Here is a 121,896-nt window from a genome sequence, read left to right as displayed (position 1 = left end):
AGGGAAGAAAGCAAATCTAGAACCACATGTGCTGCTACTAACTTTTTGTAGAAAAGGAAAGGAATGGAGCACCCCAATGATTTTTTATGGGTGGGGTGGACTAGGGTGGGGAAAGCAGAAAACTGTAGTATTGGATAGGTGCTTATTTTCCTAATCTCTATCATTACATTGTTGTTCCTATGTTCTTTTCCTAGCGCTCACTTTTCTTCACATGGAACACTTAGAAATAAAAAGAACATTCTGAACACTGATGTACTGTATTGCCAAGAGGGAAATTGCATGGCCATTTATGCAGCTGCATAACTGCATTTCATCCAGGGTCCTGTGGCCGTAAAACGTGCTGTGCTCTTTGTCCCCCTTTCCTTTCCCCTCTTGCAAGCCTGGGTAGTTCTCGCTGTCTTGCACGCCTTTGCAAAACGGTGGCTGCGCTTTTCCTCCCCTCTTGTTGCCTCCCGATTTTTACTACATCGTTGACTCTGAAGCCCCCCAAGGCACATCATCCACAGCTAACTCACACTCTCCGGCTGGCTTGAAGAATGGAGTGGTTTAGACATGCGTTTCAAGAGGGAGGGTAAACTGGCTTTGCAGAAAGTAGCAGAGGAACATGCTAGATCAGCTCCCATAAGCATAAATTTGGCAACATTTGAGATTAATTGAAATATGGTGAATTGGGTTCATTTTAAGACCTAAATCCTGATTTGGCACGTGCAAATTTCAAAGCAGTTGAAGACACGTTGCAGCGATGGGCATACATGCTTAATAACACAGCAAATGTTGCATACTGTGGACAGAACAAGTCGCATGCCCCAGGATGATGTATTTGATGGTGTGTTGTTTTATTTACTTTTTATCTATTTATTAGATGTGGATGCTTCAAGGACATTTTGATAATGTAATGATCCAACCAACCAACCAACCAACCAACCAACCAACCAACCAAGTACTAAGTTTTCTGCTTCTCACTTACAATTCTTAGGTTTTTATGTACCGTATTTTTCGCTCTATAACACGCACCCGACCATAACATGCACGTAGTTTTTAGAGGAGGAAAATCCATAGGCATGCCACCCATAGGCATTTCCTCCATAACACGCACAGACAGTTCCCCTTACTTTCTAGAAGGAAAAAAGTGAGTGTTATGGTGCAAAAAATACGGTAACTTCTTTGAATGGTTGGTCTTAAGGAACACACCCCTCCCCATAAAATATAACAACTGACCTCTATCAGGGACAAGCTCCCCTATCCTTGTCATTAAGCACTGAAACAGCAGGATTTGTGCTGCATGGGAAAAACAAGATATAAATTCTCACTCTTTTCAATCCCACTGCTCATGCAAAGGGCTTTGCTGTCTCATCTGTCAAGGGCAGCTGGAGTGGAATCAGAACTGATTTGGATGGCTCCATGCTTTTGGCACCACCAAAACTTGTCGTCTATCTTCATATATGCATTGAACAGGTAGAGAAGCTAAAGGTGAACGCTTATCCAACTCCAGAGAGAATATATTTTTCTTTGAGAAGTGGTATTCATGGCTTCAGAAAGTTTTCCTGTAGAGATTTCTAGGTGTAGACATGAACTGTAACTGTCCTGGATGAGAGGCAGATTACAGAAAATCTAAGATGTCTGAAGCTGCAGAAGGAGAAACTGAAGATAGGCAGGCTTACCTGAATACTACCGTATTTTTGGCTCCATAAGACGCACCATTTTTAGAGGAGGAAAACAAGAAAAAAATATTCTGAACAAAACAGTGGATGTATGATTTTTGTGGTTCATGCTATGGCCACAGACATGTGATTTGATGGTGAGTTTGGGGTAGCCCAATGCAAAAATTCTGAGAATCCATGTGGATCCGTGCTTTGTAACCACGTTTTTGCACCACTGCGGCCCCACGAAACAGTGGATGTGTGATTTTTTTGGTGCAGGCTGTAGCCATGGACATGCTATGTGATCTGATGGTGAATTTGGCGTGACCCAGTGCAAAAATCCTGAGGATCCATGTGCTTTTACCTCCCTCCTCCCAGGCAGCCTCCTTTATCGCTAGTGTTCCTTATCTCCCTCCTGATTGCTTGCCGATCAGCTGCTCAGCAGCTTTGTTTCAACACCCCCTTACCTATTGTTTGGCTTAGCGTCTTTTCCTTAGCTGGAACAGTTTTTTGCTCCTCCTTTTCTTATTTCTCTCCTCATTGCTTGTTTTAGTATTCCTGTCTCCTCTCCTTACAAGTTCGCTGTCTTTACCTCTCCCCCTCCCCTGGCAGCCTCCTTTACCCGCAGCCTTATCTCCCTCCCAATCGCTTGCCGATCAGCTGCTTCGTTTCCACACCCCCTTCCCACTTTCTTTTTTTTAAAAAAAGGTACGATCTGCTTTTCGCTCCTGGGCAATACAGTTCCAGGGACCACGCATTCGCTCCATAAGATGCACAGACATTTCCCCTTACTTTTTAGGAGGAAAAAAGTGCGTCTTATGGGAAAATACGGTATATATCTGGTTTATTTGGTACCCTCCAGCATCTTTTGTCCCATGGTCTTAAGGTTTCCTAACAAGCTCCACAGGGCTTGGGGTACCTTTCTCATTAAAAGCTGGTTTTGTTTAATAAAGATTTTACAAACTCACCTACTTGGTCCACTGCAGTCCAAGTTATTGACATAAGACACTGTTCAAAGCTCCTGAACAGGGCAAGGAAGCTGTTCAATACCAGAACTTGTTTGACCAAGTTTTGGTAGGCTCTGACCTTCATTGTTAGCCTTTGGGGTATTTTGTTCAACACAGCTTAGCTGTAGTTAGTGTCTAGAAAAATGTCAAATTATGAAGGTCAGCTGAAAACCCACAGACTGCTTATGCACAGAACCTAATTTTATATTCCAAACCAGAGATTAAGAAGAAAAGGTGTGCTTTGTTTATAGCACAGTCAAGCTTTGTGAGCTGGACAGATCATGTGGCAGTTGTGATAAATGAGGAATAAATTCACACGAAGGTTACAGTGAGAGCACATGAAGGCTAGGAAAGTTACCTCTAGGAGGGTCAGGTAGGCAACACTTCCAGGAGAGGAAATATGAAATGAATTCACCTCCAAGAAAATGTGACCAAAAACAAAAGCAGGGCAAGACATCTCTTGGAGATAGTATTAAAAAAAGCAGTGTTTTGGATGTAATGTAGGAATTTTAAACAACACAATCCATATGAAAAGGTTTATCTGCTAGGAGTTTACTTAAGTTATTATTTCCTCTGTCTTTCCGAACAGCATACAAGTGCAGTATTTTTGTTGCAATATTATTGGTGGTATATATAGTTTCTATCCCACTGTTTCCAGATTATTTCAACCCTGCTTTTTGTTTGTTGTGGTTATTGCTGACCTGAGATACTTCCCCTTATAGATGTACCTCTGTACAAACAATAACGCTTCATTTCAAAACCACATTTTACATTAAACTGGAATAAGTGGTAAACAGAGTCCTATTTCAAACTTGTAACTTTAATGGGCTCCATTCAATCCGAATGTCTCATCATACAGTGACCTTCCCCAATCATTGGGAAAGTTAATTACCAGCCTCTAAGAAGATTCTAGTGCCCTATCTGCCTGGAGGGGATGACACACTAAAATATATCTTGCCTTCATTTTAACCTCTCTGGGTGACTAGAAGGCTCTCTCGGACACCCAGCCGGTTCTTTTCACGTGTATAATAGAGCATGCAATTTTGATTCACTGGTTTTGCATCAGAATCCTCTAATAAACACTGTGGCTTTGCAACTTCTTGCTATCTCAATATCTTCCTATCTAACTATGGGGGCAATACAACTACTGGGACACATTTGGTATTAAAATTTCTCTTATTTACTATGTATCTTAATTGTGTATGTTTGGTTTAAAGACTTATCAGTGGCATTTGCATCTCAGAGCAAGCCATAAGTGAAGGCACTTACCATGAAGCCAGAGTTGCGGTTGCTGCTCCCGCTAGCACTAGGGTTGGAGTAAAGTGAGAGCCACCCGTGCATTCATGGTAAACCCTCAACTATGATTAAACTGGGGTGTGTGAACTGAGTAGTTGCAAAGAGTCAAACAAAAGCACGAGCAGATAATCTTTGGAACAAGTGCTTCAATAACATGCCAAGAATTCAGCTGATTTAACTCTTGAGTACCCCCCCCCCAAGCACACGGTATGAGTCACAATAAGAGCATAGTAATTTTGCCCATGGTGCAATGAAACTATAGCAGACCCTCCATTATGTACATTTTAACTAAAGTGAACAAGTGATTCATGTGTTAGTCACCAATGACTAGCCCTTTAAATTGCCACTAATTAGTTGCATAGCCCAGCCACTTCATTATGGAATTAGGAGTGTTTTATGAACTGCAAAGAAAGCTCTGACCCTTACAACTGGTTTTTATACTGGACTTTATTGGAAAAGGTATAAAAACAGAAATCCATAAAAATTTTAAAGAGCAAAATTATACCATGAGGCTCCCAGTATGACAAACAATGCCTGAATCGCAGTCTGAATGCAATGCTATTTGCTAGGTTTTTAAAAAGCCCAGGGCAGGATGCATAGCAATTATGAGAACAACACAATGATAGATTTGCATTTGAATGCTGAGGGAAACATGCAACATTTACAACAGTGGCTGGAACAAGCCACTTATTAGAGTCCCCTCCAGCAAAGTACATCAGTTATGTGTAAGTAAGGCTTAACGTTTTCACCATCTTAAGAAAAAGTATTAAAAGTTTTCCTTGTGATGCACTTCGCGTTACACACTAAGTAACTTTCGCTCCCCTATGGGCTCCGCTGGAAGTCTTCACAAGATGCACACGCTGAAAGCTAACCTTCAACCCAGCAATTCAGAACAAATGAATCAAAGTGTTCCGTTTCATATAAAGGAGTCAAAACCTGCTTAAATTAGAAAAGAATGCTATAGTATATTACTTTTTCAAAATCATTTTCTATGGTTGTCTTAGTGTTTTAAGCAGCAACTAGCGTTTTCCATTTTATCAATTATTTCAACATACCAAACTTATGCTCTCTATCCACCCAAAGCATAATATAATTTTGATAAAAGTACAGGTTCCATTCTACTTCCAAGTTGAGAAGGCTCACATTTCTTCTAAAGGAATTACATGATCCAGCTATGTGAAGGATTAATGTTACAGTAAATTCAACTTTGGTTATAGAATAGATTTAAAAGCAGGATTTATTATTTTAAAAAGCTAGGGGGGAAATGCCACAGAATTCTAAACAGCATTTTCATACTAAAATTAACCATGTTCTCAGATTTAAAGATGTATTTTCATGCTTCATATATCTTGCTTACCTCCTTTTAGTCTAAGTGATTTTATCAAAAAATATTGTGTAAATGAATTCTAACATAATCCATAGAATATTTGGGGGGAGGGGGAATCTGATAGTAGGAATGAAATCCAGAAATACTACTCCCTCTGTTTAAATGCTCTCCATTGCCTTGAATTCGCTGAGCGCTTGCACTGGGTTGACGTGCTTTTTCTGGGAGGCGCGCTTGATTTTGGTCTGTGTTTCGTCCTGTTTCTCTCGCTTGACGAGTGGTTTCTTCTCTGGGGCTTTCATTTTCCAGGACACGGCTGGCAGGTTCAGAGAAGCCATCCCTTGAGACTTCTGGTATTTTGTGGACGCCACGTAGGAGGCCTTCACTGTTTGCACCACAGCATTCATCAGGTTCTTGGCAGCTTGAATCAGCGACATGGCACTGTCCACCTAAAAGCAGGTCAGCAAGAAAGTCCCTTTAGTTTCAGATAGTGCTCATTGTGCAGCATTTTAGGAAAGGCAGAACGGAAGATGCTTCAAATAACCATTTATATTGCCTCTTTACATTCGTTAGATTCCTTTACCATAGAGGTTTCCTGTTGAAACTTAGCATAGTGCTTGCTTTAGAAGAATTGGAGAAGGAGAATAAAGAAGGAAAGTGGGGACATGGGTGACGCTGTGGGTTAAACCACAGAGCCTAGGACTTGCCAATCAGAAGGTCGGCGGTTTGAATCCCTGCGACGGGGTGAGCTCCCGTTGCTCGGTCCCTGCTCCTGCCAACCTAGCAGTTCGAAAGCACGTCAAAGTGCAAGTAGATAAATAGGAACCGCTCTGGCGGGAAGGTAAACAGTGTTTCCATGCGCTGCTCTGGTTTGCCAGAAGCGGCTTAGTCATGCTGGCCACATGACCCGGAAGCTGTACGCCGGCTCCCTCGGCCAATAAAGCGAGATGAGCACCGCAACCCCAGAGTCGGTCACGACTGGACCTAATGGTCAGGGGTCCATTTACCTTTAAAGAAGGAAAGCAGTGGGCAGGACTCAAAGAGCTTCTTTAGCTGCACTCAAAGCAAAAATGTCAGAATCTGAACCCTGCATCCAATCAGACTACTTTTGGAAGTCCCCTTAATTTTCAAAAGAGGTTTTCTACATGGCATTGGGTGGGTGGAGGTGGAGACAAGGGCTGCTGTCCAAGGAATGCAAGTCCAAAGCTCTTGAATAATATGAACTCAATCACTGCATACAGCCAGCCAAGATTCCCAAGTCATCTGACGGCTGGATACACAATCATGAAACACAGATCCTCATCACTTTCAAAACAGAAGCACTCGCCCTGATTGCTGGCATGGCATGAAGTATTAAAAGTCTTCATGCTAAATTGAAGTAACTACAGTATTCTGCTTTTGCCTGCGTAGGTTTAAGGAATTCTTCCTTACACGCCAAGCTTCTGGGTGAAAACCTTGTGTTTTCATATGCAGGTAAACAAAGGAAGAGGAACTTATATATTTTTAAAAAAATTATCAACACATACATGCCTTAGCGCTGCAGACATAATCTTGGACTATCCAAGGAGTCTTCAGTGCTTCACTAAAAAAACCTGGAGTGTTTCTTTTAACAGGACCGTTGGGCAAAAGTACAGTACTTAATAGTCAAATGGTGATTGGAGAAAATTTAGTTAAATGAGCTTATTTAAATAAGCCCTCAGTTTAGCAATTACTTAAGAGAAAAAAGCAGTTAGGAAGGGATTTCCAAAGGTATGGCAGTGTTTTGGCTTGTTGCAGCAAAAATAGTCATTGGCATTTCAAAAAAATAACATTTGTCAGGACGCAAGCTTCTGTAGACGAGAAGCATTTCTCTACAATGGTGGCTGTGTGAGAAGAGCAGGAGGGTGTGGCTGGCTCAGTATAAATGATGCTCATGTTAACAGGTCAGCTGAAAACTTGTCTCATGTGGTAACTGCTACCTGCTCTGAGCCCATCGGCTATAAATCAAAATTTTTAGCAGCAACAGAGGAGGGCAAGATCTCGTTCCACTCCACCTCTCTGGAAATTGTTTTGTTGACATATCAGTGAACCTGGAGCTATTGTTCCACAGGGCTTCTTCTCTGTTCTGTCTCTACTTATACTGTATGGTCTAGACTAGAGGTTTTCAACTTTTGATTCCACAGCTCCCTTGACCATTCTTTCTGTGGCATCCCTGTGGGGCTCAGGAGTCCAGTTATGTCACCCCTTGCCTGCAGAGCTGGCAGCCTCCCACTCTTTTTCAAACACCCTCCCTTGTGCAGTGTTTCCTCTGCCTCCTCCCCCCTCTCCTTGGGAGTCCTCCTGGCAGCCGCTGCTGCCGCCCCTGGTCTTGCTGCTGCTGCCCCCTGCCCCAAAGAGAGCTGCTTCCTCACACTAGTACTTGCCTGTTCGTTCCCAACAGCAAGGGCTGGTGGACTGGCTGGCTGAACTCCCTGGCCTGCTTACTCTTGAGGCTGCCTCAGCTCCTGGCAACCAGCACCCCCTGGCCAGCCCCAGAGGCACCATTCTCCTAGTGAGCTTGTAGCCAGGGCTGCTGCAACCAACAGCTGTGCAAGCTCTTGGGGGGCAGAGACATAAGAGAGCATCAGAGAAGGGAGGGAAGGAAAGAAGGACAGAGGCCAGTGTTGCCCGCAGCACCCCAGACCATCATTCAAGGCACCCTAGGGTGCCAAGGCCCACTGGTTGAAAACCACTGGTCTAGACTGTGAAGGTTATTCCGCTGCTGCTAGCAGCTGTCTATGTATTTTGAGACAGGGCTTTCAATTGGAGGGCTCCATGCCTATCCAAATGAGGAACATGCAGAATGAGATGGACAGTAAGGAAAATTTAACTAAGCCAGGTGAAGGGGGGAAAAACAACCTGTGGAGAATTTTTGAAATATGAAACCACACCAATGAAGGATAAGCCAGCTCTTGCATGTGTCAATTTGGATTGTGATATCTACTCTACTAAGTCAACATATTTTAACAAACTGATAAAATATGGAATCGTAAGCACACAATTGCACTGCACAATTTCTGCCAGCATTCTGTTGTGTCCCATCACTTTGTGTCAATAGCTGGTGTGTCCACTGTGCAGCGCTGCATAGTGACCACTATCTGCTTGCATTGAAATGTATCATATTAACATCGGTGAAGGATCACATCACTGCACTGTCAAAAAGAACATGCAGATTGACAGAAGGTGGCAACAGGTAGGGTGGCACAGATTGTTTGAATTCAGAATTTAAAGACTCCATGAGGGAAGCTTCAAAAAGATTAACTGCTTGGCATATTTTGAGGGACCTTTGACTGATTTAGGCCTCTTAATCAACAGATCAAGACTGCCTTTTCATTTTTATGATTTCTACAGCAGCACACATAATGTCGACATTTACAAAGAGAATCTGGGCTAGGATCCATTGCAGCCATTTCTCAGATTCTGCATATCAGTGGAGAATAACCATTCCTGTATGTCCTGCATTTAACAAAATCCTTCTGACCAAGAACTGCATAAACAATATAAACAATAAAAATTATTTTTTTTAAAAAAAGAACTGCATAAACAAGTGATATGGGATTCCTGACTCCTTTGACCGATTTTAACTTTTATTTTTTATTTCCCAGATTCCAAAATGTTGTATTTATACATCACAAACAAACACTTAATGGGAAGGCAAGTGCTGTAACAAACTAGGCCATTGTTCAACTGGCTGATGGGGAAAGGGATACCTACACGGTGTATGCACTTTTCTTTTTCAGTGTGTATTAAACTACATTCTACTGAGTCTAGCTTGGAGACAGACAATTATTTATGGCAGAAGACCATGTAAGTCACACAGGCATTTTATAGTCTCAGTAAAACCCCAGGGAACATGTTAGCGGGCTGTCGGGGTAACAGCTACGTCTTTCTCCCATGCCGAGAGCCCTGCCAAAGAGTGCCCTCAGATGCAGAATACCACAGCAATACATGTTGTGTTTTCTGCAGTGCTCATCCACTATTCCCCTGGTTGTGACAGATCTGCTAGGAGCCTATTGCTACACCAAATGTACTCTGCGTGAAGGTGCTGCTGCCAACACTACTATATGTTTCTGCTTTAGTTTGCCATTATTCTCAAAGGCGGAATTCGCTTGTTTTCTTCTTCTTCTTCAAGCAAGATTTAGGATCTGAACCTTTCATTTCTCCCATATCTTATAGTGTGAATTCCCTTCTGCGAAAGTAATTGTCTAAACACAACGTGTAGCTAAGAACAAGCCTTTTGATGATCAGAAAAAAGAAGTTGAGGGTGTACTAGTTTTGTGGAGCAATAAGAACCATGTTCCGACCACCACTAAGGTATGTCTATCACAATCACTGTTTAATGCATAATTTTTTTATGGATAAATGGGGAACCTTGATACAGTGGGATAGCATTCTTGTGCTGGAAAAACTTACTACTTAAATGTAAACCCTTGAAGATGTCAGCATAGTACCGGACAGGGGAACTGCACTGCTGTAGGGGAGCATGAAGTCTTACATTTGGGTACAAACATTTGTACTTCAGTGCATGCACACAACCACAAATGCACCCGCCCAATGAAATTTTTTTCAAAACTGCTCCAGTTTTGCCGAGTGAAGGGGGAAGTGGAAGAGACGACAGTGCGTATAGCAAAAGTGTGAGAAAATGCTGATAGTGATTTAGCACCATCAATATACAAAGTGCTTTACAGCATAATACAGGAGTAGGCAACCTAAGGCCCAGGGGCCGGAAGCGGCCCAATCGCCTTCTCAATCTGGCCCGCGGACGGTCCGGGAATCAGCATGTTTTACATCAGTGGAATGTGTGCTTTTATTTAAAATGCATCTCTGGGTTATTTGTGGGGCACAGGAATTTGTTCATTTTCCCCCTTCAAAATATAGTCTGGCCCACCACATGGTCTGAGGGACGGTGGACCGGCCCCCAGCTGAAAAAGTTTGCTGACCCCTGGCGTAATATAAACCTATGGGGAGGTGAGGAGAGGAGAAAAAGACTGTCACTACTGCCTGAAGAAGTTTCCAATGCTGGCAATGAGATAAAAGGGGAAGGTAAGATGGGATGAAAATGATGTGCACACAGCTAGGCTGGGGACCAAAGGGTTAAAACTACTAAAGGTTTCCAAGGGGAAGAGAGCGAGCATTGCTTGGTTATTCTGCTAGGAAGTTCCAGGGGCAGCAAAAGAAATAAGTGGGGGAGCCTGAAAGCAGAAGTCCCAAGCGGCTGACTGGTAGACTGGGAGGAGAACAAGGCACAAGTATAAACAATAGAATGGGACAGGTTTGTGGAGAGGTTTAAAGACAAGCAGTTTGATGTAAAAAGTGATGAGAAGCAGACATGATGGCAGAAAATAATGACTTGGAACTGGTAATTTGGAAAGAAGTAAAAGGATTAGATCTAGATTCTAAGATGCTTTCAGAAAATAAACCATTATTCAGAATGTAGCTGTGGAATGGTCTCAGCTCTGGATAGCTGCAGAACGAAGTTTAGATGTAGCCTGTATCTTACAGAAATGAAAGTAAATTTACTCTCTGAATGAAAAGGCATAGCACAACTGTGAAAAATTGCACTCTAGCATGGCCTCTGACTTACCAGAAATATCTAAGTACATAAGGATAATCAGAAACAATTGTAATGAGTTTTTGAGCAAAACCAAGATGCTCCAGGAATCTTTCCAAAAGGAGATTTATATATTCAGAGATCAGAAACAAAATGAAGACACACAAAGTTTGTTCAGAATCCTAAAAAATTAACATAAACGAGGTTTGTTGTAGAAGGAAGTCAAAACCGAAGTGTTCAGAAATTTACATACCCCAGACACAACGAGTTCCCCTCCCAGGTTTTGAACTTCTGCCTTCACTTTGCTGCAGATGTTTAGCTGGTGGCAGTATAAAGCAATACGTTGCAGATAGGCTAGCAAATCCTGCTTGCAAGCAGAATCTGGGCACTGAGGAAAGAAATAAAATTGGAATTTAGTTCTGAGACATTAAAATTGATCAGTGTATCACATATCAATAGCGTTTCCAGTCCCCCAATGAACATACAGGCTACCCTAAATATCTAAGTTAGGCAAAAAGCTGATGTTGTAGAATACCTCTTGCACAAAGACTGATAATATCAATGGCCACCAGGTCAGTCATCACCTTGTAAAAAAGATTTGGCAAAATGCCTGTCTATATACGCTGATTGACCTATAAACAGTAATAATACAGGTATATGGATTTCACGGTATGCCCTAATTGAGGCTTCTCTCTTTTAAATGTATTCTGCTTTTGTTTTAAAACAAAAAACAAAAGGTGGCAGCATACATGGTTTAATGGTAGAAAAACTTTGAAGTAGTTTATAGTTCCTCTCATTTTATCACAAGTCTGTGAAGAATTTATCCTGTGAGCTTCATGGCTGAGCAGGAATTGAACTCAGGTTTCCAGCCTCAGCCCATTACGCCAAGCACCAAGAATTTTCCCACACAGTATAAATATCACCCATGGATCCCATAGCCTAATATGTAACAAAAGATTTTTGCTTCTAATTTTAAATAAATAGTGTATCTATTTAGTGAATACACATTTAGGCTTTCTACACTGCATAGTGGAAAATAGAAAGTGAATGACTGAGAATTAAATGTTTCATTATTATCACGTATATTGTTCACTTCGTTTGCAAAAGTAGATACTTTGAATAATTGCTTGTTGAGAGCAATTGCACGAGCTATTCATTGCCTTTCAATCTATAATGGAAACATCCTGAACTTGCACCTGTAAGGCATTAAAATGCTTAAAATTGTGCTAGTTTGCACAGGAGGTCAGATTTTCCTGCTTTAACTAATCTGGCTGCAAAATATATGTCTTCACTTTTGAGAATTCCAAAATATACATACTGTGAAGCGAATAAAAAAAAAAGGCAGAATGAATTAAGGTAACAATGAGATGCAATACTGTATGAATGAAGTTCTCATAATGCGTGAAAATTCATCTAAATGGTGAGAAAAAGTTCTTTGTAACTGCAAATGGAAAAAGCTATTATTGCTTTCAGTCCTACAGTTTGAGATAGATGCAAGTTCCAAAATACTGACATCTCTGCTGGTGGCATGCAAGACAAGGGCAATGTAGTAATTCCACTGCATTCTAGAAGCGCATATGGTTAAGTGCTGTGTGACTGCTTGCCTTCAGGCTCCTTATCTTCCATAAGGTCAGACCGTGCCAAGCCAGAGCAATTTGCAGAACTTCACAATGAACGTGTGTCTCAAATATGAAATTGTACAACTGGAGGTATAAAGCAAGTGTTCAGAGAGTAATTATTCAAAAACAAAGTTGAAAGATTACAACTTAACCTGCATTTACTAATGCTGGTAACACACAGTGAGGCAGTTCTTTCGAGATTGGTTTTTTTTTTGTTTTTTTTTTTTGGTAAGGTGTCCAAGCATCCACAATGATTGAGTAGTTGCAGAGCAATGTATGGAAAAACAAAACAAAAACCAGCAGTGGAAAGTAACAGCTTTCTTTTGGGAACTCTACGCTCAATGACAATTTTTGAAGTGAACACCAAGCTTCTCCAAAACTCAGGGAAAATGAGTGATCCAGCTACAAATAAAAAAGCTGAAGTGGTGGAGAACAAAGAATCAATAATTTGAGTCAGAAGACACCATAAAACAAGCTGCTAGCTCCAGGACTCTTGTACCTGTGAACCTAAAACCCCTCTTTAAATTAAACTAAAAGCTTGTGAAAAATCAGTTCCAACTCACATGATCAGCAATTGTCCGTCCTAACTTGTCCATTCTTGACCCAGCTTCTGCAATTTTCTTTGCTGCACTAATCACATCAGATGTATTTTTCAATGGCCCTTTCCCTCTGCAAAAAAGAGAGCACAGCAGTTGTCTATTAGAATCAAGAACACAAATCAAGGACATTTTTGTTTCTCAATTCTCTCCAGCTGTACAGGAATGGCTACAACTAGGCTGCACTAATGTGGCACTGAAGCACACTGTAAAAGATTGCTTCATATTATTAATGTATGTTTCAGATATAAAAAGGTAAAACTTGTGAACCAGGTTCTTCACATAGTTCTGTATCAATGCTACATATTGGAAGGAACCAAAGAATTGTGCAGGTAGTTCTGAGTATCTGAGGAGACTGCGTTGGCATTTCTTGGACACAGACCCCGCCACTTTCACAAAAAGAGGATCTTTTACAGGTTGGTGGGATCATATGTATCTATGCGTATATATACAATCCTATCTAAATCTCTGCAAACAAACAAAAACAAACAAACAAGGGAGGCCCAAACTCTTGGACACTCCTATACTCTTTGGAAAACAGTCATTAACCTATAATAAAAATAAACCAAAAGTCAACTAATTTCAAGCATCAGATCATTACATTATTGCAATATGCAAAGCAAAACAAAACACCCTTCTCTGCTTAATATTTAAGTACTATGAAACCTTATTTATTGTCCTCTATTTTAAAATAAATATCATTATGGCCCAGTTTTTCAGAATACAGATCACAAATTGAACACAATTTCTATGCAGTTTCCTGGAATCTCCATGTATGCATCACAGATAATCAATGTAGGAAGTTACATTTTAATCTTCACAAAATGTGGGATTTCCAAAATAATGTTGAAATTATGTTCAGCAATGCATGTGCTGGAGAGAGCTTTAGTTATTCAGACATTTATTATTTATTTCTACAACTTCTACAGCACCCTACAGCAGAAGATCTCTGGATAGCTTGCCAGAATCAAAGAGAATAAAATGAAACATAGCCAATGAAAACCAGAAAGACTACATTAAAACAGAGTAGAGACTTTGCAGCACTAAAATTCTAAAGAGGACAGAGGGGGAAAAATCCACACAGCTAAGGCAGTATCAAACCCACATTATAGTTTAAAAGGCCAGGGACAATAAAAAGGTATCCAGCTGCTACTGAAAGGACAAATAACGGAAAGGCCCTCTCGAAACCACATGGCATTCCCCAGTTGTAGAGGACACTTAGAGAAGGGCCATGGATAATAATTTCAAAGTGTAGGGAAAAGGTAATCTTCCAGATACTGAGGTCTCAAGCCAAGAAGGTTTTTAAAGGTCAAAACCAGTTCTTTGAATTGGGCACGAAATGAGGAACATGAGTCAGGGGAGATGGAAAGGTACAAGCATATTATAATCATAATACCCAGTTCCAGTGTGTATTATTGTACCTATATTCTGTACCTGTTTTTAAAAGCAGCCCCACACACATCACAGTGCAAGGACTTCTGCCCAAGCAACAGAACCATCTCTAAATCTACCCATGCTCCCAACTATCTGCTCTGAAGTGTGTGGTTTTTTTTGGGGGGGGGACCCAAAACAAATTGGCACAGGCACACAGGAAAAGGAAGTGTTGGTGCACAAGGTGAAATGCTTGCACTAATAGCACTTCACTGTAGTAATACAAATGACCCAGACTTGGATCATTGAAGCCAGTCTCTCTCTGCCCCCATAGAGAGCTCTAGCCTAAGATGGTAAAAAGTGTCTCATGACACACCTCTAGATACAAAGACAGGTGAGTGCCCTCAAGTGATGAACCTGGTCCATTAGGAGGGAGTGCAACTTCCTCAAGGACAGGGTGAACCACAACTGATCTGGGCAGATGAACAATGCACTAGCAGAACCTCAGTCTTGTCTGGACTGAGCTTCAGCCTTTTGGCTCTCATCCCATTACCATTGCCAGGCACTGATAAAGCACTTCCATAATCTACGTTTTATCCCTCCCTCCCTGGATGATCTTATTCAGTGGCTTTGTGTAGATGCTAAACAGCATGGGGGATGAGATGGAGCCCTATGAGACAAGGGGCCATGAAACTGAGCAGAAATCCCCCAGGCACCACCTCCCGGAAGTGGTAACTTAGGCACGAATAGAACCACAGCAGAAAAGTACTATGCACTTGGACAGGATCTTGAGAGGATCCCATGGTTGATGTTAACAAAAGCTGCTGGGAGATCCAGGAGAATCAGTCCTCTCTCTCTCTCTACTAATCACCACCCTGCAGGCTGACAAAGGCAGTTTCAGTACCAAAGCAAGGGCTGAAGCCAGATTGAAAACAGACAATACTAGTCGGGTCAGTCAATAGCATTTAGGAACTAATGTAAATCTAACAGAGCCTTGTTGGACAAAGGATATGAAATAAAGTTGCCCCCAAAATGCTTATTTAGATGGCATGTCAATAAGGAATCCTTACCTGGTAAAATCTGTCATTTCCATCATAATCATGCACATCTGTTTTGCCAGAACAATGATATCATTACCACTATCATCCCATTTGGACACTTCAGCATCCAATTTACTCTTTTCTTCCTGGAAGCTGGCAACTTGTTCAGCGATTTTTGCTTTTTGCTCCTGAGGGAGTTGAGCCATGATAGCCTGGAAAGAAGAATGGTTTCGCATATAATTACTTCCATTCATTGGCAAGGTGGCTTTTCAGGTTATTTTCACTAGCCAACTAATTCATAGGGGCAGAATCAAATTATATCTGAAAGGATGAGAGGGACATTTATTTCCATCTTGATCCACATCTTGCACCTATATGAATTATCTACCATTAGTAGTACAGACTATTGGGAAAGAAAGTCACTGATAAAAGGCTGATTTCTGAAGTCCTGCTGAGAGGAAATTGCTGGCATCCTGAGGGTGCCTTCTTTCTTTTTTCCTCCTTTTCTCTTTGTAGAGTACAATAGCCTTTACAGCAAGGTGGTTCACACCATTATAGAATCACTGCTGTAGAGTTCACCTACCTTCAGGTAGATAGCTAGAAATTAAATTTATGTTTATTGTCAAGAACAACCACTTGAATATTGTTCAAGAGTGCTCAGAAGGCAAAGCTTTGAAGCAAGAACACATCCTACGTAATTACCAGATCATGATGTTCCAAATTAATCTAGGATTGGATTTTGGGAGTTTTTACACACACTGTCTACAGACAAAATTGTAGGGCTATTTCACCAAGCGAAAGCAAATTATAACAGAGCTAGACCACTGTTGGGCTGTATGAAACAACAGGATAACCCAGGGTGCCTGGCTTGAAAAGGCATGTTTATTCACAAACAAGTAGCCCACCTGCAGTTTCAAGTAGTGTACTGGCATGTCCTCTTTGGAGCAGTGCCACTTAAATTTAAGCATCTCCTTTAATTATTGTGGTAGTGTTCTGTGCAAACACACTGCATGCACGTATACACAGAAAACTTAGAAATTACCAATGGCGCTTGGCGAGAATTACCTCTGGTCTGCTACAATTTTGTAAGGAAGACAGTTGCCAAGTTTGACGTTTAGCATAAAATATACATATGAAGGGCTATTTGGTTGCAACACAGAAGCTAATCCAATTATTGAAGTATTACATTCAATTTTGGTATCCATCATTTAAAAGAAATCTGAAGAGGAACTGGAGAGAGTTCAGAATAAATAGTTTGGAAGCCATGCAATCTTAGGAAAAGTAAAGGAATGTGAAATCTTAAAAGGTTGAGGTGGCATAATATAAGGAGAAAATAAATGCTGTAATAAAGACGAGGGAGAGAGCTGAGACCAAATATAATGGTCTCAAGTGGCAGCACTTTATATGCTGGCAGCAGAACAAAATAGTCCTAAGTGGTACATTCTAATTAGTGAAGAGTCACTGTAGTGCAGTGGTTAAATGTTGGACTTGGGAGATATAGGTTCAAATCCCCTCTCTGCCAAATATCTTACTGGAGTGGCCTTGATTAAGTCACCATTTCTCAGCCTTGGCTAACCTACAGGGTTGCCATGAGGATAAAGTGTGTGTGTGTGTGTGTGTGTGTGTGTGTGTGTGTGTGGAGAACCAAGTATTCCACCTTGCAGGAAAGGCAGGATGTAAATATACCCTAGAAACAAAGAAATAAACTTATCCTTGGCTATTAAAGGGAATTCTAATGCAGGTATCAGATTAGATGTTCTTGTCTATTAGGTCTGTGGTTCTATTACAAAATGTGGGGCAGAAGGAAAGGTAAAACAGGAAAAGAAATGCCATTTATCAGATTACATAATGATTGACAAACAGCTAAGACTCATGGGTTTGAAGATAGGTTTATGAACTCACTGGGATAGCTGAAAGGATAGGGCCAGAAGAGTTCATGATCTTTGGGTAAAATTATCTTAAGGCTAGGGATTAACTAGTGTGGCAGGAGGAAAGTACATGCATCAGAGGGGAGAAGCAACTAAGGATGAGGATAGCAGAGGGAGTGATATGAGGGGGTGGAGCTGGACAGTTGAACAGGGCACTTGGATATGTCATGTTCTGATCCAATATGGACTGCCCCACTGGCAACCTTTTCTTTCCGTTTTGATTCTACTTCCTTCCCCAAAGCAGAAAAGAAGGAAGATGGAGAAAGAGGGACGTTAAGACAATGTTATTGGGTAGACAATAAAAAGGTAATACACTTCTAACCCTTGAAACACAATTTCCCCCCCTAAAATGCAGAAGCAGAGAGGAATGCTAGCCTCTTGATTAAAGTATGGTCAAATGTTCTGCATATGTTCAGCGAGATTTGGAACAGTTTGCCTTACTCTTGCACTTTGGCCTGCAATAAGTTGGTCATCTTCAGTCTGAACACTTGTTCGGCTTCTAACATCAAAGTCTTCTGTCTCAAAGTCTGAATCATCCAGTTCTTCAGGAGTCTGGGAAAACAACAATACAAAAAGTCAAGAGCAATTCAGTGAACTAACATCTCTGGGGTTATTCCCTCTGGAATGCATCTAATTTAAAAGCTTTAAAACTAAACATGAATGAATTTTCACATTTTGTGGTTTACAGATAAGCAGTTAGAAACGGCACCACCACATGTGCTAAATGTACGGCTTATGACATTTAAAGCATCCTGTAGATAATTTGATGGGGAGATTGAATATAAATGTTTTAAATAAATATTTTAAAAACTGTGGACAACTGATTTGGGATGCACATGTTAAACTGCAGAGCATTGTGCCCACCAGCTTCATTAACTGATGCTCCAAGATTAAGCCTCCTTCACATTTTTTGTTGAAGACAACTAAAATAGGATTCACAACACTTATAAGAAACTCCAAAGCTAGGCTTTGGGAAGGAGGTGTGAGACTCTGAAAGGGTCCTAGAATTCTCCCTTCCCAAAGCCCAGTTAGCATTTTCCCAGCTTTGGGAAGGAAGCAGGAGGGGTTCTAAGACTCTGCCAGCATTCTCGTACCTCCTTCCCAAAGCCAGGTGCCTCCTTACTCACCTTTGGGAAGGCAGTGTGAGGGCTGGGGGCACGTACTGTGGCCTTGTACAGGGTGCCATAGTACCCAAATTTGTCACTGGTGTGTGTGTCTAAAAACTGGAATACTTGCAGCAGGGGAGCAAATAGGTATGAAGCAAGCTCTAACAAAAGAATCTACAGCTGCTGAGACAAGGTGCAATATTTCAATTTTCAGGTTTGGCTCATGTTATTTTTTCTCTCTAGTACTGATACAACTTTTGGGGAAAGTATATATTCTATTTGAATTACAGGAACATAGAATGGAAAAAAGAAGTTGGGGAAGTATTACATGAAGCAACCCTCATAATCTCATCTGGGAATGCATGCCAATCTCTGCCTTGGAATACAAGTGATGCCAATGTGGTAATGTCACAGCAGGTCATTGTAATTTTAAAGCCCCTGTAATCTAGATCCCTATTTTAATACACATAACATGAGGAAATGAAGATCTGCCATCAGTTGTCCTGTAGTTTAATATTTGTTAGATAAAAAAGGTTTCTCCACCTAGCTTTTACATTCTCAGTACGTATTGGCTTAATTCAAGGTATACACAAATGCTTAATATTATCATGGTTTATATTTAAATGTTGACAATTAATGAACGGTATTTGTTAAAACTTCCAGTATTTGTGATTCATTCTTACACTTGCTTTGAAAGCTTTCTACCATCTTTCCAATTTGCATTTTAGATTGAAATGTGAAGCTTTCAATAAAAGAGCTTTTCAACATAGGCCCAAGAAGACGAGACACACTTTTAACTTAATAGTCTACTGATTCATTAGAGTTTGAGTTTCTGCATTTGGTAAAATTGAAGTAGCAAACAGGCTGTCTTTTGAATTTGCTTCCTGAAGCACTAGATGTAATCTTAACGTTATAGGGTTTTCTTAGATTTATTCCCCCTGCTGTGACCTAAGAGCCTATCAAAACCTGCTTTTTTTATCTTAGCCTTGACAGTTCTATTTTGTGTCGTCAATCCTACAGCTATTTATCTGACTCTTAAAAGTTTCAAAGCAGCTGCAGTAAATTAAGAGTGTTAAATACATGTACAGAATCACAGAACAAGATAAAAACTTAAAATATCTTTCAGTTAAATAATTAAAAACTTTTTGGAGGAAGAATGAAAATAGGTAGGTGGTCGTACTACTCCTAAGGAGATATTTCTAGCACAAAGATACTTGATATGAACACAAATCACATATATGTCTAAAGCAGGAGTGAAGAACCTTCAGCACCCCCGCTCCCCCAAATTTGGGCCAACTGACATTAGAGAGCCAACAATTAGGTAATGCAGTCTAAGAAATGTTAGGTTTCCACACCACTGTGCCCCTCTAATCGGAGGCACCAGCATCAATTGTCCTGTAAGAAGCATCCCAATGAATTTATGTTCTGATATTGTCTTATTGTGATTGCTGCATACTGATGCAAGTTGTTTCTGAATTCGTAAAAAGCAAAGTATATGTTATGATAAAAGGAATACCGTATTTTTTGCTCTATAAGACTCACTTTTTCCCTCCTAAAAAGTAAGGCGAAATGTGTGTGCGTCTTATGGAGAGTATGCAGGCTACACAGCTATCCCAGAAGCCAGAACAGCAAGAGGGATCACTGCTTTCGCTGCACAGCGATCCCTCTTGTTGTTCTGGCTTCTGAGATTCAGAATATTTTTTTCTTGTTTTCCTCCTCCAAAAACTAGGTGCGTCTTGTGGTCTGGTGCATCTTATAGAGCGAAAAATACGGTAGGTTGCCATATTCTGTACCAGTTGTAGCTTTCGAATGCTTGCCAAATGACAGCTATACATAAAGCATACTGTAGTAGCCAGTTATGAAAGCATTAATGAACTAAAAACAGTTCAGCCAACAAATGTGCGACGTTAACTGTGACTTGACTTTATTTGTCTCTGATATGTCTTTTAACTGTCATAATGACCTATGACCTATCACGGTTAAAACATTTGAGAAGTGATCACCATTGTTTACATAATATATAAACAAGATCCCATACCAATTTGCAGGTAATGGGTGGAATTAGGGGTACAAGCAGTATTTAAGATTAAATCTGTGTCATGTGTTTTTAGTTGAACAGCATTTCTTGTTTCATTTTGTATTTTAATTGTTATATATGCCTTGAGAGCTGCCCAGAGGGGTTATGCTGTGAAGCAGCTGTTTAAATTTAGAATGTGTGTATATTTTATACAGACACTCTTAGTGCTATTGTACTGCCTTATTGTTTAATAAAAATGCGTTTGAGAAAACCAGTGAATGCTATTTTAAGGAAATAAAGGCTGACTCACTCTGATCATCAGCACTGCTTTTCTGATGTCACGAATTCCGTCGTATACCAATCGAGAAGCATCGATGAATTCATTTTCATCCATTGGTTGAGCAGGGTCAGAACTCAGAGCTTCTACAGCAGCTTCTACTTGTTCAGTAAAACGTGGCATAACTAAAGAACACAGGGGGGAAAAACATTCCGCTTACCAGAATACAATAAAATTTGTGGCTCTTAGCACGCAGATTCTGCAGTAACACAGTACTGAAATGCAGTTTTTTAATCCACAAACATTACTGGTACAACTGTTCTTTCATTGAAATGTTACAAATCACACACATTCAGATTTCCCAATTGTATCCCTACAAAGGGCAAACAATACACACAGGACAGACACTTAAGAAAGGTGGGGATGTGACTACATTCATGCTAGTTTTGTACATTAATTGTATTGTGAATTTGAAACGTGTACATATGAAAAGGTTTTGCCACGAGACATGATGATGGTGATGTTGACCACTCAGAAAACCTGAGCTGCTGGGTGGTATACAAATGCCATTAATAAACAGGTCGGTGCGTTCACCAGAAGGTTGGTGGTTTGCTTCCACCTGTCCTGTCCAGAGCTGGCTCTGGAAAGGATTCCTGCATTGCAATAGGTTGGTCTAGATGACCCTGGCGATCACTTTCCAACTCTACAATTCCATGGCTGCTAATAAAAGTTATTTTGTTGGGCCATATAAAGAATACTAATTTGTTAAGATGCCGTTAGTGTGACAAAAAGACGAGTAAGAAAATGGAGTCTGCCAGTGCAACGGCAGATAAAATAACGTATATTCAATTTTGCATTTCTTGCCCTGAGTCCTGGCTAGACATGCTCTCTGCTTTGCTGGTCAATTTCCACCTGGCCTGGGGGTGTGGGGTCCAGACCAAAGTAGTTGCTGAAGGTACCGGGGACCTTCTTGCTGTCAGTCCAGAAAAGTATGCTGCTCAGGATGCTTAGAGACTATCAGGGTGGGGGTGTTCTGGGGCTGCTGTTGGGGCCAAGATTTAATTTTGGGGATCCACTGTATCTTCATGATTATGCTTTTGTATTTTGTTGTTAGACCTTATAATTAATTATATAATTTAATCGAGTATTTCTTAAGAAAACGTTGTCATCAAGTTATTATTCTCCACGTTGTGAGCTCCCCTTCAGCATAGTTTACTATGGAAATGCAGCATACAAATACATGATGTTGATGATGATGATAACTAAGGGAATTTTAAGTGGCCACAGTGATCTGCAATGAAGCATTAAAAACGCTGACCCCAAATGTACTGTGCGTTACCAAGATCATCATTGCAGAAGAGGAATGCAGGATAGTGATACAGGAACTTGGTGTTGGAGCAAAATGGAACTACAGTGGTACCTCTGGTTACAGACAGGATCCATTCCGGAGCTCCGGTCGGATCCCGAGGTTTTCGCAACCAGAGGTGCCTGTTCTGTGCATGCACAGTGCGCATGCGTGCACGGCGAAACCCGAAAAAATACTTCCAGGTTTGCCGTGTGTGTAACCCGAAGGATACGTATCCAGAGGTGCACGCAACTAGAGGTACCACTGTAATCAGTCTGCCAGAAGGATTCTGGCTTATCTGTCATCAGCACCACCAGAGACGTTTGATGGTAGAATCACTGCCACATTCAGTTCATTGGCAAAACTATTAAGATGCGCTTCAGTAGCTCAAACTCAATCCAACTCAGTAAATGGGGCACAAACTTTGGGCTCTATTCAAGAGGCCTCCAGCCCTCTTGGGTTGTATAACAGGTGGAAAGGCACAGCATTTCGTACAGTGGGGCAGCCGGTATCCTGCTCTTTTCTTGCTTCCATTTCCAGGGCAAGCACAGCCACACCAGAGCCAGATTTGACTGCAGTAGTGGCACAAAGAGTTAATCTGGCACCAGATTTTACGATTTACACAATTAACCTGTGAAGTCACATTTGTAGATGAATTGAATTCTCCTTTCATATGCTAGAAGGAAAACTCCATTGATTACAACCTTTAAGAAAATCTTTCAAACAATTAAAAACTAGCACATTTAGCCTAAATAAAAAAAAATGAAGTTAAATTCTGCAACATCCTATGCACTATACTGCGGCTCTGCACAAAGATGCATTGGCAAATTATTTTAAGCTCAAGCTACTAACTAGCACAAACACAGCACTGTTTATAGTGCTCTAGGACTGACTATAGTAGTCATATGGCACTAAGAAATCCCTCTGAATGATGATATTGATTTTATGATTAATTCATTTTAATTCAAGGTCAAAATGAAGTAATTGTCTGCTGTGGTTTTACACATGGACAGAATGGTCATAAAAAAATCCTTCTGGTTTGCATTTTACAGTTCAACAGAGTATCAAACTTACTTCCAGACCAGAAATGTATTGAGTGTGTACGTTAAAATTAATGACATTTTAAATTTACCAATTACAGTCCCACTTAGCTCTCATCTGTGACTTTACATTTTTTTCTTTCAAGAGAGCAAACTTGTTCCATTAGGACATGAATTTTGGTACTGCAAGCCAGTAATTTCTCAGTGATTATATCCCAGGGATGAGATGTTGACTTGGACTGGTGGAACTTGTAGTTCAACAACATCTGAAGACTCTCAGGTCTCCATGACAGCTATTATCATCTGTACTTAGCATGGGGCTCACAGAACTAGCACTGAGGTTTAAACAGTTAATAAATTTGCTGTACCTACCGACACAAAGTTGTAAGCAGAAAGCACTGAACAGGGTAAGTATCTGAAATTAAAAGCCTGATGAGGTAGTTTATCTTACCTGTGTTTGACAGCAGCTTTGTTGCCTCCAGAACCTTTTCTGTATACACTCCAGGTTCATAATTATCCATTTCAGAAGTGACAACATGAATTACTCTAGCTGCACGACCACGAATTGCACCAGCAGTGCGATCTAAGCCATCAACATCTTTTTCTTGGAGAGCAATGACACATTTGTTTACATCTTCCAGAATATGATTCTCTGGTAGTAAAATAGAACAGAATAGAATTCAAAATTAACATTCTGCCCTAGGTTGGTGTATAACAGTATCAGTGCGGAGGGTGAAGGGGATTGGTCAAGACTGTGAAAAATCCAAGTCTTTTGTAGTTACGTGATGAGTACAAAATGAAGCAATTAAGAAAAAATCCCCTATACCCCCATTTCATGACTGAAGGAAATTGTAATCATTCACCAGTTCAAAGTCTATTTTATTTGCAATATGGGCATGGAATAAGTCACGTTCCAATCATAGAATCATAGAATCATAGAATCATAGAGTTGGAAGAGACCACAAGGGCCATCGAGTCCAACCCCCTGCCAAGCAGGAAACACCATCAGAGCACTCCTGACATATGGTTGTCAAGCCTCTGCTTAAAGACCTCCAAAGTAGGAGACTCCACCACACTCCTTGGCAGCAAATTCCACTGTCGAACAGCTCTTACTGTCAGGAAGTTCTTCCTAATGTTTAGGTGGAATCTTCTTTCTTGTAGTTTGGATCCATTGCTCCGTGTACGCTTGTCTGGAGCAGCAGAAAACAACCTTTCTCCCTCCTCTATGTGACATCCTTTTATATATTTGAACATGGCTATCATATCACCCCTTAACCTCCTCTTCTCCAGGCTAAACATGCCCAGCTCCCTTAGCCGTTCCTCATAAGGCATCGTTTCCAGGCCTTTGACCATTTTGGTTGCCCTCCTCTGGACACGTTCCAGTTTGTCAGTGTCCTTCTTGAATTGTGGTGCCCAGAACTGGACACAGTACTCCAGGTGAGGTCTGACCAGAGCAGAATACAGTGGCACTATTACTTCCCTTGATCTAGATGCTATGCTCCTATCCAATCAACATTCTAAAACAGGGGTGGGAATCTTTAATTCCTTCCCCCATCCTGTTGAGAACCTCATTCCCTCAGTGATAGTCTGCTGGGGGCAGCAGATCATTTGCAGAGGGCTCCCCTGTCTCTTTCCCTCAGGTTATCCCATTCTGCTCTCCTTCCTGCTCTCTTCCCTCTAGGTTCCCCACACCTGCAGAAAACCAAGCCACGGGCCACAGGTTCCACCACCCCTCTTCTAAAAAGTTTTATAGATCAAATCGGACAACAAAGTGAGAGCTGCAGACAAAATCAAATACCCAAGAACATTCTTAATGATTTGATGGGGAGAGAATGCTTTTCACTTTTCTACATCTACTTCTTCAGGAAACAAAAGATCTTTCTGAAGCCCAAGAAAGATGAAGATGCTCAAGTTCTTATTGGCAATAATTTGTCCATGTTCCTCAGGCAGCTCTGACAATTTCACGCTTTATGGTACTCAATTTTCCAGATACTTCTGGCACTGAAGGTATTAAATGTTTGCACTGAAGCGGTATGCTCCTTTATGGAAAAGTGAGACATGTACTACAAGAAAGATTTTTCTTCATGCTTTTGACATTCACCCCTCATTCCAAGTCCTCAAACGTGTTCCTATTCTTGACATTAAGCCATTCTGAAATAGTCTAATGTTAATCAGAAGTATACAAAGCGGTAGCCAGGCCACCACAGGTAGCCTTTGCAAACAGCTTGTTTCAAGTTTCCACTGTCTTTTAAATGGCACCATTGGAGAGCAACTTTATGCAGCCATTAAGCTATGTAACAAACATTATTCAGCAAAGAGCAAACGAGTGAATGCAGAATGAAAATTAAAAAGCTGGAGATGCAGAACAGTTAGGATAGGGGATTCTTAGCACAGTATAAAATCCAGACACTGAATCCAGTGAAAGTGGATGTGCAGCACCAGGTTCCAACCTCCTCAGCTTCACTCTGTCATTGGCTAAAGTGTCTGTCCCTTCCACCCCAGCCAATGCTTTTAGGAAAGATCTTTATAGAGTGCTGTTAACAAAAGAAAGAAAGAAAGAAAGAAAGAAAGAAAGAAAGAAAGAAAGAAAGAAACTAATTATTAACGGAAGGGGAGGAAAGGCCTTCTGGCGGTTCCCTCATTGCGAGAAGTGAGGTTACAGGGAACCAGACAGAGGGCCTTCTTGGTAGTGGCGCCCGCCCTGTGGAACGCCCTCCCTTCAGATGTGAAGGAAATAAGCAGCTACCTTATCTTTAAAAGACATCTGAAGGCAGCCCTGTTTAGGGAAGTTTTTAATATTTAATGCTGTATTGTTTTTAACACTTGATTGGAAGCCGCCCAGAGTGGCTGGGGAAACTCAGCCAGATGGGCAGGGTATAAATAATAAATTATTATTTATTATTATTATTATTATTATTATTATTATTATTATTATTATTATTATTAATATTATTATCCTCCACAGCCCCAGAGAAGGCTGCAGTTGTAGGCATGTTAGCTTGGCAGTACAGTGGTACCTTGGGTTACATTGCTTCAGGTTATAGACTCTGATTAACCCAGAAATAGTAGCTCGGGTTAAGAACTTTGCTTCAGGATGAGAACAGAAATCGTGCTCCGGCGGCACGGCAGCAGCAGGAAGCCCCATTAGCTAAAGTGGTGCTTCAGGTTAAGAACAGTTTCAGGTTAAGGACGGACCTCCGGAACGAATTACGTACTTAACCCGAGGTTCCACTGTAGTAAGATAATAAATAGTAACTACTGCTGAAGTCTGCAGTAAGGCTGGGTTGCAAGTTGCGTGTGTGGCAGAGCACAGTGGGAAATGTGGCAAATGGCTCCAAACTCACACAGCATACATTTTCAACACCTCATTGTCTACAGCAGCTCCATACAAGGAAGGAGTGAGGCAGCCCAGTGGTATATTTTGCACTTCCACTACCAGCCTGAGATCCAGAGAAGTAGCAACAGCAGCAGTGAGGGCTTTTGTGTTTTTGCATATGCTCGCAGTACTTTCTAAAATTTGGATTGAGGAAATGCAGGGCTTTTAAGAAAACTTCATCTCATGGAGGTGAGGTTTACAGGAAAAGAAATGTCTGTTAATGAGTGTTCCACTACAGTCCCGTTAACCTGTTAGTAATTTTGGACATCTGCTTTAGTGCAAGCCTGACATTCTAACACAACATGGCTATAGCTGAAGACAAGAGCTCTTCTAGTGACCTGGTATACTTCTTTATTTACATAAATCTATGCTGAACACCAACCGTAAATGGCTGGTGATTACTATCTCTAAAGTGCCTGAGGTAGTCAGACATTTTATTTTAAAAATACACAAAACCTAGCTGCAAGCCGTGTGATTAATAAAGTATTCAAAATGCTGCCTGAAAGGAAATAACATGCAAATTAAAGTTGGCATACATTGTATCTTCTATTTATTTATCCAAACAATTATGCCAGCAAATAAGTCAAGCAGCCTAAATAGACTAGTCTCCCAGCAATCTACAATAATTTATACAATAAACTTCGCTCTTTTGTACAAAACTGTTATCATTCAACAGCAACAAACCATAATGATTGTCACCTTATTGTATTGTGTGCACGTAATGCAAACAGGAATTTCCAGAACAGTAGAAAATGTTTATTGGATAACAGATGTTAAGGAAGTACTGTTCCATGTACACCACAAATATGGGGGAGATGTATATATTGATGGCAGTGCTATTGACTATACAATATAGGTTTTCCTGATGCTTCAATTATTTGTGGAAAGGAAATATCCCCCCCCCCCGACTGGTGTGACCAAAAGAGTTCTGGGCTAAAAGCTATGGTTGCCTGCAAATGTCTGCCTCAGTGTGTTCACAAACCTCAGAAGACTGGATCATCTTACTGGAAAGTTTTCCTCCTTTTTTTTTTTTTTTACTCTCACATTGTAAGGCGAGTTCTCCTCCCACAGAACTGATAAGAGTATATCTACACCTCTTCTATCTTTATATATTGACATCTTCACCATCCATTTTCATTTACTTCACGCAACTGATGAAATACAGTAAGCCTGCAACTTATGCAGGGGTTACGTTCCAGGGATCACGCCTAACGTCAAAATTGTGTATAGTCAAAACATATGGGGTTCAATGTCAGCTGGATTGTCTGTCTTTTTGCCCCAGACGTCTACTGTTTTGTTTTTTGCCAAGAACTTAAAAGATAGGGCTTCCATATTTCAAAGGTTTCTGCCCTGAACACTCGTTCCGACTGCAGTATTCCAGGTATGTCCAGGATGTATGGCAACCCTATTAAAGATAAATGTGCACAAGCCAAATGCTGTAGACTCTTGCCTACAAAACCTGTGCTTGTTTGAGTCAGCTGCTACCATATTACTTTCTTTGTTGCAGCAAACCAACAATGCTATTCACAGAATTCCAAAGGATATTCCTGTGCCACTGTAGCAGGATAAACAATAAAGCTAAACATAAAATAAATCTTAGCATTCTGCAGCCAATCATTACCTGATACTGCCAGGAAGTCATCAATGGAAGTGATGTCATCCACAGCATCTGTAAGCACACGAACTTGCTTTTCCCACTGTTCTTTAAACATCTCCATGTTTTCTTGAGCTAGCTTACTTTGTGGCTTGGCAGCCAAAGCCAGAGCTGCATTTATTACCTGTAATGCAAAGCATTTTTTAAAACACACTATGAATTTACCAATTTTCAGACTTTATGTACTAAAAATGAATGACGTTCTGCAAAACTGACAAATCAGCAGGGTTTTTTAACTGGGGGGAGTGGGAACAGAGGCTACAGCTGTTTTGGTTAAGGTTCCCTTGAGCTAATTCATGACAATAATCAAACTGGGGATTTTCCTGATTAACTTTTATGATACAGCAGCTCTCAGTATGAAGAAAAAGCAAGGAAGACTGAGGGTTCCCCTCCCCTAATTTAGATCTAAATATGTTTGGGATTGGCACAGAGTCTGCACATGTTCAACTGACTTAAATAACAATGTCATGAACACATCCTTTTGCAATTTTGTTTTTCTTCCAACGTCTAAACAATGGAGTAACGTCAGGCACACATTACCCCTTTGCTCAATAGGGAAACAGATGACAGAGGATATTATTTACCACTGATGGAACAACTCACCAGAATATTTTATGTTAATAGCTTTAAAGCTACCTCTGGCTTATGCTTTATATTAAGACACTACAATAACTTTTCTTTACGATTTGAAAAACCACCTACCCTACTATGTTGATTTTAGCAGGCAAAATATTATTATACACACTAAAAATATATTTACACTCCCCACATTTCATACAGAATTAGACTATAGAATTCATAGGTCCATCCATAATTTACCTGAGGACAGAGGGCTTCAAGCTGGCTTGCTGACATGTGGACTAATTTCACACCTTCTTCGTTATTTGAGATAGAACAGGCCAAGTTGGCAACCTGTGCAGATGACAGAAAGGTATTTTAGGAAGGTGTTTTTGCTTCTGGAATCAAAAGCTCTTCACAAGGAAACTGTTACAGTTTGCATGCCTTTTGCAACTGGCAATAACAATTCTTAAATTACAAAAAAAACCCCAAACATTTGTAATACATTTCAGGGCTAGCCTCTAAATATTTGGTCTTCCAAATTCCATGTAGTAAAAAAACATTTGAACAGACTGATTGCTATCCGATATTATTGCTTTAAGCCCGTGTAGAACTGAGTTCATTTGGCTATTCTAAAGAAAACATATACTTTAGCTAAAGGTGTACTGAGAGTCCTGATCTCTAGTTTCACTTAGCCATTTGGCCTCTCAGAAGCATAGCCTGGTGTGGGAACATCCTCCACTCATGTGCAAGCAGTTTATGTGCATCCAAGATTCAGAACAGAATACATTGTTGCCAATTGGTGCAGAAAAAGATGACAATTGGCCGTTTCTAGAGATTTGCTTGGAACCTTGAGCTGCTATCTAGAGACAAGTCCTTCCATTTGCTTTCTGGAAGGGGAATGAAAGGGCACACTTATTTTAAAGTGAAAATGTTCTATATTTTGGAACCTGTTCTCGGAGGAGGGATTCTAAAAGGGTTTGTAGCTATTAACTGACAGGTGAATGACAGCTTGTTATTTAAAGCCTACATTTGCGCACAGAAATATGTAAAAATTAGTACAAAGACAAGAACAGTGCGTTCCATCCCACTATAAGCAGCAAAATTTCGCCTCTTTCTAGCAAGCAGCCAGCCAAAGGAAGCCTAAACTCTGGTTAGTAAACAGGTGGTTTCTTGTAAAGATTTATCGTGCCTATAAACATTCCACACCAATAAGGAGAGAAGCAATTAAAAGCATTTTAATGTGTTTTGTTAAAGAAGCACAGACATTGCCATGGAAGGAAAGCCAAAGTTTTTGCTGTCAAGACTTGAAACCAGGCAGAACCAGAGCCTTAAGTATAAAGGCTTCTAGTTATTTTCAGGGATCTTTGTACCTGTGTTTGTACTTTTATCTATGCTTTCATAAGAATCATATTGTATAGATTAGGTATTTTGAACAGTGACAGAACTAACTGGCTCGTTAACAAAGTTGTTCATAAATAATTTTACATTTAAAAAAATCAAAGCTTTTTGTTAGGTTTATTTTCAAGCTTATTATAAAGACAAGTGTATTATCTACTGTGAATCTCTGTCACCAACCCTATTATTAACTGCTAGGAGAGATGAGTCTACAGAACTAAAAATAATCAAGCTTTTTGTTACATTAAAAACACACACAGATCATAGGTTGACAATTTATTTGATGCTAACCTTATTAAGAGCAAATCTGTGGAACACAAGCATGAAAGGATTTTTTTGTTCATCCTTCTCCTTGCTATTTGGAGACCAAAAAAAAGGGCATAGAAAAAATAGCAAGAAATGCAGGTGTTTCTTCTTTCTAACTAAGTGAATGTTTTGTTGACCTTCCAAATTCTTTTGCTTACATTAATATCCTCCTGACCTAGAACTCAAGCCAGTCACCCATCCAGGAGCTGACCTAGATGGTTTGAATAACAGGGTTGGCTGTTCTAGAACAGGCAAAAATCAGCTGTACGTTGGAAAGACAAGTCTGGAATCACTACCTTAAAAAGAACACAAACATTTGGTAATACCTCTGGAGATAAAGGCTTTGTTACTCTTTTGACAGTTTTATCAAATTCAAAACTCGTGTTCTAATCTTAAAAGCTTAATAGGTTTGTACATCACATTAAAATACAGTAAAAAAAAAACCCCAAACCCTATGGTTTAATGTTTGTGTGCAGTATGCTATTGCAGTTCCTTGATGTTCTTCCCTTGTTCCTGGCTATGCTGCTGGGAAAGAAACCAAAATCTGGTTTGTCACAATATCTGAACTTGGGCTGACACTTCTCCCCCCAAAACCCACAAGCGGTAAGACAAGAATAAACCTTGGTTACCACTTGTGGCTGTTTGGAAAGAAACAAACCTGAAACATGTTTGGGCACTGTGACAAGTCAGACACTGACTCGCTTTCTGGTGGCACAGCAGAAGGAACAGAGTGAAAACCTTGAACTGTGTGCCCCAGCATGATGCTAACTTGCATTAAACATTAGTTTTTAAATCCACATTTGAGAATCCTAGTAATGAGATAAATTGCTAGGCATGCAAGGGAAATTACCCCTTTCCATCAGCATTCTCAGATAATTGGTATAAATGTTTTCTTAATAGGGTTGTCGTGATCAAATGTCTTTTCACTTCACTTTGTATATTCTTAGAGGATCTGGATTTGTCTCCTTTTTGGAGTCAGAAGTCAGCAAGGAAGATGGTGTGGCTATCACATGGGCTAGAAACTCGTATTAGCAGGATTCCAGATTTCCTACTCAGAGCCTGGGTAGTGGAGAGTATAATCCATACTACAAAACTTCTCACTGTTATGGTTGCACAAGAAAAGATAGGAAAATATGGGCGACTACCAATACTGACACAATATTCTTTCCCTGTATTGGCCTTTGAAAAACTAAAGAATTATTTTCTCCCTCTTATCTATCAAATCATTCTGTTCTTACTGAGCTGACTTCAGAATCCTTGCCAAAGGTTAAGGTTTTCACATGATTATAACCAAAACATTCTAATGTCATGGGACTGTGTGAATGTCGAAGGACTTGCAAACCATCTGCCATGTTGTTAGGGACAGTCCCACAAAATGTCCTCATGCAACTGCTGCTTGCCCAGTTGTCCCGGACATTTCATGCAACCAAGCCCAGGGAGAGATGGCAAAGCAGTGTTCCTCACTAGGCTGAGGAACACAGCCTCCTATTGGGAAACTGAAGAAGATCCTAAAAGCTCCCATGTCATGGCTGCTTCCCCATTTCCCAATACAATGGACAGCCACGACAGTTAAGTGTGATTCTTACATGATTTTCCTGGCCTTTCCAACCCCAGGTTATTCAGCTCAGGAGATAGTGGTGTTCAATCACCCCACTGACCTGGCTGCTAAAACTAGGGAATGTCATCAGTGTGTGTTTCTGTTCTGTAGTCCCTCAAAACTTGACTGTGGAAAACGTAGCCTCCCAACCTAAAGCTGACCATCCCTGCTATATATTCTCCATGTTTGGAATAGCCAACACGGCACATTTGCAGTGTGGGACAAAAGCGGCCAAATGCACACAATTTAAGATTGCTTCTTTTGCCAGACACCTGCCCCGTACACTATTCTATGTGACAGGCTAATATACATACACACTGACAGCAAATCAATGACCATACCCCCTGCCCCAGGCTTAGAAGCGACAGATATGCTGTGAATGATAATTTAGCTAATCCAAAAGGAATGAGTAGTTACGAGTTTGGAAGTATTTCCTGTAATACAGGCGGAAGAAATTAATTTTAATACAGTTATAAAAAAAACGCACACTCTTTGAGCCAATTCTGTAACACATCTCCAAGAATCTGCCCTTTACATCTTAAGATGCATGGATGACCTCGGGCTGCCTACTGGTGCTGCTAGCATTTGGATGAACAACTTTCTATTTACCCCCAAGTGACAATCCTGCCACATATAATAGTAACAAATGCGTACTTACAACTACTTCCCTAAAACACTGCACTATGATTTGAGCTAATGTGCTGGTGACAGAACGTTAAGCGGTGGGTAGTCTTCTAGAAGGCTGTCCATTCTATATGTGGATCAGCTCTTTAAAAATTGCTTTGAAATTCATTAACAATGACACTGGAGCAGGAAATTAGGTTGATGTCTCAAGTGAGGCATTCTTAACTCTTTAAGTTTACTTGTAGAAAGCAAGCACAAGGCTCAGTTCCTTGAGCAAGGAAATGTTGATATAGGCCCACATTAGCCAACATGGTGCGCTCCAGATATTACTCAACTACAACTCCCATTAGCCCCAGCTAGCATGGTGAATATTCAGGGATGATAGAAATTGTAGTCCAAAGTATCTGCACGGCAACATGGATGGAGCTGGATAGCTCAGTTGGTTAGAGCGTGGTGCTTATAGTGATAAGATTGCAGGTTGGATCCCTGTACGGGACAGCTGCATATTTCTGCATTGCAGGAGTTTGGGTTAGATTATCCTCAGGGTCCCTTTCAACTCTACAATTTGATGATTCTATGATTCTGTGTTAGCTACCCCATTCAACACACTTTTAGATTGAAGTCCCAGCCTTCAGCATTTCCTGATTTGTGTTTAAACCATGTTTCTCTCTACTGATCATAAAAAACAAATATCTTTTAGAGTATTGAATTGCTCACCATTACCCACAAGCCATCATATTGCAGTTTACAAGACACAAGTGTTTTATAAAATACTGAATCACATAACAGCAGATAAATTAAAATCAATCTATTGAGTTACTTTCAAGACTATATAAAACATAAGCTATTGGATGAACTTGTCTTTTCAAAGCTGCCCCTCTCAGTAATATGTAACATTTATCTGAAGAGGATTTCTCTTCTACCATGAGCCTGAAAGGTGCCTGGGAAACTGACATCAGCATGACAAATCAGTGAATGGCAATGGAATTGTCATATCAATCAAGTCTACCGCAGCCCTAATTAGAGAAGGGTTACTCGGCTAAATTTAGATGGCATCCAACATGAGTTCAACTTCGTTATATATAAAAAAAAGTCTGAGGCCCTTATGCTAGAGGGGGCATAAAGGAAAAAATGACCCTCCTTCATATGTAGTGGTCTGCTTCCTGTTTCGCTCCTCTGGTTGCTGGCATTCCAAGCTGTGGTATTATGCAGCAAACCATTCACAATTGTCTGGCCTTGACGTTCTGGACAGTCTTCAAGGCACAGATTAGTATGGAAGGAGTTCCAAAAACTGGAAGTTTGCCTTAAACTTGTCTTTTACTGCATGAAATGACTGTGTGTGGAGGGTGGCCCTGGATGAAAATGCAACGGATTAAGTTAGGTTGCAAAAGGGTTTATTAAAAATATATTTGTAGAAATCTTCTATATATCGCTGATTATACGTAACTATACTGAATGTTAATCACTATATAGTGACACCTGGTAATATGCTGTTCTTGACTGACCTTATGGCTTTCCTCTCTGTATTTGCAAAATCTTTTTTAAAAAAATTTTTTTTAAGCAACTTAGTTACAACATTGTTTTTCAGGGCCTGGGCCTCTTATTTTCTTCTATAAAAGCCCTGAGGCATTTGGGCTAAGGCAGATAAACATACTTAATAGATAACACAGAGATGTATTCTCACACAAGGCCTACATGAATTTTTAATTAACTGAGAATCTTAAGTTTTGCTGAACAGATTTTGCATTTAATTTTAATTTAGCAGTTCCCTAAAATTCCTCCTCAGCAGTTACATTAAGTTGTGTGCTGATCTGTTGATACTTTCTGTATGATGGAATTATCTATAGTATTTTTCAGTCCCTGTTGACATCTCAACCACATGCACAGACCATCTCCACTGAAAACAACTGGTGTTGGCTGATGTGGTGTCTTTTGTCTGTGGTGATTGGTTATCACTTGATACTACAAAGAATTATAAATATGTATGCATTAAACAGGCTTTCAAGTGTGACAAATGCCTGTCTTCAAAATTATAGCTTCTCTATAACATTGAATTCCATATTAGTACAAAGCCTTTTTACACTTGTGTTAATAGCAGCATGTGGCATTGGTAAAGCCACTTGTAATCTTGCATTAATGTTAGCAAAATGCAGGAATGCAATCGGTGAAATTCTGGCTTTTATGTATGTCCTCAATAATAAAAATACTTTTTCCCATAGTTATGAAACAGATAAATCTACAGCCATTTCAAATTTAATCATTTTGGTCCAAATCTACCAAAGCTTGAAATGTTCTATTATCTGACACTAGCCAGCTGGCTCCTTTTCTCTTAAGCACTTAGGCTGTCACACTTGCAAACTTCTCTCCACAACTTTGTTAAAAAACCCATAAAACTCTATAATGCACATAGTATTACCAGTCAGGAAAAGATGTATTTAACATGCTGTCCAAAACTCAACTATAAGTAAAAGGAGAATTTTTAGAAATCAAGTATTGTAGCTATAAGGCTAGCTAGGGAAATTTCCAGATACATACTTCATTTGTTTGGTTGTTTTTATAAAAGAAAAGCGAGGACAGAAAGTTCTTAGTGTTAAAAGAGCGAGGCTTCTCTATCTGCATACCAGAACCTGAAGTTGTCCAATGAAGTTGGCTGGTTGAAGATGGAAGATAAATACTTCACATAACACATAATTAACCTGATACAAGTTATTCAAATTTTAGATTATTACTCTACCTCTATCAGTTTGTTGGCATGTTCACGGAAAACCTGTGCGTATTCCTTAACCTCTTTCTCATTCCCGTTCTTGGCGGCTTCAATCAGAACTAGAAGTGGCACGTTTGTCTCCAGAAAGGAATCTGAAACATGGTCCATTACAGCCTTGCGGAGCTAAGAACAGAGAGCAAAACAATGTTGGCCCTTCAGTGTAAACTGCATTAATAAAAAGTTCACTTTGTCAGCAACCCTATTATTTACACACATAATCCTTCACTTTAATGCAATTGGCATTGCTGTATGGAGACTATTCTGAAGCTAACTCCCCCAGTAAATGTTTCATGTCACATAATCGTTTTAGCCTCAAAATAATAATCTTAATGGGGAAACACAGTACTTGCTTAAACAATTAATTAGGTAGTATGAGGTAAAGCCACTGTATTGATCATAGGCCGGATCTGGCCCACGAAACCTGGTTCTCAGCAGCCCTATCAAGTTTTAAGTCAAGACACTGCAGAAGTTCTATCAGATTTCACTTGTTGGGAAAATAATGTTTTAAAAGCTGTGAGACGTATTCCATGTATCCAAGGTTTGACGACAATGTTTTGGCCTTTTTGGATCTGATTTGTCCCACTACCTATGAGATGTTGGTGACTTTATAACCAAGTATGGCGACCCATGACAGGGAGTATAGAAACTGGTCACTTTTCATGTTTTAACAAGATTAAAAAGGTAAAGATACCCGTAACCATTAGGTCCAGTCGTGGCCAACTCTGGGGTTGCGGAGCTCATCTTGCTTTATTGGCCGAGGGAGCCGGCATACAGCTTCCGGGTCATGTGGCCAGCATGACTAAGCCGCTTCTGGCGAACCAGAGCAGCGCAAGGAAACGCTGTTTACCTTCCTGCTGGAGCGGTACCTATTTATCTACTTGCACTTTGACGTGCTTTCGAACTGCTAGGTTGGCAGGAGCAGGGACCGAGCAACGGGAGCTCACCCCGTCACGGGGATTCGAACCGCTGACCTTCTGATCAGCAAGTCCTAGGCTCTGTGGTTTAACCCACAGCGCCACCAGTGTCCCTTTAACAAGATTAGATTGACACAATAGCAGTTTCGACTTTCCGTGTGGCCAAGGAAAAAGACAAAAACAAAAATAAAACAGTCATTGCTAATGGCTCGCTTCGATGCTTTCTCTTCATAAGGAGAGAGTTCATTCTAGGAAGACAATCCTTGTAAGCAGTGGCTCAATTAGGTTGGCCTATGTTGCTGAAGAGAAGAGGAGGAAGAGCTTGTCATGTGCCCGCCTCCAGCAAAGCTGCACCTAAGAGGCTTCTGTGAAGACACTGCAACTCCCTTCTTCCAAGGCCAGCTCACTCAACTTCTAATTGAATCCAATCTTTCTAGTTTTCTACTACAATGAACAGAACAGTAAAGACTGCTAGAATCAGGCTAACATGATAAATGGAATGTTATGTAGTGTAACTGTTTCCATGAACACTTTATACATATTTAATACTGTACCTGTCTGCGCAAATCCCTTGTCTTTTTTGTCATTTTGTCTATTGCAGAATTTAAAGCATCGCTTCTTTCTTTGCGTCCAGCCTAGAAAATTAGAGAAAACAAAGAAGCTTCATTAATGTATTGTACCCATTGCAATGGCTCTTTTCCAAAGGATTTGAACACCCTGGTTTCTCTGCTGACTTCAGTGTCAAGGGCAATGCCTCATAGATGATGGACTAACAACACTGAAGTCCAAACAGAATGCCATGCTTTGCAAGCTCAGGTCACATGCACAAGCAAGGAGCCCCTTTATGGGACTGAATACTTACACTGGTTGATACAGACATAGGATTGAATCAAACACTGCACGAGCAGACTGCTGCTCTCACACAATGGGACTGCTGAACACATGAAGCACTTATACATAGTTGAACCTGGCAAAAACTTAGTTCTGTAATAAAATACTTTAAATCACAGTGGGGGTGGGTTGTGGCCTTCCAGTTGCTGCTGGACTCATAATCCCTGATCATTGCTATGCTAGTTGGGGCTTATGGGATTTGGAGTTCAACCACATCTAGAGAGTCACGGGTTTATAGTGGTTTCAAATTTCTGTAACTAGGGGAAGCATCCTTTCAGTATTTTGGCTCTTGAAACCATCTAGTTAGGTGACCAAAGATATACTCTCTTAGAACTGCCTTTCTCCAAGACTCAGACATTGCAAAAACTTTACATTTTTGTCAAGAAGTCTATGAGTGATTGTGGCCTTCCATTTTTTCTTCCCTTTTCCCTCTTTCCCCAAATAATAATTCTTCATATCTTAACACTTGGTGTCGCTGGTTTTAGGGAAAAACTCTGGAATTTTTCATTAAAACTTTCCCCACATGCATGTCGGCTATGCTACTCTTTGTGTTGTTAGAACTTCACACACCTTGCGAAGTTTCCCTTGTCCTCTGGCCAGTAGGAACATAAAATCAAACTGTTTAATACTCGTACAGATGGAGTGAAGGGAGAGGTCCTTAGCATTGGGGATTAAAAAATCCAAAGCAGGCAGCCTGAGGTGAGAACCTAACAGGATTCTTTTCTTGGGGGTGGGGGAGGCAATTTATGCTGGGAAAGCCTCCTTCCAGAGGTACAAAAAGGGAAATGACCGACGGAGATACTGGGTGAGACTGGCATTTCAAGCAGGCTTCGAAATGTCTGCTTACCACTGTGAGTGCAGTGCTGCCCTCTAGTGAGCATGACAACTGAAAAGCTTTCACTTAGCAGCTGAGTTTGTTATATGTAAAATCATTTTAAAGTTGCAGAATATAGATAATGACAGAACAAGTCTTGAAATACTTAAGACAGCATTGTTAGTTAGCATTCATTCTGACTGCCATAGCCTATTTATTCTGGTATTTGAACAACTGATATAATTTGCTACACAACTTGAACAAAATCCCTCCAATTAACACTTCTATTTTAAAAATAAAAGCCACAAGCTTCTTGCTTATTAGAATTGCAGGTAGTTTTTTTACCTATATCACCCACATGGCAAAATTAAATATTTATGGTAGTCTTTGCCAAACAAACCCAGACTCGTGCAATTAACATTTGCTTTGGCTAGGTAGGGAGGAAAGTAAAGTTTTATTTTCCCCAGAAAAGGCTGAAAATTGACCAGGATGCCTGCACACATCCTCAAGATCTATTTCAAGTTTCCCTGTGAACTCTCTGTCCACCCAGGTTTGCTTTTGTTCTTCAAGTTCTCGTTATCACATTTGTTTCACTGGAATAGGACTCAAGTTTGCTTGTTCTCAAATAATATCCGAACTATCCAGAAGTAGAACCATTAGAGCTTTGAATGACATTATCTTATTTTATTAAAAAAACACATTTTAAAATAGAAAGAGATTTATTAAAGCTATTGCATTTGATTGACTCTCCTATGTGGTCTTTTCCAAAGCACTCTTTCTACATTGCTAGCAATAAAATAAAATAAAATCCTCCTTTTAAACTAGATCTTTAATTATATAGCAATACAAATAATTTCTGACATGCTAATCCCATGCAACTCTCCCTTGGCAGATTTTTTTTTTTTTAAATTAGCACCCTGCTCTCACACATGTAGGCAGAAGAATGCCAGCAGGACCACCATGTCACAAAAATCAGTAACTTTACTTCACAAATTCAGATATATAGCTCAGGGCTATTGTAATAAACATGTAACTTGCGAGAGAGATTCATGTAAAGTCATTCCTATTACTTGAATGCTGGATGACAAATTCCTACAATTAGTTTTTCCTCTTAGTGGTAGTCTAATCTCACAATTCACAGTATGCACCACTGTGTCTTAAACTGCAAAGCTTCTGGAAAACCCAAACAAAAAGGAACGTCACAGGATGACGTCAGCCTATATACAGTTGTGTGGTCGCAGCACATAAGCAAATGCATTCCTGTACCGTATCCCTGAAAGCTTTTCAGCAAATGCATTCAAGTGACTACAGAAGCTTCTCTCAGCAATAAGCCACCCTTCTGCCATCAACAAGTTAAGACAAAAAAGCCATAGCAGTGGAAAGCATTTTCAATTAAGCAGCAGTACAAAAAGAACTCCCAATTCAGCACTGTTTAAGGAATTAACAGACCTACCGCTGGAAATCAAGGAAATGAATTCAAAAGGAATATGAGAAAAGAGGATGTCAAGTCATTTTTTTCCTCGGATGAGGACAGAAGAAAGTAAATTATTCAAAGGTTGTCAGCGTTAGAGCCTTTTACAGACTCACTGTGTTGAGTCTAAAACTGCGACTGAATGCAACCGCCAACGTACTCAAAAGAATGGGTAAGTTTATATATTTCTGTTTGTTGTACTATGTGCAGTCAACCTTGCTTTAGAAATGCACATTTAGACAACAATAGATTTAAAAGGCACTTTTCAGTTGCCTTATCAGTAACGTCAATAATTCAGAGAGATGCTCATGAGGATTTGTTTTATATTCTTAAGACCGAAAGCATTTTAATGCATGTGATTTATCTGTAGCATTCTTTCTCCGTTTTGTTGGAAGCATACATCTGATAAAAATATCCTATTTTGTTGTTTCCCTGAATTATATTCTGCAGGCTTACATTTCAAGTGGCCATTAGGGGCTCCTATGCTGGCAGCAGTATATGCAATGAGTATTGTTTTTAAAATGCTGCCTGCCTTGGGCACGGCTTGTCCGCCAAAATGCCGTTGCGAGAAGCTGCTCTTTTACTGTGACTCTCAGGGGTTTCACTCAGTGCCAAACACCACTGACAAGGGCTGTCTAGGTTTGTCTTTGAGGCACAATGTTATTATGGAACTTGAAGGGGATCAGTTTGCAAGCTTCAGTCAACTTACTTGGCTTCATTTAGACCATAATCAAATTGATACAATAAGAGAAGATGGTTTCCAAGGACTGTATAAACTCAAGGAATTAGTTTTAAGTTCAAATAAAATCTCTTATTTGCCAAACACAACTTTTAGCCAACTGCTTAACCTGCAACATTTGGACCTCTCTTTCAATCAATTGTCTGCTTTGCATCCTGAGTTGTTCTATGGCCTTCGCAAACTGCAAACCTTGAGTTTACGTTCCAATTCCCTGAGGACTATCCCAGTCCGTCTATTTTCAGACTGCCGTAGTTTGGATTTTCTGGATTTGAGCACAAATCGCTTGAGAAGTTTGGCACGCAATGGATTTGCAGGATTAATCAAACTGAGGGAACTTCACCTAGAGCACAACCAGCTGACAAAGATTAACTTTGCTCATTTCCTACGGCTAAGCAATCTGCACATGCTCTTCTTGCAGGGGAATAAAATTAGCAACTTGACATGCGGGATGGAATGGACCTGGGGCACTTTAGAAAAGCTAGATTTGTCCGGAAATGAGATCAAAGCCATTGATATGACAGTTTTTGAAACAATGCCTAATCTTAAAGTACTCCTAATGGATAACAACAAGCTAACCACTCTGGAGTCCAAGGTTTTATATTCACTTACAACCCTTACTACAGTGGGCCTCTCCAGCAATCCCTGGGAATGCAGCCCCAAAATATGTGCACTAGCCACATGGCTGAGTGGCTTCCAAGGTCGGTGGGAGCATTCGATACTTTGTCATAGCCCAAACCACACCCAGGGAGAGGATATTCTAGATGCAGTTTATGGTTTTCAGCTTTGTTGGAATTTATCAACTGTTGTTACATCCATTGCTACAAGTTACAGAGCTCCAACGACTGAATATACAAAAAGGATAAGCTCCTCAAATTTCCATGTGGGAGACAAAGAAATTTCAACTACGACAGGCATGCCCATTACTACAGAAGAGCAGTTGCCTGAGCCGAACAATGCCATCTTCAGCCAGCAGGTAATTACAGGAACAATGGCTTTATTATTTTCTTTCTTTTTTATCATTTTTGTAGTGTTCATCTCCAGGAAGTGCTGCCCTCCCACATTAAGAAAAATTAGGCAGTGCTCAATGATTCAAAGCCACAGGCAACTACGATCTCAAACACGGCTACATATGTCAAACATGTCAGACCAAGGACCATATAATGAATATGAAGCCAGCCATGAAGGACCTTTCATCATCATTAATGGTTATGGACAGTGCAAGTGTCAGCAACTACCCTATAAAGAATGTGAAGTATAATATATACAGGTAATCAAAAACAAAAAAACAAAATCAGATAAACTTATTTTAAATTGCAGGGATCCTACACATATTTTTGATTTTTTTACAAATGTTGAGAAAGCTTGGATTTTTCTAGGCTACTTGTTTTGAGTGATGCAGTATTTAAGGGTGGCTTTTTTAAACCCATAGTATTTTCTGTGTTAAAGCAGCAATGTTTGCATTCAATTTGCACTCCTAATGTTTGGAAGTCTAAATATGCTCAACCCAAAATATGTAAACTGCTTCATGTTATGTAATTATACGTGTAAATTTTTACTCTCAAGCCTCCAGATTTGATTTAGAAGAATAGTCTGGATGAAAAGATGTTAGGTATCTATTTACAGGACCCAGTCAAGGGAGGACATTTTACCAATTGAAGCATTGTAGCTATGATCCCCAACATTTCAGCTGGCTCGGTTTTCTTTTGAAGTAGAGATTTAATGGAATTTTCTTCATTAAAAAAAAAACCTGGTTCTTGGGACTTATGATCTACAGTGGAAAGGTGCAAAAGAGGGGATTTTCCAGTGTACTGAAGCATGGAAAAAGATTATTATTTTCTTAACTCCATATTGAGAGTTCAGCTTATCTAAATGTGTTCCAGATTCAGAATATAGCTGTTGACAGTTCTGAATAAACCAGGATTACATCCTCATTGCTTTGAAATATCAACCTTCTACAGGCAATCAATAGCATGCAGTTTGGTCTTCAAAGTATTAGATACACTTCAACTTTTATTAAATCTGTCTTAACTTTTAATGGGACACATTTCAGACTAAGAATCAATATATACTTTACACAAATGAAAACTGAGATGGTTGTTTTTTTAAAGCAAACACAGAAAATTATTCCTTTCATCTCCAGCTGTTTGTCTAGACCAGAAAACTATTTTATGCACCAACTACTGGTTTCTCTGGAGGCCAAATTAGTCCTTGCAGTACAGCTTTCATCTACCATTGTAACATGCCAATCCACTAAGATTTATGCTCAAATCCTGGTCTGGTTTATTCAGAAGTGAGACTTACTTCCAGATAAATATGTTGGGAGGCGTAAGAACATTTTAATGTAGGATATCAGAGATGGTTTACTAAGAAAAACAATGTTAGGAACACTATTTTGCTGAACAGAACGTTTAGAAATATTTAAAGCAGTACAAAACTACTCTGAACAAAACTGATTTCTGGATAACAATAGAGTTTCCAGATTGAGTTATGGAATTGAATATTACTGTGCATCTACGTAGACAGAAGTCCATTGGAGAGGAGAATTTAATGCAACTGTTCAAAAATCATGAACACATAACCAAAGCTATAAAGTTAGAAGGAAATGTACATATGTAGATCTAACATATCATGCCACGTTCAGCTGCAACAGTATTTACAAGTACATGCAGAGGGAAAAGAAACATTGGTGCTTGGATTTCTTAAATCAGTATATAGTATTGTGTGTTGTACTATGCTGCAAAGTTTTCAACCTAACCATTGGCTCAAAAATCCATTTTTATATGCGTAATATCTCTTAGTGAAGTACTTGGATAAATATATTTCAATGCTTTAACATAAAAGTGAGTAGTCTGGAGATGCAAGACTTTAAAGCCACCGAGTCAAAGTCCACTACCCATGAGCTTAAGCTTTTCATATTGGACTCTATTTTAACTTAATAGGAGGGTTCCTATTTTTCTAGTTCTATTAAGCCACTGACTGTTTACTACTAGAGTAAAAATGGATGGACAGATGGAAGGATATCTGCAAATATCTCATGTAGTAAGCCATTATTTTAGCCATATACGGTGTATTCTATGCATCTGGGTAAAGGGAATTTCACTCTGCATTTAAACACTGCAGCCACCAAGAATCTATTCAGCTTCATTGAGATTAGTGTTCTATATAACAAACTCTTGCAAACTGTCAGCCTCTTCTTCCAGCTCCCACTCCATATGGAGACACAGATAATTTCATGTCTTGCCAAGAATCAGCTGTGCATAACTCTACAAGTGTGTTAGGAAGGTGGACAAAGGTGGGTACCTGGCAATGAAAGATAAATGCTTAACAGCAGAAGCCGGTCCCTTCCTTAACAGGTAGCAAACAGGCTTTTCTTTCAAAAATGTCTGCAGTTCCTCACTATGCTGAGTAGCAATGCACTAACTCTGTAGAATTTAGTATGAAGTGGGAAATATAAATTCCAGTAGTTTTTCCAAAGAACCATTTACATGCCCAATATCATTACCACTACAAACCCTTTTTGCTCCCTATAGCATATTTCCAATTGAAAATAGCCCAACATTATCCCAGTTAATTACTTAAAAATTATGTAGGAGCTGGGAAACTGGCTGGACTTATTTAGCCAACATTTCTAGTTCCCAACAACCCCTGCCCTCCTGCGTACTTTCTATGGCTTATGCTGGGCTTTTGCAAGAGACGCCAGTAGAACTCTACTGCTGCCATTATCTCCTCCAAATGTGTGGTAGGAAAGGGATATTCTGCAGCAAGTGAGTATGTGGAACTGCTGATATAATCTGATCTGCGTTTACTTTTCCCTTCAAGAAAATTCTCTATTCCTCCCTGCCATGTTAACCCACCTTTCCCTTTGAGCTCGTATTTGTAGACACCTAAGCAAGGACAGTCCAATGTTATTTCCATACTAAAGCAGGTTTGGATTACAAATATATGACATGTCTTGCAGATATTTCCATTGCCACAATGAATACTTGTCTTTATGGTGACCTTTGGCTGCTTTAACCAAAAGCTATGTGGGCTACTAAGTTTGAACTTGCAATCACTCAAAGCACAGTAAGAGGAATCATATGGCTTACGTGATGATTCACTGGCATCCATAAAAATAGACCAGTCTTTCAAACAACACTGAGCTGTACACAGCAAGCCCGCCCACTAGTTATGTTTGCTATATTTCTAAATTCTATTTTGCTTTGTCTATCTAGGAAAGAGGGTATTTTATTGAGTGCAAACTGACTGCTACTACAGTCACATTCAGTCTTGTATAAGCAAAGATGTCAGGAGTATTATTTTAACCAACAGAACATACAGTATGAGTATCATTTCAAACCTGCATAATCACACTGACAATAGCATCTATGAAGGATGTACATGTATGAAATGCCAACAGACTGAATTCAAACACAAACTTTTTCAGTTAAGACAGGTTTCTACAGTTTGGCCAATATACATCAAATATCAAATAAGTGAAAGGAGAGTGTTTCATGCATTATTATTTATTAAATTTATATACTGCCCTTCATTACAGGGCAATTCACAACGTAAAAATACAAAATTAGAACACAAAATACATAACAAGAACAAACACAAACATGTGTAAAAGACCATAGAATGTTAATCAGACAAAGGCATGGAAAAGCTTTCGCCTGGTGCCTAAACCCATGCAGTGAAGGTGCCAGGTGGCCTTTTATCATTAAATAAATTACTAAATTTATTCAGGAGGAGTAATATTTATGTTTTCTCTTAGCTTACAAAAGGTCAGGCACCTTTAATTCACTAGTATGAGATTAATATCCTGCCTCTCCCTTTGGCCGCTTCACTTTATTTCTGCCTCCCTCAAAAGTTAAAGAATGAAAAAAGTAGGGATGTGTGTGTGTGTGTGTGTGTATACACACCAAATTTGTGCAAGGCATAACATTAATTCTTCCCAGAAAAATATCTTCTTTTGGCAATAAGAAATATAAAGCGTAAGAAGCAGAACACTGTTTACAGTGAAAATGGATAGAAGCTGCATCGTAAACATGTATCATGGAGATATGCACATGTGAATCAACCTCAAGACTAGCATAATGCACTGTGTCATGCAGCTGTAGTTCTCCCCCAACCTTCGTACACTATGTGTTTTCATTAGTGAGGGTTTCTACACATGCTTGAAGTTTTCTCTTATTTGCTAATATCAGAATGCTTTCCTTCATGTCTTCTACAGCTACACTTACAGAGCCTTAGAAGGGGAGGGGTCAAAACAAGCAGAGCCACATCTTATTTGTGGAACTGCACTGCCCAACAAATCCCTTAGTATATGAATTACTGCCATTATAGTCCATTAAGGTCCTCGCAAGCAAGCTTCAGAATTACAATTTGTTGCTGCATGTGGGAAGAACAAGGTGGCGAGGTTATATCATGTTTGGTGCCACAATCTTCTGCACTCCAAGATCAGATACATGGAGTTTGCTTCACAATCATTATCTTCCTTCAACGGATAGCAACATTAAATACTTTGGAATCATTTTTAATATTCAAGTAGTTACTTGATTTTTAATATTCAAGTAGTTACTTGATTTTTAATATTCAAGTAGTTACTTGATTTGTGTGGGATACACACAAACACACTCACTCTACAGGGGTATAAAGGTTTATATTACACCATTACCCAACATAAATGCAGGTCATGTCACCTAAGAGAACAAGGTGGTAGCTACATCCATGATGCAAACTTCAGAAGTCTCTCCAGTACTTCTAGTCCATCATTTCTCTCATTACTAATTTTCCCCCTGGAACTTTTCATCTAATTCTGAAATCAAGTATTAACAGACATTCCAAATGACTTGTGCCAATAATGTTCCAAGATGCGTTTTCTGGTGGAGGATAAAGGTTCATAATGCAGTAATTGCAGTGTACAAAAAACATTAAAATTGTGTATACTGTAAAAATAGAAGTTGCCTCTTTATTGATGCCATTTCAAGATGAATAATACTGGTAATGAAATCTATTTGGTGACAAAATGTAACAAGGGCAGTCTTTAGAACCAGCTATAAATTACCTGCTCCTGCAATAAAGGCTGTCTAGAAAGGCTCCGAGTATGGTACCTTCCATTACACACCAGTGAAATGCTACTATTAGCTACATTAGCATAGAACATTCCCTGCTGTCAGAGTTAATAGGAGTTGTAGTCTGACAACTTATGGAGGGCACCATTTTGGCCACTGCGAACTTTCTGGATCCTCAAGTGAATTGTTATTTTTAATAATAATTTATTAAATTTCTAAACTGCCCTTCATCTGAGGATCACAGAGTGGTTTACAATATAAAAACACAATAATTCATAACATAGTAATAAACAAAAAATGATGTAACCAACAGCTGAACAACAAACAATGGAAGGAAATACTACATGGAAGAAGCAGTGAAAACCAGCAATTACTGAATCAGGGAGGCGGGTGGAGAGATTAAAAAATGGGAAACACTTTGGGTTAATAGTTTGGTATTAAAGACCTGAAGAACCTAATGAAATAGCCTGGGACCTGCTGGATTTAAATCCTTTTATTTTCAAGACACAGATTTGAGTTTGCCCAGCTTTCCAAATGAGTTTAGGATGGCACCCTAAAGCGACTCATGAACAAGACAGTGCCACACAAAGTAGTAAACCCCCCCAAAATATTTGGAAAAGAACTGTGTGTTTATTCTGATTTGTGTATAAACTGGTTGTTTCCTAGCTGTTCAACAAACATGACCTAGACTGGCTGTGATTGCTAAAGCTCAGCCAGCTTGACTGCAATGGCTTCCATTTTAAAGTTACAGTTTGGAAACCCAAGGAATGGGTTTTTGTGAATCTGTCACTATGTCAAAAAAAAGTTCTCTTCCTCTTCTCTATCTGCCTAGCTAGGATTACCTGTTCGCCTTTAAGTTTCACAATATGCTCACAGGCAGAAGTCTTCAAAGTTTCAGACACTGAATCTGCTTTAAGCCCAAATATGCATTTGGGAACCTACTTCATCTTTTTATCATATATGTATGAATTGTGATTTGTACTGCTGTTGTGATCTTATCCTGAACCAAATAATGAATCCTGACCCTACAGTTGAAAACTAACATTTTTAATGGATGTTCAGAATTCTATGTCAGACTACTGTCTGAGAGGTAAAGATTAAATACTCTTCCTGCAACCATTAAATTGAACTAGCATGGACAATGCGAATGTCGTTTTGATTTGCAAGGGTACAGCTGGCAGTCCATTTGATAAGGATAGGATTGCCCAGTAGGATAGTCATGCCATACTAAGAGCATTTGTTGTGCTCACCATCAGTACCCTGCTTCCCAATCTTGTGTAGGACAAGAGGACTGGGAAAGGGGGGCTGAGTCTGCATTTCCTAATTTTACGGAACACATGTGGCATGAGCAAGGTACTAAGGTAACCCAGTTAGATGGTGGAATACTATTATTTATTTATTTATTTTTATGTGGCTCTAGATTGGGGTTGTGAAGAGAGGAAAACAGCTGCAATGTGTATTATTTTGTAATGGCATAGCAAACTACAGAATTTTGTTATTCTTTAGCACCTATGTCTCACTTGCAAACACACTGCTGATTTAGTGCCTAAATGTGGTTACGTTAACCTTCATATGCACTTCAAGTCAGTTAAAGTAGTGTTTCTTACTATGATGCTGAAGTTGGGGTCTGTTTGTTTTTTTAAAAAAACAATTATGCCTTGATTTCAAAGTTAAGATTATAATGCTCTAATATAAGCAGAAGCACTGTGAAAGGAAGCATTACCCGGTAAATTAGCTCTTCAGCAATTTATCTTCCCTCAACATACAAAAGAATGGTATAGAGGACTTCATTAAGTGGACACATGGTCCAGGACCTGAACAACTGCAGTTAGCTCTATACCTCTCACAAAAGTTTGGATTTGTGCTCAAGTACTCCCTTTCCATGCTTTATTGCAAGCCTGTTTTGAAACGTCTGAGTTCTAAAGTAGTTTTTATATGGTACTGGGGACCACAAGTCAAAGAAAAACAAGCCAAATTCCACTGGATATGCCCAAAGCCTCGGATACACTTAAATGTAACTCTCTAGATTCTGACCACCATTCTGCTAATGTTGCGTTTATACAGATACCCAATTGTGTTTTAGATTAAACCACTTCGGTTTCTGCTTTCTTATGAAGGAAATGAATTGTCTCAACACAAACGTCCTTAGCCATCAGTTGTCCAATATGCAAGCCAAGTGACACCATAAGATTACTTTCTGCCAAGTGTTTTTCATGGAGATTTCATCTTCAGATTTCTCATGGATCCAAATAATTTTACTTAATTACACAAGTTTCATTCACACCACAGGCAAAGACTGGTTCACGCTTCTCCGATGTGTGCAACTGCAAACATGTGCGTTGCCCAAACCCAGAAATGTCCCAAAAATGTCCCAAAAAGGAGCGGATTGGGGCAGCCTTAAGTGGGCTCCAGTGACACACGTAGGGGTTCAGAATAACCCCTGTGCAAATCGGTTGCTGCCTCTACTATCTTGTGCTTATATTTAGGTGAAGTTTTATGGATATTACCTGTTGCAATAGTGCTAATGATCTGAAAGCTTTGCTCACTGGGAATGTTATTGCATGAGATGAACCAGTAAAGCTATGTTCCCATGAAATAAGATCTACTTCTATTTGCTGTGATCTGGATGGGGGGGGGGGAGAGGGTCATAGAAGCAGTGGCACCTCCTGGAATGCTGCCTGAAGTCCAATTTTGGGAGAATGTTTCTGGGGCATATAAGGCAGCAAAAAAATCAAAGATGAAGAAGCTTCCCTACCACTGTAATTGATTCCTACACTCTACTTCTGGTTTTTAAAATCTAGCTGCCGATCCATAAATAGGTCAATTTACTTACACCATGAATGTGCATTTCATAGAATAACTATTCTTCACCAAAAGTTTCTAACAGAAGTTGGGCAACATCCAGTATTATGCAAGGGGACACCTTTATTCTACAGCTCCCTTCCCACAAATGCTAAAGTATGTATCCTCCTCCCTGCCCCTCACAGCTAATACTGGGGGCTTACAGGGGGAGAAGGAATCTGTTATGCCAACAGTATATTTCAGTTGTGGACAGCTATTGTTAGATTTCACCCCAGGTATACTGCTTGACAATCATCCTCAGTAAGTTTATTGACCAGCTCAATACACTTAAATGTTATAGAATTAAGATTTCCTTGAATCATAGAATTGGAAGGGACCCTTAACAGCCCAGGCATGGCCAAACTTGGCCCTCCAGCTGTTTGGGGACTACAATTCCCATCATCCCTGACCACTGGTAATGTTAGCTAGGGATGATGGGAGTTGGCCATGCCTGATCTAGACCAACCCCTCCAATGGAATCTCAATAATCCTAACTTGAACCTTTAAAACAGTGCTACTCAGCACAAAATCCTCCAATTCTTCCCCTGCTTATAATATACTTGCCTTTAATCTTCCCACTACTACCACCTTCTTTTTATTCCTTCTTTGCACCCCACCCAAGCACAGCCATAGATAGCTCTCTAATGATGCCTTATTGCTACTCCTCTTAACACTTTACTTAGGAAGGAATAAACACTACAATGACCATTCAGAGATTACTAACTGCTGAAGCAAAAGAAAGCTTTGGAGCAGGCATGGCCAAACTTAGCCCTCCAGCTGTTTTGGGACTACAATTCCCATCATCCCTGACCACTGGTCCTGTTAGCTAGGGATGATAGGAGTTGTAGTCCCAAAACAGCTGGAGGGCCAAGTTTGGCCATGCCTGCAGTTTAGAGCAAACATCTGACACTCATGGATTGCAACACAATTTGAGCAGCAGTTTACCAAATTCCCTCTGCCCTGTTTTGTAAATGAGGTCAAATTAATTTAGAGCCATTTTATGCACACGTTCAAAGCTACATCTATAACTACTATTAAGTCTCGTAGGCATTTGACAACTCCCCCCTCCAATAATTTATTTGTTGGCAGTGACCATCAGTTCTCAAATTTTATTTCAAACATAGTTATTTCCATACGCTTTAAAATCATCATGCATCCAGTGTGGTTATACATCAAGTCAATTTACAGTAAGAATTGTAAATGTCGTAAAAGTATTTCAGACACTCATTCTCCCAATAAAGCAAACGAGATGCTCGTTAACCTAGTTGTTTTCAAACTGCAGTCTTAATGGATTTAGTCTGTACTTATGGGCATGGGTGAGAGGAGATACATGAAAATCCAGAAATGAGTGGAACTTGCAACACAAAGACCAAGCAGCAGATAGTTGACACTGCAGCCACCCAAACTGCACATGCCTTTTGTTCCTTCATTCTCCTTAGACAAATCTTTTTTTACTTCCTACATTTGTAATTAGTGTTGACACCAAATTTGCTGAAGGAAACTCTCCTCACAAACTCTTCACAAATTTTAACAAGTTTACTACAAATATTGTAAGGATATACAAATATACATTTTATGGAAGACTGAACATTTTCAGTCTAAAAGTATATGACAGGTACCAGCAGTAGGTTTGACAGTTATCACTGTGCAATGCAGTTAAGTCTTATGTGGACTTGAAGCAAGGATTTTTATTTTGCTGTCAAAAATCCATCCTAAATTCAAATGCTTAAATGTTGGGTGTCAGCAATGAACTGTTTCAGTTCTATTGCCATCTTTTAAATCTCTTTACAGTATGTGGAATGAACAGAAATGCATCTTATGCAAACAGATGTCACTGATGCTATATTTGCAGCATCAACACCATCTTAAGCTATGTTGTCATTTATTAAAAGACCACATTACTTTAGTCACTTTAACCCTCAACATGCACTCATATGGTTGTATTTGTCAATATCTGACTGCAGATGTTAAAAAAATCTCCTGGAACACTTAAAGCATTGAGTGTTTCTTCAGTGCATCTCTAGAGCTGCACTTGTCTCATGACCTGACCAAACAGTGGTTTTTGTTCACAATGCAAGTTGTGTAGCATGTGGAAAGGTCACTGAAATAGTCCACACATTGGAATGAAAAATGTACAAAAAATACTTTATTACTGCTGCGCCATATGTTTCAGAGGAGCAGCTGTGCTGTTTTAAATAAATAATTGTAGCATGAGCTTTTAGAGACAAGAGCCTACTTCTTCAAAAGTACTATATACTGCTGATGTTCCCCAGCAGGACTCTTGCTATATTTAAGATCCATTTCATACACAACAGCAATTGCACAATGTAAGGCCATAACACATCTATTTAGGGCTGCAGGAAGCTGGAGCTACAGAATACTCAACATCCAGCTTTTCCATCCAACCCTCATTTCAATTCATTAGATACGGAGTAATTTAGAAGTTAGGGAAAAGTTATAGCAACACACCAAGAGAGTATATCCAAAAGAAAAAAGTTACAAAAGACCCAACTTTACTCCCAGTTCTATTTCTTAAGAGATTCCAGTCAAATTCAAACCATACCGTTTTACGGCCTCTCTTCAAATTTCACTTACAAATAAACACACAACATAATTTGGTTACTCACATTTCCCATGTATTCGGAAAGCAGATCTTGCAAGGCTTGTCGCACTGCATTACACTCAGCAACTATGCGTTCCCGTCGGTCATCACGTGTGCAGGATGAGTCAGCCATTAGGGCTGCACCGCTAATGATGCTCTCCAGGCGCTCTTCCAGGGAAGGCCTAAAACGCTCCTCACTGAAGTTCAAAGGATCCACAATGATTTGTTTCTGGCAGGAAGAAAAAGTTTTAAACTCCAAGTAAGTGTCATACTACTCTGGGTCAGTTTGATGAACACAGCTTAGAAATATTAGGAAACGCAACTCATACTTTTGACATCGAGCATGTCACTCAGTTACATCTTTTCAACCTACGCAGGGCTAAAATTTTCCTTGGACTAAGAACAAAGTAGTACATCAAACTCAATTCCTTCCAACTTAAAAGCCTCTTTAACAGAGTTTGCAACAGTATAGTTTATACCAAGCTAAAGCTACAGCAGATTGCACTTCAATCTTTTTCAGAGTCATATTAACATGTTAAAAAGGATCTTCAGACGAAGTGTTACAGTTTGTCAACTCTGCAATATTTTCAGTGTTTAATCCTCTTAGGAATTCTGTTACACAGTAGCACAGCCACTGAAAAGGGTTTTTGACCACTACTGATAGCACAATTCAGTACACATCTACTCAGAAGTACCACAGAGTTCAATGAGTTTTACTCTCAGGTAAGAGGGTGCAAGATCACAGCCTAAACTTTACGAATGGACTGAGATCAAGAATTTCACATATAATGCAATTTCACTTGGGTCAAGGAGTGCCATAAGAAGGCTGTTGCGGGTTTTAAAAATGACACTAGCACTTGGTAGTGAGCCTGGAATGTATTTGCGGCCAATGAAGACAAACAAGATTTGATTTAATAGGTTGGTTAACTTTTCTATGCCAGCACTTCCTAGAAGATGTTGAGGAAGCCTCAAACAGGGATGAGGACAGGAAAGGCTGGATGGTATTGGCAGGAACACAGAGAAGACATAGAAATGCTGATCAGGGTATGATACAGGGTAGGCAACACATTTTTGATGGCCTTGGTAGACAGGAAAAGTTTGCGTTTGCTATGACCCTGCCTGCTCCTATGACCCAAAGATTTCTGGGATATTGAACCCCTATGTAACTGTGGGGTAACAAAATCCCTGCTCACTTCAAATCTGTGAAGGTGGCTTATCCCTGCTGCACTAAGCCCAAGAGCAATTCTGAAAGGAACCTGATGCCTTACTGCTTTTCAAATATCTTCAAAAGTCAGTTCTGGATCAAGAAGTCCCAGTTCTTCTCTATGGTCTGGGGGCAGGCTTAGGCAAACTCAGCCCTCCAGATGTTTTGGGACTACAACTCCCATCATCCCTGACCACTGGTCCTGTTAGCTAGGGATGGTGGGAGTTGTAGTCCCAAAACATCTGGAGGGCCGAGTTTGCCTATGCCTGGTCTGGGGAAAGGGGTGGAGATTCTGACACTGCACTCCTGTCAGAGGCAATTTTATTTCTGCCCCTTGCAAAAGTGGATTAAGGAAATGGATCCAAGGAGGCAAATCTGGAAAGCTGAAATGCAAGGTGGGGGTAGTAGCAGCCTATGCAAAAGCTGGATGAAAGCAGTACAGAGCTAAAAGGAGACAGAGTCAAAGCAGGGTGGGGGGGAGCTGTGAAGTAACTTATTCATACAGGACTGAGGAAGAAGAGAAGACATTGTCAGGAAAAAAGAGCATATAAGTGAATATGTGAAATGCAACCTAAATAGGGAAAATATTCTGTTTCAAATCTCCAGCTTTCCTATCAGGTCATGGCGCAAGTTGAGAAAAGTGAGTTTATTTCCTAATTTCAGCCCTGTTTTGAATGAAGCTAAGCACCAAATCTTACTGCTACCCCCTAATAGTTCTCTGAAAATAACCATGTCAACATGTCATAATAAGGAAGGTGGCTTATCCAGAGCTAAGTACCCGTCTTGCCAACTACACATCTCCAGATGTTTAAGCAGTCATGTAATCAACTGTGTGTGTTCTCATGGTGCCCAAGTGTATCTACAGAAATGTAAATTTACCATCATATTCACACAGATGGTACAGATGTTTACAAATCTGTTAGTTTCTGAATAGCCATGTGTAAACTAAGGATCACCCTCAGGAGATCTAACTGTTTCTAGGTAACTTACAACCAACTGACTATGAAAAGGGAACATACATTTCCCCCCTGCAAAATGAAGTACTTACATCAAAGTTGTTAAGTGCATATGCCAATTCGCCGCCACCGCTCTGCTGCTGAACAGAGTCTTCAGAAGCTGTTGCCTGGGCTGCATTAGAGATTCCTGTGACTGCCTGCTGCAGCTGCTTGTAGATCAAATCCCTGTTGGCTTTGTAAGCAGCTACATCTGGGTGCTGGAGACATGCTTGGGAAGCAGTGTAAAGTATAGGAATATTTTTCTGAAGGATTCCTCTGGCTGCTGCCATCTGATCACGATGGCCAATATCTTTCAATTCCTGCAGAGAATATTTCAAATAGCAAGATGTGTTAAGAGATAAATGTGATGCAGGTCAGCACTTAAGACTCCTCCGTAACTAACAGAGCATTGCATATTGTTCCCTTCGAACAAGTAGTGTAATAGCATAACATTCATCAAGAAGTATATCAAACTACAAGGCTTTCAAAACATGATTATTTTACAACAGTATAATCCTGAAAATTTAGGTTTCATTAATAGAAGTTCAGGTAATTAGAAAACTTCTAGACAGCAGAGAGAAGTATGAGCAAGAGTCTCACAAGTTTCATCAGAAGCTTCTAATAGTAAAGCAGCAAAGTCTCAGTCAGGCCTCTTATGGTTTCAAATCTTAATAATTATACACATACACAATATTCTCTCAGACCATGATATGTACTCACTGAACCTTAAAATTCTGCAGAAAACCAACACAAACCACCACGCATCACCTCCACAGAGCTAGCTGCTATTTTGTTGTTGTTTGAGAAGAATAGTGGCTAAGTTGTAATTTGAAGAAAGGGCAGATTGGGATACAGAACTCTCTTCTATATTTTGCTAATGATGTTCAGGTGGTTGTAAATAGGCCCAAGGAATTGGAAGTCATATGAAAACTGAATGCAATTTTCTTTGCCTACTCTGGAACTTAACTTCTAAGGCTTCTGCCCCACACCATTTCCAGCAACTGTCTTGGAGGTATACATAGATGTGATTCCTTCTCCAATCTTAAACCAAAGAAAAACAGATTCTTATTATGAACCAATTCCTGAGACTGAGTGGCAGTTCAATTTAAAATAAATAGAACTCCCGTTGAGAGTGATGGCAGTCACTTCCAGGGAGCTTGCTACATGGAGATTTCAATGCATGTAGCAGCAAAAGCCCTGCACAGGGAGAAGAGTCGGTGGAAGAAGATTGGAAAAAATTTAAAGTATATTTACAGAAATATTGCAAAAGTAATGAATGTTAGAAGGATGCTGGAATGAAGCTATATGGCTTTAGCAGAAATGTTATAAAGAATTAAGTAAAAATAGATTGTTAATGGGCCAAAGTGGAAAATTTAAGGTTAGATTGTGTTAAGATAAATTATAGAACAAAAATTGAGAAAGATGGAAAGGATTTGCTGAAATAGCTAATTGAACTAGAATACAAAAAAGGGAGGTGTGAGGAGGTCGATGAAACAAGTAATTGAAAGATAAAGATACGGAAACATTGGATGTGTTTTTAAATGTTTTTGTTTGTTGTTTGTTGTTTTGCTGTATTGTGTTTTTTGTTTTTCCCCCCCTCTGATGTATTGTAAGGTATTGTTTTGTTTTGTTTAACTTTTCATTGTTTCTTTCTTTTTTCTGTAATCTTCAAACCTCTAATAAATATTATAAAAAAGTCCTGCACACTAGCTAACCACTTAGGCAGCTGAAATTATTAAAAAACATACTAAAGGACAGCCAGTCCTTGGATCAACTCATCAGCACTCACAACTCCCCCCCCCCCGAATTTTTAATTGAACTCTGTGTGGATTTATAGGGACTTGTCCTTAAATTCTATGGAATGGGTTTTAGAGCCATTTCATGGCAAACTGACCCAACACAACTTTTTGTCCATGGGCCCAACCCTACTGGTAACATACAGTATAGGCAGCCAGTGAAGATCATGCCAAATAGGTATTCTGTATGTCTGCACACCAAAAAGTCAGTTAGTATTCTGATGGTAGCATTCTGCACTAGCAGCAATTTCCTGACCATCTTCAAGAGCAGCCCTGTGTAGATAGCACTACAGAAGTCAAGATGGGAGATTACCAGAGTACGCATAACTATAGCTAGGCTATCCCAACAGTTGTAGTTGATGAAGTAGACAAGACTGGAGATGGGCACTCCTTGGCACATAAGCCAATTGAGCCTCATATGACAGAGATAGAACTATAAGTGTCTCCAGACAATGGGTAAGATTCACCTAACAAGTCCCATCTGCAGAAGCCCTGCTTGCATAATGGGGTCTCCCCTCCCCCCCCCCCGCCGAAAAAAACTAGGTCAGGGTATGTGTTGGGAGAATGAGATGGAGAGGGAGGAAAGGGAATTGTTTCCTCTGACAGGCTGAAATACTTGCACTGGCGGAATGGTCAGAAGACTGTGATATTGAATTCCTCCCATTGTACCTACAACTCCATCCAGAAGAGGCTGAACACCCATTTCCTGGACATGAAAGCCACCCACCCACAGTCCTTAAAAGTATTTATAGCATTGTAATCTTGTGATTCTGTTACAAATAATGTCAGATACTATACCAGTATATAAAGCAACCATATATTTGAAAACATGCTAAAAGTTACTATACCTGTTGTCTTTTGCCTGCCATTATATTAAGCTTATCCACCTCTGGTTTAAGAGCTTTGTAGTGTATTCCTAAATCTTGTTCAGTACCAGCATTTCTTAGTTTCATGATGCCTTCTTCTACCTAGAAGATTAAATCAGATTTTGACCTATATGGACTATACAACTTTTAAAAATGTAATACAGATTCTATAGAAGTAGTACCAGTAACTTCCAAGAGCACTTAAGCAATAGTAATCTGTGGGGCCCCTCCAACCCCCAACGAAACAGGCATGCCATCTGAAAGACAATGCAACCTGCCTGTTTTAATGGCATATAGCTCTAGCCTGACTTTACATAGTAATACTTAGCCCATTGGCCAAAATGTCAGCCAAGACTTGTATATGGGGTCATATCACAGAGGAAGATCTGTTAGTCCATCTAATCCAGGGGTCAGCAACCTTTTTCAGCCGTGGGCCAGCCCACCAACCCTCAGACCATGTAGTGGGCCGGACTATATTTTGGAAAAAAATAATGAACAAATTCCTATGCCTAAATAACCCAGAGATGCATTTTAAATAAAAGCACACATTCTACTCATGTCAAAACACCAGGCAGGTCCCACAAATAACCCAGAGATGCATTTTAAATAAAAGGACACATTCTATTCATGTAAAAACACGCTGATTCCCGGACCATCCGCGGGCCGGATTGAGAAGGTGATTGGGCCGCATCCAGCCCATGGGCCTTAGGTTGCCTACTCCTGATCTAATCCATCAATGTGTTTTCAACAGTGCTTATCCTGATGTTCCTAGGAAGCCCATTAGCAGAGGAATGAAGGCAAAAGCACTCCCCTACTGCAGTCCCGTCTTCCCTGCTATTCCAAAAAACTATTCTAAACAACTTTAATAATAAGCAAATTAAAAAGAGACAGAAAGTTACAGTTGAGTCACTACTTACAACTTTAAGTTGAACAAGCAGTTTGTACACATCTGCCATATCAGCCAAAATGAGCAGCCGGGTGACTGCTGATAGGAGGGCACGGGCTGCTCTCACCATGTTCCCCCGTTTCACAGAAGAACATGGGTCATCAGCAAATTCTCCAGAGGCACTCTTCATCAAGTCTCCTACGTACACAAAGTTAGCAAAAAAGGGGTTACATTTCTTCAGTCTTTCCAATTATCACTGGATGAGGTAGTTTACACTTCCTATGGCAATAAATGAATATGTGGAAACAGCACTATTTTCTTACAAAACTGGCAGAATCCTAATAAATATCTATTGCAATTATGAAAATAGCTCTAAATTGCCAGGAGAGACATTGCATCCTATTAAAATTAATTAAAATAAATCCCACCTTCTGAAAAGAGAAAAATATAATGCACTGGATTCCCCCCCCCCCCAGAGACGGAAGACAGAGATATTTCTTTCAATTAAAAGAAAATTTCTCAAATCAGACAATTTGGTACCATGCTCTCGAAAGCAGAGAGGTCAAGGTAATTATCAGAAAATTATATAGTTGAGATCTCATTTTACAAAGGGGCATTATTGTTACTATTATTATTTATTAAATTTATTAGTTGCTTTTTCGGCCATTCAAAGCAACTTACAATATTTTAAGCAAAAAATACAAACACATACATATATACATACATTAAAATCAGCATTTAAAAAACTCTAGATTAAAAAAATTCCACCTATGTAAAAAGGCTGTCAATAGTTAAAAGCCTGATTAAAAGGTATGTTTTTGGCAGGTGCCTAATTTTATTAATAATGATATGTAACAATGGTGCACAGCAAGCCTCCCTGGGGAGAGCACTCCATAAGCAGTGAGCCACCACTGAAAAGACACATACTTATGTTGCTACCCTCCAGACCTCCCATGGGAGGGCCTCAGATTGCAGGGTTCATGTCAGTTCATATGGGGAGAGCGGTCCTTGAGGTACTGCTGTCCTAAACCACATAAGACTTAATAGGTCAAAATCAGCACCTCAAATTGTAATTGGTAGCTAGTGCAGTGGCCTGGGTTGGTGTTCTGTGCTCAGACCATCTTACCCCAGTGAGCAACCTGTCTGCACCAGCTATGGTTTCTGACATAGAACACACTAAAGTGATCTAATCTAGAGATTACCGGAGGGTAGGCAACATAAATTAGGCTATCCCTGTCCAGATAGGGCAGTGGTGGCGAACCTATGGCACACGTGCCAGAGTGGGCACTCAGAGCCCTCTCTGTGGGTACACGAGCCATCGGCCCAGCAAGCACAATGGCCATCTGCTCCTCCCACGCCAGTGTGGGTGGGAAGCGCTCCTTAGAGTGTGCTCTGCCCACAGTGGTGCGGGGGGGGGGGAGAGAGTTTTTTGGGGGGACGGATGCCGCTGTGAGCAGTAAACGTTTTGTAAGAGCGCGCGTTGTGTGAAGTTCTGTGCCCGCAAACCAGCTGGTGATGTGCTATTGGTGAGTTGGAGGTGCATGTTTGCTGTGCTGACACGAGCGATTTGCAGCATTTTTTAGTGGTGTTAGTTATTTTCTGCATTCCCCCTAAAAAAGCTCTGGAACCGTGTAATACCCCCACCCCCCAATAAAAACCTCAACAACTTTGCCGTGTTGGCACTTTGCGAAAAATAAGTGGGTTTTTGGTTGCAGTTTGGGCACTTTGTCTCTAAAAGGTTCACCACCACTGAGATAGGGGCATAGCTGGGCTTCAAGGTGAAGCTGATGGAAGGCACTCAGAACCCTTGAGGCCTCAAACTACGTACCTGCTCCTTCAGAGGGAGTGCAACCCCATCAAGAGCAGGTAACCTCCCCTTCATCAGGTCTATGGAACCACTTGCTAACAGTGCCTTGGTCTTGAATAGTTTGAGCTTCAGTTTATTTAAGTTTATTTTAGAAGCAGAATTTTAGTAGCTTGTCTCACTGAAGATGAAAATGGCCTTCCACAAAGCTAACTGGGTGACTTCGGGTCCGTCACTATCTCTCAGACTAACCTACCTCACAGGATTATTGTGAGGATAAGAAGATGATGGGGGACTATACGTGCCACCTTGAACTCCATGGAGGGAGGGCAACATTAAAATGAAATACATCTGTAAATAAAATCAGCGCAATTACTTAAAACTGGCTGCTTTCTCATAATCAAAGGAATGAAAACTTTAAGCATGTGCATGTATTGAGAGGCAGGCTACTAGTTTTGTAGACTGATAACTTTAGTGAACTAATTCACAGGGCTGGGACAGCAACTCCTCAGCTTCCCACCACAATGTGATATTACTACATACCTTGTTTGCGAACATCTTCCACCGCTGCCACCAGCTCTTCTTTAAGAAACTGGCTCTCCTTTGCAATTTTGTCCCCTTTCTCCAGGAAGTTCTCTGTTGCCTGCTCAACTGATGCAGCTAGAACATGAGCCTTCTTAGATCGGCCTCTTTTTTTGTTGGAGGGACCTTTGTTACTGGTATTGACCAGTGTTGTAACCTGGAAAGCAGCATCACGCAGGACATATTATTAGTTGACAAACTATAAGAACCTTCCCTGCTAATCTGGTTCCAGATTTATTTGTTGGACAAGCATCACAATTCAAGCAGGATCGACTGCATTTTAATTAAACAACACATCAAGTTAAAAGAGTTTGTTAAGTTTAAAAGAATTTTATGTCAAACAGTTACGTAGCTGAAACATTAGTTGCTGATTAGGAGTGTAGACTTTAATGCAAATTTTCAGTTTTCTGCTCCAGAACAGTTTTTACAGGCAGTTCTCACTTTTATTTCTTCACTCCTGCATCTTTAGCTCTATCTTTACTTACCTAGTTGATAAACTCTGACTTTGTGGATCTTTCATCTGCCTGCTTTTTCTCTGATGCACTTTAGAACTGAATTTCACCCTCTCCCATATTCACTGCTTTTTTTCTGGGGAGATGCAGGGTACGCATACCCCTAAAAATTTTGTTAATCTAAATTTGGCCTCATTGAGGGGCAGTATTTCAATATGAGTAGGAAAATGAGAGTACCCCTAAACATTTAAGAAAAAAAGCACTGCCCATATTCATACTGCTTTTCTCAAAAACTGCTTTTCTCTCATCCTTTTCCAAGCCAATCTCTTCTCATGATACTACATGTCTGTGGTTATTCACAATTTCTTTCTATATTATGGAAACACGTCACTGTTTTGTATACACAAGACATCAGTTTAATGTTACATGGGATTTTGCTTTCTTATGTTTGAATTCCTTCCTCTAAAGAGCTCAGGGTGGCATTCATGGTACCATTCCATTTTATCCTAATAAAGTTGCAAGATAGAGAAAGCTACTTGGGTGAGGCCACCCACTAGGATAGACCAATTTAAAGTTTCCCCATTTATGTTTCAAATATTTCCTCAACAGATATGCAAAAGAAAGTGTGCATCTGCGTAGAGACCACAGAGGAAATACCTAAGTTTCTGAGATCAAACATTACACAAATCTGTTGATTTATAACTGAAGAAAGCCTTTGCACTACCTAACAGGATACTTCCTTTTCACTGTTTTAGAAAATATTTTGTGATATATTCATTGATAATTAACTCTTTGTTAATGACTGTGTATTGCTAAATTGTATTATTGCTTGCTTATTATATTGGATTTTGTTTTAAAGTTTTAACTGTGGTTTGGATCAAGCTATGCAGGACAATATCAGGAAGGGCCAGCTGCAAGAAATAATGGAACTGCATTGGGATGGTGATTAAAAGTACCGTATTTTTCGCCCCATAGGACGCACCGGCCCATAGGACGCATCAAGTTTTTTTGGGGAGAAATAAAGGGGGGGGGAAATCCCCCCCCCGGCGCTTGCGAGGCCGGCAGCGGGGAGAAGCGCTCTTCTCCCCGCCGCCCGCCTTCAGATCAGTTCCGGGGACAGCGGGGAGACGCGCTGCACCTTCCAACTGTCCCCGGAGCTTGCGAGGCCGGCAGCGGGGAGAAGCGCTCTTCTCCCTGCCGCCCACCTTGAGATCAGGTCCGGGGACAGCGGGGAGACGCGCTGCACCTCCCAACTGTCCCCGGAGCTTGCGAGGCCGGCAGCGGGGAGAAGCGCTCTTCTCCCCGCCGCCCGCCTTCAGATCAGGTCCGGGGACAGCGGGGAGACGCGCTGCACCTCCCAACTGTCCCCGGAGCTTGCGAGGCCGGCAGCGGGGAGAAGCGTTCTTCTCCCCGCCGCCCGCCTTCAGATCAGGTCCGGGGACAGCGGGGAGACGCGCTGCACCTCCCAACTGTCCCCGGAGCTTGCGAGGCCGGCAGCGGGGAGAAGCGTTCTTCTCCCCGCCGCCCGCCTTCAGATCAGGTCCGGGGACAGCGGGGAGACGCGCTGCGCCTCCCAACTGTCCCTGGAGCTTGCGAGGCTGGCAGCGGGGAGAAGCGCTCTTCTCCCCGCCGCCGTCCTTCAGATCAGGTCCGGGGACAGTTGGGAGGTACAGCGCGTCCACTTCGGGAGACAGCGGGATGGCGGCGTTCCGCCTCCCTCTGTCCCCCGACCTTGTGGGGCTGGCACTGGGGCTCTCCTGAAGCCTGGAGAGCGAGAGGGGTCGGTGCACACCGACCCCTCTCGCTCTCCAGGCTTCAGCGAAAGCTTGCATTCGCCCCATAGGACGCACACACATTTCCCCTTCATTTTTGGAGGGGGAAAAGGGCGTTCTACAGGGTGAAAAATACGGTAAATGCAAGAACAATTAGCAAAGTGATTTGCTCACAGACCAAGCACTTAGAATCTCTTAGAAGCAAAGAGCTGAAAGTTAAGGTCCAAAACAAGGTATTTCCATGTGGGAAACGCCCACCTTTGTAGGAAACAAAAATCACATATCCACAATGTGATTGCACAACTTTGTCCTCTTTCTTAATTTAATAGATTATTGTGATGAGATATAGGTTGGATTGTCCTGGAGATTGATATTAAAACTTGAGACAACTTGTCATGCCCTGACCCTCAGTATTATCTGTAATATGCATGACCTATTATGCCACACTTACATTTGATCTCAAAAAGGAGATATTTTGGTCATGATTTCCTTTGAACAGAAATGCACTCTAATGTTATTTGGAACTGAGTCAGTGAGTGAGGCGCGGTGCAGATATGACATTTTGCAGTCTCTTAATCATGGTTGGATCAGATGTGCCAACTCAGGCTCATATGCTATTCTCCATGATCACTCCCCTGAGATAATTACAGTCAGTATTACATTTACCTCAAGTTGAATGCTACTCATAGCTGACTTTAAACAAGAATTAGAAGCTATAAATTGGAAGGAGGTTTTAATCTCTGCTTTAAAGTTATCTATGCTCAGTGTCTGAAAAATGCTTCTAACCATATCATCACTTGATTCAATGTAGATATTAGTATCAACCATTAGCACTGAAAAGGGGAAAGGGAAGGAGGGAAGGAGTGCATACACCAGGAGGAGTGAATGAGACTGTTGGGTGCTCCTTGTCTCTCAAGTCAGACATAGTTTAGCGATCACCAAGTACTATGGACAAAATCTTCAACAGATGCACTCAAATTTGATTGAAATGACAAACTTAACTAATTAAGTCCCATTTAAACAAATGCATCTTCACTGATTAACAAGACTAATTTATTTTGAATCAGGTAGGTAGCTGTGCTGGTCTGCCGTAGTCGAAACAAACAAACAAACAAATAAAAATCCTTCCAGTGCAGTTGGTCTCTAAGGTGCTACTGGAAGGAATTATTTTGAATCGAGCACAATACCTTTGATATTGGTTTGTGGTTTTAATAGAGGGCCACAGATTCCATTTTAAGAGACCAATATAAGATTTGCTTTAATTCTATCTATCTATCTTAGTTTTTTCCCACTGTTTCACCAAGTGGACTTCATTGATGAGCAAGGATTTGAACTTGGATTTCTCCCATTCAAACTCAACATTCTAGAATATTTTACACAGAAGGCATTATGAAAGATAGTATCAGATCATATTTACCAGCTATGCACCAGCTATTTTAAAAAGGTGATTTTTTTAACTTGTTGATGTTTTATTTTGAAGTTTTCTTACAAAAAAGAAAACGTGGGCAGAAGACTACACATTGCAAGTTTGCCATGGTGCCCACTTTATACTTGGAAGTCCAATGCAGATCTTACCGACTAGTACAATTAAACTAATAGTTACCCAACTCACTACTATTGATCCAAAACATTATTAGAAATCACCACATACAGCTTTTGTTACCTGTGTAACGAGAGGCTCTAACAACCTTTCAACTGCCAATGTCCTTATCTCCAGACTTTTCGGATCCCATTTGAAGTTAACATTTCCTGCATTAATGGTAGTCATTTCTGGGGAAGAAGAGAGACTTATCTGGTTATTATTTCACTTACTAAAATTCTGTATACAGCACAAACTGGTGATTGTTTTAACTCAGAAGACTTGCTGAATTCAACAGGGCTTACTCAAAAGTTAAGTATGCATAGAATGGATGCCTCAGCTGCAGGCTAGGACAAATTACTTCTAGTACTAGAGCTCTGCCGCAAGAGCAGACAAAATTTACTCTTGTGTTATCCATCAAAGGAAGAGTTGGATCAGTAGCCATCGTTTAGCCCTGACCTGCAAAATGAGATCTACTTTTGATTTCCGTCCCTGCAATTTTCTCTATATACCTCCACTATTTTTATATTCATCTACTGTTTTTCTTAGTCTTTTTCTGCTAAGAGAGCCACCCCTAACAGAACAAAACTTAAAATTATATATGTCACTGCTGCAACCCACCAGTCAAAGACCAATGAGCTGGATGACAGTTGGGAGAAGAAAGAAAGAATAGATTTCTCTCTCAAGTGGATTGCATAGGTTGATCTATGAGGAATTAATGTGTTGATGGGTCTTGACTGAACAGGAGGATAGACACCTTGTCATTCCTACCACGATTTTTAAGTGCTGCAATAAAAACACAGCAGCAGCATCTTATCTGTACTCGCTGGAAACCCTCAGAGAACACACATTCAAGTTTCATGAAAAAGAAGACAGGGACTGACAACAAATGCAGTGCAGCTGGGACTAAGACAGCCCTTCATACTTTACACAATAGCTACATCCACCATTAACATAGGAAGACAAACAAGGATTTCCTCTCTCGGTTCTCACAAACTCTGGAAACAATGTGGTACTTTCAATGCTTTAAGAACCCCACCCCCACTTGAGCTCCTAGTCCTTCTATAACTCCCTCCAACTATCCAGTTCCATATTACATGGCACAGTAGAAAACAGATTATTTGGCTTTACACTTTCCAGAACAGACACAGTCAATAATACAACCAAGTCTGCATCCACATACTGTACGTTTTCCATAGGCAAGTATATAGAACAAGCCGACTACAACATCACTGCTTAAGTACTTTTTAGTATATTACCTTACCACCTCATGATTTGACCCTGACCACAGGTACAAATCTTTGATATGTGGGAACAGGTAACACATTCTCTCCACTCTGATCAGTACAAAGAGTCCACTATCTTATCACAACATGCTTGCACAGCAGGGGGTGGGAAAAGGATAACTCCTTAAACTGTAGCCATTATTATGGTTTAGGCCAGACAAGTTTCAAGCTAGGATTTTGTGATATTTTGGTTGGTGTAATAAATGGTTATTTTATTTACTATGGTTAAAAAAAAATCCATAATGACATTCATGCATTAAAGATGTCTCTAGCAATCACAGTTACAGACACAAACTTTAAAATCCAGTGAGAATATGCTCAACTGAATGTGAAATGGGAGATAATCCAATTCTGATAATGAGACATGAATCCTTACTGCTACAGTCACAACCCAGAAACTGATCAAATTCAATAATTTGCCAAAAACTACACTATACTGCTGTAATGCATACAAAAGATGGTGGCTTAAAGAGTCATTGTAGGGAGTGTGCAATGCTTATTTTATCTGTCACAAACCACATGAATTGTTTTTAGGACCTTGAGCAACAGGTGCCATTTGCAATACAGGCATGACTTCCCAAAGCTGCCTACTGTTTTGCCATTTTGCTAAAATACATGCTTGCATTAAAAAGTGCTGATTTCCCCCCATTTTTATCACCATGGTGCCTTCCTAAGTTCACCTTTGAAGCAGTAGTTCTAAGCATAGCAAAATTTCCCTCACATTTTCTATTACACTCCGGGCAAAGGATGGGCATGGAGGCCAGAGAATGAGTCCATTACCACATGAATTTAGCAGAAATTAGCTTTACAAAGTCTTCCCCTACCCACACAACATGATTCTAGTCACACACTCCACCCCCTTCCACAAATGCAATATTTTCTACCTTACTAATGTTCCTGCCAATACTACAGAATTGTGGCATCAATTCTGTTTCTTGGAAATCTTTGCAAGGTCTACCCACTGTGTGCTTTGTTTTGTTCCTCCTATCTACTACACCCTTCTTTTCATTCAGTCTTGGCTTTCACTGATCCTTTGAGTTCTAAGCCCACCACCAGATCTCATTCAGCCACATTATCTCTGGACTCCTAGGTTCACAGTAGGTTGAATAGGTAGCAAACTAAGCATCATCTGTAGAAATTTAAATAGAAGAAAAGTGCATTACAGTGGCACCTCGGGTTACATACGCTTCAGGTTACAGACTCCGCTAACCCTGAAATAGTGCTTCAGGTTAAGAACTTTGCTTCAGGATGAGAACAGAAATCATGCTCTGGCAGCACGGCAGCAGCAGCAGGAGGCCCCATTAGCTAAAGTGGTGCTTCAGGTTAAGAACAGTTTCAGGTTAAGTATGGACCTCCGGAACCAATTAAGTACTTAACCCGAGGTACCATTGTATTTCTTCATTTATAGATCACCTTTCCACTAAAGAGCTTGAGGCACTTTACATGGTTCTCCTCCTGCCCCATTTTATCTTCACAACAACCTTTCGGGAAGTAGATTATGCTAAGACCCAAGGTTACTCAGTGAGTAGGGATATGAACCCTCATCTTCTGAGATATGAGCCCAACAATCTAACCACTAAACCATATTGGCTTCTATCAGGGAGAAAGAATCTGTGCCACAGATTTCACAATGAAATCAGCTCACGGTATCAGTTTAAGAGGAAGGCAATGGTTGCTGAAAAGGAATATCTGTGCAGTGATGTCATCTTTTCACTCAAGAGTCTCAAACTTTTGTTCTTCTATGCTGCTTCCATTCCAGTCAGAGACAATACGGGGGGGGGGGGGGACGACGGGGACGGGACCACCTCCAATATTGAATAGAGCAATGCATCAGTTTTGGCAGGAGGCCTAGATGACAATTAAATGACTGCATTAATGCAAGTACTGTACTTGTCTGGCAGACTACATACCAGACATTAATCATCCTATCCAAAGAACTTTGACTACACATCACACACATATTCTAGGCAGTGCCTTCAACAAATAGTAAAAAGGAAAGAAAGAATGGCAACACATCCTCTTAATGCTGACTGATTCCGTAGAGAAGCAGTTGTAGGGGGACAAGAGAAACCAGTTATTCCAGAAAGAACACATATATGCAAGTACACCCTAAAATTACACTGCCTAGCAATTTTATCCACCCATGACAGAACTTTTAACATTACCTGTCCCTCCTGTTTGCCCTAACAGAAAATGTGGAATCACAGTATGGCATTTGTAATTGGGGGTAGGAAACTAAATTTCCAAGTAGGTACACCAAAATGAGTAATTCTACGCATGCATGCAGGAATAAAGCTTACATGGATTTAATAGAAGTGATTTAAAAAGTAATGTTGTACTGGATATGGCTTCATACAGTGGTGCCTCGCAAGACGAAAAGAATCCGTTCTGTGATTCTCTTCGTCTAGCGGTTTTTTCGTCTTGCAAAGCAAGCCCATTGACGGATTAGCGGATTAGCGCTATTAGCGGTTTATCAGCTTATCGGATCAGCTGATAAGCGGCTTAGAAAAAGGGGGGGGGAGGAAAAAAACCCGCAGGAACTCGCAAGGCATTGTCGTCTTGCGAAGCAAGCCCATAGGAAATTCGTCTTGCGAAGCACCTCCAAAACGGAAAACTTTCATCTAGCGAGTTTTCCGTCTTGCGAGGCATTCGTCTTGCGGGGCACCACTGTACATGCAAAAAACAAAACAAAAATCCTGTTCAAAATAGAGACCCCTTTACCAGAGGTCAGAAGAAACTGATGAGGCTCATTTCTCCCTTATTTAGGATTGGCTCCCTCCCTCAAGTAGCAGAATTTTAATGAGTCTGTTTGTACTAGCACCTTTCTGCTAAAATTAATGTAGCAATCACCTCCATACAGTGTTAGAAACTGGGATATGAAAGCTAGGAGCTAAACGGCACCTTAAATCTAGGTTATGGGCACAACAACAGAATGTCTAGGCACACTTTTTTATAACAAGAATACAAAGCTGAAAATGAATGAACTGCAGCTAAAATACAATGTTCATTTTCTACATGGTCTAGTAGTCCTTCCCCCCCTAACATTCTTAAAAGGGCCTCTAAAATCACAGGCCTCTAAAACTTTTGACACTGGTGAGTCAGATGATAATAGTATGCCAGCTTCAACTTTTTGCAGACAGACCAAAATACCAGAGATTGACACATAAATTTTCAGTTCCAATGGATGTTTATAGTGTTTTACAATATACACCCAAGTTGGAAGAGGAAACAAAATCTCTTGCCCTAATCTGTCCCTCAACTCAGAACACTGCCCACTAACTTTATGTCAAGTAGTACTTACTCCACACTTTAGAAGTCTGCAATACAATGTATATGCTATCATGTTTCAATCATAAAAAACTTTCATCTTTTAATTATGGTCCTCCCCAACATCCTTTCTTCCACACCCAGTGTAACAGTCACAGAGGTAAGAAAATGTTGCCTAACATATAATGGAACGATGCAAAAACAAAATCAAATTTCAACCTGACTTGGAAATATTTATCCTATCATATAAATAGTTCATCCAATGAGATAAACTAATCCTGTTTCTTGCTCCCCAAATCTCTTTCACTAGGTACAATTCAGAACCTAATCAAGTTTCGTGCGCTATTTTCAATGATACACAGTGGTGTGTACATTGTGGTGTGTACATTGGGCAGTATGCTGCAAAGGAAAAATTGATTACTCTGAAAATGGGTGCAGCCAGGGCCAAATCTGAACCAGAATGAATTTTTAAGAATCCAAAAACAAACAAACAAACAAACAAACAGTTGAAAGCAAGCCGTTCTGCAAAGAAATGCCAAGAAAGCTTTCTTTCCTTTCCAGAGAGATTTCTTGAACAAGAAGGGATGTAACAGTCTTCTCAGACTTAAAGTTCCCTTTGTGCCAAAGACACAAGCTGACGACAGACCGCTTATCTCCAGGGAAGAAATCAAAGTGTGTTTGCTAATTTGTGCTATAGGAACAGCACAGAGCTGGTTCCAGGTGCCTCAATATCACGAAACCCCAATAACACCTATGAGAAGTAACCACAGGGTTGAGATACAGTTGCTTCCCACATCAGCATTTCCGAGGGTGCTGGTGATACCATGGAAATTAGTCAAATTATCTGGGCAACCATGCGGTTGCTCCTTTTAGGGGTTATTGAAGTACAGTAGTATGCTGGCAACAAAAGCTGCCCCCTACAGCTTCAGCAAAATATGAATCTCCCTGAATTTCATATAATTCCTGCACAGTACCCAAAAAGACTTCAAAGACAAGACACCAAAGCCCTCACCCCACCCTGGATTTCATCGTTACAATACATCAAAGCCTTCTTAGATTCCATTAACCTCTTCTCAATGAAAGTGAAGGTACTCAAATGGGACATTCTTTCCTTCTCCACTTCCCACTCCCTTCCTGTGTGTTGAATTAGAGATTGTAAACTATCTGGGTAGGGCCCTGCCCTACCTGTTTTTACTTCATAATTGTTTGTCATGTTGTCAAACCTGCAACTGTGTTGAACAAATTAGCGGTTGGTTTAAAACTAGTCAACTTCGCAGTGGCTTTCTGAAAGTGGCTTCTTTGAAAAACTAACCATGTACATTGATGCAACACAATAAGCAATACTCTTTCTATTGGAAGCAACAATTAATTAGATTTGAACTATACCAATGTCTAGGAGTGCAACTAATGTTCCTGCTACGCAAGCCAGGCCAGAATTTGGGGAGCTAAAGTTAGTCATCACCCAGAAGGTAACCCTGTGTACAGTGTTTTATAACAGTTATGTTCAATTCTCAAAACACCTGTAACTTTTACTCAGCGGTTCTATAAACAAAGTGAAAAAGCGAGATACTGTCTCCAAGAAGTATAGAACAGGGGAAACCTACATAATCCATGGGATCCCAGGAACAAAATATTAACACGTATTACTGTACTCCAGTATTATACAATTTAGCAAGATATGAATGAGGCTAGCATCCTCTGGGCTTATGCATTCCTTCTACCCCCTCCACTAAGGAGTTTGGAAGCTTTCACTTCTGCTTTTGGTTAATTGCAGTTTGTCATGTTGTCCAGACCCGTCACTGTGGTTAACATTAAACACTTCGTTTCAAAGAAGCCACTTCAGATACAGTGGTATGAAGCTGACTAGTTTGTTAACCACTAGATAATTAACCAAAGTTTCAAATCTAATACTGTATGCCAAACCCCGATTAAACAAAAAGCATTTTAACTCCTCCTCGGTGGGAACGGTGGGAGGGAGCACACAAGCCCAGGAGGAGGCTAGGCTTGTTCATATTTTACTAAACCATGTTTTAGGTGACATTGGGAGTAACCATTATGCGCTACACTCTTCTTCTTGGATTTATCGCATCAATAACAATTTGACATATGACAAACATAACTTATTGCTTAATGTGCTACTTTAGAACTGTATTCTCTAAGATTATGCTCATGTTTACAAAACACTATATTGTAAGGAAAATTGTTTCTAAAGGAAAATGTACCACATGATAAAGCACACCAAAAAGGCAAGGCTCTTAAAATATGCTTTTAGATGTAGTTTTGTAATTTAAATGGAAGTGAGTTCAATAATCTGAAATGCTACTGTTATGGCACTGCAGCGGTTATATGACAGAGTTCTGGGAGGTACAATATTTGCTGTTCATAAACAAAACTCTGCAACTCTGCATTCCTGCACCAGTTCTTTACACCTTACCTTCCACACATGGGTCCATAATTTCTGGCTGGCCTTTGTCACAAAATCAAAAATTGTGCTTGCTTACTCCTGACCCTTTCTGGATAAGTTGCATTTCCAAGGCAAAAGGGAGACTCAAGAGGCTGCCCACTGCTCAGATAAGTAGCTCTGAATACCTTGGCAACCAACAACCAGGCACCCTGCAATTCATACAGTATTTTTTTTTTATTTTAGAACAGGAAACGACAGCTTGGGGGGCGGGGCGGTGCTTGCTGATCTGGCTATTATCCAAATTTGTAATGGCTCAAGTAACCACTCAGCAACCAAGCTTGGTGGGTGACTTTGCCCCAACTTTTGTGTCCGGATTTCCACTTCCTGAAATATGGCAACCTAACCTACCTCATACACATCAACCTATCTTAAGTCCTCAGGGCAGGGCGAGTCGCAGCTTAGTCCAAGCAAACCTGCCCAGGATTACAGTACTATATAAATACTTTCTGAACACTTAACACGCCACTTGTTCCTTCCTACAAAAAAATCAATACAACATATGTTACTTGCAGCACAGATGCTTGTAGCCCAACAATGGAACTCATCCTGGCTATTAACAGGAGACAGATTGGATTTATTAAAATATGGGATGTTTTGCTAATGGGCAAATTAACGCAATGCATGTGAACTAAACCAAGATTGAGAAAAGTAAATTTATGGCAGGCGGCCACAGCATTTGAAAGAAATGATCCGAACGCTACTACTATTGCCGCGCACAAGATCTCGATTGTCAATGTTTATCAGATAACCCTGGGCTTATAATTGGATTTAAGGTGTGTCGGGAGGCTACAGGAGGAGTTTGCTGGTTCAAGGTGAAGTCAAGCGGAGCAGCAAAAAGCTTGCTTTTTTCTTTTCTTTGCTCCTAACTTCCATCCTAACTTTGTGGGCGAGGATCCAAGGCAAGTTCCGTAGCTGATGGGGCGCAACTACCTCTCCACTGCTGTGCATTTGCACATTTCGCCACACACACAAGCGGGCAAAAAACCACCAACATTAAAAAAAACAACCCAGAGATAAAGCCTGGGCGAAAGAAAGGAGACCCAAACCCCTACTTCCTCCTCAACTAACTACTGGGGAAGAAAAGAAAACCAGATCTTCTCTCTCTCTCTGTGCTTCCTTCCTCCCATAGATAGCAGCTCACAAATCCCTGGAATGAGGGCGGCGCCCAGAAAGGGGGGGGGAGGGGAAGCGAGGAAAAGGCCTCGAGCGTCTGAGTGGATTATCTCTCCCCCCCCCCCCCATTCACACGCACGGCAGTTCCGTGTCCCACTTCGAAAGGGGAGCGAGAGAATATATCCGGGGCGAGGGGAAAAGACGGGGCGCCGCACCAAGGCCGCCGCCGCCGCCCTTTTAAAAGCCACCTTCGGAAGTTGAAAGTTTCTAACTCGGCCTGAGGAGGCCCAGGCGGGCGAAAAGTGGCGACGCCTGAGTGGAAAGTTACCTGAGGCGGGCCGCTCCTCCTCAGGGGAACGTTATTTACCTCAGAAAACCCACCCAAACCTTCCGCACCGGGGGCGCTTATTTACCTCAGGGGAAAAAAAACCTCTCCCCCCCCATCCCGACCCCTCACCCGTGAAGTACCGGCCGCTTTGACTCCCGTCCGTCTGGGCCTTTCGCTCGCCGCCGCCGCGCCCTGTCCCGAGCCGAGCCACGGAGTCTGCGAAGGAGGCGGCTAGGGAACGGGCTCTTCCGGGCGCCTCCCCCCTTCTCGCCGCCGCCGCCGCCTCCCGGCCTGGCTCTTCCCAGCACCGCCCTCCGCAAGGACGCCGGCTCTTCCCAAGCGCCGCCCTCCGCCCGTCGTCCGGCCGGCTGTTCCCCGGCACTGCCCTCCGCCTTGCAGGCCGCCTACCTGAGAAGGTAACGAAATTTACCTCACGCAACACCTGACGGAGCCGCGCACCTGGCTTATGTGGGGAGGAGATTCGGCCTCAGCTGGGAATGAATCAGGGGGAAAGTTTTCAGGGGAGAGTTTGTTGGGATTCTGGTCACATGGCGAAACTGCTTTGGTTTCGCTTTATCCTCGGGGGGAAGGCGGGCGCGGACTTCCCGCCCAGGGGCTACTTTTCTTGTGTGTCTCTGTCCCACATATCCCCATATAAGGCCTGGAGTTCCTTCCTGCTCTTTGGCCTCGGGCGAGGTGCAATTAAGCCACTTCCGGGAGGTGCCCGTGATCTCATTCGGGTGCTGAGAACTCCGTTGGATCAGCCTTTCCTCATTTGCGAGGAAAAGTTTCGTCAGCGTGAGCGAAACCCTGCATGACCTCACTGCTGCTTCTCAAGAATTAAGACCTGCGGGACTGCAGAAAAGAAATCACCCGTGAAATAATAATAATATTTTTTTTTATTTATACAGTGGTACCTCGGGTTACATACACTTCAGGTTACATACGCTTCAGGTTACAGACTCCGCTAACCCAGAAATAGTACCTCGGGTTAAGAACTTTGCTTCAGGATGAGAACAGAAATTGTGCTCCAGCTGCGCAGCAGCAGCAGGAGGCCCCATTAGCTAAAGTGGTGCTTCAGGTTAAGAACAATTTCAGGTTAAGAACGGACCTCCGCTTACCTGAGATACCACTGTATAGTTAAAGCTATGGTTTAAAGAGGTAACACAGCCTGCCAGCTTTTTCCTGCTTGGCCCCAGTACTGCCCCTTGTAGAACTCAGCTGGGAGGCGGATAGCAACAAAACTAGAATTTGTTGGCTCTGTCTGTCATTGGACCTGGCTCCACCTTTTGTTAACCCCCTTGCCTTTCACCCCACCAGTCCCAGTGGTCAGCAGCCACCCTCGAGCAATTTTATAAATCTCTTAAATAAGAAACGGCATCCTGCCTGCAGCCAGCAGTGCCACACCAACTCTGAACATACAAGCGCCCCAAGAGACCATAAGAGCAAGGCATGTTGAGTACTGAATAAATACCAGGCCCATTCATGTTTTCCTTCGCCTATAGGGTTAAAGTGTGGAGAATGGAGCCTGCCATGCTGCCCCACCCCAATGTCTGTGTGCTAATAATAATAATTTATTGTTTATACCCCGCCCATATGGCCGGGCTTCCCCAGCCACTCTGAGCAGCTTCCAACAAAATATTAAAATACCATAATGCATCAAACATTAAAAGCTTCCCCAAACAGCCACCTATGTGTGATCAGCTGCTTACATGTAGGTATGCAGTCTTGAGCGCTTGAGGGGGCAACATACAGAAGTGGAGCCAGAGCACTGTTTAACATCAGGGACAAGCCAAGTGGCAGGTCCCTGTTCTCTCTGTCACATGTTAGCCCTATGCATAGAGGAACATGTGAACAGGCCATTGTGACAGGGAGACATGGATAACCCTCTTCTTAGAAATGTGGGGTGTATATGTGGCAAAGTATACCCCTATGTGGCTAAGGGACTTCCAGACCACCATCAGAGATGAAATTTGACACACGCAAAGCCCACAGTGCACCAACTGCTAGAAAAGTCTAACAAGTGGACATTTTAAACACCTGACTATCAAAAAGCAAGGCATGAAGCTCACCAGTTCCAGCTGCTCAGCCCTACTCCCTTGCCTCAAAGGACCTTGGGAGGCCATTGTTGCCTGGAGACAGCCAGCTGCCAGCAGGGAAAACTTGCATCCCTTGTGGGCTGAGTGCGATCCAACTGCTCAGCCCCAGTCTCTTGCCTCTGAGGATTTTGAAGGGAGTCGCAAGGGCAGGAAATGCTGCCTGCACAATCCTGCCTCCATATGGACACCATCTAATTTATTTTCCCGTACTAGACTTGAGTGTGATTTTATTTTGAGATTTGTTTATTGGGGGGGGGGTAAAGTTCTCAGGGCTATTGAGTCAGATATAAATATTCTATATAAATTATTGTTGAGGCCAGAATTCCAGCACAGAGCATTCAAAGCTACATATGGGACAGAAAGTTGTGTTGTGAGAATTATATTTCCTCTTCACACCACTGAATCACAGGCTTGAATTGGGGAGAAAGGCAGCCAAGAAAATGTATCTTCGCCTGCCAAATGCAAGCTTAATTTACTTGTGTGCATATGTGTGCTTCTCTATATACCCACAGAAATGTCCTGGCTAGTTCACCAGTGATAATTTATTAACTGATGGTGAGAATGAAAATCTTCCTTGGTGGTAGGCTAAAATTGATCAGTTACAGAATCTGGCTCCTGTCTTGGTCTGAAGCAGCTAACCAAGGCAGCCTAATCAGGGACACAAACATAACCACAGACCAAGAGTCACCTGAAATGCTTTAGATACCTAAGAAAAATATATAAAGATTTAGTAGTCTGCATGATTGTTACATGAGCCTATAATTTCTACAAAAAAATGTACTCACTGGACTATAATATGGTGTATGTACTATATTCAGAGCTTTGCATTGGGTGACTACATGAGCATAATTTGGAAGAACACGCTGTTACATTTCATCTCTCTGCTACTAAAGTAATATAATTTTGAGATAAATTAAGAAGGACGCAGTTGGCAAAGCTGGCAGTAAAAAAGGAACAAGTGGAACACCTAGCTGGGCTACTAACATGGCCAGCTAGAAAATAGGATTTCTACTTGGTGCTAAATGCCGAGCTAAAACAGACTACATAGTATAATTTCTGCCTTACACTCTCCTATATGTTACTTGAATTTTAAAAGCTAAAGGATTAGTAAGTTTCTCTAGGCACACGAGGATCAAAAACGGCACTGGAATTAGGCTCCCATCCTAACCAATTCTATTCAGAAGTAAGTCCTATTGAATTCAACTGGGCTTACTCACCCATAGGTGAGACTGAGATTTCAACCTCTTTGCTTTACTAAGACTGGATCAAATGTTTAAGCATCACCTGTTATAGGTGATGCAAATAGCCAAAAGAAGTGTAGGTACGCCACTCAGTGCACACATGAATTGTTTCTAGAGGAGTTTGGGTGTGCCAAACCAGTTGCTAGTTTTTCAGTGCGCTGAACCAACAATACCTGAAGCTCACAGTTACAGTAGCATGTTAGTTAAGCAGTAACAGCTTCTTCCTCAGTTCATGCCACCCTAACAGCACCCCTGAGAACATGGCATAACCATAGTGCCAATGATCATGGCATCTTATCTCATTAACTTTTGATCAATGACAGTACTATAGCAAGGCAATATCCCAGTAATAGCACCAATCTATGACAGTACATGCTCTCTCCAGACCATAGCCTGTGAGTAGCAGGAAACAGGATTATCTTAAACAGCTCTCTCTCTCTCCCCGCCCCCCATTGCCCCCTATAATGCAAACCATATAGCTAGTTAAAAAACAAAAAACCTTGTTAATACAGCATAGGAGAAGTGCTCAGGACCATTAGGACAATTGTCCCAGTCCATGCACCTCATGCCTGGTAGTGGTGGCGACAAACCACAGCAGTACCCAATTTAGCAGTGTGGCACAGGGCGCCAAGCCAAGGGGGTGCAACACTGAGAAGCTCCAGGGTGAGTCCACTCCTTGTTGTTTAGTTGTGTCCGACTCTTCGTGACCCCATGGACCAGAGCACTCCTGGCACTCCTGTCTTCCACTGCCTCCCACAGTTTGGTCAAACTCATGTTGGTAGCTTCGAGAACACTGTCCAACCATCTCGTCCTCTGCCGTCCCCTTCTCCTTCTGCCCTCAATCTTTCCCAACATCTGGGTCTTTTCCAGGGAGTCTTCTTTTCTCATGAGGTGGCCAAAATATTGGCACCTCAGCTTCAGGATCTGACCTTCTAGTGAGCACTCAGGGCTGATTTCCTTAAGAATGGAGAGATTTGATCTTCTTGCAGTCCATGGGACTCTCAAGAGTCTCCTCCAGCACCGGAATTCAAAAGCACCAATTCTTCAGCGATCAGCCTTCTTTATGGTCCAGCTCTCACTTCCATACATCACTACTGGGAAAACCATAGCTTTAACGATACGGACCTTTGTCGGCAAGGTGATGTCTCTGCTTTTAAAGATGCTGGAGTCCACCCCTGCCCACAGCTTAATTTCCCAATAACGTTTCCCACTTCCTGCCTACCAGATTGGGGGGTGGGGAGGGAGGAGGTGGAGGCAAAAGACTTAACTAGCCCTTCTGCCACTGAAGCAAGGAGAGGGGGAATGTGGTAGTGGCAGTGGGGGATGGTGGCAACAAAACCCCACCACCTCAGCAAAAGATAAACCAGGAGGAGAGACCATGAAGGGGAGATGAAGGTAAAAGGCAGGACCCTCCCGTCCCACAAAATGCTTTCCCCTGGGCCCTGCAAGGACCTGGGCACAACCCTGGAGGTGCTGTTTGGTGATCCGGGTGGAGAGGCAAAGGAAAGATCCAAGAAGCTTCATGGATACATGCCAACATGCAGCTGTTTTTGAAATATATCAAAAAGATTTCTTATTTTGTGTCCTTAAAAGAAGTGTCATAAGAACACCTGTTCTGGTTTTCTTTTTGGGCTCTATGTTTTGTACCTTAACATTTTTGACAGTTTTCTTTCTTTCTTTTTAAAGAAAATAAAAGAGTCTTGACTTCAGATGGATTTTCTTTGTAAAATTGCAGAAGACAAAAATACCAGGGGAGGAGGGGGGAAATCACGTAAAATATAAAATAGCTGTCACCCTGTGGGAATGCGAACGAGGAAGACTTCAGAAAATGATGCATGCTATTTGAAATGTCTCATTGACTAACACAGCAGGATAACTTTAGTCAGAAAGGAAGTGCTTTTTTTTTTTTGGTAGGATGTATAGTTAATGCAATTGAAGCAGGCTTGAGAAGAGAAATCTTTGAATACCAAATTTCCCCCAAAGTTTTTCATGAAGAAATACTGTCTTTTTTGTAGGAAACTGATTTCATCTTATTCACAGATTTCTGGCGTGTGTGCGTTCATTGCTTTTGAGATGACATTTGATATAAAAGTTTCTACAGCGAACCCCCCGCCCCCAAACATTCATATATAACTTCATGGCAGAAGTGTGTGGGGGGGAGCCATTGCAATCGTGACTGGCTTTTCTTAATTTGTTTTGTGACTATGAAACACTTGTAGACATACCATTCTGCTGCTCAGTCCTTTATTGCCGTGTCTGATGCCTGCCAAAGTTGGATCAGTGGGGAAAGCCAGAATATAGATGCATCCAGACAATTCAATTCAATGTATCCAGACCTTTCAAACCAAGCAAGCTTCTGTTCACGTTTGAATGGCAGGCAGTATCATGAACTATGCAGAAGTTCATGCCTGTGTTTGAGGAGGTAACATAAGTTTCATAATGCTTTGAAGCTATGTTTCATATCCTCCCAAGTCTGAACCGACTGACACTACCCTTGGGTAACCTCTTCCATATATAGTCCTGCGAGGCAGGGACAGCTATCATCAGGCTTGAGTGAGTCACTTATTATTTTACTTGAATCCTTGTGGCCTATCAGTCTTGTTTTCAATTGACCAAGTACAACATGCTAGATTCATTTCAATCAGGGTTTAGGCTCGGTTTTGGCACAGAAACTGCTTTGGTCACCCTGTTTGATGACTTTTCTTGGGGGAAAGACAGTAACAACAACAACAACAACAACAACAACAACAACAACAACAACAACAACAACAACAACAACAACAACAACAACATATTATACCGCCACTCTGGGCGGCTTTCAACAAAATATTAAAATGACAATAAAACATCAAACATTAAAAACTTCCCTAAACAGGTCTGCCTTCTAAAAGTCAGATAGTTGTTTATTTCCTTGACATCTGATGGGAGGGTGTTCCACAGGGCGGGTGCCACCACCGAGAAGGCCCTCTGCCTGGTTCCCTGTAACTTTGATTCTCGCAGTGAGGTAACTGCCAGAAGACCCTTGGAGCTGGACCTCAGTGACCAGTGGGGCAAGCAGCCCAGTGGGGCAAGATGGTTTGAGCATATAATACCTATTCTGGCCTGATTACACTAGCGACCAATTTCCGCCCAACCCCTCCCAATGGATGGGTGGGGTTTGCAACACCGCGTGAGACTCCCTGGCCAGGACCACCCACCGGCTATAGGGCGGCCGTCGTCCCGCCCCCAGCTTGGAAGGACAATGGGTTGGGTGTGGGGCAAGGGCCAGGGAAAAGGGGGCCGATGCTTTGGCCAAGCTTCACTTTGTTCTTCCCACTCCAGGGTACCAATTAGTTTCTGGGCCCAATTCAAAGTCCTGGTTTTGACCTATAAAGCCTTAAACTGCTCAGCAACACAATACCTAAAGGACCGTATCTCCCCTTATGAACTAACCTGGACCCTGCAATAATCATTTCAGGCCCTTCTTTGTGCGTCTCCTCCACAACAGGTCGGTAGGGTGGCAACATGAGAACCGGTATTTCCTGGGATGGCTCCCCATTTGTGGAATGCTGTCTCCTGGGAGGCTCCTAGTTGTGGTTGTATTAGGTATTGTCAGGGAACTGACATCGGAGCCAGAGGCGGAGGCAAGGTTCCCAAGTGATGCTGGAGAAGGGCCCAGCAGGGAGAGAGGCAGCTCATCAGCTGGGGAAGGAAATCAGCGTAACACCAGGGATAAAGGGGGGCAGATGGGGGAATCGGCGAGAGGGCTCCAGGACTCTTCGCCGGAGACCAGCGAGGAGAGCACGGGTCCTCCGCTACCCACACCCTCCCTGTGCAGAAGACTTCCGCGCAGGGAGAGTAGGAGGAGACTTGGCGTCAAACAGCTTTTATGCTGGAAAAGGTTTAAGAAACGCCCACTGACGGATTCTGAAACAGCCACGAAGTGAAGGGCTGTCCAGACAGAAAAGGTTTAACCAGGCAACCTAGCCAGGAGTGGCGGCAACTTACGCACGAGTAACCCCTATCATTATTACAGGTATTTTATATTTTTATATCGTAAGCTGCCCTGTCATCTTCGGATGAAGGGCAGAATACAAATTTAATCAATAATAATAATCATACTAAGGATCTTTTAAAGGGTCAACATAGATTAGTTCTGCTTAATGGTTAACAGAACCTGACATTACACTCCTGCTTAAAAACCCAAGTGTCAAGATCCAGCAAATATGGTTGTTTTTTTAAAAAGTGTATTTGTTAGATTTTATATCTTTCAGTTAGTACACAAAAGCAATACAATAACGCAAGAATCGCAGCAAGCAACAAGCACTAGACAATCTATTGGAGATTGGCCAGTGGATTACCATCAGACTTATCTAAAACATGTTGGGAAAAGAAGGTTGCTTCCTCTCCTTGCAGCCTGCAATAGACGCTCTCTGTGTTCCTTTGATCCCTAGGGCTTGCTTCCAAAACCCCTGTTCTATAAATACAGAGTAGAGGATGCTACAAGCTGTCTTCAGTTGGCAGGGCTCAGGGTGATGCTTGCTCGATGCATGGTGCTTTTACAACCACACTCTCAAGCAACAGTAGCTTACTTTGGCATGAACTTCATTTAAGTGTACACACACACACACACACACACTGGTCCAGGCACATTAAATCCACGTGATCTTTGCTTTACAACACCTTTACATAAAACACAGGTGACTCATCTGCCAGGGGGCATGGATCACTTAAATAACTTATACACTATAGAAATGCATGTTGTTCAGTGAAACCACAGGCGTGAAAGTTTGTAATGATCCTAGGGGGACACGTAAGCAACCATGAAGGCAGCGGCAACCAGGTCACTCCATGTACGTGTAAAACCAGCCGCTTGACACCAGCTGATGTTATTTTTTTAAGGAGGAAAACAGTCATGCCTTCTGCTGATTGCTATTCTGTGTGATTAACAAACTCCATGGAGCCCACTGTAATTATTGAGCAAAGAATGTGGCAGCTGATTACTGGATACACTGTGTGGAAATATATGCACATGTGATAAAATAAATAACTAGACACGTCTTTCTGGTGAGTTCACAAAGCTAGAATATTTCACTCTCCTAAAATGGATTGTTCTTAATGCCGGTCATGGCTGACATGCGGAGGGTTTGGGAAGGATCAATGCATGATGTTCACGCCTGACATTGAGGTGCTGCTACCCAAAGTAGCAATCCTGTGTTGAGTTCTCCCTCTTCTCCTCTGAAATGTTTAATTACATGACTTGGGTACATTTAGCTGTGCTGTGATGCCATTGAATCGTACCTTTTCCTGCCAGCAGTCCCCAGTCATGGTTTGACAGCCCCCAGCAAAAGCTGCTTAACTTATGACATAACTAAGTGTGCCTAAATGTTACAGGAAGCAGGCAGGAGGTCTGAAAGACAGCTCCCATTTGTGGTGGGAGTACCGCGTGCCTCTCCAGTAACTTGTTTGCCTGAAGATGAAACCAACGCCAGATCTTGCACCTACCTGGGGCAGTTGTCCAGCAGTGTGCTAAATAGAGCAGTCTTATATAAGGTGCAAAAGAAGGGGATGCCATAAGACTCCAAGGCAAAGGTTTGTAGGAAGTGCACAAAAGAACTATTGAATGGCAAAAAGAAGTCCACAATCACAATTAATCTTAAGCCTCATTAATATCATTGCATGCTGAAAAGAGCACCCTAATCATCTATGTTCATTCTTTAACCAATGTGTCACATTACGAAACTTCAACAGTTGTTACAACAACCAAAGCAATATCTGAAACATTCAAAACTTCCTTTAAATATAAAAGAAAGCAAAGCGTTATTTCATAGTATGTTTTTACAGTCAGCTACATTTGGCGCTGTGGGTTAAACCACAGAGCCTAGGGCTTGCTGATCAGAAGGTCAGCTGTTTGAATCCCCGCGACGGGGTGCAGTGGCGTAGCGTGGGGGGTGCAGGGGGGCCGGCCGCACCAGGCGCAACATCTGGGGGTTAGGGTTAGGGTGTGCAAATCTACGGGTTAGGGGGCGCAAATTACTTGCGTTGCCCCGGGTGCTGACAACCCACGCTACGCCACTGACGGGGTGAGCCCCCGTTGCTTGGTCTCAGTTCCTGCCAACCTAGCAGTTCGAAAGCACATCAAAGTGCAAGTAGATAAATAGGTACCGCTCCGGCGGGAACGTAAATGGAATTTTTGTGCGCTGCTCTGGTTCGCCAGAAGCGGCTTAGTCATGCTGGCCACATGACCTGGAAGCTGTACACCAGCTCCCTCGGCCAATAAAGCGAGATGAGCGCCGCAACCCCAGAGTCGTCCACAACTAGACCTAATGGTCAGGGGTCCCTTTACCTTTACATTTGTTTCAATAAGTTTTGTGAGCAATTTCAGTGCAACCATGGCAAATCTCGCAGCTCTATACACGACACATTTCTCTTGATTAGACAGAAGATAAAAACCATGTTTGTCAAATCATCTGATTTATCTGGGCCCTGTAACACTTTCTCAATGAACTTCCCCCTAAGATTGTATGAATATTGCACCATGGAGTATGGTAGCGGCAAATATTCTTGATTTCCCATGCTTGACAGATGCAGGAGTGCTGGTCCAGTGGAATTTTCTTCTATAGCTCTTCAAGCGACTGATAGTGCCTCATTTGGAATCTCAGTGCATAATGCAAAAACAAACAGGCCCTGCAAACAGTGTGGAGATTAAATCTTGAAAATAGCTCTCAAAGGCATGATCAGTCTTAATGAGGCAGAGATATGGCGAAAATAAAGAAGTCCAGATTGATTCCATGTCTTGATTAGAAAAGTAATACTTCAGTCTATTTTTGGTATTAAAAAAAAGATGTTTTGGCGTGGTGTTGACTGCAATGTCTTAAATTTGAGAGATGGGTTTCCAAATGCCTGCATTAAAGTTCACACTAGAATGTCCTGTTTCTTCTAGATTTGACTCTTTTTGTTTCGGCTAACATTTTTCTACCGACGGTATTGCCATCTATAAAGTGGAGTTTATATTAGTGTGTCACATCCTCCAACATCTCTCCCATGACAATAAGGATGTTTGTGTGTGTGCAACCAAAATGGTATGAAACATCACAGGCCTAAAACTCACATCTAATATATTCAAGCAGGACAGGTATGTGGAATCTGTTATACTCTTGATGTGGGACTACAGTTGCCATCATCCCAGACTTGTGATTATGCTGGCTGGGGCTGATGGGATTTGGAGTCAAACAACATTTGGAGTGCCACAGGTCCCCACTCACGTTTTAAGGTTCGTGGAAGTTTCCACAAATATTTAGCACCTAACTAGAACCCCCTCAATCTCTCAAAAGGTTGTTTTCACATCAGTTTACCAGAACCTGCTTGGTAATAGGTGAAGTGCTAGGTGGCGGTGAATTTGCATGTGAACACGCCAGGTATTTCAGAAAGAATATGTGTGTGTGCATTCTTGTGCCTAATCATATGATGCTTGGTCTCACAGTCATGGGAATATCAAGGATTCATCTCAGTGACCTAGACAACTCTGTTCCCAGAGACAATCAGTTTTGGACCTCAAAATGGAGGCAGAAATGTCAAATCATTCAGGAAGCTCCAAAATTCCTAACAATTTAGCACATGTATAGACCAAGATGCCCTGATGATAGTGGAAAAGTATGACTTCAATACATTTTTGAAAATGTGATTCTGAAGACCACCCAAATATTTTTTCACCATGTGCGGAGAAGTCAGCTTGGAATGGGTAGGTTGATCTTAATCAGTAAGATGGATAGCAGAGAGAAAAATTTAAGCACCCTATCACAAATGAATTGCTCCCCCCAGCCTCCCGGTATTATTTTGACAATGCCACCTGGAAACTGAAACAGGGAACCATTTTGTTTGCTTGAGAAGTTATCCTGCCAGGTTAATCATTTGCTTTTCTGAAAATCCAACCCTGAATGACTCACCACATATTGTTGGACTCCAACTCCCATCCACCCCAGCCAGCATGGCGAATGTCAGGGATGATGGGACTTCTTCAGCCTCTAAAACTATAGTTCTATCTTGCATAGTATAAGATGGGAGGGAAATGAAGAATGGAGAGAGGGCAGCCTGGGTTGTTCTGACTTGCGAGAACAGGCGGCAGAGAAAGATGATCTGAGGCCTGTTTGATTTAATATGATCGTGATGGAGATTGTTGTGTGATGTGCTTTCAGATACCTGTTTGTGAATTCTCAATAACAGAAGGGGAAAGAACAGAGGAGAAACGTTTGTGTATTAACTACCGTTTACTGTATGTCAGCCTTCCAATGATTGTTGTTAAGTATTCATGACCTAGACATCATATTAATAATAAATATGCTTGCAGAAAAGAGCCTGTGAGAGTGTGTCATGAACGCATGTATCTAAAGATACTTTATTGGGGCAAGCAGCCTTACTCAAGGGGTTCCTGCAGTCAGGGGGAATTATCCATCAAACATGGAGGCCTGGTGATTTCCCAAGCTCCAGGTAGTTGTAAATCTGCGATAAGAGGTGCTTTAATACATCCATTTACAGTACAGCCCCCTCCCCTTCTATGGTACCCAAATGTAAGCTCAAAATATTTGTGCATAGTTTGTCCCCTTATGAAGCAAGGGTAAAGGTAAAGGTACCCCTGACTATTAGGTCCATTCATGGCTGACTCTGGGGTTGCGGCGCTCATCTTGCTTTATTGGTCAAGGGAGCCGGCGTACAGCTTCTGGGTAATGTGGCCAGCATGACTAAGCCGCTTCTGGCGAACCAGAGCAGCACACGGAAATGCTGTTTACCTTCCCACCAGAGTGGTACCTATTTCTCTACTTGCACTTTGACATGCTTTCAAACTGCTAGGTTGGCAGGAGCTGGGACCGAGCAATGGGAGCTCACCCCATCGCAGGGATTCGAACCGCCGACCTTCTGATCGGCAAGTCCTAGGCTCTGTGGTTTAACCCACAGCGCCACCCGCGTCCCTTATGAAGCAAGGGAGGAATGGGCAAAGACTGAATAGAACAGGAGCAGAGATTCAGGCATCCCAAACCTTCCATGACTTCAGTGGCTAAGCTTCTCCCAGTCACCACAAGTTACTGGCTGCATGATATTTGCAGAACCTGCTCCTGCAACCGCTGTTGTGAGTATCTTGGATGGAAGGAGAAAGGAAATACATTTAAAGAACGGGCCACACTCCTTCTTCCACATCCAGTTCCCCCTGCCTTAACCTGAGACCAAGTGATGACTTGTTTCAATCCTCCTCTTCAGGTGTGCTTTATCCTATTTGGGGTTGGAGGTGCACTGTGTATTTGGTAGCTGCCTCTTTCTTCCTTTCCCTCTCTCCATCTCCACCTCTCCACCCCCCAGCGCCTTTCAATTCAGAGATTCTGCATGGAGAATGTTAGTTCTTTCACTTGCTTTTCCTCCAGAAGAGAGGAAGGAAGGAAGGAAGGAAGGAAGGAAGGAGAGGATCCTAAATGAGTGACTGAGAGAAAGACCGTATCTTAGTCAGTATGAGATGTCATCAGTAAAAAGGTAAAGGGACCCCTGACCATTAGGTCCAGTCGTGACCGACTCTGGGGTTGCGGCGCTCATCTCGCTTTATTGTCCGAGGGAGCCGGCGTACAGCTTCCGGGTCCTATGGTCAGCATCACTAAGCTGCTTCTGGCGAACCAGAGCGCATGAAAACGCCATTTACCTTCCCGCTGGAGCGGTACCTATTTATCTACTTGCACTTTGACATGCTTCGAACTGCTAGGTTGGCAGGAACTGGGACGGAGCAACGGGAGCTCACTCCGTCGCAGGAATTCGAACCGCCGACCTTCTGATCAGCAAGTCCTAGGCTCTGTGGTTTAACCCACAGCGCCACCTGCGTCCCCATGTCATCAGTATGAGGACCCTAATCCTCAACTGTCATAATGATGGGTATTTTCAGAAATGTCCCAAGAGCTTCTGTTTTCAGTTTCACACCAGGAATTGCATAATCCTGCAAATTCCCACCTTTCCCCACTACTTCTTCAAGCTGCAGCAAGCTAAAATGCAGATTGGATGTGACTCTCAGATGCTTCAACTATATATAACACGGGGCTCAAATCCATGACTCTGAGATTAAGAGCCTTATGCTCTTGCTGACAGAGCCATCCTCCAATCCTACATTCTGAGCTAAAGCATTCCAGAAGAAAATCAAATATAAAATATACCTTTAAAGCAACATAACGAACAGGAAAGCAAAATGTTTTCTCAAGGATTTCATAACAAGACATTACAAATGAAGGTGGAGTGTAGAATACACATTTAATGTAGGAAAGTTGACAATTGTTTATCTTCAACATTTCAAAATAAAGCATTACTGAAGGAGGTCTAATATAGAATACACATTTAGAACAGTGTAATTAACAAGAGAACACAATATTATCCTGAACATAAAACAATCTGCTGCTTTTGCTGCCAGTGGTGGTTCATGGCAGGCAGGGGCTGTGGAAACATGGAACTGGTGACCCGGGTCTGCACTAAGAGACCCAGTGCTGGACAGAGAAGCAGAGAAACTCCAAAATGGTGTGACGCTAACACCTGGTGCATTGCTGAGGTGCTGCTGAGGTACTTCATGGAACAGCTGACTAATGCAGACTGAGACCCTACCTGCCCGTGGATTGTCTTGCCAGAGTGGTGCATGCTCTGGTTATCTCCTGCTTGGACTGCTGCAATGCGCTCTACGTGGGGCTACCTTTGAAGGTGACCCGGAAATTACAACTAATCCAGAATGTGGCAGCTAGACTGGTGACTGGGAGTGGCCGCTGAGACCACACAACACCAGTCCTGAAAGACCTACACAATTCAAAGTGTTGGTGCTGACCTTTAAAGCCCAAAACGGCCTCAGTCCAGTATACCTGAAGGAGCGTCTCCACCCCCATCGTTCACTGAGGTCCAGCTCCGAGGGCCTGCTGGCAGTTCCCTCCCTGTGAGAAGTGAAGTTACAGGGAACCAGGTAGAGGGCCTTCTCGGTAGTGGCGCCCACCCTGTGGAACGCCCTCCCATCAGATGTGAAAGAAGTAAACAACTATCTGACTTTTAGAAGACATCTGAAGGCAGCCCTATTTAGGGAAGCTTTTAATATTTGATGAATTATTGTATTTTAATATTTTGCTGGAAGCTGCCCAGAGCGGCTGGGGAAACCCAGCCAGATGGGTGGGGTATTATTATTATTATTATTATTATTATTATTATTATTATTATTATTATTATTATTATTAACTGGCAAAAACTCTGAACAGGAGCACTCCTGCAAGGCGCCAAAGGTACGTTGCAACTTTTTTTGTTGCAGATCCTACTTGCAATGTCAACGAGGTTCTCCTCGATGTTCCAGCGAAGCCTAGTTATACATTCAGCAAGAATACTGTGCATAGCTGCCCCCGTGGTAAAGTGAAATTATGGTGTGCCTGCTTTTCTTATTTTACTGCCACACTTTTGAAGGATCGTCTCCAATTACAGCCTTGATGCCACCTTAGGATTGATGCCTTCTTAGGATTCCTGCTGTGTGCTCTTTTTACATTATGGCTTTATCCACTGCTATTTTATTTCATATCTCAGTTCCCTACCTTCCTGTCTTATTGATTCATAAATATGTATTAAGAAAAGAGTAAAAAATTATTATAGCACTTCCAGGAAAGAAAGAATGGGGCGTATGATGCATATGCCCATCTTTGCGAGAGTGCTGTGCTTTGCCCCTCAGCCATTTCTGCCAACCTCTCCATGCAATATGAGGAGCCAGCCTGTCCTCAGCAACGAAGAACAGAAATGCCCTTGTGCACATTTTACTGGTGCCCTCCTACCCATGGAAAGGTTTGCATGTGTGCATCAGCGTGGCATTTATATACACCTCATCTGCTGTACACCTTGCCAACAAAGGTCCGTATAGTTAAAGCTATGGTATTCCCAGTCGTGATGTATGGAAGTGAGAGCTGGACCATCAAGAAGGCTGATCGCCGAAGAATTGATGCTTTTGAATTCTGGTACTGGCGGAGACTCTTGAGAGTCCCATGGACTGCAAGAAGATCAAACCTATCCATTCTGAAGGAAATCAGCCCTGAGGGCTCACTGGAAGGACAAATTGTGAAGCTGAGGCTCCAATACTTTGGCCACCTCATGAGAAGAGAAGACTCCCTGGAAAAGACCCTGATGCTGGGAAAGATTGAGGGCACAAGGAGAAGGGGACGGCAGAGGATGAGATGGTTGGACAGTGTTCTCGAAGCTACCAGCATGAGTCTGACCGAACTGCGGGAGGCAGTGGAAGACAGGAGTGCCTGGCGTTCACTGGTCCATGGGGTCATGAAGAGTCGGACACGACTAAACAACAACAACATGTGCTTTTGCAAACCTAATGTGCCATATTGTCAGAGAGCTACAAATCTAATTGTTTTGGTTTTCTAAAGCTTCGTGAGTCACCTCATCTTTTTTTCTCTGGATGTCCCTCTTTTCATGGGAGAAGTGTTGGAGGGTATGGAATAGGACGCCCCTATTTTCACCAGAGAAATGTTGGAGGGTATGCAGCCAGTGCTATCAAGTCATGAGCTGCGGTACAAAACCAGGTTAGCTTTCCCACCATCTGGTGCTCAGTGTCCCAGCTGAGACAGCCTTTCTCCTCTCTCAACTCCCTCACACAGGAGTTGTGGGGAACATCTCATCCTGAGGGAAGGAGAGAGGAAAGGCAAAATGACCGGCTATCATCTATTCAGTGAATCAGTTGAAGTGGCCTCTGCCGCCCTCCCACCCCGCCGAAACCCCCCCTATTGCTTTCACAGAGCTACTGAAAAGGATCTCGCCCTGAAGAAAGGAAATATATTGCTTTCCAAAAGCCTTTTCCTTGTACAGTGGTACCTCGGGTTAAGTACTTAATTTGTTCCGGAGGTCCGTTCTTAACCTGAAACTGTTCTTAACCTGAAGCGCCACTTTAGCTAATGGGGCCTCCCACTGCTGCCGTGCTGCCGGAGCACGATTTCTGTTCTCATCCTGAAGCAAAGTTCTTAACCTGAGGTACTATTTCTGGGTTAGCGGAGTCTGTAACCTGAAGCGTCTATACCCCGAGGTACCACTGTAGCTTTTCTCAGCATGCACCAGATGTTGTTCTGCAGCCAGGCAGACTGGGCCTTTAGTAGAAGAGCAACTGCTCCACAGACCACATGCCACATTGATATCAAACAGCCACTGGCGGTTAGGGCTTTCCATAATCTATTAAACACACCTTCTTAAAAAATTGCATGGGCTCCCAGAGAGATGAATCCATCTATATTCAATGACAATATCTAAGGATGGTATTTTATGAGAACTGTAGAGCTTATCTTGTATTTTCTTTTAATTGTGCACATTCCTATTGTACTGTTAAATTTTTAGTGGTCCGTAATTTCTCCAAAACTCTTTAATTGATGCTTACAGTGGTACCTCAGGTTACATATGCTTCAGGTTACAGATGCTTCCGGCTACAGACTCCGCTAACTCAGAAATAGTACCTCGGGTTAAGAACTTTGCTTCAGGGTGAGAACAGAAATCGTGCTCCGGTGGTGTGGCAGCAGTGGGAGACCCCATTAGCTAAAGTGGTGCTTCAGGTTAAGAACAGTTTCAGGTTAAGAACAGACCTCCAGTCAGAATTAAGTACTTAACCCAAGGTACTACTGTATTGGGTTTTTTGTAAGCAGCTTCATGAGGTTCTCCTGAGAACTGCTATATAAATGGTTTTAACCAACAAACCAACACTCTGTTGTAGGCCAATGAAGGGATACTAGAGAAGAAACAGCTGCAACGTGATTTCACAAAGCCTGACCTTTGAGTGGGAAGGTCTTCAAAAGGCAGGAAAAGACGACACACGAAAATTCCTCAGCAACTGTTATGAGAGATTTAAGAAGCAATCTTGGCCACATATGAACAATAGATTTAAAGCAGTGTCGTTTTAAACAATCATGGCTTCCCTCAAAGACTCCTGGGAGGTTTAGTTTGTTAAGGGTGCTGAGAGTTGTTAGGAGATCCCAGAATCCACTGGGAGGAAGGATCGACTTTTGAAACACTCTGAGAATTGCAGCTCTGTGAGGTCTTCCTAGCTACGTAACCAGTGCTTTTTTCGGGGGGGGGGGCTCAGGGGTACGCATACCCCTAAACATTTTGTGAATCGTAAGTTTGGGCCTCATTAAGCAGCAGTATTTCAATTTGAGTAGGAAAATGAGAGTAACCCTAAACATTTTTTTAGAAAAAAAGCACTGTACCTAACCAATGTACCACACCGTCTCTCTATATCAGGAATATACTGTATATATTTTAAGAAACCAAACCCAAACAAAAAAAATAGTGTAGTACTATATGCTACTCCAAGAACCTCTTCAGTTAAATGCAGTGTTCTGGACTTCAGTGGAACATGCAGGAATTTAACAAATGGCATGTCTGCATTAGTTGTGATCTATTCCTCCAGAAATAAACAGTACAACAAGGAGAAATTAGGAGAAACTTTTAAGCCGTTCTGAAAAGGCCCAGGGGAGAGTCATAGTGACACTCTGCCACCACGGAAGCCATTCGCTTTCACCTCTGGTTCACATACTTTTCTCGTATAATACATTACCATTGCCTTAGGAGAGAGAGAGAAAAAGCCCCTCAGCAAATGTACAGCAGAAACAAACCTTTCCGTCAAAGAGTCACGGACCCCAAGCACTGACGTGACTTTAGCTTTTATTAATTAATGCAAATTTGCATTTCAAGTGTATCTTCTACGAGAAGGGATTTATGAGTCCATCTGCAGTGGCTTTGAGTACAGAACGAAGGGGTGAAGATGCACAGCATCTCCTATTGGAAAAGGGTTTTCTTTGCCACTCAAGGGCTTTGCAAAAGTTTTCACATTTCACATGTTCTTGCCCTGCTCAGCATTCACACACAACAAGGGCTCTTGTTTGTTTGTTTGTTTAAAAGGTGTTTGCAAAGACCCTGCAAGATTAATCATCACTTGGTTATATTGCTGGGTTGGAGAAGCCTGGGGCCTGTCAGATGTTGGATTACAAAGCCCATCATCCCCTGCCGTGGGATAATGGCAAACAGTCGTTGGAGCTGATGGGACAAGGTCCTGTCCCTCCATTAAGTCTTTGGGGTAACCAGACAGAATCTCAGCTTGCACTATGAACCTTCTTATTACAGTGGTACTTTGTGTTACAGACGCTTCAGGTTACAGGCGCTTCAGGTTACAGACTCCACTAACCCAGAGATATTACCTCGGGTTAAGAACTTTGCTTCAGGATGAGAACAGAAACTGCGCAGCGGCAGCGGGAGGCCCCATTAGCTAAAGTGGTACCTCACGTTAAGAACAGTTTCAGGTTAAGAACGGACCTCTGGAACGAATTAAGTTCTTAACCCGAGGTACCACTGTATACCACTGCCTGGGGTGGATTTAGGGCAGTGTGACCAGTTCAGCCTAGGGTTTAAAGGTAAAGGTAAAGGGACCCCTGACCATTAGGTCCAGTCGTGGCCGACTCTGGGGTTGCGGTGCTCATCTCGCTTTACTGGCCGAGGGAGCCGGCGTACAGCTTCCGGGTCATGTGGCCAGCATGACTAAGCCGCTTCTGGCGAACCAAAGCAGCGCACGGAAACGCCGTTTACCTTCCCGCCAAAGCGGTACCTATTTATCTACATGCACTTTGATGTGCTTTCGAACTGCTAGGTGGGCAGGAGCAGGGACCGAGCCACGGGAGCTCACCCCGTCACGGGGATTCGAACCGCTGACCTTCTGATCGGCAAGTCCTAGGCTCTGTGGTTTAACCCACAGCGCCACCCGCGTCCCTTCTGCCTAGGGTTTAGGGTGTGCCAAAGGTGCTGCAAGCAACTTTGACACAGTGAATTGAGCAGGACAGAAGGCGAGAGGCAGGGAGGGTGCCGAATTTTGGCCTTGCGAAGGGCACTGCTGAAATTGGAAAGACCAACGTCAGACAACAGCTGAGTCCAGGTTGCAGAAGAAGAAGAAGAAGAAGAAGAAGAAGAAGAAGAAGAAGAAGAGGAGGAGGAGGAGGAGGAGGAGGAGGAGTTTGGATTTGATATCCTGCTTTATTACTACCCGAAGGAGTCTCAAAGTGGCTAACAATCTCCTTTCCCTTCCTCCCCCACAACAAACAGTCTTTGAGGTGAGTGAAGCTGAGAAGCGTGACTGGCCCAAGGTCACCCAGCAGCTGCATGTGGAAGAGCATGGAATCGAACCCAGTTCACCAGATTACGAGTCCACCGCTCTTAACCACTACACCACAGTAGCATTGATGGGGAGGGGAAATAAATCGGCTACCAGACCTCCTTTGCCCCCACCCTCATGAAGGGCCTGTGTCCCACCATTCAAGTGAGAGGAACCTGATTAATAATAATAATAATAATAATAATAATAATAATAAATAATAATTATTTATATCCCACCCTCCCCAGTCGAAGCCGGGCTCAGGGCGGCTAACAACAATAAAACAGTACAAAAGTACAGCATAAACAACACTCTAAAATCATTCATTATAAAATTAACGAAGAAGTCTTGCTCCCCAGAACTTGAGCTGGGGCCGGTTCTACTATCAGACAGAAGAGGCATCAGATTTTGGAAGTCGTGAAAAGGCAGCAAATGATTTGCTGTTTAATTGGTCGTTCTTGTACAGTATTCTTTGCTGCCAGGGAGATGTGACTGTGGGATTTTCTAGTCCAAGAGCTTGATCGGCTTTTGGTACTTTGCACTTTGGCTTGGGCGCAGGGGGTGAAGGGGGGGCTACCATTTGCTGCTCTGCCGCAGGTGGTAAATTGGCTTGGCCTGGCCCTGTCCAGTTCAGATACCTTGCTGGCAATTTGCTTCAGAGCCCGTGTTCCTTTACAATCTAAACTGTTGGAATATCGTGGGAGGTCTATTCAATCTTGGCATCAGAAATGTGTTTCTTCCAACCCCCCTGCTGTATTATTTGTGAGTAATAGTTTTCGGTATTGAAACCATTTTAAAGGAGAATGTGAAACTTCGAAGGGGAGGGGAAAAACCCCAAACCCATAACCCTTAATATATTTCTAAAAATATTGCACCTATTATTGTTACAAAGAACACCCACGGTTTCTGAGGGAAGGCGGAGGAGGTGGGGAAAGAAACGTGTTTTCTGTTTGGTAGTGGTAATGGCTAAAAGTATATTTGCACAAGGAACTTATATCTGATCCTTTTTTAAAAAATAATAATTTTTTATTTAATGATTTTATTTTACAAAAAACAATACAACCATAACTACCACTAAATATAATTAAGAAATAAAAATTACATACATCAATGTAATGTTATTTACCGTCTTATTTCCTTCCAAACATTCCATACAAAAACACACATATGTGCAGACACCCACACACCCACACCTGCACACAAAATGATAATAATGACAGTAAATATTTTCCCCCTTTTATCTTCCAAAACCATTTCTTCAACTTTGACTTCCTGTCAATTCCCTTTGCATATATTTTATCTTACAATCGAATGTACACAAAACAATAAACCTTTCCATATAGATTCTCCAATACATTCTGAAAACATAATAAATCCTTAATTGTTGTCCACCTCCTTTTCGTTCCTTCATCACTCGAATGCTAGCACGGAGTCAAAACTATTATTGTATTTTGGAACATATCTTCTATAACCATCCCATTTTTCTGCAAATTTTTGCTTTGAGTTTCCTCTGAGTTTACTAGTCAATTGAGCTGTCTCCACCAATTCCTGTAATTATACAGTGGTGCCCCGCAAGACGAATGCCTCGCAAGACGGAAAACCCGCTAGACGAAAGGGTTTTCCGTTTTGGAGGTGCTTCGCAAAACGAATTTCCTATGGGCTTGTTTTGCAAGACGAAAATGTCTTGCGAGTTCCTGCGGGGTTTCCCCCCCTTTTTCCCAAGCCGCTAAGCCGCTTATCAGCTGACCCTAAGCCGCTAAGCCGCTTAACAGCTGATCCGCTAAGCCGCTTATCAGCTGATCCGCTAAGCCGCTTATCAGCTGATCCGCTAAGCCGCTTATCAGCTGATCCGCTAAGCCGCTTAACAGCTGATCCACTAAGCTGCTAAGCCGCTTATCAGCTGATCCGCTAAGCTGCTTATCAGCTGATCCGCTAAGCCGCTTATCAGCTGATCCACTAAGCCGCTAATAGCGCTAATTCGCTAATGGGCTTGCTTCGCAAGACGAAAAAACCGCAAGATGAAGAGACTCGCGGAACGGATTCTTTTCGTCTTGCGAGGCACCACTGTATCTGATCTTAGATGCTAGAAGGTAGGTTGGGCAATCCCCGAATAAGATTGAGGCTGGTTCATTAGGGTAGGTGGCCACTGTTGCACCAACCTCAGCCTGCCTTCAGCCGGCCAGCCATCTACCCACCAGCCTGCCAGCCTACCTACTAACAACTAGTCCAGGCCTGTCAATTTCCTCCTCCTTAGAACCTAAGAGCATAAGAAGAGTCTGTTGGATCAGCCCAATGCCCCATCTACTCCAGCAACCTGTTTGCACAGCGGCCGACGAGATGTCTATGGGAAACCTGCAAACAAGACCCAAGCACAACAGTACTCCCCCCATGACCTCTACCAATGGTATTAGTCTTAGCGTTGTCCTTGTACAGGGGTCAGCAAACGTTTTCAGCAGCGGGCCGGTCCACTGTCTCTCAAACCTTGGGGGGGGGACTATTTTTTGGGGGGGGGATGAACCAATTCCTGTGCCCCACAAATAACCCAGAGATGCATTTTAAATAAAAGGACACATTCTACTCATGTAAAATCGCGCTGATTCTGGGACCGTCCACAGGTTGGATTTAGAAAGCGATTGGGTCGGATCCGGCCCCCAGGCCTTAGTTTGCCTACCCATGTCCTTGTAGAACAGTGTCCTTTCTCAACCTGTGGGTCCCCAGATGTTGTTGAACTACAACTCCCATCACCCCTAGCTAGCAAGGCCAGAGCTCAGGGATGATGGGAGTTGTAGTCCAACAACATCTGGGGACCCACAGGTTGAGAACAGCTGTTGTAGAACCCAGCAGGGAGGAGGACAAAACTAGAATGAGTTGCCTCTGCGTTTCATTGGCTGTGGCTTGGCCAGTCATTGCCTCTAGCTTCGCCTACTGGTGGGCCTCTCTGCCAGCCCCCCCCCCGCCAGCCTCAATGGGCACCAGCGACCATTGTTACAGGGAACCAGGCAGAGGGCCTTCTCGATAGTGGCACCCGCCCTGTGGAACGCCCTCCCACCAGATGTCAAAGAGAACAACAACTACCAAACATCTGAAGGCAGCCCTGTTTAGGGAAGCTTTTAATGTTTGATGTATCACAGTATTTTAATATTCTTTTGGAAGCCGCCCAGAGTGGCTGGGGAAACCCAGCCAGATGGGCGGGGTATAAATAATAAATTATTATTATTATTATTGATGGCACTTTGGGTTTGGTTCTGATCTGGGTAAGTGACTGGAACCCCTCAAGGATTGGGGCTGGGCTCACAACTCCATGAACGGAGGACATTGTTCACTGTAGTTAATCCCATTTGTAGATAAGTGCACAACGCCTCCTTGATTCAGCACTGAGCTCTGACTGGGCTTTTAAGGCTGAATTGGACTTACCCTCTGATTAGGTATGCATCAGATGGTGCTGTAAAATTTGTACTTCAGAGAGAGGGGGCATTTGGATAAAACAGCATATGTTAATTTATATGTATAGAAGCACATTTGGACTGCATTTCAAAGGAGGGGAAGCCATCTCTGACTCCTGGCTCGCTCTTGAGATATTGGCTGCTAACTGGAATTTCTGGGTGTAGCACATTGTCTGTGTGTACAGTGGTACCTCGGGTTAAGAACTTAATTCGTTCCGGAGGTCCGTTCTTAACCTGAAACTGTTCTTAACCTGAAGCACCACTTTAGCTAATGGGGCCTCCCGCTGCGCCGCCACACAATTTCTGTTCTCATCCTGAAGCAAAGTTCTTAACTCGAGGTAATATTTCTGGGTTAGCGGAGTCTGTAACCTGAAGCGCCTGTAACCTGAAGCATCTGTAACCCGAGGTACCACTGTACACCTTTGGAAATTAAGCTGGGAGCTGACTGGAGTCTGACTGGCAGTGTAGTGTGCCCAGCTGCCCTGTAATAAAAGTACAAACAAATACAATGATACCTCGGGTTACATACGCTTCAGGTTACATACGCTTCAGGTTACAGACTCCGCTAACCCAGAAATAGTACCTCGGGTTAAGAACTTTGCTTCAGGATGAGAACAGAAATCGTTCTCCGGCGGCGCGGCGGCAGCAGGAGGCCCCATTAGCTAAAGTGGTGCTTCAGGTTAAGAACATTTTCAGGTTAAGTACGGACCTCCGGAACAAATTAAGTACTTAACCTGAGGTACCACTGTACTTTAAAAATAGAGGCAGGAGATGAGGGACCCCGTGCAAAACACCCAGCCCTAACTATGCCCTGACTTTATTAAATCCAAAAAGGGCAAGCGATTTCATTTGTAACATGGTAGTCCCAACAGGTTACGAGGAAATCCAAAATCTAATCAAACTCAGCCCGTTTGAGGGCCTGCACATGCTTCCTTAGATCTCTGTAAGTAAAAGTGCTAGAGGTTTGCTTTTAAAAAAGAAAATGAAAATGAAAACTGAGCACTCAAGGAAGGAGCTTAGGATATCACCAAGAGAGCCGAACTCTGTCAGGCTATCCTCTCACAATGGCTGGGGGTGCACTGAGGTTTAACATTAAATCACTGATTCTCTACTTCCGTTTCAATCACTGCGTATCGCTCTTGCGTTCCACAGCCAGGGATGCTTTAAATGCTGCTTTTTCCGTATCCTGGGATATGTGTGTTGCTCTGACAAACACCACCCACCCAACAAATGGTTGCTGCTGGCAAAAACATCCTCCCTTTCTTCCCCACTATGCGTGCACTGAAAGCTCGGCAAGCGTAATGTTTCATGAGCAATGTCCTAGCAGCGTTGTGGTGTGTTGTTACACAAACACCACAGGCGGACGTGTTGAGGGCGGCAGAGAGAGAAGCTCTCATCTGAGGTCTGTATCATAAAAACAAGGCCCTAGGTCATGTGTGATCAAGGCAAGGTGAGGTCTGTACCCCCAAATCATTAAATAACATGTAAGGAAATCCTCTACAGTCGTACCTCAGGTTACATACGCTTCAGGTTACAGACTCCACTAACACAGAAATATTACCTCGGGTTAAGAACTTTGCTTCAGGGTGAGAACAGAAATTGCATGGTGGCGCAGCGGCAGTAGGAGGCCCCATTAGCTAAAGTGGTGCTTCAGGTTAAGAACAGTTTCAGGTTAAGAACGGACCTCCGGAGCGAATTAAGTTCTTAACCCAAGGTACCACTGTATTAGAACAGATTCCATTTGCTGTGATATCAGACAAAAGCCACAATGCGCTAGGGAATCTGTTGGACTACAACTCCCATCTTCCCTGACCATTGTTTCTCCTAGCGTAAATAAGCACTAACTTACTAGGCTGCCAAATACTTAAGTTGGCCCTAGTGCTTCTTCTTGTTAGGGTTGCCAACTTACTAGAACCATGCTTAAAAGTACATGGTGCCTTTTAACTGTGGCAGGAGTCCAGCAACACCCGCAGAGCCACGAGTTCCCCATCCCTGTGCCAGACAAATCTTTACTAAAAGCAGTCAAGCTCTATCTTGTATGGCAGGGGGCAGTCAAACCTTTTTATACCTAAAGGTAAAGGTAAAGGGACCCCCTGACCATTAGGTCCAGTCGTGGCCGACTCTGGGGTTGCGGCGCTCATCTCGCTTTATTGGCCGAGGGAGACGGCGTACAGCTTCTGGGTCATGTGGCCAGCATGACTAAGCCGCTTCTGGCGAACCAGAGCAGTGCACGGAAATGCCGTTTACCTTCCCGCCAGCGCAGTACATATTTATCTACTTGCACTTTGACATGCTTTCAAACTGCTAGGTTGGCAGGAGCAGGGACCGAGCAACGGGAGCTCACCCCGTCGCGGGGATTTGAACCGCCGACCTTCTGATCGGCAAGTCCTAGGCTCTGTGGTTTAACCCACAGCGCCGCCCGCGTCCCTTTGGATGTATGTGGTTGCTTACTAAAAACAGGAAGGCATAGAGTTGGAGGAGATCCCTGGTGACAAGAGGGACCCTCGAGGAACATTTGAGAAGCTTTTAAAAAGAAGACCTTCTCCACTCCAAGCCTCCAGAAGTGGCGGGAGCCGAGGACAGCACCTACAGATCGCCATGATGCTGCGAGTGAATGTGAGCAGCAGAAAGCCTGCAGGCAAAAGTCCCCACTTGCCAGACTTGGGCGTTTGGCTGAAGGGAAACAAGATTATATGCTTTTATACTTGGCATCAACAATCCTATCTGTTGATCCCAGTTCCTGAAACCCCCCTGCCGTTCTTAAGGCGGCTTTTTGGCTTGCAGCCTTCCCGGCTATTTTGATGTGCACCATTTGCCTGCGCCGTCTATAAAGGAACTGATTCTTGATGATTTATTCAAAGAGGCGAGGGGTGGGGGGTGGGGAAATGAACACAAAATAAAGGAGTTGTTCTGAAGTGTCACTGTGTAATAAAATGTCCTTTAGGGAGTACTAATGAGCCTAGCCACACACAGCTGGAGGCGAGTGTTAAATAAGGACAGATCTATATACAGCCAAAGGAATCTGACACAAAACAGACCTGCGCTTTCTTTCAAGCTGACACAAATGCTGCCAAGCCGCAGTTAGCAGAATCTTATAGCTGGGTCGCTAATAATATTTATTATCAGCACTTTTAAAGAGTGCAGCTCGGCTTGTAAGCCTCAGCTGCACGGAGCCTGCAATCCTATACCCACTTACCTGGGGAGGAAACCGCATTGAACCCAATGGTTCTGAACAGATACCTGTAGTTTTATACTGCTAGGGTTCTGTCCATCTAAGACTCAAATGAATTGGATAGCCAGATTCTCCACCTATCTGCATCCATAATTTTTCACCTCCCACCCCAAAAAAGTCAATTCTGCCTCAATGAAATTTTATTTTTTGCTTATCAATAGAACAGGTCTAACCATGTCTCCTCAGAATTAAGGCTATTGAATTCCATGGGTCTTACTCCCAGGGAAGAAGGGTTAGGGTTTTCCTTACTCGGTGCCCAATAGCTACCAACCTCTGGGTGTTGTTTAGAAAAAATACGTATAAACAGTAAAACACAGAACCAACTACAGATATAAAAGGAGCATTAAAAAATTATGAAGTAGAGCTTAAAACCATATCAACCAACACGACAGTTGAATGACCATCAGTGACCTAAAGCAGGGCTGGCAACTTTTTTTTTTTAATTATTTACCGCCCTTCATCAAGAGATTCTGGGGCAGTTCACAGACTAAAATACAAGATTAAAACATAAGTAAATAATTAAGCCCAAACAACAAAACCGCAACCCCCCTGGTTATCGGCCTGGTGATCGTCATCTTTTTTGGTTGTAAGTCTTTTTGGATTGCCTTGGGCAAGATAAAACAACTAACAATTTTTTTAGAAATAATAAAATAATAAAAATCTATCTCCCTGCTCCCCCCTGCCAACTTTGAGAGGTGGGCAAGGCGACCCACCTGTCAATCACCTGACATCATGGTCATGTGACTGACAGATGGGCAGTTCAGTCCCATGTCATCAAAGTTGACATGTGGAGTGGGGGGAGGGTCAGCTTTGACAGAATATTTCCAGTAGGATTGCACCCCATACCCAACCCACCAGCTCTTAAGACTGCTTTAACAGTCAGTCAAACTTCACAGGGGACTAAGTGAATTGTAGCTCTGTTAGGGGAGCAGGGGTCTCCTAATAAACCTCAGCAGCCTTAAACTACAGTTCCCAAGATGATTGCACAGGAACCACGACTGTTTGACATCTTCTAAGACAACAAGGCGCATTTACACCACAAAGAACTCATAACCCACCTTCTTTCAGCAGCCAGAGACACCATAACCAGACACTGGAGAGACCTGTCAGGAGTAAGCATGGACCAATGGTACCAAATAGTATGGGAAACAGCCCTACTAGAAAAATTAACCAATAAACTGAAACTGACACGGGGACAAACAGAAGAAGACCTTTATCGCGTACACAGCGCAACAAGACAATGACAAAAATCCATCAACAGCATACAAATCAATATGGCTAACCTGATCCGAAACACCCACCCACCCCACTCACACACGAAAACAAAGATCACCACAGCCAATCACAAACAAACAACCACACCCTAGGCCAACCCCAACCTCTCTCACCACCAAAGGAACACAAATGAACAGCACGAGCAACACTGACACCAAACCCTACATACATTAAGCAAAATAGAAACATCGCCACCCGACCCCCCCATATCCCCCCTTTTTCTTCCCCCTAATGTCTAAACAAATGAAATTGATTTGTAAAAATGTTACTTGGAAAAAATACGAGAGACATTACACATACTTCTGTAAAACGAGAAAATCTTAAATCCAAAACGAAAAAAATAAAATGGTATGCTGCTGCTTGTATGATCTATAGTGCAGACTATAGTTCACAAGATGACAGACTTCTGAGAACCCTGGTTGCATTCTCCTGTGAACCCTTTTTCTTCTTAAGGAAAGCACATGTCCTGCTGACACTGTCTCGTTCTATTCGCCCTCTACATTTCGACACAGCAATGCGGTCCCTGTAGATGCACATTTGAAATTCAGCTTGAGGATATTGGGAAACTCGGCTTCTGTGCACCAAGCCCAGAGGCTTAGCAGCTGTAACTCTGGGGCACTCGCTTTGAGCCATCTTGCTTTCAAGCACATTCACACACTGCTTTGGGCCTGATGATCGCAGAACGTCTGCCATTCCGAATACCCTGCTCTTTAAGAACAGGTGACGCCGTCCCTCTCGCATGCTTCTGCTTCCTTGATATTCCCAAACATTAAATAAAAGCACTGATGCACAGCAGATGCCTTAGGAAGTAAGCAAAAAATTAAATCCTATAAGGATTTGACAGATCTATCTGTTATGTGACCCTTTTGCATGCCTTCTCCTCATGCATCCATCCTGTTCTCTTTCTGCATTAAATTTGCAGCTTTCCCCAGGATAAAAACCAGCACGAGGCTAAGAAGGGGGGAAGATGGCAAAAAGTGAGGATGGTGGGACAGAGCCCTATTTGTCTTAACTGAGTAGAATCTACTGCACCCAAGATCTAGTCTGTTAGGTCCATCAGTCATTTCCCATCGGATACAGTCCAGTTAGTCGCTCCCACTTAAGCCCACTTTCACAAACCACGCAAATGTCCCAGGATACTGCATGCTACAGAACACCAAAAGCTCACTTCTTTAATGTGATTGAAATTTAGAACACCTGTTAGTCTGGAATAGGAGTTTTGTTGTTGTTGTTTAGTTGTTTAGTTGTGTCTGACTCTTCGTGACCCCATGGACCAGAGCACGCCAGGCCCTCCTGTCTTCCACTGCCTCCCGCAGTTTGCTCAAACTCATGCTGGTAGCTTCGAGAACACTGTCCAACCATCTCGTCCTCTGTCGTCCCCTTCTCCTTGTGCCCTCCATCTTTCCCAACATCAGGGTCTTTTCCAGGGAGTCTTCTCTTCTCACGAGGTGGCCAAAATATTGGAGTCTCAGCTTCAGGATCTGTCCTTCCAGTGAGCACCCAGGGCTGATTTCCTTCAGAATGGAGAGGTTTGATCTTCTTGCAGTCCATGGGACTCTCCAGAGTCTCCTCCAGCACCATAATTCAAAAGCATCAATTCTTCGGCGATCAGCCTTCTTTATGGTCCAGCTCTCACTTCTATACGTCACTACTGGGAAAACCATAGCTTTTACTATACGGAGTTTTGTTAGTGGAGGGCAAAGGGAAATGCAGGGCAAAGCCATTTAAAAATAAAATAAAATTGCATGCATATTCTTTCCAATCTAGATTTTACATGCAAATCAGGGACATAGGAACCACACAAGCTAATTTAGAGGTCATCCGTGGAAACGACTTAAGGCCGCAACCCAGAGAAAATGCAGAAGCACGTCTTGTGTAGCATGTTCCAGATCAGCCATCCCCAACATGGTGCCCTCCAAATACTGCTGGACCTTTAACTTCCACCATGCCTGACCATTGCTGGGGCTGAAGGGAGGTTGGGTCCAAAATGATCTGCAGAGCAGCAGGTTGGGGAATGCTGTTCTAGATTGACAAATCCGTCATTTTAGCGACGACTTTAAATAGGTCAGATTTGTCAGGCGCATCTGATGAACAAGGGCATGCAGCTTTGAACTCTTCTGCAAAACTGGAGATGTGGTAGCCGTGGCTTCTCTCAGTCATTCCCCCTTTTATCTAACTTCCAGACACACTTACAGCAGGGTGCATGTGGAGTCCTAATTGCTGCTACAAGTGGGAAAGGAAGTCAGATAAAAGGGCTGGACTTGCTCATCTGGTGCTTCATTGAGGAGTTCAAAGGTACTAACACATGTTTGCTCACTTCCAACATGGAAACCATGTGGAGCCAGTGTGTTGCAGTGGCTAGAAGGGACGCGGGTGGCGCTGTGGTCTAAACCACTGAGCCTCTTGGGCTTGCCGATCAGAAGGTTGGCGGTTCGAATCCCCACGATGAGGTGAGCTCCTGTTGCTCTGTCCCAGCTCCTGCCAACCTAGCAGTTCGAAAGCACATTAGTGCAAGTAGATAACTGCTGCGATGGGAAGGTAAACGGTGTTTCCGTGCACTCTGATTTCCATCAGGATGTTCTGTTGCGCCAGAAGCAGTTTAGTCCTGCTGGCCACATGAGCCGGAAAGCTGTCTGTGGACAAACGCCGGCTCCCTTGGCCTGAAGCGAGATGAGCGCCGCAACCCCATAGTCGCTTTTGACTGGACTTAACTGTCCAGGGGTCCTTTACCTTTACCTTAGTGGCTAGAGTGTTGGCTTAGGACCTGGGAGAACAGGTTTCAAATCCCCGCTCCGCTGTGATGTTCACTGACCAGCTGTCATCAGACTACAACTCCCACCATCCCTAGCTATCAGGGATGTTCAGTGTTCAGTGTTGTCGTCCAACAGCAGGGGGAGACCCAAGTTTCAGAAACACTGAGATAGATAGACCAATGGCCTGCCTCATTAAAATATATAATTTTTATTAATTTCAACATACCAATTATTATACGTTCCACAGAACTTCACATCTTATACAATCTTTTTGGACTTCCATCAGCACCTCTGATGATCCACCATTTTTATCATTTCTTCTGCATTTCTTAAATTCCTATTGCCTTTAATTACCTTAACTCACAATCCACCTCTTTAACCATTTTTGCAATAATTCAAAAAATTTACCTCACAAAACTTCTTGCAAACCTACAAACGTAATCTGGTCATCACAAATACTTTTCAAATAGTCCGTAAATTTACACCAGTCTTCTGTGAATCTCTGGTCCCGCAGGTTTCGAATTCTTCCGGTTAGTTTATCCAATTCTGCATAGTCCATCATTTTCATCCTCCATTCTTCTTTTGTCGGTAATTCTTCTTGCTTCCATTTTTGTGCCAATAATATTCTTGCTGCCGTCATTGCATATAAAAACAACTTACAATCCTTTCTGTTTATATCATCTCCTACAATGCCAAGTAAAAATGCTTCTGGTTTCTTAATAAATGTATATTTTAACATTTTTTTTATCTCATTATATATCATCTCCCAGAAGTTTTTCACCTTTTTACATTCCCACCACATAAGATAAAATGTTCCCTCTTTTTCTTTGCATTTCCAACATTTATTGCTAACTTTATACATTTTAGCTAATTTAACGGGTGTAATATACCATCTATACATCATTTTCACCACACTTTCCTTTAAGGCATTGCATGCAGTAAATTTTAAACCTTCATTCCATAGTTTTCCCCAATCATTCAACTGTATATTATACCCTATATCTTGGGCCCAATGAATCATTACCGATTTCTGCCTCATTAAAGTAAGGCAGCTTCCTGCATCCTTACGTCTCCCTTCACAGCTCTGCTCAACCTGTCCGGTGCAACCAGAGACCTTCGCCCACTGCGCCATTCTGAAGCTGTCCAAGAATTTCCATGCTATAGTCCTGTTATGTACTGAGTTGAATAGGATCCAAAATGCAGCAGTCTGATTGGTCCTAGAACAATAGAATTCAGAAAGCAGCAGTCTGATTGGTCCTAGAACAATAGAATTCAGAAAGCAGCAGTCTGATTGGTCCTACAACAATAGGATTCAGAATGCAGCAGTCTGATTGGTCCTACAACAATAGGATTCAGAATGCAGCAGTCTGATTGGTCCTAGAACAATGCAGCAGTATGATTGGTCCGCAGGAGCCACCCAGTCCAGCTCCAGATGGAAGTAAATCCACAACCTGATTGGCCTACAGGAGAATCCTGGAATTAGCCAATCACGTGTGGCCCATTGTGCAAATAATGTATATAAAGCAGATATTTTGGGGGAACTTCCATTCCTCACTACTATGAGCTGAATAAAGAGCATGAAATCCACACTCGACTCTGAGTATATTTCAACTCCCCCCCCCCCCCATTTTCTTTCCATGACAGTCCTTGTTAGCCTCAGTGGCTGTACTCCTAGCAAACCTCCCTGGAAGTTATCCTTGTCAGCTCTTTCATGTATGAAAACGTCTTTGTAGACCCTGCTGCAAATCTATATAGAGCGAGCCTCTGTTTTGTGACATTTCACCAGCTGGGAGAAATAGAAAAGCGGGTGGGAAGCTTGGTGCTGCTTCTAAGCCAAGCCAAGCTAAGCATAGCCCGGATAACCTTCGCCTGCAGTTACCCTCTTGTGACACCACGAGACAAAACCGACTCCGTTTGTTGGGGGTTTTGTGGCTGGCAAATGTAGGCAATGTGCAACTCATGTGATTCTCACAGAGATGAAGTGAATATGATGAGTGTGCAGAATCTGAGAGTGTTGCTGCCATTTGAATCCCAATGGGAAGGCAATAAGAATAAGAAGAAGTTATTGCTTATATGCTAGGGACATGGGTGGCGCTGTGGGTTAAACCACAGAGCCTAGGGCTTGCCGATTGGAAGGTCGGCGGTTCAAATGCCCTCAACGGGGCGAGCTCCCGTTGCTCGGTCCCTGCTCCTGCCAACCTAGCAGTTCAAAAGCACATCAAAGTGCAAGTAGATAAATAGGTACCGCTCCGTCGGGGAAGGTAAATGGCATTTCCATGTGCTGCTCTGGTTTGCCAGAAGTGGCTTAGTCATGCTGGCCACATGGCCCGGAAGCTGAACGCTGGCAACCTTGGCCAATAAAGCGAGGTGAGCGCCGCAACCCCAGAGTTGTCCGTGACTGGACCTAATGGTCAGGGGTCCCTTTACCTTTACCTTAACTTATATGCTGCTCATCTGACTGGATTGACCCAGCCACTCAGGGCTGCTTGCAGCAAATGAAAACCTCAAATACAGTAAAACATCAAACATTAACAACTTCTCTATATTTCTGCTTATTATTATGTCTTACGAGTTGACAGCTGGGACCTCCAACAGAACATAGCAGTGTGAAATACCGCTGATCAGAATACTTCATTCCATTGCTCTTCCCTCCCAGTATTTTTTTGCTCTTCCACCTTCCTTTCTCTCCTCGGTCAGCCAGCCACCATCCCACAACCTCTGGGCACACTAGTCCTCATTGAGATAATTATGAGCAGGAGCAGCTTCTACTGAATAAAAGGCAAGGATAGAAGAATAGAATTTTGGAGCTCAAGGGGACCGTGAAGGTCATTTAGAGCAACCCTTTTCTCAGAGCAAGGATCTTGCAATTATAGCACCCCAAACAAATAATAATAATAATAATAATAATAATAATAATAATAATAATAATTTACAGTGGTGCCCCGCAAGACGAATACCTCGCAAGACGGAAAACTCGCTAGACGAAAGAGTTTTCCGTTTTGGAGGTGCTTCGCAAAACGAATTTCCTATGGGCTTGCTTCGCAAGACGACAATGTCTTGCGAGTTCCTGCTGGTTTTTTCCCCTTTCCCCCTTTTTCTAAGCCGCTAAGCCACTTATCAGCTGATCCGATCAGCAGATAAGCCGCTAAAAGCCGCTAATAGCGCTAATCCGCTAATCCGTCAATGGGCTTGCTTCGCAAGATGAAAAAACAGCTAGACGAAGAGTGTGCTGGTCCCGGGGGGGAAAGGTACTAATACCGTAGCCGAAGTTCAGTCCAGAGTCACTAGCAGGGTAGACGATCACTAGATGAGACGCGAGGTCCGAAATAGGGAGCTGGGCGGGGGAACAGGAACGCTGGTAGGGCAGAAGCAGGGAGCCAGGCGGGGAACAGGAACACTGGTGGGTCAGCAGCGGGCAGCCGGGCGAGGAACAGGAACACCGGAGAGTCAGAAGCAGGAAGCCGGGCGAGGAACAGGCACACCGGGAGTGCAGATCTAGGTCTGGGTAAAAGCAGGTACTCCACAACGACGTTGCTCCCGCAACCTGGGACCGGGCTGCCTGACCTTTATCTTCTTCTAAGGCCAGGGGCGGCCCCGGCCCCCAGAAGCCCCGCCTCTCCTGGCCTTAAGGCGAGCACTCCTCCTGGGAGAGACCAGTTCCCTTCGCCTCTCTGCCCTAAGCCTCTGCAGTTCAGGAGAGGCCGAAGGGTTACTGGGCCCCGGGGAAGGCTCACCTGTAGACACTGAGTCCTCCAGCACCTCTGGGGCCAGAATGGTTTCACCTGGTGCCTGCCCCTGAGGATCTGGCACAGGTGCAGGCTCCTCAGCATCTAGGCCTTGCACCAGTTCAGCCGGCCCTGGAGGCGGGGACTCCTGTGCCGGCTGGGATTCCTCCGGTTCACTCTCAGACTCGGAATCCCAGGCCATCACAAAGAGAATCACAGAACGGATTCTTTTCGTCTTGCGAGGCACCATTGTATATCCTGCCCTCCCTAGCCGAAGCCGGGCTCAGAGCAGCTAACAACAATAAAAGTAGCACAGTTTACATAAAATCACAATCAATTAATTGAAATGCATTCTAAAATCAATTCAAAATCAAATTAATGGCAACCATTGGGCTAGAGTTCTGTGAGGATTACCGAAGGAGGGGGTCAGACTATGCCTTGACCAAAGGCCTGGTGGAACAGCTCCGTCTTGCTGGCCCTGCAGAAAGATGTCAAGTCCCGCAGGGCCCTCATCTCTTGTGACAGAGCGTTCCACCAGATCGGGGCCACGGCCAAAAAAGCCCTGGCTCTGTCCAACTTGAATACCCCCAGCTAAGGAGAGCCATCAGTTCTGGAGGGCAGTCAGTTCCATTGCTGAACAGCTTACCTAAGATTTTCCTTCAAATATTTAGCCAAAAATCCGGTTCCCTGAAATTGCTAACCGTTTGTTCCAGTCCTGTCTTCTGGAGCAACAAGTAGCAGGTTGTCTCTGTCTTCTACAGTAGGGATGAGCAGAAGGCAGGCAGGAGTCTCTGGGTGTTTGGCAAAGCCAGCTTGCTGAAAAGGAAGGCTTGGGGGAAAACCAGGAGTGGATTTCTTGTCTGGAAGGACTTTTGAGCTTGGTTCCTTCAGAAGTACTGTTTCTGGGGGACAGGAGGCGGGCAGGTGTGGAGGATTCCCTGATCCTGAATGGGGTAACTGTGCCCCTGAAGGACCAGGTGCGCAGCCTGGGAGTCATTCTGGACTCGCAGCTGTCCATGGAGGCACAGGTTAAATCTGTGTCCAGGGCAGCTGTGTACCAGCTCCATCTGGTACGCAGGCTGAGACCCTATCTGCCTGCAGACTGCCTCGCCAGAGTGGTGCATGCTCTGATTATCTCCCGCTTGGACTACTGCAATGCGCTCTACGTGGGGCTACCTTTGAAGGTGACGCGGAAACTACAACTAATCCAGAATGCAGCAGCCAGACTGGTGACTGGGAGCGGCCGCCGAGACCATATAACACCGGTCTTGAAAGACCTACATTGGCTCCCAGTACGTTTCCGAGCACAATTCAAAGTGTTGGTGCTGACCTTTAAAGCCCTAAATGGCCTCGGTCCAGTATACCTGAAGGAGCGTCTCCACCTCCATCGCTCTACCCGGACACTGAGGTCCAGCATCGAGGGCCTTCTGGCGGTTCCCTCACTGCGAGAAGCCAAGTTACAGGGAACCAGGCAGAGGGCCTTCTCGGTAGCGGCCCCCGCCCTGTGGAACGCCCTCCCACCAGATGTCAAAGAGAACAACAACTACCAGACTTTTAGAAGACATCTGAAGGCAGCCCTGTTTAGGGAAGCTTTTAATGTTTGATGTATCACAGTATTTTAATATTCTTTTGGAAGCCGCCCAGAGTGGCTGGGGAAACCCAGCCAGATGGGCGGGGTATAAATAATAAATTATTATTATTATTATTATTATTATTATTATTATTATTATTATGCTGATCACAATTTCCTGGGTTGTAAGTGTGCTCGGAGGCACGCTGTCCCTTAACTTCTTAGCATATGTTCACCCAGCAGAACTGGCATTTTGCACCTGACCCTGCCTGGTGGAGCAGATCCCATGAAGTTGAACTCTGTTCTACAGGACAGCCCTTTGGGTACTTGGAACACACTTTTCAGAAGCTAAGAAGCAGGTAAGCACCAGTATAGCTGCGTGAAAATGAAACACAAGGGAGGCAGGCAGTGGAAGGGAAAATAAATATGGGAAGGAAAGAAGAATATTCTAATATTCTAGACAAGGAGATAACAGATCTAGGGATTTTGCGGCATTACAGTTCTTGGTTGCAGACATGTTTAGCAACCCTTCCTAAAGATTTGGTCATATTAGCCAAAAATTGGAAATCGCAAGAAATACCAACAATAGAAGAATGGCAGATGAAGATGTTGGACTTTTTGGAGCTGGCCGACCTGCCTGGAAGAATCCGCGACCAGAAAGAAGAGGAGACCCAAGAGGATTGGAAGAAATTCAAAGAATATTTAGCAAAATATTGTAATATAAGATAAACAGAAAACCCTTGGAAGTAACAAATAGGCTTAGGGGTAGAATAAGGATATGTGGTAGTAAATATGAAGGATTAGAATATTAATAAAGGAGAAGAGGTTAGTAAATGAAAGGAGTTAATATTATTAGAAATATGAATTTGGAGAACTGTTATACAGGTGGTATAATGAAATTCAGTTAGACAGGATTTGAGGAAGTCAGTTATCAATGTTATGACAATTAGATATTTGAAGAAATAATTCTTCTTTTTTCTTTTTGTGTGTGTTTAGTTTATTGTAGGGTAACGTGTTTTTCTTTGTTGTGTCATTTTTGTGATAAATGTGGAAAATCAATAAAAAAAATTGGGGGGGAAAAAAGATTTGTTCATAAGAGGAGAAGACCAGCCCAAGACATTTAGGCACCTGAGGCAAATCATAAAATGGCCCCCATCTCCCTGCTTGGGAAGAAGGGGTGAGTGAAGATCTTAATCAGGAATGGGGAGGGGGAATAAATACCTTCATTGGAATCTGTTGCCCTTGTGGATCCTGCCACCTGAAGCAGTTACCTCATGTTGTCTCATGGGTGGGCCGGCTCTGGACCTAGAAATAAAGCTGTAATGTTGGAACTGGCCTGAGTGACTTTGCTCTTATTCTGAATTCAAACAATTGAAGTAGAAAATGGAATACAGACTTGTGGCATTTTTTAGCGGGAGGTGGGTGGGGTGGTGATCGGTAGCATCTTTGGAAAACCTCATCACATCCTGGCTGTTTTTGAGAAAGGGTATTTACGGCTGCCTGAAATGGGTGCAACATGCCGCAGATTCCAGCAGAGTCAAGAGTTCAAGCTTCTGATCTCCACCTGAGCTGGAAACAAAACACGTAGGAACTTTCAACAGCAAAGCCCACCAGCCTTTCACCTGTGCATCCGCAGCATCTTTTCAGCCCCGTGTCAAGCCGAGATTGCTCTAGGTTTACTGTATTTAGAGCCAGTGTGGTGTAGTGGTTAAGAGCGGTAGACTCGTAATCTGGGGAACCGGGTTTGCGTCTCCGCTCCTCCACATGCAGCTGCTGGGTGACCTTGGGCCAGTCACACTTCTCTGAAGTCTCTCAGCCCCACTCACCTCACAGAGTGTTTGTTGTGGGGGAGGAAGGGAAAGGAGAATGTGAGCCGCTTTGAGACTCCTTCAGGTAGTGATAAAGCGGGATATCAAATCCAAACTCCTCCTCCCCCCTCCTCCTCTCCTCCTCCTCCTCCTCCTCCTCCTCCTTCTTCTTCTTCTGCATTGCCCATTGCCCTGAAACAGAGTATGCTTCAGAGCAGTGGCGTAGTGTGGGTTGTCAGCACCCGGGGCAAGGCAAGTAATTTGCGCCCCCTAACCCATGGATTTGCGCCCCCTAACCAGTGGATTTGTGTCCCCTAACCCTAACCCCCAGATGTTGCGCCCGGTGCGGCCGGCCCCCCCTGCCCCCCCACGCTACGCCACTGCTTCAGAGTCTTACAACACCAAAGTGACCCTTTCCACTTTAATAATGTCTATCCCAAACACAAGGGAGCAAGCAAACAGGCAATGGTGACAGTGGCAACAAGGGGGCCTGCTAAAGGCGAGAGACCAATTGAGGAGATCTTTCACAAGCCTCAAAATCTGGAGACACTACCTGAGTCCCTGTACTGTGTACTTTGGCTCACACAAATGGTTTGTCCCAGGTTTTAGGGCATAGGTTTTGACCTTTCTGAGCCCTTGTATGATTTCATAGAATCATAGTGGCACTCCTGTGAAGACAAATTCATAGAATCATAGAGTTGTAGAGTTGGAAGGGACCCCAAGGGTCATCTAGTCCAACCCCCTGCAATGAAGGAATCTCAGCTAAAGCCTCTGTGACAGATAATATCCCGAGGGAGACCATTCCACAGTCCAAAAGCTCTTAACTATCCAAAAGATCTTCCTGATGTTTAGTCAGAATTTCCTTCCTTGTAACTTGAATTCGGGATGTGGGTGGCACTGTGGGTTAAACCACAGAGCCTAGAACTTGCCGATAAGAAGGTCGGCGGTTTGAATCCCCGCAATGGGGTGAGCTCCCGTTGCTCAGTCCCAGCTCCTGCCAACCTAGCAGTTCGAAAGCATGTCCAAGTGCAAGTAGATAAATAGGTACCACTCCAGCAGGGAAGGTAAACGGCGTTTCCGTGCACAGCTCTGGTTCGCCAGAAGCGGCTTAGTCATGCTGGCCACATGACCCGGAAGCTGTACACCGGCTCCCTTGGCCAATAAAGCAAGATGAGCGCCGCAACCCCAGAGTCGGCCACGACTGGACCTAATGGTCAGGGGTCCCTTTACCTTTACCTTTTAACTTGAAGTCATTGCCTCGAGTCCTACCCTCAAGAGCAGCAGAAAACAAGCTTGCTCTGTGGGATGTAAACACAGGAGCAGTCAATGACAACATTCCTAGAGTGTACATGTTAGAACATGGGGAGGGATGTCTGTCCAGCAAACAGGTAAACTTCCTGGGGATGGACTTCCTCCGCATGTGACCAGAGGTGGGTGTGGCCTCACCTGTGCAGGTAAATGATAAAAGCACAGGGCAGGCAGCCATCTCTCTCTCTCTGCCATTTTCCTTCGATGAGGAAAGATCTAAAGATGCTCTCTTGGCTCCCAACCAAGAGAGGAGATAAGGACTATCTTGCTACAAGATGGATTCTGAATGTATGTAACCTTTTTAAGCTGTCTGCCTTCTGGGATCATATTGTGAACAGAACGTGAGTAAACTCTTTTATACTTTTATAAAGACTGTGTCGTGTCTTGTATTTTAAGAGGGAACAAAGGGGAAATTACCAGAGTAATTATTATAGAGGTTCTAGCGAACCTGTGCACATGTTACCGTTGCAAACTTAAAGGGGAATGTCTATAAACTCTGCTGATATTTTGGGAACTTGTTAGCACAAGTTGGATAAGGATATAATTAGTCAATATATCCTCTCCTGCACCCCAGAACATTCCCACATGCTCCACATTCCACGTGACAGCCCTTTATTTATTTGAAGATGGCTATCCTATCTGTTCTCAGTCTCCTCTTTTTTTCCAGGCTAAACATACCCAGTTCCTTCAGACTTTCCACCTAAGGCCTATTGTAAGCTGCCCTCAGTCCTATGGGTAACACGTCCCTGCTTAGATTGCCAGGGAGTGATGCTGTGAGTACGCTGTGATAAAATAACAGAGGGAAGAAAATGTTTGCTTTTCCTACAGCTGAAGCTTTCTATTTTGCACAGCAACCCTCTTCCTTCCCCGAATTACTGACAGTGGAACCCTGTACATATTGACTCAGAAAGAAGCCACATTGAGTTCAATGGAAATTAATTCCAGGTAAGCACATCTAGGATGTCTGAAGCCTAAATGGAATTGCAAAGGAACTGCTGCAGAACAGAGATGACTTTGCTGCCTTTCACAGACAGGGGTGAGTGTTTCAGGTCCACCCCCTCCTCCGCTGTTTTCCCTGCATTCCTTATAGATGAAAGGCGCTATCTGGTAAATTATTTAATACTTTTATAAAAATTAATAGACCTTGCTTCATAGATCTGAATTATTATTTCAATAAGCCCCAGCACGAAAGAGAGAGAGAGAGAAAGATCCTGCCCTTGCAAATTCATTTCAACTTTTGGTTTGCGACGTTCACCGCCTGAAAGCTCCAGCTTAGATGTCTGGAATGAACTCAAGTAGGGTTGAAGTTTGGGCCGGTTGCATAATTTATTTATTTCTTTAGATTAGGGTGAGGTTACCAGATTTTTTTTTCAAAGAATCCGGGGACGCTTTTCTTTTTTTTTTTTGAAAAGAGAAAAAAAAAGCTATTTTAAAAAGTTTTTTTTTAAAAAAATAAAGAATAGCTTCTATTCTGTGGTCTCCTGTGTCACGCAGCCTTCCTTTGGGCTCTGGCCTGCTCTCTTGGATCACTAGCCACCATGGAGTAGGCTCAGGTCAGGCCTGGGCTCAGCCACGTGTCCTTGCCCTCCCGGTGTTCTCCTACCTCTCTTCCTCAGCGGCGGCAGTGGCGCGGCAAGGTCGTGGCTCCCCTCTTTTTTCTCCTTCCCCTTTCTCTCTCTTTCTTCTCCTCCTCCTCTCCTCCTTCTCTCTGCATTGGCTCCTGGGTTTTCCTGGCCCCGGAGCACCATTGGGCAGTTGGCCAAGTGGCCACGCACTCTCACTCCCGGCTCGATTTGGGTTACGGGGCGGGGGTCAGCGGTTCCCCCAGTTGACGTTCTGGGAGTCCCCGGTTCCCCCTCGGCGGCGGCGGTGGCAGTCTCAGCAGCCCAGAGCCATCCTGGTAGCGCAGTTGGCTCTGGCTGGCTTCAGGAGCTGCTCGCTGCCATGGCGCCCGCCATTTTGCCTCGCCAGAAGTCCCCATATGATGTGTTTTGTAGCATTGAACCAACCACACAACATTCATTCCCTACTAATAAATCTACAACACTTAAAATATAAATCCGGGGACATTAAATGAAATCCGGGGACATTCTGGGGATGGATTTTGTCCAGGGACAGATTTGTAAATCCGGGGACTGTCCCCAGGAAACGGGGACGCCTGGTAACCATAGATTAGGAGGTCGGGTGGGTGGGGAGTCGAGATTGGCAGGCCCTGAAAAGCTTTGTAAGGTTCCGTATCCCTCATAATTCATATGGTGATTCAATACAATTTGATGCAATTGCTAAGTGACCCCCACCCACGCAGAAGTCATCATTTCTTGCAGATTGTAAAAGGCTCCAGTCACAGTTTCTGATCCATGCACAGGCAGGAGATATTTGACTAACCAACTCTCATTTATCTCTCTGTTCACATGTAATTGGATTCTGGGCAGCTTGCATTCCGCAGTGATACAAGATGGGGAGGGTTTTTTCCTTCAAAGAACCCCCCTCACACATTTAATGGATATGTGAGAGGACAACATGAGAATGAGCCCGATAGTCATGCGCCTTGCAAACTAACATGCCTGGTGGCCTTGTCCCTAGCAGCTATGCCTTCGGGGTTAGTGAGGAGAAATTAGCCCCTGAACCCCAGTTGTAGGCCTTGTCCAATCAAGGTTCCTCCAAAAGGGATGTGGGTAGTGCTGTGGTCTAAACCACTGAGCCTCTTGGGCTTGCTGATCAGAAGGTCGGCGGTTCGAATCCCTGCGATGATGGTGTGAGCTCCTGTTGCTCTGCCCCAGCTACTGCCAACCTAGCAGTTCAAAAGCAAGTAGAAGTTCAAGTAGATAAATAGGTACTACTGTGGCGGGAAGGTAAACACCGTTTCCATGCACTCTGTCACAATGTTCCATTGCATCAGAAGTGGTTTAGTCATGCTGGCCACATGACCCGGAAAGCTGTCTGTGGACAAACACCGGCTCCCTCGGCCTGAAAGTAAGATGAGTTTTGCCACCCTATAGTTGCCTTTGACTGGACTTAATCATCCAAGGGTCCTTTACCTTACCTTTTTACCTCCTCCAAAGGTGGAGGAGACTCTATAGGTGTGCAGCTGTATTGTGATGGCCTGGGAATCCGAATCAGAGGATGAACCAGAGGAATCCCAGCCTGCACAGGAGTCCCCACCTCCAGGGCCGGCTGAACTGGGGCAGGGCCTTGATTCTGAGGTGCCTACACCTGTGCTGGATCCTCAGGAGCAGGCACCAGGTGAATCCATTCTGGCTCCAGAGGTGGTTGAGGACTCAGTGCCTACAGGTGAGTCTCCCCCTGGGCCCAGTAACCCTTCAGCCTCTCCTGAACTGCAGAGGCTCAGGGCAGAGAGGCAAAGGGAACTGGTTTCTCCCAGGAGGAGTGCTCGCCTTAAGGCCAGGAGAGGCAGGTCTCCTGGGGGCCGGGACCGCCCCTGGCCTCAGAGAAGATAAAGGCCAGTCAGTCCGGTCCCAGGTTGTGGAAGCAACGTCGTCGTTGAGTACCTGCTCCTACCCGGACCCAGACCTGACCTTCCAGTGTTCCTGTCCCTGCCCAGCTTCCTGCTTCTGACCTTCCAGCGTTCCTGTCCCCGCCCGGCTTCCTGCTTCTGACCTTCCAGCGTTCCTGTTCCCGCCCAGCCTCCTGCTTCGGACCTTGCCTCGCTCCGTGTGAACTGTTTCCAGGCTAGTGACTCAGGACTGGACTTTGACTACGACAACGGTAACCTTCCCCCCCGGGACTAGCACATGTATGTGCACAGAGCCCCTTTCTCACTCACATCAAATGTCCTGTTGCTGGGGACACGGTCAGCAGGGCATGATCCTGCACCCTCTCAGGCATTAGAGAGTGGGCATGCAAGGTGAAGAAGGAATTAAATAGGGCAGGGGGAGGTTGGTTTAAGAAGCCTGACTGGGTGGGCGAGCCCCTGTGCCTCCCTGTAACCCCTCCCCTAGGAGAAACCACACGAGGCTTTTCTAAAAGGGTGTGGGAGTGTGTCTGACAAATCCCGTTTCGTTCTCGAGAAGCTCTGTGCACAGGTGACATGAAAGCAGGCCCAGAGGCATGTTCCTGTCCGCATCACACCGCTCATCTGGGCCACGTGGAACTGGCTGGATACATATTTTAACGCCAATGGGAATGTATATCCTCATTAGGGGCTACCGGTTGTGACAAGTTAATACCCTCTGCTGCAGCTGAATTGGACCGATGTGCTGCCAGCTTGAAGCTACTAAGCACCTCCTCACAGACGTATAATCTGATGCATCTTTCGCAAAGGCAAGTTCCCAGTCCTTTGAGGATTCTGCCTATGTGCAAAATTATGCTCACGAGTCGTGCTCTCGGGGGAGGCATTCGCTGTGGTAATGTGCGATTTCCTCGCAAAATGGCAGTTTTGAGAGCTTGACTCAGTCTGGGGCCCCCCACATGTGTTTCTGGGTTTTTTTTGTTTTTTTTAATGATTCTTTGTTCCAGGCAAATTGTTCCGTTCTCCTGCCGGCTGGTTTAATGTCCTGAAGTTGCTGTTTACAAAAAGCAAATGTTTCACTGTTAGCTAATCCAGCTTGTTTGCAGAAGCCCTTAAGGCTAATTTTAATTGCCAGTAAACGATTCTTAACTATATAAATTAGAGCAAGTCAAGGCTGAGAGCATTTTTGATATTTTGCACCATAACAAGGAGTTAGGAAACGAATTAGCCTCAAATTGAAAGGGGGAAAGTTTCAGTCTGAATTTGGGCAAATTTGAGACATCATCAAGTAAAGATAATCACTCTGCAGAATAACAATGAGGATCTAGTTTATCGCGTTTGCACGGGGAATTTTTAATATGCCATTAGCAGATCTGACTGCCTTGAATTTCAGAAGACAACTCAATAAGAAAGTTAATGAAGAAAAGGGAAATCAGCCAGACTTAAGTGCCTTTCGACAATGGTTGCTAAAAGGAGTTAAAAAGTTGTTTCAAGAACGTGGGATTCCCAGGCCTTCTTTAAAACATGGGTGGAGAATCTGTGGTCTTTGAGATATTGTGGGACTACAGCTTCCAGCTGCTTTGCACAGCATGGCCAATGGTCAAGGATAATGGGAACTGTATTCCATTGACATCTAGAGGGCCCAGGTTCCCCTCTCTTAAAAACTCTGAGGCAGAAGAAGAAGAAGACGAAACTGTCAGGGACCAGGAGCAGGTGATGAAGTGGAAGTCTTCAAAACAGAAGGGGTAGATCTGTCAGGGCCCACACCAGAAGCACTGAAACCTATTGGGCCTGCAGGGCCAATGTCTCCGCAGCTGGAGAATGTGGCATCTTCAGAATTGAAGGACTCCTTGGATGACTCAGTGCCATCAGAAACTATCCTGCTCCAATGTAGTAAGAGACTAATTGAGAGGGCTGGGCTCAGTGGTGTCTAGAGTCCACTGGGATTGGTAGGGTGTAAACTAGAAGGCCAATAATAGGTGACGCCAGAGATAATGACGGGTGCAACCATAGCCAATGACAGGCAAAGCAAAGTCTAGCTTTGTCCCCGTTGTCCTCTTTGCTGAGTTCTGCAAGGGGAACAGCTGGACCAGTCTTTCTCAACCTCAGGTCCCCAGGTGTCCTTGGACTATGACTCCCATCATCTCTGACTGCTAGTCCTGCTATCTGGAGGTGTTGGGGTGGCTGCAGTCCGACAACATTTGGGGACCCAAGGCTGAGAAAGGCTGGCCTAGAGGAAGTAAGAGGAAGCTGACAGCCAGGACAACCCCCTGGACTGGTTGTAGGTAAGAACATTTGGTGAGGGTTAGCTGAGCTTGGCAGGACAGTGCCCCACTTGTCCTAATGAACTGGGCACCTTAAAGCAAACCAGCACCTTCCAGTACAGGCAGGTTCAGAATTAGGAAGTAGATGCTCTACTGTATAGGGCTAAGGCTCAGTTTGTTCGTTGCTGAAGCACCATAGAAGAAGTGTATACAGAGCACATCCTGACCCCTTTCTCTGTGTAGCCGTGCCTTACCTTACTCTACTTGGTATCTAGCCTGAGTTCTGCCTCACCTCAGCACAGAGCACACCAAAGGCCATGATTCTTCTCCCACTCCACTGACCCCATTACTCTACCTCAGCTCATGTCTGAGGATTCTGGTTTTGCTTCACAGTAGGCTGGACTACACCTTCTTCCAAGTATCTTTGAACTGTTAAATGGACAGGTAGCATCTCTAGGTGTCACCACTTAGCAACCTACAAGGAGGTCTGCAGCTGCTCGGATTTGTACTGGGAGCTGTCTTAAACCAAAGTACCTTAGAGCTGCCAAAGTACCTCAGACATTACACTTCCCCCCTAAAACGAGGTAATATTCATGTTGGGAAAATGTATTTTATGGCAAAGCACAATGAACGGCGTGAGTCTATTTCATGGCCCAAGAACCCAGACTGAGCAGCTGCTATAAGGTAAACTCATATCCTACTCTGCACATTTTGGCAAGCACAGGAAATCTCCATGTAGGAAAACCGTAATGGGCGAAAAGCTTTTTAAGCAGGATATTAATCATCCTTCTGGTGTGGCTATTCATTTGGAGCAGTTGTGTACATCGCTGCGTTTAAGTTCCACGCATACTTGGTTGCTCCCTCCTTTCAGGAGATTGCCAATCAATCATGTTGCAGAATCTGTGGCCATATGTGCCTGTCAGTTGCAGAAGTTACAGCACATCTGAGTGATGGAACGGTAAAAGTCCTTCCTGGTGCCTCTCTGCTTGCTTTGCTTCTCTTGGGTTGCTCTTGGTTGCTTTTGGAAATGAGATCAGCACTGGTCCCAACCGTCCAGTCCCAGCAGCTTGGAAAGTGGTGTGTGTGTGTGTGTGTGTGTGTGTGTGTGTGTGTGTTGGGAAGCTGATCTCAGACAACTGAGGAGGTGGAAGTCAAGGACAGCTTGTAAGTAGTTTACTTCATGGGAAAGATGTTCTCCTAGAGACAGTTATCATGAAGAGAGATGGGGATGGATCTGCAGTACCACGGACAGCTCCCCACAGCAGATCAATGAGCCAGACAGAGCCCTTATATTCAGACTGGTCTTCTTCCCTGCCTCAGACTCCACCTCCTCAATGAGAAGTTGGAACTTTTAGGGGGGTGAAATCCCCAAAAAGAATGTTACTTATTTTCTGTATGCCACAACAGCTGCGAGAATATTGTTAGCGAAGAATTGGAAGAAACAAGATTTACCAACTATCGAAGAATGGCAGATGAAGATGGTGGACTATATGGAACTTATATTTAAATCTTAAAATATTTAAATCTTAGAATAGCTTTGGAAGTGGATATAGGCTGTAGGGTTAGAAGTAGAAGATAGGGTATTTTAAAATAGTATTATTTGTAAGTGATAAAATGTGAAGTTATTTTAAGTGTGATTAAAAAAAAAAGATGGTTAGAAATTATGATATATGTAAACTGCTAAAGATGAAGTAAAACGAAAATCAGATAGGTGGGACTTGGGGAAGACCACTTAACAATGTTTAGAAATATAAGGATAGGACAAGAATTTATTTGTATTGTTTGTTTTTTTCTGTTTGTGTTTTTTATTTGTGTTATAAAATGAATAAATTTTTTTGAAGAAAAAAAAAAGAGAGACGTTGGAACTTTTAAAGGGATAGTGTACCAGAATAGACACTCACACTTCACTTTTATCTGGTGCCTTCCTGATGGGGCTGCTGGAAACCTTAAGAATCTAAGCCAGTGTTTCCCAAACTTAGGTCTACAGCTGTTTTTGGACTACAACTCAAATCATCCCTAGCTACCAGGACCAGTGGTCAGCGATGATGCAAGATGTAATCTGAAAACAGCTGGAGACCCAAGTTTGGGAAACTCTGATCTAAGCCAAGCTATATACAATTGATGTCACATAACATGCCATGTTTGGGGCAGGTGGGTATGGTTTGGAGAAACCAGACTTGTGGGCCAAATTAGGACTCGTGCCAGACCTAATTAGGCCTGTGGAGTGGAGGTTCCCCACTGCTGTTCCAGAGAAGAGGTGGGGGAGCCATTTTTCAGGCTGCGGGCACCCACTTGCCAGTAGTGGACAAAGGAAAAGGTAAAGGACTCTGTGGCGATCACACAGGGTCCCCAGACGTTTCACCGTCTATTGATCCCTGTGCCACCACTTTATTTCTCGCTGCCACCACCCAGGCCCTACCTGGTAAAATACTGAGTCCAGTCAGGGTTAAATTGGAACATAAACTTCTGCTTATTTGTTGCAGTTTAACAAGCGTGTGGTTTCATAAACGGTATCGGTCAGTTATAATCATGGGGTGTCCAACCAAACCTATAACTTCTGCTACCTGCTCTCACTCACTAAACCACCTCTCAGATATTTACTTGTCTTCCTAGTTCCTAACTGTTCCTGACTCAGCTTCAGTGGCGTAGCGTGGGGGGTACAGGGTGGGCCGGCCGCACCGGGCGCAACATCTGGGGGTTAGGGTTAGGGGGCGCAAATCCACAGGTTAGGGGGCGCAAATTACTTGCCTTGCCCTGGGTGCTGACAACCCACGCTACGCCACTGCTCAGCTTATTTCACTACACTTACTCAACCTACCCACAGACTCTCTCCCAATTCACTCCCACTCCAACCAACCTCCCAACGAACTCCTTCCTCCCTTTGCTCCTCCCAGAGCTGGTTTTATAGTCCCTCTGACTCCACCCCCCCGGTTCTGATTGGGTAACCTGTTTAACTATTTCACCTCCAACACTCTCATATGTTAACGTCACATACCCCTGACAGTTAAGTCCAGTTGCAAACGACTCTGGGGTTGCGGTGCTCATCTCGCTTTATTGGCTGGAGCAGTCCCTATTTATCTACTTGCACTTTGTGCTTTCGAACTGCTAGGTTGGCAGAAGCAGGGACCGAGCAACGGGAGCTCACCCCGTTGCAGGGATTCAAACTGCTGACCTTCTGATCGGCAAGCCCAAGAGGCTCAGTGGTTTAGACCACAGCGCCACCCGCGTCCCAGTAGTGGACAAGGCCAGAGGCAATAAAGGGTGAAGCAATAAATACACATACACATCTCTCTTTATTCTCTATCCAGTAACCAAGAAGCATGATCAGAGTTCAAGGACAAATTCCAGCCAGGCAGAAACAGGAGGTGTGAAGTATCAGTGAGGGGTGTGGCCTGGGGCAAATTCCAAGGGCTAACTAGAGACCCCTGGAGGGCCACATTTGGTCCCTGGGCTTGAGGTTTGCATGAAGCTTTGCACCACAAATGGCTATAGAACAAGTGCTGTTTATAAAATAGGATTGATGGGAGCCCCAGAAGGAAGGCTGATGGGACCATCATCTCACTGAAATGGTTGATGAGCTTTCCTCATCCGAGTCCCAGAGCCTCTCCTGACTATCGGGCTACCAGTTACTTGTGGATTAATTCTAGTGTCTTGACTGAGCTATTGTGGAGGTAAAGACACATGCTCCACATTGCAAGTCAATATTGCCTGGACTTCTGGCGAGGCTCTTGGAGAATTCCCACCAGCTCCTTATCTGACTCCCTGAGCAAATGCTTGAAAAATCCAACTCACTTCTAGCTGTCTAAAGACACACCTTTTTTAAAAAAGCATCACTGAATTGAGCCATTACTATTTTGATTTCTGTGGGGATAGCAATTATACCCCTGGCTCTGGACTTCATGCTGGTTGCCCACTGTAGAAGCAGCAGCTTATACAGTACAGTGGTGCCTCGCAAGACAAAATTAATTCGTTCCGCAATTCTCTTCGTCTTGCGGTTTTTTCGTCTTGCGATGCACGGTTTCCCATAGGAATGCATTGAAAATCAATTAATGCGTTCCTAGGGAAACCGACTTCAGACCAGGTCCGGGGACAGTCTGTCCCCGGACCTCTTCTGAAGGCTGGGGGGGGGGACAAGGGCTTTTCTTCCCACCCCCAGCATTTTAAAAAACCCCGGGACAGCGGAGGACTTCTCCGCTGTGCGGGGCTATCTTAAAATGCTGGCGGGCGGCATTTTAAAATCGCCCCGGGACAGCGGAGGACTTCTCCGCTGTCCGGGGCGATTTAAAAGCCCCTGGGAAGGCAGGCAGGGGGGACAAAGACTTTTGCCCCCCGCAAGCCTTCAGAAGAGGTCCTGGACCTCTTCTGAAGGCTGGCGGGGGCGAAAGTCTTTGCTCCCCCCGCCTGCCTTCAAAAGCTGTCCGGCCAAGGCTTCGCGGACCTCTGCCGGCATGCCGAAGCCTGCGCGCGCTGACATTAGCGCGCGCAGGCTTCGCGGAGCGCTCCGCCAGCAGCGGCACCGTTGCCGCTGCTGGCGGAGACTTGCCCGCAAGCCGAAGCCTGCGCGCGCTAATGTCAGCGCGTGCAGGCTTCGCGGAGCGCTCCGCCAGCAGCGGCACCGTTGCCGCTGCTGGCGGAGACTTGCCCGCAAGCCGAAGCCTGCGCGCGCTGACATTAGCCCGCGCAGGCTTCGCGGAGTGCTCCGCCAACAGCGGCAGCGGTGCCGCTGCTGGCGGAGACTTGCCGGCATGCCTCTCCTGCCTTCAAAAGCCGTCCGGGATAGCGGGAAGCGCTTCCCTGCTATCCCGGACTGCTTTTAAAATGCTGGCGCTGGGGAGCAAAGCCTTTCGGCCCCCGCCAGCCTTCCTGGACCTCTTCTGAAGGGGGGGGGAAGGCTTTGCTCCCCACCGCTAGCATTTAAAAGAGGTCCCTGAGATTTCCCTATGGGCTTTCGTTTTGCGAAGCAAGCCCATAGGGAAATTCGTTTTGCGAAGCGCCTCCAAAACGGAAAACCCTTTCGTCTAGCGGGTTTTCCGTCTTGCGAGGCGTTCATCTTGCGGGGTACCACTGTACAGGCTTTGCCTCCTTCGGCAACTCAACCTGCAAACCGACACAAGCAATGTGTGCTTTTCTTAGCTCCATTGCAGAAGAGATTAAGGGCTGAAAGGAGCAATATGGATGATTGTCAGCTGATCTCTCTGTAATGAAGATAGTGATGGCCAAGGTGTCTGAGCTAGCTACCAAAGAGATAGCATCTGAGGGACAGTTTTCCGTGGAGGAAAGCTGTTTTGGATAACACACCAACTGACCTTATTTGTTTGCAGAAATGTCTATACGTCCAACATGAAAACAACAACAACAAACCCACACACATCAGGACGGTGAGCAGCA

The 121,896-nt window shown here is 43.1% G+C and overlaps 2 protein-coding genes and 1 long non-coding RNA gene across 7 annotated transcripts; 2 read left to right on the top strand and 1 right to left on the bottom strand.

Annotated features, from left to right (window-relative positions):
• Positions 1-4,372: 4,372 nt before the first annotated feature.
• CTNNA1 (catenin alpha 1) lies at positions 4,373-72,911 on the bottom strand. Of its 5 annotated transcripts, none has more exons than XM_083493755.1 (18): positions 72,605-72,911; positions 63,801-63,907; positions 59,875-60,070; positions 57,559-57,725; positions 56,624-56,743; positions 54,033-54,299; positions 51,806-52,009; positions 36,921-37,001; positions 35,423-35,575; positions 29,025-29,117; positions 28,173-28,329; positions 23,627-23,827; positions 20,824-20,975; positions 17,832-17,942; positions 15,493-15,674; positions 13,019-13,124; positions 11,090-11,224; positions 4,373-5,716 (listed from the first exon to the last, which is right to left on the bottom strand). In XM_083493755.1, the coding sequence occupies exons 2-18, from the start codon at positions 63,903-63,905 to the stop codon at positions 5,429-5,431; spliced, it is 2,718 nt and encodes a 905-aa protein (XP_083349881.1). In that variant the 5' UTR covers positions 63,906-63,907; positions 72,605-72,911; the 3' UTR covers positions 4,373-5,428. The 5 variants fall into 5 exon arrangements, with proteins under 5 accessions (XP_083349881.1, XP_083349882.1, XP_083349879.1 ...); XM_083493756.1 differs by lacking the exon at positions 72,605-72,911 and adding an exon at positions 72,583-72,604; XM_083493753.1 differs by lacking the exon at positions 72,605-72,911 and adding an exon at positions 72,304-72,563.
• LRRTM2 (leucine rich repeat transmembrane neuronal 2) lies at positions 36,995-51,041 on the top strand. Its single transcript, XM_083493795.1, has 2 exons — positions 36,995-39,714; positions 39,993-51,041. Exons 1-2 carry the CDS (start codon positions 39,711-39,713, stop codon positions 41,537-41,539), a joined length of 1,551 nt encoding a protein of 516 aa, XP_083349921.1. The 5' UTR covers positions 36,995-39,710; the 3' UTR covers positions 41,540-51,041.
• Positions 72,912-79,533: 6,622 nt separating the features above from the next.
• Positions 79,534-83,846, top strand: LOC310702366. Its single transcript, XR_014523473.1, has 2 exons — positions 79,534-81,327; positions 81,828-83,846. It is a non-coding gene; the product is annotated as an uncharacterized lncRNA (long non-coding RNA).
• The last annotated feature ends 38,050 nt before the right edge of the window (positions 83,847-121,896 follow it).

The sequence above is a fragment of the Podarcis liolepis genome (genome assembly GCF_965112155.1).
Source record: "Podarcis liolepis genome assembly, chromosome: 3".
Classification (NCBI taxonomy): domain Eukaryota; kingdom Metazoa; phylum Chordata; class Lepidosauria; order Squamata; family Lacertidae; genus Podarcis; species Podarcis liolepis.
This window is presented reverse-complemented; position numbering and strand designations above follow the sequence as displayed.

Coding starts and splice junctions, on each gene's coding strand:
- CTNNA1 (XM_083493755.1), bottom strand. CDS start 63,905: ATGACTACCATTAATGCAGGAAATGTTAACTTCAAATGGGATCCGAAA. Junction 52,010..54,032: donor ATGCACTTAACAACTTTGAT/GTAAGTACTTCA, acceptor TCTTCCTGCCAG/AAACAAATCATTGTGGATCC. Junction 15,675..17,831: donor TTGCAGGCCAAAGTGCAAGA/GTAAGGCAAACT, acceptor TCTTCTTTCCAG/GCTATCATGGCTCAACTCCC.